The sequence below is a fragment of the Phocoena sinus genome, chromosome 3 (assembly GCF_008692025.1).
Source record: "Phocoena sinus isolate mPhoSin1 chromosome 3, mPhoSin1.pri, whole genome shotgun sequence".
Classification (NCBI taxonomy): domain Eukaryota; kingdom Metazoa; phylum Chordata; class Mammalia; order Artiodactyla; family Phocoenidae; genus Phocoena; species Phocoena sinus.
In genome coordinates this window covers 1,059,740-1,180,969 of record NC_045765.1, presented here as the reverse complement: position 1 = coordinate 1,180,969, position 121,230 = coordinate 1,059,740, and the positions used below count along the sequence as shown (strand labels likewise).

General features: G+C 59.4%; 9 protein-coding genes across 25 annotated transcripts; 5 read left to right on the top strand and 4 right to left on the bottom strand.

The window, feature by feature from the left end:
* Nucleotides 1–310: 310 nt before the first annotated feature.
* Nucleotides 311–6,088, bottom strand: SLC39A3 (solute carrier family 39 member 3). 3 transcript variants are annotated; one of them, XM_032629018.1, is made up of 5 exons: nucleotides 5,965–6,049; nucleotides 5,645–5,841; nucleotides 5,237–5,352; nucleotides 4,168–4,506; nucleotides 311–1,239 (listed from the first exon to the last, which is right to left on the bottom strand). In XM_032629018.1, the coding sequence occupies exons 4-5, from the start codon at nucleotides 4,375–4,377 to the stop codon at nucleotides 505–507; spliced, it is 945 nt and encodes a 314-aa protein (XP_032484909.1). In that variant the 5' UTR covers nucleotides 4,378–4,506; nucleotides 5,237–5,352; nucleotides 5,645–5,841; nucleotides 5,965–6,049; the 3' UTR covers nucleotides 311–504. The 3 variants fall into 3 exon arrangements, with proteins under 3 accessions (XP_032484909.1, XP_032484908.1, XP_032484910.1); XM_032629017.1 differs by lacking the exon at nucleotides 5,645–5,841 and having other exon boundaries at nucleotides 5,965–6,088; XM_032629019.1 differs by lacking the exons at nucleotides 5,237–5,352; nucleotides 5,645–5,841; nucleotides 5,965–6,049 and adding an exon at nucleotides 3,302–3,382 and having other exon boundaries at nucleotides 4,168–4,304.
* Nucleotides 6,089–16,838: 10,750 nt separating this feature from the next.
* On the bottom strand, nucleotides 16,839–31,809 carry SGTA (small glutamine rich tetratricopeptide repeat containing alpha). 3 transcript variants are annotated; one of them, XM_032628227.1, is made up of 13 exons: nucleotides 31,728–31,747; nucleotides 24,757–24,991; nucleotides 24,506–24,644; nucleotides 23,713–23,819; nucleotides 23,441–23,525; nucleotides 22,293–22,392; nucleotides 21,830–21,934; nucleotides 21,002–21,140; nucleotides 20,261–20,323; nucleotides 19,054–19,091; nucleotides 18,428–18,517; nucleotides 18,126–18,247; nucleotides 16,839–17,991 (listed from the first exon to the last, which is right to left on the bottom strand). In XM_032628227.1, exons 3-12 carry the CDS (start codon nucleotides 24,603–24,605, stop codon nucleotides 18,133–18,135), a joined length of 942 nt encoding a protein of 313 aa, XP_032484118.1. In that variant the 5' UTR covers nucleotides 24,606–24,644; nucleotides 24,757–24,991; nucleotides 31,728–31,747; the 3' UTR covers nucleotides 16,839–17,991; nucleotides 18,126–18,132. The 3 variants fall into 3 exon arrangements, with proteins under 3 accessions (XP_032484118.1, XP_032484116.1, XP_032484119.1); XM_032628225.1 differs by lacking the exon at nucleotides 24,757–24,991 and having other exon boundaries at nucleotides 31,728–31,809; XM_032628228.1 differs by lacking the exon at nucleotides 31,728–31,747 and having other exon boundaries at nucleotides 24,757–26,772.
* A 1,522-nt stretch (nucleotides 31,810–33,331) lies between these two features.
* On the top strand, nucleotides 33,332–51,253 carry THOP1 (thimet oligopeptidase 1). 5 transcript variants are annotated; one of them, XM_032628047.1, is made up of 13 exons: nucleotides 33,332–33,500; nucleotides 35,644–35,856; nucleotides 38,159–38,307; nucleotides 39,323–39,430; nucleotides 42,125–42,227; nucleotides 45,448–45,608; nucleotides 46,631–46,766; nucleotides 46,967–47,333; nucleotides 47,414–47,615; nucleotides 49,415–49,601; nucleotides 49,707–49,835; nucleotides 50,462–50,598; nucleotides 50,849–51,253. In XM_032628047.1, the coding sequence occupies exons 1-13, from the start codon at nucleotides 33,485–33,487 to the stop codon at nucleotides 51,002–51,004; spliced, it is 2,064 nt and encodes a 687-aa protein (XP_032483938.1). In that variant the 5' UTR covers nucleotides 33,332–33,484; the 3' UTR covers nucleotides 51,005–51,253. The 5 variants fall into 5 exon arrangements, with proteins under 5 accessions (XP_032483938.1, XP_032483942.1, XP_032483940.1 ...); XM_032628051.1 differs by having other exon boundaries at nucleotides 33,364–33,500; nucleotides 46,631–46,747; nucleotides 47,170–47,333; XM_032628049.1 differs by having other exon boundaries at nucleotides 33,364–33,500; nucleotides 50,498–50,598.
* Nucleotides 51,254–57,070: 5,817 nt separating this feature from the next.
* MEX3D (mex-3 RNA binding family member D) lies at nucleotides 57,071–65,876 on the top strand. Its single transcript, XM_032628756.1, has 3 exons — nucleotides 57,071–57,791; nucleotides 63,659–65,029; nucleotides 65,194–65,876. Exons 1-3 carry the CDS (start codon nucleotides 57,185–57,187, stop codon nucleotides 65,244–65,246), a joined length of 2,031 nt encoding a protein of 676 aa, XP_032484647.1. The 5' UTR covers nucleotides 57,071–57,184; the 3' UTR covers nucleotides 65,247–65,876.
* A 3,212-nt stretch (nucleotides 65,877–69,088) lies between these two features.
* On the bottom strand, nucleotides 69,089–82,719 carry PLK5 (polo like kinase 5). Its single transcript, XM_032625356.1, has 18 exons — nucleotides 82,626–82,719; nucleotides 79,267–79,392; nucleotides 77,552–77,669; nucleotides 76,188–76,494; nucleotides 75,418–75,531; nucleotides 75,148–75,264; nucleotides 74,335–74,464; nucleotides 74,128–74,215; nucleotides 73,941–74,036; nucleotides 73,121–73,319; nucleotides 72,864–72,990; nucleotides 72,608–72,684; nucleotides 72,390–72,474; nucleotides 72,063–72,140; nucleotides 71,384–71,540; nucleotides 70,339–70,468; nucleotides 70,146–70,256; nucleotides 69,089–69,492 (listed from the first exon to the last, which is right to left on the bottom strand). The coding sequence occupies exons 1-18, from the start codon at nucleotides 82,717–82,719 to the stop codon at nucleotides 69,307–69,309; spliced, it is 2,340 nt and encodes a 779-aa protein (XP_032481247.1). The 3' UTR covers nucleotides 69,089–69,306.
* A 3,739-nt stretch (nucleotides 82,720–86,458) lies between these two features.
* Nucleotides 86,459–98,609, top strand: ADAMTSL5 (ADAMTS like 5). 9 transcript variants are annotated; one of them, XM_032627498.1, is made up of 14 exons: nucleotides 86,459–86,928; nucleotides 87,800–87,918; nucleotides 88,026–88,127; nucleotides 88,516–88,588; nucleotides 88,698–88,789; nucleotides 89,032–89,092; nucleotides 89,245–89,353; nucleotides 90,528–90,655; nucleotides 90,967–91,078; nucleotides 91,445–91,531; nucleotides 91,655–91,818; nucleotides 91,992–92,190; nucleotides 92,265–92,336; nucleotides 92,686–93,755. In XM_032627498.1, exons 2-14 carry the CDS (start codon nucleotides 87,842–87,844, stop codon nucleotides 92,985–92,987), a joined length of 1,578 nt encoding a protein of 525 aa, XP_032483389.1. In that variant the 5' UTR covers nucleotides 86,459–86,928; nucleotides 87,800–87,841; the 3' UTR covers nucleotides 92,988–93,755. The 9 variants fall into 9 exon arrangements, with proteins under 9 accessions (XP_032483389.1, XP_032483386.1, XP_032483391.1 ...); XM_032627495.1 differs by having other exon boundaries at nucleotides 88,390–88,588; XM_032627500.1 differs by lacking the exon at nucleotides 87,800–87,918.
* Nucleotides 98,569–111,388, top strand: PCSK4 (proprotein convertase subtilisin/kexin type 4). The gene is made up of 17 exons (XM_032627492.1): nucleotides 98,569–98,699; nucleotides 99,213–99,293; nucleotides 105,684–105,788; nucleotides 107,161–107,253; nucleotides 107,327–107,455; nucleotides 107,533–107,609; nucleotides 107,706–107,794; nucleotides 107,968–108,140; nucleotides 108,228–108,440; nucleotides 108,743–108,843; nucleotides 108,922–109,025; nucleotides 109,093–109,210; nucleotides 109,407–109,631; nucleotides 109,824–109,948; nucleotides 110,295–110,417; nucleotides 110,561–111,120; nucleotides 111,308–111,388. The coding sequence occupies exons 1-16, from the start codon at nucleotides 98,625–98,627 to the stop codon at nucleotides 111,028–111,030; spliced, it is 2,301 nt and encodes a 766-aa protein (XP_032483383.1). The 5' UTR covers nucleotides 98,569–98,624; the 3' UTR covers nucleotides 111,031–111,120; nucleotides 111,308–111,388.
* REEP6 (receptor accessory protein 6) lies at nucleotides 99,302–104,460 on the bottom strand. Its single transcript, XM_032627502.1, has 5 exons — nucleotides 104,091–104,460; nucleotides 101,218–101,311; nucleotides 100,998–101,136; nucleotides 100,624–100,792; nucleotides 99,302–100,076 (listed from the first exon to the last, which is right to left on the bottom strand). The coding sequence occupies exons 1-5, from the start codon at nucleotides 104,203–104,205 to the stop codon at nucleotides 100,039–100,041; spliced, it is 555 nt and encodes a 184-aa protein (XP_032483393.1). The 5' UTR covers nucleotides 104,206–104,460; the 3' UTR covers nucleotides 99,302–100,038.
* Nucleotides 111,389–113,922: 2,534 nt separating the features above from the next.
* C3H19orf25 (chromosome 3 C19orf25 homolog) lies at nucleotides 113,923–120,636 on the top strand. Its single transcript, XM_032626186.1, has 3 exons — nucleotides 113,923–113,978; nucleotides 114,183–114,314; nucleotides 118,935–120,636. Exons 2-3 carry the CDS (start codon nucleotides 114,185–114,187, stop codon nucleotides 119,162–119,164), a joined length of 360 nt encoding a protein of 119 aa, XP_032482077.1. The 5' UTR covers nucleotides 113,923–113,978; nucleotides 114,183–114,184; the 3' UTR covers nucleotides 119,165–120,636.
* The last annotated feature ends 594 nt before the right edge of the window (nucleotides 120,637–121,230 follow it).

Below are 121,230 nucleotides of genomic sequence, written 5' to 3'. Positions count from 1 at the left end.
GGCTCCTGGCTGGCGGACTCCTTTCAGAAACCCCTCAGGGCATCACGTGACAGCGACTGGACCCTCTGCTCACCCTGGGGACAGGCCCGCCACGTGCTGCAGGGCTCCAGGGAAGGCGTGGGGGGTGGCTACGGCGATGGCACTGTAGCCAGGGCTGCGGAGGACAGAGGCTGGCCTCTCCCGCACTCGTCCACAGCCGGCGGTGTTTAGGGGTGGGGAGGGTCTGCGTCTGACCCCACCTGGACGCCCGGGGCCGCCTCCCCTGCGAGTCACCAGACCCCCACGCCCACGGATGACATAGCCACACAGCTTTGGTGAATACTTTTAAGAGAATTTGTAAAAGTAGTAGCGGTGCCCCAAGGCTCGGGTTGTAGGATCTGGGGCTCAGTGCAGTCCCGGGCAGCCCCTCTGTGCACAGGCACAGCCCGGGGGCTGAGCTCGGACCCTCGGGGGAGGCGAGGCTCCAGCTGGGTGGGGGCGGGGCAGGCACCCGGCGTGGGATGGTCACCACTTGAGGAAGACCATGCCCGCCAGGACGGCGTAGCCCAGCACCAGGAAGAGGACCTTGAGCAGCCGGTCGCTCTTCTCCTCCAGCTCCTTGGCCAGGATCTCAAAGAAAGTGACGAAGAGGAACGTACCGCCTGCCAGGCCCTGCAGCACCACGGAGGCCACGCTGCTGGGCACGCCCTGGGCACTCTCGATGCCCAGGCCGAGGCTGATGCCCAGGGGAATCATGGCACTCACAGTGACGGCCAGCTTGGCAGCGTCCCTCAGGGTCATGGCGCTCCTGGCCATGCTGATGCCCAGGGCCACGGCCACCAGCGTCTCGTGGATGGCCACCCCCACGAACAGGCTCACCACCTTCTCCCCCTCCTCCTGCAGGCCCAGGGCCAGGCCCTCGAAGACCGAGTGGGCCGACAGGGCGAACACCAGGCTGAGGAGCCGCAACGGGCTGGAGCGCGACAGCTCCTGGACACTCAGCCTGTGGCTGTGCATGTGGGGCTCCCCGTAGAGCGCATGGCCCCGCGAGCCACCCATGAAGGGGCTCTCGTACTCTGAGTCGCTGCCCACGTCCGAGCTGGCGTTGAACGTCTCCAGGTCGATAAAGGCCGGCCTCTCCTTGCGGAAGGTCAGGACAAGCTGCTCCAGGAAGACGGTCATGAAGAAGCCCAGCAGCATGACGGTCTCGGCCAGCGGGTAGTCAGTGCTGATGTGCCCAAGACTCAGGACTTTCTGGAGCTGGAGCAGAGGGCACGAGAGGGAGAAAAGACAGGCAGAGGTTCAGAGGCGCGACCGCCGAGACCCCCGCTGCCCACGCAACAGGTTCTTCAGACGTCACCTTTCAAGTAGCAGAAATACCCAAATCATACAGGTCTTAAAGAAGGGTGGTGGCTCATCCTTGACGGATTTAAAAATAAAGGGACTTCCCTGGCGGTCCAGTGGGGGCCTGGGTTCAATCCCTAGTCAGGGAACTAGATCCCACATGCACGCCACAACTAAGAAGTCTGCATGCCGCAACTAAGACCCAGCACGGTCAATAACTAAATAAATATTTTAAAATAAAAACTCTATTAGAAAGGGACTAGGCCTCACGTCATGTCCACTATGTCAACCAATTTAAAAAGAGTGTAGTGGGCTGCATCATGACCCCTAAAAGGTATGTCCACCAGGAATCTCAGAATGTGGCCTTATTTGCCAGAAGGGTCTTTGCAGATATAACTGAGGTGTGATGGGCTGAATTGTGTCTCCCCAACAAAAGGAAATTTCTATATAAAAGTCTCCCAACCCCTAGTGCCTCAAAACTGACCATACTTGGAGATAGGGTTTTTAAACAGGTGATTCAGTGAAAAGGAGGCTGTGAGGGTGGACTTAATCCACTAGGACTGCTGTCCTTACAGGAAGAGGAAGAGCCATCATCTGAAGAGACAGCAAGAGGTGGCCGTCTACAAAGCAAGGAGAGAGGCCTCAGGAGGACCAAACCCTGCCAGCACCTTGGTCTCAGACTTGCAGCCTCCAGCCCTGGGAGAGAATAAGCGTCTGCTGTTTAAGCCCCCCGTCTCTGGTCTTCTGTTATGGCCACCCCAGGAAACTCATTCATAAGATAAGGATCTTGAGATGACATCATCCTGGATGAGGATGATGTCCTTAATCCAACGACAGGTGTCCTTCCGAGACAGAAGAAGAGAGACACACAGAGAGAGGCCATGTGACAACAGAGGCAGAGCTGGGGTGATGGAGCCACAAGGTAAGGGACCAAGGACCGCAGACGATCCGCACAAGCTGGGAGGGACATGGGCTAGACCTCTCTCACGGCCGGAGGACCCAGCCCACCGACACCTTGGTCTCGGACTTCTGGCCTCCAGACTGGGATGTCAGCCAGGGCTTCGGGCCCTGATGCCTGCACGGGGCTGGCTTCCACACAACCCGGGGGCCGTTTCCAGAGCCCCCCACCGCTCCACCCCACTGGGTGAACATGCTGAGAACGAGCACGGGGCTCGCCGGCACACCCAGCCATCCTCGTCAGATCCTTGAGTCAGCGCTGTCCCACAGAACGTTCCGGATGGTGGAAATGTCCTCTATCTGTGCTGTCTGATATGGAAGCCGCTAGCCTCGCGTGGCCCACGAGGACTTGAAATGTGGCTGGTGCGGCTGAGGACTGGCGCGTTGAAGTGTGTTTGACTTCAATTCACTGAAACCTGACCAGCCAGAATGGTGAGTGGCAGCCACACCAGACTGTGAGGCAGACACTCTGGCTGAGGCTGGCAGGTGGCCAGGAGGAGGGGCCTGGCTCACTGAGGCGTGGGGAGTCTGGGGCAGGGGTGCGGCGCAGGAGTGGTTTGGGAAGGACGGTTAGAGGGCCCCGAGCACCGAAGGGGGATGGGGAAGGGCAAGGTCGTTGCAGCAGTCCAGGCCTGAGGGGTGGCACTGCGGGAATGTGGGAAACAGCGGGGGGGTGGGGGGGTGGGGGGAGGGTGCAGAGGGTGTCAGAGAGGACTCCGATCTCATCCTCACTGATGCCAAGTGCACAAGTTTCCCACGCTGTGTAACAGAGGAATGCAAGCTTAGCAGCATAAAACACCTCCCAGCCCTCAACATCAGGGGTCCAGGCACAGGATGGGGCTTGTGGATAAAGCAAATGGCACAGTGTGGCCAGGGACTGTGGGTGGCTCCCAACCAACAGCCAGGGAGACACTGGGCCCTCAGTCTGACAGCCAGGAAGGAACTGAACCCGCCTTACAACCACACGGGCTCAGAGGCCAATCCATCCCCAGTCAAACCTTGAGATGAGACCACAGCCCACCGGATACCTTGATTGCAGCCTCATGAGAGCCGGCAGCAGAGGACCCAGTCAAGTGGTGCCCAGACTGCTGACCCACAGAAACTGTGTAGGAATAAACACGTGTTGTTTTAAGATGCTAAGTTTGTTATAATTTGTTACACAGGAGTAGCTAACTGATACAGGAGTTGAAGAGAGGCCACAGTTGCCAGCTTCAGGACAAAGTGCACGTGTCTGGGGCAGGTGGTCTGGTCAGGTAATGGCTGATGAGCCCACCAGCCGGGAACCCTAGGTCTAGTTCAGACCCCTTGTTTACCAGATAAGACCCAGAGAAGAGACGCAACCAACTCATGGCCACACAGCAAATTCATTTTCTACTTCCCATCACCCTTATAGTGTCAAGGCCCCGACCTTGGTATCAGGGTTGAAAAGCACCAGAGATGGGGAGGGGCAAGATAGGGGTAGGGGATTAAGAAGTACAAACTATTATGTGCAAAATAAATAAGCTACAATGATATACTGTACAGCACAGGAGATATAGCCAACAGTTTATAATAACTATAAATGGAGTATAACCTTTAAAAATTGGGAATCACTATGTTGCACGCCTGTAACTTATACAATATTGTACATCAACCATATCTCAATTAGGGAATTCCTTGGCTGTCCAGTGGTTAGGACTCTGTGCTTTCACTGCTGAGGGCCCAGGTTCAGTCCGTGGTCAGAGAACTAAGATCCTCCAAGCCACGCAGCACAGCCAAAAAAAACAAAAACACGACAACTATATCTCAATTATAAAAAAAAATAAAAGGAAAGAAAAAACAAAAGGCACCAGAGACCACTGGCCATAAGGTGCCAAGGGCTGCTGCTGCCACCCCAGGGAGCCTTACCTTTTCCCTCACAGCCGGCAGTAAAGCATTGAAGCACGTGGCCAGAAAGACCCCGCCTCCAAAGGTGTTGCAGAGTGAGAGGATCTTTTTCGAACGATGGGCCTTCTCAAAATCTGTCTCGATGATCTTCACGGGGAGCAGGGAGCCCAGCAGCATGAAGAAGAACACGCCCACCATGCAAAGGATTTTGGCTACCAACAACTTCACCATGGCGGCGGCCCGGGCTGCTCTGGTCACCGGTCACTGCAGGGCCAAACCATGTGTGGGCGCACACTCCCCTCCCACGACGCGCTACGGGGCCCAGCCACGCAGCCGGGGGCTCATGCCTCAGTCCAGCCACTGTGAATGTCAGGGGCAACCGTGTCAGCTATTGGATTGGTTATCTGACCAGCTAAAGCAACCAAGCCCATCACCCCCAGTACTTCACCCCATTCCAGGCCTAGCACACGTCCCTGTCTCCTGCAGAAAATTCTCCACGGCTGCACTGTCCAACACAGCAGTCGCTAGCCAAGTGTGTCTGTGTAAGTTAATTAAAATTAAATAAAATGTAGGCAATTCCCTGGCGGTCCAGTGGTTAGGACTCCATGCTTCCACTGCGGGGGGCACAGGTTCGACCCCTGGTTGGGGAACTAAGATCCTGTTATGTGGCACGGCCAAAAAAATTTATTTTAATTTAAAAAAATTATAGGAAATGTAGAATTCATTTCCTCAGTTGCGCTACCCACATTTCAAGTGTTCCATAGCCACTTGAGTCTAGCAGCTGCCGTACTGGACAGCACAGACAGAGAACATTTCCATTGTTGCAGAATGTTCTGGGTCCCACTGCCCTTACATAAAATCCAAAGGCTTTACCCTGAGGCAAAGCCTCTGCACCATCAGCTCGGGCTCCACCTCACCTCACTGGCCTTTGTGGTCCCTGACGGTGGCAAGCCCGTTCCCGCCTCAGGGCCTTTGCACCGGTTGTTCTCTTGGCCTGGACCACTTCTCTCCCCTGACCTTCCAATGATGCTTGTCTTTCAGGCCCTCAGGAGGGCCTCCCCCTGCCCTAAATGGCATCCCTTGTACCCACCGCAAGGCCTGGCGCAGAACAGATGCTCAGTAACCGCTGGCTAAACAAACGGATGAGCTGAAGCATGTGGACCTCTTTACGGGGACTCAATGAGCCAAAGGAAAGCAGATCTCGCCCTAGATAGACCCGAAAATGTTACCATTAGAATGAGGGACTGCGGCTGCTCCCCTGTCCTTAGGCTTTCTCCCCAACCTCCCAGTTCTCACTGCCCGCGTCCCCATGTCAGCTCAGATGCCACCAGTGGAGAGGGGTCTCCTACCCCGTCCCCTGGCATCATTGGTGCTACAGGGAACTACATAATTTAAAATCTCTGAATGTCATCACTCGCCCTGGGCTGAGACTTCCACGGGAGCAGGGAGTGTGTCTTCCTCAGCCCAGAGCCAGGTACAGTAGGCGCCCAATAAATACCTGCCGAGCGTCGGGATGCCCCAGTCTGTGGCGTGGGGGTGAGGGTGGCCTGGACGCCCTCAAACCGGGGGCTGATGGGGCTGGGCAGCGGGGACGGGTTCATTCATTCATCCTTTCACTCAGCACTTATTGAGCGCCTTCTGTGTGTCCCGCGCTGCACTGGGTGCCCCGCTCTAGAGGGGACAAGTCGCGCTCCACTGGGGGAGCCGGACGCAAATCACACAGATCGCCAGTAAAGGCGGGGCCTCGGCTAACGGGCGGCAGAGTCCGCCAGGCCCCGGGCCGCCCCGGCCCCCAGTCCCGTCCCGGCCCACACGTACCTCCGCCGGGTCCTCGCCCGCCCGCCGGAGCCGCCCACCGCTCAACCGCCGCGCCGTGTCGACCCCACTGCAGCTTTCCCGGTCTAGCCCCGGCTCGGCGCGCAGCTGCCCACGCCCCACCCACGCCCCTGCCCATTGGCCTCCCCAAGCTCAGCGGGCCAAGATCTCCATGCCATTGGCTGTTACGGCTGCCACTCACTCCGCGACTCCACCTCTCCTACCGGCAAGGGAAAGTAGTTTCCTCCCACTGAGCGGCGGGTACAGCCACCGGGCGGCTCCGGTGGGAAACTCCGACCCTAGGGGAATGGTTCCGCCAGCGTCTGGCTTCCAGAGCTGTCCAGGGGTTCCTAGTGCTGAATCCCGTTCGGATCGAGGTTTGGCCATTGTCAGAAAACGATTTGCTACGGGTGACTGCCTCTCTCGGAGCGTCCTCGCTGCTGATGCCCTTCCCGTCGGTTTAAGATGCAGATTTATCCGTTCAACATCTCTGCCTCCTATGTACCAGGACCTTTTCTAGGAGAACATCTGTCAACAAAACAAGGATCTCTCCTCTTTTGGAGCTTACGTGCTAGGAGAAGACAGAAAATAATCGACAAACATAATAAGTAATAAAACTATGTCAGAAGGTGACAAGCGCTCTGGAATAATAGAGCCCAGTAAGGGTTATCAGAGTGCTGGGAGGTGGCTTGGGATGAACACACACACACTACTATGCATAAGATAGATAACCAATAAGGACCTACTGTATAGCACAGGGAACTCTACTCAATATTCTGTGATAACCTATATGAGAAAAGAATCTTAAAAAGAATGAATATATGTATATGTATAACTGAATCACTTTGCTGTACACCTGAAATTAACACAACATTGTAAATCAACTACACTCCAATAAAATTAAAATATATATTTTTTAAAAAGAGTGCTGGGTGGTGGATTGCTATTTTAGGTTTTTTAAAGATGTGTATCCAGGAGTGGAATTGCTGGGTCAAATGGATATTTTTTAGGTGAGGAGAAGGAGACTTTTTTTTTTTTAATGGGTTGATCCACTGCCCCATAAAAGCAACCAGACTGGGCTTCCCTGGTGGCGCAGTGGTTGAGAGTCCGCCTGCCGATGCAGGGGACACGGGTTCGTGCCCCGGTCCGGGAAGATCCCACATGGCGCGGAGCGGCTGGGCCCGTGAGCCATGGCTGCTGAGCCTGCGCGTCCGGAGCCTGTGCTCCACAACCGGAGAGGCTACAACAGTGAGAGGCCCACGTACCGCAAAAAAAAAGCAACCAGACTTATGAAAGAGAGGACTGTATTCATCTGTTAACCAAAATCTTATTGTCAGCCTACCATGAGCCAGGCATAGGGAAAGTTGCTAAGAATAAAGTGGAGAATGCTACAATATGGATGAACCTGGAAGACATCAGGCTAAGTGAAATAAGACAGTCACAAAAGGATAAATACTGTGTAATCGCACTCATAAGAGGTTCCTAGATTAGTCAAATCCATAGAGGCAGAAAGTAGATGGTGGGGGCCAGGGGCCGGGGGAGGGGCTGGGGAGTCAGTGTTTCCTGGGGACAGAGTTTCAGTTTGGGAAGATGAGAAAGTTCTGGAGATGGGTGATGGGGATGGTTGCACAACAATGTGAATGTACTTAATGCCACTGAGCTGTACACTTAAAAATGGTTAAAATGGTAAGTTTAATGTTACGTATATCTCATCACAATTTTTGAAAATTTTACTAAAATGGAGTGAAAAAGACCATGCCCTCACAGTTCACAGTCTAGTGGGAGAGACAAGTGTTAATGAAATAATAGCATATTATTAGGCAGACTTCTAAGATGGTTCCAAATGATCCCAACATCTTAGGATTCATGTCCTCGTATAATCCCCCCTGCTTGAGCCTGGGCTGCACCCAGCGACTTGATTCCAACAAATAGGATATTGTCAAGTGATAGGATATCATTTCCATGATTAGGTTTCAGAAGACTGACTTCTGTCTTCCTAGACAACTCTCTCTGTCGCCTTTTTGCTTTCGTGCTTTGATAAAGCAAGCTGAGATGCTGAAGATGACCACACTGCAAGAAAGTGAGGGTGATCTCCAGCCAACAGCTGAGACCTTGGCACAAGAGCCTACAAGGAAGTAAATCCTGCTGATGACCACGAGTGATCTTGGAGGGGGGTCCTGCTCCCATTGGGCATTCAGAGGACTGATGCCCAGTGGACACTTTGATTGAAGCCTCTGAGGGACCCTGAAGCTGAGGACTCAGCTAAGTGAACCTGGATTCCTGACCCACAGACACTATGAGATAATAAACGTTGTTATCATAAGCCACTAAGTTTTGGGGAAATTTGTTATGCAGCAAAAGATAACCAATACAGGGACTTCCCTGTTGGTCCAAGGGTTAAGACTTTGTCTTCCAGTGTGGGGGGTACGGGTTCAATCCCTGGTTGGGGAGCTAAGATCCCACATGCCAGAAGCAATATTGTAACAAATTCAGTAAAGACTTTTAAAATGGTCCACATCAAAAGAAAAAAGATAACCAATACATATATATAAAGGGAAAACTGTAGGTTGTACTAAGTGTTATGAAGAAAAAAAAAGAGAGAGAGAGAGAGAGACAGTTCTGTGTTAATCAAATAAAGAACAGTGAGAAGTAAGGGGTGAAGAGAGGATGTTTGATGCAAAAGTAGAAAGGAGCTTGTGATATTGGAGGAACTGGAAAGCCAGGCTGTCTGAATATTGGTGAGTGACAAGGACATTCCCAGAGACCATTTTAAGGCATCTGAATTTCCCCATCGATGCAATGTGAGTCAATGATGAAAACTCATTGAAGAGTTTTAAGAAGGTGAAGGTTGTGATTCAACTGATGTTTCAAGGTTATTCTGAGCCCTGTGTAAAGAAAAGATTGTAAGGGAGCGAGAATGAAGGCAGGGGGACCAGTTGGGTCATTTGAAAAAGAACTGATGCTAGTTTAGGTGTAGGTGGGAGGAGGAAGGGAGTGGATGAATTTGAAAGATATCTTGGGTGAATTGACAGGACTTGGTCCTGGTTTGTCTGTGGGCCGTGGGAGTAGGAGGTGTCGGGAATGACTTCTAGCTTTCTAGTTTGAGCCACTAGATGGATCCTGGTGTTATTCACTAAAATAGGAAAGACTGGAGGAGGCACAGACATTGGAGGAGTCAAGAGTCTAAGTCTGGCTTTGCAGAGGTTAAGTATGAGATGTCTATGAGTTCTTAACATTTAATGTCACTTTCTGTCTTCACAGAGCTTGCTTCATTATAAGCATGCAATATATGGTAGCTATTTTTAAAATTGAAGTATAGTTGATTTACAATGTTTTTCAAATTAATTTTTATTGACGTATAGTTGATTTACAATGTTGTGTTAGTTTCTGCTGTACAGCAAAGTGACTCAGTTATACATATATATATATATATATATATATTCTTCTTCATATTCTTTTCCATTATGGTTTATCAGAGGATACTGAATATAGTTCCCTGTGCTATACAGTAGGACATTGTCATTTATCCATCCTATCTATAATGGTGTGTATCTGCTAATCCCAAACTCCCAATCCAATCCTCCCCTGCCTCTCCCCATCTTGGCAACCACACATCTGTTTTCTATGTCTGTAAGTCTGTTTCTGTTTTGTAGATAAGCTCAATGGACTCACATTTTAGATTCCACATATAAGTGACATCATATGGTGTTTGTCTTTCTCTGTCCGACCTACTCCACTTAGCGTGATCATCTCTAGGCCCATCCATGTTGCTGCAAATGGCATTATTTCGTTCTTTTTTACAGCTGAGTAGTGTTCCATTGTATTTTGTGTGGTAGCTATTTTTATTAGACACAAAGTGACTTGACTCTTTTTCTGTTTTCCGTAATTCACAGCAATAACAAAAAGGATCGTTCATAGTAACAGCACACCAGGTAAGTGCCCACAGGGTGACTCCCTCCTATAGAAGAATTCGTAATGTGCAATATTTATTCATAATTCTTTAGAGCATGAGACTACTCAGAGAAGAAGCTGCAAAGCTTCGGGCTTTTATTCATTCAGACACATTTTTTTTTTCATTCAGACACATTTTTGAAAGCTTCCTAGACGCCAGGACCTACGTAAGAGCAGGTACTGTCAGAGTACAATAAAAAATATATATACTGACAAATCTGACTACATTGAATATTTCAAAAATCTCCCATAGTGAAAGACTCTATGAATGGGATAAAAAGACAAGTGATAGGCCAGGAGGAAATGTTGATAATAGATGAGACCGAGCTTTTGATAGCAAGCAAACATCCTAAAATGAAAATAGGAAGGGAGGGACTTCCCTGATGGCGCGGTGGTTAAGAATCCGTGTGCCAATGCAGGAGACACAGGTTCGATCCCTGGTCCGGGAAGATCCCACATGCCGCGGAGCAACTAAGCCCGTGTGTCACAACTACTGAGCCCACGTGCCACAACTACGGAAGTCGCCACGCCTAGAGCTTGTGCTCCGCAACAAGAGAAGCCACCGCAGTGAGAAGACCGCGCACCGCAACGAAGAGTAGCCCCCGCTCGCCGCAACTAGAGAAAGCCCGCGCGCAGCAACGAAGACCCAACACAGCCAAAAATAAATAAATTTTTTTAATAAATAAAAAATTAAAATGGGAAGGGAAGGGAAGGAACAGACAGTTCTCAGGAGAACAAGCACAAGAGGTGAATACATATAGGAAAATATGCTCAAGCCATACAGATAATCACAGAAATAGGAAATAAAATCATCTGAACAGGGACCTCCCTGGTGGTCCAGTGGTTAAGACTCCCTACTTCCACTGCAGGGGGAACGGGTTCCATCCCTAGTCAGGGAACTAAGATCTCGCATGCCACGTGACTCAGCCAAAAAAACCCACCATCTGAACAGTTTTATTGAGGTGTAACTGACGTACAATAAACTATAGATATTCCAAGTATACAATTTGATAAGTGTTGATGTATGTACACACCTGTGAAACCATCCTCACAATCAAGATAGTGAACATAAACTACACCCCCTGAAAAAAATGTCCTCCTGCCCCTCCCCAACCCCGTCTCCCAAGCAACCGCCATTCTGCCATGGTTGCTCAACAGGGTAGTTTACAGTGTTGGCTTTCTGATGGCACTGCTCCCAACATCCCTCTGCCTGCCGCTGGGTGGCCATTCATACACATTGCTGCTGGGCATACAACCACGGGGCGGGAAATTGTACATCCAGGGTTTCTAGGGTATCTAAACGCTCAGCTTTAGAACTTCATATACAGCTGGCTTGTCCCTTTTGGTGCAGAAAAGAGTTAACATAGCAGGCTTAAGATTTTTGTCTTTGCAAAAGCCCTCAGCAGGGTCTGCAACTGGACTCTGGAGGCACCTGCCGCCCTCAGTCATCGCGGAGGGGGCTCCCTGTCCCTACACTGTCTGTGCAAACACGTGGTTTACGCTGAACACCTGCTGTCCTCCTAGAGTCTGGGGCCTCGGCTGTGCTGGGCAGAGGTGCCTGAGTGCACAGACCCCCCAGAGAGAACCCCGGGCACCAGGTGTCCGTGAGCCTCCTTGGGAACCACACCCCACTCGTGCTGTCACGTCTCGTTTTGCAGGAATTAAGTGCATCCTGTGGGACTCCATTGGGAAAGAGCTCTGAAGGCTTGTGCCTGGTCCCCCAGACCCCACCCCAAGCCTTTTTCCTCTGCTGATTTTCCTTCATATCCTCTCGTAAACCATGGCCATGAGGACGATCATTGCTGAGTCTTGGAGACCCCCAATGCAGTTTTGTGATGAATAACACTTGCTTTTGTCTTTTCATTTTAGCTCTTCGGGTGCAATCATCTCACATTATGGTTTTTGTTTTGTTTTGTTTTTTAATTTTGGCTGTGCTGGGTCTCTGTGGTGGTGCACGGGCTCTTCTGTGTGGTGCTCGGGCTTCTCTAGTTGCGGCCGTGCAGGCTTAGTTGCGGCATGTGGGATCTTAGTTCCCGGGCCAAGGATCGAACCCGGGCCCCCTGCATTGGGAGCACGGAGTCTTAACCACTGGACTGCCAAGGAAGCCCCTCACATTATGGTTTTAATTAGTGTTCCCTCATGGCTAATGCAATTGAGTCCCTTTTCATGTGTTTATCGGTCAGTTGCATATCCTGGTTTTTGAAATGCCTTTCTGTTTTGCCCATCTAAAAAATTGGGTTATTTCTCTTTTTCTTATTGATTCGTAGGAGTACTTTATATTTTTGTCAAGTATATATTGCAAATGCCTTCACCCATTCAATGGCTCACCTTTCCTCTCTCTTTTAAGGCAGTCCAATTTGTTGATTTTTTTTTTTTAATGTACGGTTAGAGCTTAATGTATGGTTAGAGCTTGTATTAGTCAGCGTTCTCCAAAGAAATAGAACCAATATAAGATGCCTATCTATCTATCTATCTATATATATATATATAGAGAGAGAGAGAGAGAGAGAGAGACAGAAACAGAGATAGAGAGACAGAGACAGAGAGAGAGAGGAATTTACTTTGTGGAATTGGGTCATGCAATCATGTGGGCTGGCATGTCTGAAATCTGCAGGGCAGGTTGACAGGCTGGAGACCCAGGGAAGAGTTGACATTGCAGCTTGAGTCCCAAGGGTGTCTGGAGGCCGAATTCCCTCTTCTCTGGGGAGACCTCAGTCTTTTCTCATAAGGCCTTCAACTGATTAGATGTGGCCCACCCGCCTTCTAGAGGGTTATCTCTCTACCCAAAGTTTTTTTTCTTTACATCTTTATTGGAGCATAATTGTTTTACAATGTTATATTAATTTCTGCTGTACAACAAAGTGAATCAGCTATATGTATACATACATCCCCATATCCCCTCCCTCTTGAGCCTCCCTCCCACCCTCCCTATCCCACCCCTCTAGGTCATCACAAATCATCGAGCTGATCTCTCTGCGCTATGCAGCAGCTTCCCACTAGCCATCCATCTTATATCTTCTACCCAAAGTTGACCGACTTAAATGTTAATCTCATCTAAAAATACTTCCCCAGCAACATGTAGGCTGGTATTTGACCAAATGTCTGGATGCTGTGGTCTAGCCAAGTGCACACATAAAATTAACTACCACAGTGCTTTTCTGTGTTCTCTTCAAGAAAATTTTGCCTGCCTCAAATCATATATATATATATATATATTGGTCTTGCTATGCAGCATGTGGGTTATTAGTTCCCTGACCAGGGATCGAACCCATGCCCCATACAATGGAAGCATGGAGTCAACCACTGGACCACCAGGGAAGTCCATATTCTATATTTTCTTTTGCCATCTTTCTGGCTTTACCTTTCATAGATTCCATCTGTTTACATTTCAAAAACAAGCAAAACTAACCCCTGGCATAGACAGTGGGGCAGCGTTATCCCTTGGGGGTCATGAGTGGAGATCTTATCCTTTGGGGGTCGTGGGGTCTGTTCTTGGTCTGGGTGCCAATGACAAGAGGGGTTGCTCCCTTTGTGAAAATTCATTGAGCTCTTTGCTTATAATGTGTGCACTTTCGTGCCTGTATGTTACACTTTGATAAAAAAAAATTTAGGAAGCACAGTCATGAGAGCAAGAGAGAAGGATGACACCCTAAGTCCGCAGGAGCTTACAAAGACCTGGGAACAGCCGTGAGCTGAGCAGAATTTGTGGTTGGTACCCTCAACCTCACCCCCGAAGGGATTCACATTCTCTGAGCCCATCTCTGACCCCATATCCCATCATGCAATGCAGGATGGCAGCCCTACCACAGCACAAAGCCTCACAAAACATCCCTGGTGAGGAGAACTTAAAATTCTGAAAGGGGAATCAGCTCTAAACGCGCAACCCCAGTCTCTAGGACGCGGGCCGTTTCTAGGCTCAAGCCCGGGTGGTTTCAGGGTTAAACTCAGCCTTGTTCTTTCTGGTCCTGATGCTGCGCGCGGCCCGCAGGGATGGAGGCGGCACCGTCCGGGAGGCAGCGGCGCCGGCGCGCCCCCTGGTGGCCTCAGCTCCTTATCTACGGGGGCCGCGTCCGGAGGGCTCCGTGTGTGTTCTGACTTTGAAATAACTGATTTTGCAGGGCTGGCGTCGATTTGGGGGAGGGGTCGGGTCGGGTGGGGAAGCCAACTCAGTTTGGGGTTTCCAAGTTACCTAGGTTGGGATGAAATCTTTGCTGAAAAGATACAGGGGCACTCTGGAGCCAGTGAGCAAATAATTATAATTATTATTAGCCACTCTGCCCAGCTTGCGGGATCTTGGTTCCCCAACCAGGGATTGAACCCGGTCCTCCTCAGTGTAAGCAGGGAGTCCTAACCATTGGACCTCCAGAGAGTTCCCCTGAATAAATTATACGTTTTTGCTGGTGACAAAATTGTTTGGGATATTTGTTTCTTTGACACATTTATCTAGGGCCTACTCTGTGTTGGTAATACTGCAGGACAGGGCTTATCAGCCTTGGCACTGCTGATTTTCAAGGCCCCGTCATTCTCTGGGGCGGGGGTGCTGTCCTGGACCCTGTGGGGAGTGGAGCAGTACCCCTGGTCCCCACTGTGACAGCCACAGAGGTCCCCCCAGACATCACCTGGTGTCTTTTTTTTTTAAATATTTATTTATTTATTTATTTTATTGTTGGCTGCGTCAGGTCTTAGTTGTGGCACTCGGGATCTTTCACTGTGGCACATGGGCTCCAGAGTGAATGGGCTCTCTAGTTGTGGCAGGCTCTCTAGCTGTGGCTCCAGCGCTCAGTAGTTGCAGTGCGTGGGTTTAGTTGCCCCGCAGCATGCGGGATCTTAGTTCCCTGACCAGGGATCGAACCCATGTCCCCTGCACTGGAAGGTGGATTCTTAACCACTGGACCACCAGGAGAGTTCCTCACCTGGTGTCTTTAGGGGGCAGAATTGCCCCCCGGGTGATACCCCCTGCTTCTGTGACAGAGAGAGACAAACTTTGTTTCCATCTTGTTGCTTCACTGGACTTAATCTGGGTGAGATTTGCAGTCTTGCTCCCAGGAATTATGCACCAAGGCTGTGGAAATGCAGAGAACGGAGCCTTTCTAACCCCATCAACAGTAGCAGCAGCTGCCTTACATCTCAAGGCCCAACCTATTCCTGGAAGCTTTCTCCAAGGCATGACTTATGCTAAATCTATGTTTAATTGCCTTTTTTTTTTTTTTTTTTTTTTTTTACTCAATGCACTTCTGACAGCAATATTCAGAAATATCCTATTTCTAGCTCGTGTGGGATCAAGCAGTGATTCTCTGTGATACACAACTCATCAAGTTACATAGAGAAGCTGCTGGCTTCTGGGCTTCTGGGATGAGTTGTTGACAATTACTCCTTTTTTTTTATTGTTTTTTTTTCCTTTCCCTCTTCCCCACACTTCCAGCGGTTCCAAAACAGAAAATTTCTGGATCTTTCCTGAACACTTAGACTGGGTGTGGGGTCAGTTTGGAAGAGGCTCTGTAGGGCCTCCCAGTGATGGACACACAGGATGTGGAAGAGAAGGAACAGAGATCGTTTGGGGACACCTAAGGGGCATAGGTAGATGCTCCTGGAAGATACGGCTCCTATTCCTGTGCTCACCAGTGCCTCTCAACGTGGGCTTCTCTAAACAGGTGTGTCCCAATCCCCTGAGATGCTTGTTTAAAATGCAGAACCAGGGCTTCCCTGGTGGCGCAGTGGTTGGGAGTCCGCCTGCCGATGCAGGGGACGCGGGTTCGTGCCCCGGTCCGGGAGGCTCCCGCATGCCGCGGAGCAGCTGGGCCCGTGAGCCATGGCCGCTGGGCCTGCGCGTCTGGAGCCTGTGCTCTGCAACGGGAGAGGCCACAGCAGTGAGAGGCCCGCGTACCGCGAAAAAAAAAAAAAAAAAAAGGTAACTAGGGCTTCCCTAGTGGTGCAGTGGGATCTTCATTGCCACATACAGGATCTTTCAGTTGTGGCATGCAAACTCTTAGTTGCCACATGTGGGATCTAGTTCCCCAACCAGGGATCGAACCCGGGGCCCCTGCATTAGGAGCGTGGAGTCTTAACCAATGGACCACCAGGGAAGTCCTCGTACGTTTTTAAATGGCAAATGTTATGTCATGTGAATTATATCTCAATTTTTTTTAAAGGAACCATTTCCCCAGACAGGTAGCTGGAGCCACGTAAATGCCGGTTTACTGCATTAACTTCTGTGGAAACGCAGATCGGGAACTCGGGGCGGCCAGGACCCTGCCTTCCTCACCGGCTCCGCTGGTGGCCACGCTGCCCGGTGGCACTGGGTAGCTGGAACAGGAGGGCTGGACGGCAGGGAGCTTCCACACCCCACCAGCGGCACCCACCGGGGACAGACCCCTCCTCCTCCTTGAACTTCCTTCGTCCCTTATTGGCCACCGTCCAAGAGGCAGGGAACATGGGGAAGTCATCTCTGCAGGACAAGGCAGCTCAAGGTCACCGGAAGCTAGAAGTACAATCCCCCAGAAGCCACAGAGGCCACGGCTGAAGGAGGCGAGCGTGGCCCAAAGGTGTTTCCACAGCCCAGAGTCCAGTGGGGAGCCGAGTGCAGGTGCTGACGCCCCCCTTTGCCTACACCATTTGTGGCGGCCTCCAGACGCTGGGAAAGGCAGGAGGCACTTCTCCCCTTGAGCCCTGGCAGGGAGGCAGACCCGCCCACACCTGGATTTAGCCTCTGGGGGCAGGGGCCATGTCCAACTTCTGACCTCCAGGACTGAGATGTTCTGTGTGGTTAAAAGCCACTGAATCTGTGGGACTGTCTCAGCGGTGACAGGAGATGCACACACAACCCGGTTCGGTGGTTCCAAGGCAACCCACACAGGGTCCAGGCTGGGGGCTCCTGGAAGCTAGGGGCAGGGAGGGGCGGCGGCGCTGAGAGGTCAACAGAGACAGGCAGAGGTCACGATGTCTATTTATTCCCCACACGTTACGTTATGCTTGTCACCACGGCTAGCACGCAAGAGTTAGGACACATCTCGCCGGACGTGTGCCAGACGGCGGGTGGCTGGCAGCCGTCTCCCTACTAGTTAACTACACACACGGTGCTGGGTCACCTCGCACATGGCCCGACACCACAAGGGAGCCTCCGACCATCCAGCTGCCAACGCTGCTGCCGGAGCGGTGGTGCCAGCCGACCCCTCCTCCCCACGCCGTACCGCCTCGCCTGGGGCCGCCAGGCATCCACGGTGGCTGCCTGGCAATCTCAGGCCAAGGCGGGTGGCACCAGGACCCCCTGCAGCCCCCCCTCCCAAAGGGAGGAGGCGCCGGGCCAGCGGGACCACCTGTGGGCAGAAGGGCAGTGGCTGGACACATGGCCAGGCCGGGATGGGCTCGGGGGCCAGGCTGAAGGTGGTGAGAGGGCCCCTCACGGTCTGTCGGTCGTGAGTACTGGGAAGAGAGCACTGGGATCAGACCCGCATCCATCCAAATGCTCGACTGGAAGAAAAGTCCCAGAAATGGGTCCTGCACACCCAGGACGTCCGCTCCGGGCCGCCCCCAGGCCCAGGGCAACAGAACCGGCTCCCGGGAACCTGCAGCGGGAGTTGCTCATGCGAGAACCCGGGTCCGAGGGCCGGGCTGGCTGGCAGGGAGCCCACCCGAGCAGGGGCGGCTGGGGTGGCCAAGGTCGACGCAGAGAGCAGCTTCTCGTGGGCTGCGAGGCCCCTGAAGACAGGCCGAGAGGGCAGGGCTGCGGAAGGAGTTTCGTGCCACGGCTTCCCCGTGGGCGCTTCTTGAGAGCGGCGAAAGGACCCCCCCCAAATTATTCTAGAAAATACTTTAGAGACTGGGTTTTGGGGGGGCTGGGAGTGAGACTGGTGCTGGTCTGTGCTCACAGCTTGCTGGCTCTGTTTCGAGAAGGGTCTGGGGGCCGTGAGAGAGTACAAAAAGGGAGGGAAGGGCTGAGGCAAAAAAATAAAAATAATAAAAATCCGTCTTAACATGCAGGTCCAATTCCTTTTCCTCTCATGGGCGGTCCAATGGGAAGAGAGACGGAAAAGTGAGAGAAGGCTTCCGGTCAGCCGGGAAGGACCTGATGGCGCTGGGGGGCTGGAGAGAGAAACAGCCCAACTGAGCGGGACTGAGAGGGGTGGGGGATCCGGGTGGGAACCCCTGGCAAGGGGGCTGATGACCAGAGACGCCCCCGCGTGGCCTCGGCGACGCGGGCCCGGCCCCGGACTCACCGGGCAGTCATTCCCGCGGGTCGTCGCTGCTGGCACTGGGGGTCCGACTCCGGATCTGACTGCGCAGCTGTTCTATCAACTCTGGGTTCTGCTGCTGCATCTGCTGAGCGAACTGCTGGCCCCTGCGGGGAGGGGAGGTGCGCCCGGGCTCAGCCTGGCCCAGGGTGCCCGCCCCACGTGCCCCTCGAGGGCAGGGGGACCGCTCCCCAGAGGACGCAGGCCCTACAGAGCAGGTGTCTCTTCCTGGGGGAGTGGGGACACGCCCCGCCTGCCCAGGAGCCCCGCCTGGCAGGTCCACTCACGCCTGGATGAGGCTGGCCAGGTCGTTCTGCGAGGGGTTGGTGCCGGGAGTCCCCAAGGGGTTGTGGCCACCCGAAATCATGCCGGACATGCTGCAAAGAGAGCCCTTGACTCGCAGACGGTTCAGCCCTCCTCCTCTGATCCCCACTTGGCCCTTCCCCTCTGCCGGCAATGGACATCTCCTGGGGCCCGAACCTGCCCTCAGCCCACACTTCTGACTGCAGCCTGTCAATTCCATCAGATTTCCCAGCAACACCCTTTTTTGGCTTAAAGACAGTGACTCTCAACGGGGCAATGCTGTCCCTCAGGGACACCAGGTGATGCCAGTGACACAGAAGGCCACACAGAGTCTGAGTCCATTGATGGGAAACCTCCAGAACAGGCAAATCCAGAGACAGAGAGTGGGTTCCTGGTGGTCAGGGGCTGGGGAATGGTGCTAATGGGATGGGGTTTCTTTTTCAGGTGATGAATGTCTGGAACTAGATGGTGGCCACAGCTACAGGACGTCGTAAATGTACTTAATGCCGTGGAATCACAAACCTTACAATGGTTAAAATGGTACATTTTATGCACCTTGCACCACACTAGTTTTAACCACAAGACCCAAAGGAGAATGGTGGTCACTTACAGCTGTTGAACTTGGGGATTGTTCATGAGGTTGGATGCCTGAAGAAGAAAACAGACTTCTCAGAAAAAGCAAGCTCCCAAACGCATTTCATCATTGACAAGGTCTCCCCGTAGGCACCGTGGGCCTCCAGCCCAGAACCCAGAGCGCCAGGCCCGCCTCTTCCCCGGGCCCCACCCCATCCCCACACACCGTGACCCTGCCCTTTCCCCACTTCGATCCCATCTGGACTCTCATCTTAAGATTCCAGGAACCTCGTCATCCTTCCCCGACCAGGGACACCTGGGAGTCAGTTCCAGCTCTGCCATGTGGATGAACATCATCCTGGCCTCTCTCCTACACTGACACCCCCAGCCACGTCGGGATTATCTCCTCAGGGCCGATTTTAAGACGTGCACACGAGCAGAAGCCAGGGAAGCACCTTCCAGGCTGCGGCTCTTTCCGAAAAGGGCTGGAGAGCGCTACCAGCCGGCCTCGGCCAGTCCACTGCCCTGCATGGCTGGGTGTCCAGGCCACGGTCATGCAAGTGCCGGGCACGGATGGGTGCCGACAGCACAGCACGAAGCTAAGGGGGGCCGGGACCGCCGACCCCGACAGACAAGGCCAAAGGAGCGGCCTCTGTCAGGCCGCTCCCCACCGCCAGGAGTCCTCTGGCAGCCTTGTGCCCGCCCCGCCCTGGACGAGAGCGGCAGCCCAGGCTCCAAGACGTGGGAGGCCAGATGCTTCCCGCTCAGGTGCGGACGTTTCTCTGATGGGGGGGCTCCAGGCTCCTCTCTCCCTGGCGACCTGAGACCCCCACCCTGAGGTCCCTCGAGTCAGCGTTGTGGCCTGAGGACCGGTGAGACCACCCGGGGGCCGACAGGCATGTGCCGGACACGCTGGGTGCCTGTTCCAGGGGGCGGCCCCGCGCAGAACACGCGCATCTGGACCAGAAGGTGGTCGGCCCTTCCTCCGCGGGGCCCCCGCGCCCTGCAGTGTCTCGTCTGCACCTCAGGGAGCAGGTGCAGCGACTCTGCTGTCACCGTGGCCACACCGCAAGGGGGCCCGGACTGGGGGGGAAGGGGCGTGGAGATTCCCCAGGTTATTCAGCTGGGAGAGGCGGGTTCAGCTTGTCCGGCTCCACACCCCACGGCGCCCAGTGTCCATGGCGTCTGCAGTGGGGCGGCCCTGGCCCGGGGCCCGTGGTGACACGGCAGGCGGGGGCCGTTACCATGCTCATGAAGCTTGGGTTGTTCAGCAGGCCCGCGATGTCGAAACTGCCAACACCTCCCGTCTGTGGGGTGAGAAAAGCCCTGGTTAGTGGTGCCTCGACACAGAACCTCGAGAGCCGGCCCCCTGGGAACTGAGGGGTAAGGTCCCACCTGGGGCCTGCTGGAATCCCGGGCGTCCCAGCAACCCGGGCGGCCAGGCCCTGCGGCCGGGGGTGCTTCGTGAAAGACGCGCACCACGGTGTGGGTCCCCCGGAAGAGCACGGTATATTAACCGTGTCTTTCACTTTGTGATGCTGACTGTGGTGGGATGGCCCCTCCCAGGGGTGGCCAATCCCTAGAAACTGGTAAACAAATGGCCCGCGAGTGCACCTTTCACATGCAAACCAGCCTCTACAGGGCTCGGGGCCACTGTCCCCCTGCCCTGGTCACCCCGGGCAGCCCCCCTGCCCCGGGGCCATTCAAACTAGCCGATCCCGCACCTGCTCACCCAGCCTGCCAGCTCCTTCCCAAGGCCCACAGGGCCCCCAGCCCTCTGCCTCCTGACGAGCTGGGGCTTCCCCATGTGACCCACGCCCTCCTGTTTCCGGGGGCTCTGCGAGGATAAGCCTCTTCCCTCACAACAGGACCCCGTTAAACAGATGCCGGACCCCCGGCACCAGAGACATTGCTCCCACACGGGTCAGGCCCAGCCCTCGACCCCGAGCCGCCCTGCCCCCGCGGCCAGTCCCCAGAGGACTCACGGGACTGGGTGCCTCTCTCAGCCTCAGCTCCGCCACCTTGAGGTTGGACTTGTAGGTCTCGTTGTCGGGGTCCAGCTCCAAGGCCTTCCTGTAGTAGGCCACGGCCTCCGTGTGCTTGTTCAGGCTGGACAGAGCCAGGCTGCAGGAGAGACAGTGCGTGTGGAGGGCCTGGGAGGCCGTCCGCCTGCCCGCCCAGGCCCAGCAGCCCCGAACTGCTGGGGTCGCTGGGGCTGGGAGGAGGCGGGGCAGGCGTGGTCAGAGCTCCTCCCTGCTCTGGCGAGCTGAATCACAGGTGTGTCCTTGGACTGCACTGCAGTTTATGCTAACGAGGAGGCCTGTTTATGCTAATGAGGTGGGCTTCCAGGAAGCCTCCGGATGTGCTGCTGGCCACAAAGACCAAACTCACCCCCAACTCCCGGGGAGGGAGGCGTTAGAGACGGGCTATAAAACCCACCCCCACTGGTGACCGCCCCGCGTGCTGGGTGGGAGGTGCGCCCCGAACCCTGCAGGACGGAAGCTCTGCCTCGGGACCCTCCCCGACCTCGCCCTGGGCGGCCCTCTGCCTGCTGCTCATCTGCATCCCTTACGCTAAGCCAGAGAAGGTTAAGTGAACCGTTTTCCTGAGTCCTGTGAGCCTTCGAGGGAATCGCTGAACCCAAGGAGAGGGTCGTGGGAACCCGGGCTTACAGCTGGTCGGTCAGAAGCTCAGCTGACAGCCTGGACTCGGGATTGGTGCGTGAGGCGGGGCAGCCCAGTGGGCTGGGGCCTTAACGTGCGGGGCCGCGCTGACCGCAGGCAGACAGCATGTATGGGGCGGGCGGTACTCACCCCATCCTGCCGTAGGCCTTGCTGTAGGACGGGTCTATGCAGATGGCCCGCTCACAGTCCTGAACCGCCCCCGCGTAGTTCCCCAGTTTGCTGTGGGCCGCAGCTCTGGGAGAAGGCAAACCAGGGCAGTCGGGGAGCTGATTGCAGCTTCCCTGTCTGTCAGGTGGGGCAGACGCAGGGTTGCCAAGGATGAGAGGCCCGGTGGGGCTGGACGCCGGGGCTGGCGCCGGAGGATACAGCAATCTGGGTGCCGCCCCGTTCACCAGGGAAACCGAGGCTGCAGGGCCAGACGAGTGCGGCCGCTAGCACCACTGACACTGGGCCGCACCTGGCCGGCCACCAGGCATGGGCTCGTTATTTGGGACAGCGGCTGAGCCATCACTAACCCACAGATCGACCGCCCCCCCCATTCCCCTGGGGACCCCGCTCAGCCCACCCAGGACCCCACCGGTCCCTGCCGTACCTGTTACAGAAGTAGACGGCGTTGGCAGGGTTCAGCTCGATGGCTTTCCCGTAGAAGTGCACGGCAGCCTCAAAGTTTTCTACTTTCATCTGTTCGTTCCCTGAAGAGAAAGGGAAGGAAACGTACCCTCGGCTGTTCCCCTCGAACCCCGAAGTTCTGAGACGGCGTTCTCAGCTCGCCCGGCTTCCATGTGACAGTTCGAGACTTTGGGGGCCCAGGATGCAACGCTTAGACACAGGCTAGGGTGGTGGCGTGAGGCGGAGGGTGGGTCTGCGTCCAGCGCAGGGCCTGGCCGGAGCCAGCCCTTGGTGCAGCAGCTGTCACTGTCCTGGTATTTGGGAACCTAAGCCTCAGATACCATCACTTTTGCTCGTTCCTTCAGAAACAGCGCAGTTTTAATGAGATGGAATTCACATACCGTGAGACGCACCCTTTAAAAGTGTATATAACTCAGCGGCTTTTAGTATATTCAAAGTGGTCCAACCATTAGCACTAATTTCAGAACATTCCATTAGCCAAAATAAACACCATCCCCATTAGCTGTCACCCACCCACCCCCCCCCAGCCCCTGACAACCACACATCCACTCTCTGTCTGGCTCTGCCTGTTCTGGACGTTTCCCATCAACGGAATCACACACTGTGTGTCCTTCTGTGTCTGGCTTCTCTCCTTGAGAATCCTGTTCTCAAGCCCATCCACGTTGGAGAGAGTGTCGGGGCTTCTCTCCTCTGCATGGCTGAGTGACGTTCCCATGTGTGGAGGGACGTGTGTGTGTCCGCTCGTCAGCTGATGGGCACCTGGGCGGCTTCCACTCCTCGGCTGTTGTGCACCACGCCGCTATGAACACGTGTGCGCAAGCATCTTTGTGGATGTGCGATTGCATCCCTCCTGGGCACACCCTGGGGTGGAACTGCTGGGTCACGTGGTCACTCTATCTAACCATTTGGGAAGCTGTCGGACCACCCTCCGCAGCGGCCTCACCCTTTAATTCCTCCTGGTCAAGGGTCTGATTTCTCTGCATCTTTGCATCCGGGTAAAAGCCCTCCGGCCGCATCTCCAAAGGCTGGTTTGCCATCCGCTCCACAGTCCGGGACCAGCTGGCCTCCGCCCGTAGCACCCAGAGGCCAGCTGTACGGGGCGTTCCTTACCTTCGGTTTTGAGGCGTTCTGCCTCGGCCGAGTCCTCCTCCGAAGGTGGGGTTCGCTGGGGGCTCCTCAGATCAGGTGGTATCTCCTGGCCCCAAAGCCACGATGAGCTCTTTTGAGGGGCAGCAGGAAACCGCCGACCTCCTCCCCCAAGCCCAGCACCCTCTCCCCTCCCCCAACCAGCCAGGGGATGCCCGAGGACAGCTGAGCTCTGGGGGGTAACTCAGGCCCTCGAACTGAGACAGAACCACAGCCCCGCAGTGCCCGAGGCTCACCCTGCCCGCCGCAGCTGCTTCAAATATTTCGGGAAGAGTCTGGGGGAGCGCGAGGTCGCTATCCTCCACCGTCACCCCGAAAGCGGTCTCCAGGCATTGGATGGCAACTGTCAGGGGGACAAAGGTGTGCTCTGCTGAACCCAACCCCAAGCTGACGATTCTGGGGGGCAGTGCTCACGCTTCCTTTCTTGGACGTGCTCGCTAAGGCCTCGGATGCACCAGGCGCTGCGTGCGCCCTGCGGGGCCCTGTGGGTGCCGGTTGTGATTCCTCGGGCAGTGCAGGATGGACCTGCCCCTCGAGCCCTGAGGCCGGGAGGATGGGGGGAGCTGCCGTTCCTGCCCCACGGGGCTCAGGTGGTGACGCCAGGCCTCTCTGTGGGGTCACAATGCTGGGGCTGCCCGGGTGGGGGGCCTCGGGGGTTCGGCGCGGCCCGGTGGGCATGGAACAGCTACCTCCTGCCAGGCGGGCTAGCAGCCGGGTCTGGGCTGGGCTCCCCACCCCTGGCCTCTCTCACTCCTTTGACCAGTAGGGACACATGCACAACGGGGAACATGGAGAACCTTCGGGAACTACATCCCTCCAGAAGAGAACAGCTGCGGGAGGCCCAGCCTAAAGTGAGGGAGGTGGGGGGCAGCCCTGCACCCGCCTGGGGCTCAGCGTCCCTACCTGTGAAACAAGGACAGGGACCAGCCTATCACTTCCACCCCGCGGAGCTTCTAGGCGCCGATGCAGGTGGGGGGTTGGGCAGGGGACTCGAGGCCCTGGGAGGCAGGCGTGGCCCGCAGCACGTACCTTCCAAGCTCTCCTGGGCGTCAGAGGAGAGCTCCCCGTGCCGGAGCTGGTCATGCAGGAACCGGATGATGGCATAGGCCAGACGCTTCTTGTTATCCATCTTGAGATGGGAGCAGACAAGGTCTGGGGGTTTCAGGATCTGCGGACATCGGTCCACAGTGTGAGGACAGGACGGGCGGCGGGCACAGCCGAGCCTTTGCCCCTCTGCCCTCACGCCCCCACCCTGCCCTGCAGGAGCCACTTTAACTCACTGGCTAATTGTGTCTGCCTGACAACGGTGAGGCAGACATGTGAATTCTCCACATTTCACAGAGGAGACGCTGAGGCTGTAGGTCCAGAGCCCCTTGCCGTCCTGCCTGACTCTAACCCCAGGGTGATGTGGCCCTGGGCACGGTGGTCATCACTTCTCACCAGCTGGACGGGGGGCGTGGGGCTCCCCAGGGACACAGAGGGCAGGCTGCAGCCCACCTGCTGCTACTCCATGCTCTGGACAAGAAAACGGTCCAACAGTTTCTGGGCCCCGAACACCCGGGGGACAAGCACCGCCCACGAGGGTCAGACAGGACCCGAGTGGGCCTGAGCAGACCGAAGGCCCAGAGGGCACTGACACCCCCTCCCAGGCCGCCTCAGGGCCTCCTCTGGGTTCCTCTACAACCTGCTGTATTCCTAGGCCAGATGTGACTCTCCCAAGGGGACACTGGTGACAGCTGTGGTCGTCACAACTTGGGGGATGGCCCCCTACAGTGCTGAGGCGAGAAGCCTGGAGAACAAGCGTGGGAAGGGCCTGTTCCCCGTGGGCCGTGACGTGCCAGGCACTTCACACACAGCCTCGCACCCTGCACAGGCCCATCTCCCACGCAGAGAGGAAACAGACTCAGAGGGGGCACCCCACGCTTGCCCAAGGCCATGCAGGGCTCACCCGGGAGGGTGGGATCCATGGTGTGAAGTATTTTGGTCCCCCAAACATGCCCCCGTGGGGTGAACAGCCTGTGTGGCTTGGAAATCGAGAGGCGGCCTCCTGGCCGAGTTATCATTAGCCCACCACTGGCCAGCGGCGGGTAAATCAAACCGGGCAGAGCAAGTCATAACCCCCAGGCTTCGCACACTGGCCGACAGCAGGCCGGGCGCTGCCGGCCCAGAGCCGCCGGGCCAGTGCAGTCAAGACACGCGATGCTGGCCGCGCTCAGAGCCGTTTCCGGTTCACAGAAAACTACATCCATCGACAACTTAAAAAACCGGAGAGAAGTCAGACACAGAAGGCCACACAGTGTGTGGTCCCACTGATGGGAAACGTCCAGAAGAGGCCAATCCACAGACACAGAGAGTTGGTTCGTGGTTGCCAGGGGCTGAGGAGGGGGTGGGGCTTCTTTTGGGGTCACGGAATGTTCTGAAATTAGTGGTGATGGTTGCACAGCACTGTGAATATACTAAAATCTACTAAGTTTTACGGTATGTGAATTATATCTCACATTTTAAAAAGGGAAGGACTTAAAGCAGCTATATTGTACAGCTGGACAGGGCACTCTGGCCACCCCTGGAAAGCTCTACAGGGATGGTAATGAGCTTTTTCCTCCCCCATTTCTGGATACAATGAGCCTTTACCAAGCAAGTGCCTTTGGCCCAAGAGCGTCCCAGGAACTGGGAGGTCTGGGATCAGGACGCTAGAGCCCAGAGGACAGACGGCCAGCCCCAGATGCACAGGCTCTCGGGGCAACACAGAGGGGCCCAGGGAGACCAGCCAGCACAACCCGCTCGTTTTGAAGACACTGAAACCCCCAAAGGTGAGGCATCTTCCCCAGCTGAACCAGTGAGCCGCTGCCCAAAACGTCAACAAGGTTCTGGTTTTACAGATATTTGACAAACAGAGCCATCATTCACCACAGCCGAAAGGCAGACAGAACCCAATGTCCACGCGTGGATGATGGATCAACAGATGTGGTCCATCCACACAGCGGAATATGACTCAGCCTTAAAAAGGAAGGAAGTTCTGACACCTGCTACAACCTGGATGAACCTTAAGGACGTGATTGCTCAGTGAGATATACTAGACACAGGACAAACGCTGTCTGATTCAATTCACATGAGGTCCCTAGAGGACTCAAATACATAAGAGACAGGAACTAGATGGTGGCGGCCAGGGGCTGGGGGACTCTGTTTCATGGGGACAGAGTTTCAGTTTGGGAAGGTGAGAAAGTTCTGGAGATGGATGGTGGGGATGGTCGTACGACGATGTGAATGTGCCTTATGTCACTGAGCCGGGCGCTTAAAGATGGTTAAGATGGTAAACTTTACGGTGTATCTATTTTACTGTAACTAGAAGAAAATCTGTTTTCAAAGCCCAAAGTGGTCCTCTTAGGATGTGAAGCCCCGAGACCCCAGGACGCTGCTCCTTTTGTACATTCTGTTCTAATCAGGGGTCAAGGGCCACACCTGGCAGCCGCCTGTTTGGCTGAGGATGTCTTTTGCATCCCTACGTTATAGAAGTGTCTGCAGAGCACGCTTGGTTTTCCTCAAGGGCCACAAAGCCCACAGAATTTACCACCTGGGCCTTCATGTTTGCCAAGCCCTCCCAGCCGACTTCTTGATCACTGAACAGGATGGAGGGGTGCCAGGGTCTCCCAGAGGGGGTCACAGGTTGACAGGTCACATGGTAAGGTCACAGGCTGGGCAGCTGGGGCTCCCCTGACATGTTCCAGGCAGCACTCAGGGGCACGACCCCTCTGCCAGACCCATGGGAGCTGGTACTGGGTGACTGAGCTTCACACTGAGCTCGAGGGTCTGTGCGTGGGGGGATCTGTTTTCCTCACAGGGAACTAATGTAGGCCCTGTGGTGACAAGTGTTTGCTTAAGAGTAGGATAAAGAGGCAATCTAATCTTTACGTGACTGAGCTGTGAGGACTGAGGGGGTGACACTGAGGGGACCGTCAGGGTGCAGAGAACTGAGACATGAAGTCACACCCGTTCCCGGCACAGCTTCAGTTCTTCCAAGGGCCCCAGCCCTTTGTACCTCAGGGCCTTTGTACATGCTGCTACCAGCCCTCCCACCCCGACTAAACGGCTCGAGGCAACCGCTACCCGGTTTCCTGGTTCCCGGCTTCTCCTGGTCTACTGACACGACCTCCTCCCGAGGGCCGGCTCCCCAAGTTGACACAGTGAGCACCGAGACCAGGGCTCCTGGAGGCGCGCTGGGGGTAACAACGGGCTCTGCAGTCTTAGCACCTGAGGTCCAGCCGTCTCCACCCGAGGCCAGCTCCACGTCGCCTCCCCACCCCTGAGCCGGGATGCTCATGTCACGGCTGAAGGAGCCCCCGCGACGCCCTCTCTTTCCTCTTCTATAAAACAGGGTAACAGAGGCTGTTGTGAGAATCCAGCACCCCATGCGGAGCTTCTCCCCCAGGCTCTATCCGCATGGTGCGGGGGAGATCACTCCTTTTGTGGAGAGTGTGCGCTGTAGGGTATTTAACAGCACCCCTGGCATCTGTCCAACAGTGTCCCCTGGGGGCAGAATCACTCGGGGCGAGACCCCCGGGCTTAGGGATTCCACTGACCCCCGGAGGTTACGTTCCATGACTATCTGACCTTTGAGGCCCCGGGATGCTACACACATTTAAATCCACACCTGAGTGGGAGGGAGGGGAGGTGACTCACACACGCTGGGGGTCACCCTGGTTTACACTGTCTGATCATCAGGGGTTTATTCTGGTGTCCAGTGTGAACAGGGATCAAACTCGAGTTTTTCCCAAATAATGAATGCAGGGCCCCTCCCCCTTAGCACAGCTGACATGGGAGCTGGGTCACTCTCTGTGGGGGCCGTCCTGGGCACCATGGGGTGTGGAGCAGCCCCCCTCCCCCACAGTGGTAACAATCACAAAAGTCTCCAGACGTCACCAAACCACCACCAGCTGAAAATCACTGATAAACACTCAGTGGGAAAAATAAAAGTCAGCACGGGTCAGAGTTTCTGGCCAAACGACTTGGCTGCAAACTTTCAGCAAATCCTGTGTTTGCAGAGTATTTGGGGTTTCCGGACTGCAGAAAAGCGGATGTGGGTCCACAGCGGGGACCCAGCACATGTCCGAGACAGGCGCGCCGTGAGGACTGCCGCTCTCCTGCCTCTTGGGCGCGGAACAGCTGTCGCCCTTCCTCGCCTTCCCGCTCCCTACAAAGCCGGCCCAGGACCGCCAGGACGCTCTTTTCCTTGACCGCCCCTGGGCACTGGGGTCTCGGGAACAATCCCGACTTGTTGGGCTTTGGCTGCCGGACAGAATTCTTGGGGCAGGCCACTCTCTCTGCGAACAGCGAGGGCTTTGTGAGGCTCCAAAGGCACCCGAGGCGCTGGCTGCAGGTGCGGGGTTCAGGCGCGAGCCTGGCCGGGGGACGGACGCTGGCCCCGGGGTGCGGCTGCAGCGGGGGTCCCGGTGCCAGTTCCTCCCTGTGCGTTCAGAACCCCCGCCGGCTCTCCGTCCACCTTTCCATTTTATCATTAAAAACACCCCAACCTCGGGACTTCCCTGGCGGTCCAGTGGTTAGGACTCCGCGCTTCCAGTGCAAGGGGCATGGGTTTGATCCGCGGTCCGAGAACTAAGATCTCACATGCTGTGCAGCTCGGCCAAAAAACCCCCAAACACCCCAGCCTCTACTCCTTTTATTTCCCTGCTCAGAACTGATCATTCGAAGAGGCAAAAGGGTACACTCAGGAAAATGAGTGACCCAGCCCCGGACCCCAGGAAGGAGAAGCACCCTCTTTCTGAGACTGCCCACCCCTTCTGGGGGTGCCCTGCCCCGCCTCCACCCCGAATCCAGCTCTTCTCACCAACACCAGTGTGTGCAAGCTGGTCCTCTGCTCCTCCCTCCCCTCCCAGGGCACCTAGGGTTCCCAGGAAAGGGCGGTCCCAAGAGCTGGAACTCAGGCTCCAGCCCGAGCCCCACATCGCAGCCCTGTTTTCCTCTGAGGGGCTGCCAGGATGTCCCGCACTCTAAAAACCCTCCACAGCCCCCCGAAACCTCCTGAGCAGGCACATGTGGCCCCTCACCAAAGCCCCTGTGCTCTGCTCAAACGCAACGCTCACCTTCCCTCCTGCCATCCGGGAACCACTCACTCCCCCTTCAACACCAAGCCAGAAGGTCACCTCCTCAGACAGAGCTGGACACCCTCTTCTTCCAGCAAAGCCCAGTACTTGTCCTGCCTCTGGTCCAGCATCTCCTACAAGGCCTTCCGACTCTTTCCTGGCCTGCCCACTCTGCACCCGACTGTGAGCCACTGGACAGATCACCTTCCCCCAGGGACCCCAGCACTCAGGGGCGTTTGGTCCACATGGACTCAGAGAAACCTTGGATCCTTGTCATGGTCAGAGACACGTGACCAGGTTCCTTTGGGAGGTCGTTTCTCTTGGGTCTCGGTTTCCTCATCAGCGGAGGGGATGACAAGCCTACCCACCAACCGTCCCCTTTACTCTTTCACCCTCACTGTGCATGGGCCGCCAAGGCCAGCATTGGGTCTTGCCCAAAAAAAAAAAAAGGAGGAACAAGTAAGACTATAGCTCTCAATCCGGGGCAGAGCTTAACCCCATTTAGAACCACTCACCCTTTCAGGAAGACTGAATTATAAACCCCTGAATGAAATCCTTGGAGTGCCCAGGACTTTCCAGGCCCTGAGCTGAGTACACATAATGGCCTATTTCAGGGATCAGCAGACATTTTCTGAAAAGGAGGGTCAGAATGAGGACGTTCAGCTTCCCAGGCCATGGATAACATGTATGCAATCAAGTGGGCTGTGTTCCCACAAAACCTCATTCACAAACACAGGCTGCAGGGGGATTTGGCCCCCTGGTTACAGTTTGTTTAATCTAACTCCCATTGTACAGAACAAAAAACTGAGGCTTGGAGAGATGGGGGCACCCCCCGCCAAGGGCACCCAGCTAAGATGCAAATCGGCAGTTTTGAACCTGGGCGGGCTGATTCCAGAGCCTAAAGTCCAAAATACCCTTTCCTCATCCCACAAAAGTGGGCATGCACACAAAACCGTGCACGTGATTTCTTGGGGGTTCACACCCTCTGCCCCCTCTGAAGCCCACTGGCGAAGAATCACTAGTCTAGGGTAGGATTTAACTTTGGCACTGTGGACATTTGGGGCCAGATCATTTTCTGTGGGGGCCGTCCTGTGCACTGAGGGGTGTGGAGCAACAACCCTGGTCCCCACCCACTTGGTGCCAGGAGTGCCGCTGGTCGTGAAAGCCACAGATGCCCCCAGACACGGCCCCGGGTGCCCTGACAGGACAAAATCCCTGGTCTACGGAGAGGAAAAGCAGACAAAAATAACCAGAGAGGCAGAAACAAAAGAAAATGGGAACATCACTCAGCGAGGATGCAGAGTGCACACGCATTTCCTGGCACCTAATAACAAAACTAGCTGTCCTCTAGAAAGCTCTTGACAAGGGGAGGGAAACTGAGTAAAGAATGTTCCACGTGTATTTAACCTCAAAATGCCTGTAAGGGGCATGTACTTCTAGAACCCCTATTAGTAGAAGAAAAGGGCTGGTGGAGAGTGGAAGCGATCTCCCCGAGCTTACACAGCCAGCGAGAGGTGGACGAGCTGGTCCTCGACCCCAGATTTCTCCCACCTCCAGCACAGTAGGCAGAGGCCCTCCGTGTGAAATCAGACTAACCGCTGCTGATCCCTTTGAGCTCTCACTTCGCGCTGGGGGCCCTGCGACTTTAATCCTCCCGGAAGTCTCCCACCCCAGGCAGTGGCGGAGACGACGCCCATTTTACAGAAGGGGAAAACTGAGGCTCCGAGAAGCCAAGAGGCTGGCTAAGGTCACCCATGTAGAGAGTGGCGGCGCCGAGACAGGAGCCCCGACTTGAACCCCACGAACGGGGGCCCCGATTCAAAAGGACCGTGTTTCCGGGAAGCAGCGGACACCCAGCAAGCACTCACTATGTGCGGAGCGCTTTGCCTCCCGCTGTCCACCCGCCGGCCTGAGAACCCGCATTTCCCGGGCCTGGGGTCTGGGGGAGCGAGACCCCGGCCGGCGAGGGCCTGCCCGACGCCGTCCGGCCTCAGTTTCCCCTCCGCGCCGCCCACTCATAGTACCCCGCGGACGCGGCGACCCCAGCCCCACACCGACGTCCTCTTACGGGGCCCGGAGCCCCGGGAGCCCCAAGAGCCCCGAACCGCGGACCTCAGGCCCGCCGGGCTCAGCGCCGAGCACCCCCCACTCACCTCTCAGGCAGCCGAATCCCGACCCACCGACGGCTGCGCCTGCGTACCGCGGCCCCGCCCGGTCCCGCCCCCCAGCTGCGACGCCTGCGCAGAAGGAGCCAGCACCCGCGGGCTTTCATTCTGCGCAGGCGCACCAATTATCTAGGAGGGCGTGGAGGGAAGTGACGCAATTTAGAGGCTGGGACAAGCTGGTCGTTAGGGCAACTGACCTCTGCGACCGAAAGGAGGGCGGAAATCAGAACTGACTAGTCCTCTACAGCTGGAATGGAGCGGTGCATGGTGGGACAGTGGCGGACTCTTGTGGGTTGGCGGAGCCGTCATGTGGTGCAGAGTCGACCACGTGGTGCAGTTGTGTTTAGGTATCTGGCGACCAGAGAATTACAGGCGTTCTTTCAACATATTTGTTCATTTATTCACCCACCCATCCACCTACAAGTGCGTTCTTTCATTTATTCAATCCATAGAATAAAGTAATAGAGATATTTGTTTACAGCAAATGTCTAATAGTCGAAAAATATTTATTGCACACCAACTCTAATGGCCAACAAAATGTTTGCTCTCATTACCTTGTATTGGGGTAGACGGACTATAAACTAGTATACTAGTACATAAATGAACAAATTTTACTTAATGGCAAGCGCTATGAAGTAAAAGTGGGGTGCTGTGATTGTGATGGGCGGGGGCAAGTTGGCTGGGATGATTAGGGAAGGCCTCTCTTTCACACGTGGATTTGGAGAACGGAAGGAAAGCACTCCAAGTACAGGAAACAGCGAAAATGAAGAGTAACAATTAAACTTGATGTCCTCAAGAGAGAAAAAACCGAGGGTGGGTAACGGGAAATTCCCTAGTAAATTAGCGTTAAAGTTGCCAGAAGCGTTCTCCCAACTCATTTTTATCCTACTTAAAACGCATGCACACTTAACACCCTGGGTTATTTTCATTTCTTTTGCAGAAATAAAGGAGGTGGGTTTTGGGGCCGGTTTAATTCTCGCAACTTTTTCTTTCTGGGTGTTTTAGACGGTTCAAGGTTTTGTGTTAACCGAGAACCCTAGATATAGGTCAGGTAGCTGCACTGTTCCAAAACACCTGTTGTTTGAAGTCGTGGATCCGTTCACTGAAGCTTTCTCAATGATACTTGCTTACATTTCTGTTTTTTAAATGAATGTGTGTTTAATTTAATTGACCAACTGGATTCAGCTAACATATGTGGCGCACCATCTCTGTTCATTAGACGCTAGAAGCTGGCCAGGATGCTGGGAGTGGGATAAGAGCCTGAGATTTGGGGAGCGACCACGTAGGACCTTAAGTGAGGGAGAAAACTTGTAAAACTAGCCAAATGCCCAACAAAGGTAGAAAGGAGGCAAGTACAAATTAATACAGGAGCTAGAAGCCCAAGCGAACTACTGGCAGAGAGAACCTAGCGAAGGCTCCGAGGTGCCAGCTGTGTGGGTTTCCATGGAAACGCCTCCCCGAAGGCTCTGCCCTCTCACCACTGAGAGCCAATGAAGGGCGGGGGTGGTTCCAGCGCATGCTCAGGAGGAGTCAGCGCCCGGGTGCACAGCCGCGGGTTGTGGGCGGAGCTGGGGTGCGCGTGCGCCCTGCCGTCCGGCGCACGCGTCTCCCAGCATTCAGTTGGTGCGCGGGCGGCTGGCACCTCAGTCCAGTAGGCTTCGGCGGTTGAGTGGAGGGAGGCTGACGGCTGTTACGCCGACGCAGGCCAGGTGGAGGGAGAGGTCGCCGGTGCACACCCGCCAGCCATGAAGCCCCCCGCAGGTACCGGCCGCCCATTGGTGTTGGCCCCGCTCGCCGGACCCAGGAGCCGCGCGCGCCCTCCCTCGGGGTGGCCCCTGGGGCCTAAGAGCGGAGCCCAGTGACTCTCGAGTGACCCGGGCCCAGGCAGGGGAGAGGGGTCAGCGAGCCCGGAACCCCGAACCCTCGGTTGCCGAATGAATGAACAACTTTAACAGCGCTTCACTCATTCGGCAAACTCCGTGTCGCTTTTGCTGAGGATGGGTCTGGCCCTTGGGTGGACTCTGAGGGAGTTCTAGACGCAGTTCCAGAGCCAGAGACGGACGTTCAACAGGCAAAAATTAAGCGAGGGCTTTAGACAGTCGTCGGTGCCGGGGCTGGTGGTGCTTCTTTAGGGAGGGCGGTCCTGGAGGACTTCTCGGTGGAGGTGGCATATCACTCAGCCTGGACCCCGTGGGGAGAAGCAGCTGTCCTGCGGGAGGAGCGTCCCAGGTGGTAGGAATCGCGAAGGCAAAGGCGGGGAGGCAAGCGCACCCGCAGGGCGTTTGGAGAGCAACAGGTCATTTTAGCTGGAACACGGCTGGGAGTCCCTATTATGGGAAGCACAAAGGGGCGCTATGGAAGGGTTGGTTTTCATTTAGGGGAGCGATGCCACCCGCATACTCTGTTTTAGAAAATCGCCCAGGATGTTGAGTGGTGCTTCCTGGAATTTTCTCTTGCCCACCTATCCTCCCTCTGTTCTTTCTGCAGCCCATTTCATGCTGATAATCATAATTACGCTTATTCAGGCCTCAGGGAGGCAGGACTGTTGTCTGCCTTGTTTGCTGCGGGATTGTTAGCTCAGAGACCTGGGACGTAGGTGACAATCAGTAAATATTTATGAAAAGAACGTGCCTGCTCCAAGTTTTCAAATCCTAGTTCCTCCAAAAGGTTTTCCCGACAATTCCACCTGACTCGGACCTCCCGCTTTTCCTGAGCTCCTGGAGCCCTTCTTTACCACCAGATTTAATGCAGACTCACGGTCCCTCTTGTGCAGTTCTTGAAATCCAGAATATTCTGCAAAGATATTCTCTAATTTGAAGCAGTCATTTGGCCAGAAAAATCGAACCTCTATTGAGGTGAAGAGGCTCCCCCCGCCACTTAGTGTGTATCAGTGGAAGTAAGCTGCCCGGCTTTGAACCCCACCTCTGTCGCTTGCTGGCTGTGGCATCATGGCAAACTCAGGATTCCCATCTGTGAAGTGGAGCCACATAGGGTGCAGAGTACAGAACTGCCTGAGAGTTCAGTGAGGTCAAAACACCCTGGAACACACAAGAAGGTTTTCAAGTGACAGCTGTTGTTTTTCTTTTAATTAATTTATTTATTTATTTATTTTTGGCTGCGTTGGGTCTTCGTTGCTGCGCGTAGGCTTTCTCTATTTGTGGCACACGGGGGCTACTCTTTGTTGCGGTGCGCAGGCTTCTCATTGTGGTGGCTTCTCTTGCTGCGGAGCACAGGCTCTAGGCGCGCAGGCTTCAGTAGTTGTGGCGCACGGGCTTAGTTGCTCCACAGCATGTGGGGTCTTCCTGGCCCAGGACTCAAACCTGTGTCCCCTGCATTGGCAGGTGGATTCTTAACCACTGCGCCACCAGGGAAACCCGACAGCTGTTGTTATAGGACCACAGTCTTGTATCCAAAAACTCCTGGGGCTAGGGACGTCACAGTAATCAGGATTTACCCCTCTTTTAGAGAAGTAATACATTACAGATGTTCCAGGTTCCATTCAGGGAGGTTGGGGGTACCACCCTGCAGTGCAGTTATTCTTCCAGTGAAACGCAGGTATATGCCGGATGTCCCGCTCAGCACCGCTGACTTCTAGGGCGGGGCCTCTCCTGGGGACGGTCCTGGCTGCTGTGGGGTATTGAGCAGCACGCCTGGCCCCGCTGAGGCAGGAGCATCACTCCCTAGTGGTGACAACCACAGACGTCCCCAGACATCCCCCAGTGTCCCCTGGGGGCAGGATCACCTTGTGCTCTAGAGGACCAATTGCCCTGTGCGTCCCCAGAAAGCCCTGGGGCCTCGCCATCTGTTCTGGGAAACTGTGGGCTCTCCCCAGCCTGTTACTCTGACCCTGATTCCGAGCCTGAAGCAGACACGCCGGGTGTGGGGTTCTGTTTTCTGGGTCCAGCCTGTGCAGGAGACGCCCTGGACGTGGCGGCACCGTGCTCGGCCGTGAACTACCTCCGGTGGGATCTGAGTGCCCAGCAAATCGGGGAGCTCACCACCGAGCTCATCGAGGAGACCAAGCGCGTGTACGACCGCGTGGGCTCCCAGGAGCTCCAAGATGTGTCCTACGAGAACACACTCAAGGCGCTGGCCGACGTGGAGGTGTCCTACACAGGTGAGCCCTGCCCAGACTGGGCAACACCACCTCCTCCCCGGGGGCCCGGTGGAGAAAGGCAGCCTGGGCTGGCCAGCTTGCTCTGTCCCCGAGGGCCCAGAACGGCAGCGTCAGACAGTGTCTGCCAGTTCTCCTCTTGGGGAGCCGGCTCACGTGCCAGCCTTGAAACTGGAGCCCCTTCTCACCCCTGCCCGTGTGCCTGCCCGGGGATCTGTTTGTTTTCTCTGAGCCGCTGAACTTGGTCCCCTTTGGTTTTCTCCTCCCATGGCGCCCTGGGTCCCCTGATACCCTGAGGCGTCCTCATCGCCACCCCGTGGGTCCTTCCCTCTTCGCCTCCACAGTGTGTCTGCTGCCTTTGTATGTCAGATACACAGCTTGCCTCCCAGAGCCCCCTCTGCAGAGGTTGATGAGGCAGAGAACTCCGAGCCGAGGAGACCCCCTGTGCCCGAATCTCTAGAGCAGCTGTTTTTCTGCGAACCATCTAGAATCCCTGAATTCCAGCTGCGGGATTCTCACATGTCCCTGATGCCTCGCCATGCAGGGTCTACTTGCCCCTGGCCTGCAGGCTTAGACTCCAGAGGGTCCGCCCTGGGGGGACCCAGTGTGCCTTGGGCCCAAGGGTGAGGGCTGCGGCTCAGGCAGCGGATGGAGAGCCCGCAGGCTGGCTCTGCCCTCCAGTCCCCTGCTCTGGCGGGGGCGGGACAGGGGTGGCAGGCTCAGTCTCCCCTCTCATTTGTGGCAGGAGGCTCTGGAGGGTGGATGATGCAAATTCCCACCTCGGGAGGGACCCTGCCAGACATGATTTGGTCTCTCCTACTCCACTTCTGTGGCCTTTTCTTTCCATCTCCCCTCAGTAACCTGAGTAATTTTAAAGGAAACTAGAATTGGACCATGGCACTCCCCTCGACCAACTCCGGTGCCTTCCCACTGCCCTGGGGGTCAAGGTGGAAGCCCTCGACGTGGCCTCTGGGGCCCAGCCACACGCCGCCTTGCCCCTCATCCTGCACCCCGTCTGGGGGCTTCGTGCCAGCCGGGGAGCCCCTCCCTTCTGCGTGGCTGGGCGTCGGGTTCTTTGAGCACAGATTGAGCTCCGCCCAGCGCCCCTTCCTGTGCCCCGTCTCCCCACACCAGCCACCTGGACTAATCCCACACTCTGGTGTTTCGTTGTCATACTCGGTGCAGTAACAGTCTGCAAATCCCAAACGGACAGAAAAGGCTGTTTCTGTCCTTTTCACAGCTTGCTCTCGGGCCACCGGCATGAGACCCGCCCAGAGCCCCACCGTGTTTGGCCTAGTCAGCTGAGCCGGTGACTGCCCTGCAGAGGTTTCCACGCTGCAGCTGACCCACCAGACCTGGGCCATCTCGGTGGCCTGGAACCGTGGAAGCCACCAAACTGTGATGTTAATTCAGGTCTCCCCCATGCAAAGTATATGCTTTTTTAAACACTGCTGTGTTGAGATAGAATTCACATACCACGTAATCTGCCCACTTAAAGTATAGACGTCATTGGTTTTTAATGTATTTAGCATATCCAACCTTCACCACTCTCCAACTCCAGAGCCTTCCATCACCCCAAAAAGAAGCCCCGACCCCATCAGCAGTCACCCCCTGACAACACTAACCCACTGTGACTGTGGATCCTCCTGTTCTGGACGTTTCCCATCAATGGGATAACACACCGTGTGTCCTTCTGTGTCTGGCTTCTCTCACTGAGCATCGTGTTCTCAGGATCCGTCCACGTGTCAGCGAGTGTCGGGGCTTCACCCCTTTTCATGGCTGAGTGATGCCCCCGTGTGTGGAGGGACACGTGTCCAGTCATCTGCTGATGGCGTCTGGGTCGTGTCCACTGTTTGGTTACTACGGATCATGTCATGCTACTGTGATGGCGCGTGTAGAAGTTTTGGGTGGAGGATGTTCCGTTACTCTCAGGTGTGCACCTGGGGGTGGGTCTGCGGGTCATGTGGTGACTCAGCTGAAGCGTGTGCTCTCATAGCCGCCACGCGTTCTGTCTCACAAAGTGTCCACGTGTGCCGTGAAGTGCAAAATCTTTGGTGAGCTGCAGCGTAGCCATGGGCAGCCACGGCTCTTTTCTGGCACCGAGTCCCTTTGGCCTCTTCCGGTCTCATCCTACTCCCTGTTGCGATCCCTCTTGGCTTGGGGTGTCCTGAGCTAAGTTCCTTCTCTTTTGGAATGTGAGTCCCCGAGGACGGGGTAACTGCGCCCATCTCTAGCCTGGGGCTGGCACCCACCCGTTTCCACCCGGGGCCGTTTTCACACCTGTCCTGTCGTCTCCCTGTTTCAGTTCAGAGGAACATCCTTGACTTCCCGCAGCATGTCTCCCCATCCAAGGACATCCGGACAGCCAGCACGGAGGCGGACAAGAAGCTGTCCGAGTTCGACGTGGAGATGAGCATGAGGCAGGACGTGTACCAGAGGATCGTCTGGCTGCAGGTGAGCGCGCGATGGGACCTCTTCAGACTGGGTCGTTCCGCTCCCCGGGCTTTACGAGGTGTCAAGCTGGAGGCAGCCCCGCAGGTGGGCAGTGGGCACCACGGGCTGTGCGCTGGGCCTGGGGAAGGTGGTGAGTTTCACGGTGGGGCCGTTGGACCAAAGCAGACGACGTTAGAAACGTGACAAAGACGAGTGGGAGGGAGGAGAGGAAGCATAAAATGCCTTCCCGGGTCCACACGTTACCTCACTTTCCCGACCTTGCTGGGCACACCTAGAGGGGACGTCCAGTCTCCAACGTGAGGTGAGGGACAAGTAACACGTGTGTGCACTTCCTGCCTTCCTGTGGGTGCTCCGTGCAGCCGGCCGAGCACTGCTGCCTGTGTCGGGGGGACCACAGATACTTCTCACGTGGCTGGTGGGTGGTTCTTAGAACCCGCTGATGCGTATCCCTCGGGACCAGGGGAGGCCCCTGGGTGCTTTGTGCAGACACAAGGGCGGGGGCCTCTGAAAGCGCAGGCAGTGCTGCTTTTAACAGAAGTTTTCACTGACAGAATTAATTGTAGGTTCACGTGCAGTTGTAAGAAATGATTCAGAGTGGTCCCGGCTACTTGGCCCCGTTTTCCCCAATGTCACCTTTTGTGAAAGTAAAGTCAGCGTCCCAGCAGGCTCCTGACGTTGACACAACTGCCCGTGTCATCCGCTGCCCTGGGAAGGTCCCCAGCGGCTTTCGGTCTGGGTCTCTTCCCAGTCAGGCGAGCACTTGTGTACAGTTTCTGTGCGGACTTCAGTCTCCATTTCTCTGGGGTAAGTGCCCATGACTGCGGTTGCCGAGTCCTGCGATGGCTGCTTTGTTAGGAAGTTTTGCTTTCTAGGAAACTGGCCAACTCCTTTCCAGAGTGGCTGCACTGACTTGCGCGGCCTCCAGCGATGACTCCCCTGTTCTCTGCTGCCTCGCCAGCACTGGGCACCGTCTCGATGTTTTGCTGCGAGCAGAACTTTGGTTATCTTGTTCTAGGAGAAGGTCCAGAGTGACTCGCTGAGGCCAGAGGCGTCGCGGTACCTGGAGCGGCTGATAAGCCTGGGCAGGAGGAACGGGCTACACCTGCCCGAGGAGACGCAGGAGGTGAGCGCCTGGCCTGGGCCCCGTGTGCCTGCCTCTGCCCATCTTTCTGCCGCCTCAACCCCAGGAGGGAAGGTCCACGTGGACCAGCAGTCCCACTGCACCTGCTCTGCCCTCGGTCCTCAGGGTCACAGGGCTTCCCCAGAGCACGGGCGGCGTGGGCCCCTCTCTGCGTCCCGCCTCAGCCCCGCCTCAGCCGGGTCCCCCGCCCCCCGTGGCTTTGCTGGGAGGGTCTCAAGGAAGGACCGCCTCCTCCGAGCCCACTCCACCCTCAGCCCCCGCTCCCACAGAGCTTCCGTCCCGACGCCAGGCCCGTGGGGCTCCCATAGCAGCAGCTCTGTGACTGTCGGGTTTCTACGGTTCAGTTTGGACTCCATCTACCCGGAGTCAGAGCCCGCAGGTCAGGGCTCGGCCCACGCCGGCCACAGGTCCACGTCGTCCTTTGCGCTTGTGGCTGACAGGCTGTGTCAGGAGTTCCCACGCGCCCACCCCGAGTTCCATCCGTCGGCTAGCGCGGCCCCCCAGAACACAGGCACCCAGTCCACGGACCGGACCACCGGGTTATCATAAGGAGCAGCCAGGTGGCTGGAGGAGGTGTGGAGGCGTGGGGTGGGGCCGGGGCTTCCGGGCCACTTGCAGGCGCCCACCTGGCAGCTCTCTGAGCCCCGAGTTTACCGAGATTTTGTTCCATGAGCACGATTACATCGTTGGCCATGAGCCACTGATTCACGCTGCAGCCGCTGTCCCTCTCCCCTCCCAGGAGGTGGGCAGGCAGTGGGGCTGTAAGATGCACCCCACCCTGTGGCTTTAGGTTTAGGAGCTGTGTGCCAGGACTGGGGGCCAAGATCCGACGCGTTTCTCCTGTAATTCACAGCGCGGATCCCGCTGGGCACAGAGGCTGGGGGTGATGGGAGGCTGACGAGCGCGTCCGCCTTCACCCCCTCCCTCCTCTTTGGGCTGAGCCCTGTGGCCACGCAGGTTCCCAGTGGGCCCAGCCCCCCGGGGCCTGTCCCTTCAGGTCCTTCCAGTTACCTGACACCCCTCTGCCCCCAACGTGGACCCCAGAGCCCTCAGCTCTTCCCACCCCTGGTCCAGCAGGACGGGGTCCCCGCAGCGCCCTGGACAGGTGGGCGATGGGCAGCCCGGCCCCTCCCGGGAGGCAGCCTCGTGGGGTGGGGAGGGGGCCGGGCACGGCGAGCCACCCATGGTCGAGCGCGTCACCTCGGTGGGGGGCGTGTGGCGCCGTGGCTGCACGCGTCTTGACCTCTGGGATCAGACCCAGCTCTGCCACCAACCAGCTGGGTCCCCGGAGGCCGGTCACTGGACCCCGTTGTCCCTGTTCACCCTCTGCAACGTGCGTGCCCCGAGGACCCCCTCACAGGTGGTCGTGAGCGCTGACCGAGTCGGTTTGTGTGGAGGACAGAGAACAGTGAGGCCAGCAGATGAGGAAAGAGCTTGTCAGTCGCGGTTCTGGGCAGGGGCCCGCCTCGTCACCTAGGGCCTCCCGGGAGCACGAGGGTTCGGCAGCAATGAGGGGAGGGGTGGCTGGGGACTGGAGCCTGAGGTGTGCGTCCCCGGGAAGGAGCAGCTCAGGATCGGCTAGAATGATCCGGGGCTCTGGGCCTACCCAGGGTGATGAGCGCGGGGGGACGGTGGCCCCGAGTGTGGGAGCCCTGTACAGAAGGGGCTGGGGTGCATCCCTGCGCTGGCTGGTTTGCATCAGAAAGTGACAGAAGCGGTTAATGCAGGTACCAGGCCCGACCCAGGGCTCAGCGACAGTTCTCGTTACTCAAGAAAAACGCTGTCCCGCTTCGGCCGGTGCTGTGCCTTGTGGTGGAGGAAACCGGGACTCGGAGGACTGTGGGACTCCAGTCTCCAGGGTGGGCTGGGCGCGGGGGCCCCGAAGTCCTGCGGAGCGGCAGGCGCACGGAGCTTCGAGGCTGGGGGAGCCGAGGGTGTGCACGCTGGGGCTGCGCAGACCGCCTTGACGCTTGAGAACCACTGGCCGGAGGGACCACGGGGACGCCCGGGGAGGAGGGCGCCCAGGAGAGGCGGCCTGCTGGCGCGGGGCGAGGTCCTCAGTGCCGCCCCACCCTCCCAGGGCGCCCTGTGCTCCTGCCCAGTCGTGGCCCTTGGGGCCGTGAGGCTGCAGGGAGGCCAGTGTCTGGCACAGCGCCTGCTGCCTGCAAACGCCCGGCGTCCCTCGGGCTGCTTCTGAGCCAGGCGTGCCCGACGAGCCCCTGCTCCTGGCAGAGCCAGCGGGCACGCTCCCCCAGCGCCCCTCCTGTCCTCCGACAGGCATGGCTGTTCAGCCCGGGAGCGGGGCGGGCGCGCTGAGTCCTGGGCCGGGCAGGGGGTGCAGCCTGGGCAGGTCCTCAAGGCGTCCCTCCTGCTGCTGGCCCGGCAGGGGCCCCAGGGAGCCGGTGCCTTTCTCTGCACCCCACGTCGCTCCCTCCCCCAGGCTGGTCCATTTCTCCCTGTTTCTGAAAACCAGATAGACCCTGAAGGGACAGAAACTTAGCTCCTTTGAAATGGCTGAAGCTTAGGCTGTCACCTTGGGGTAACTCCTGTGGAGGGTCCTAACAGTTAGGACCCGAGGCCCTTTCTCTCCCATCTCCCTCCTCTCATCCGCCTCTTCTGCCTTAACCCCCCTCCGTGCCCCCGCCCCCCGATCTCACGGCCGTCTTCTTCCTTCAGAAAATCAAGAGCATCAAGAAGAAGCTGAGTCTCCTGTGCATCGACTTCAACAAGAACCTGAACGAGGACACGACCTTCCTGCCATTCACGCGCGAGGAGTTGGGTGCGTGCAGGCCCCGCGCGGGGGTGGAGAGGCGTCCGTGTGCCCCTGACCCCCGGGAGGGCCTTCTTCCGTGGGGGTGCTCAGAGTGTTTGGGTCCCAATGTTCTGGATCCTTCCTTGGGGGCGGTTGCGGTCTGTCTACCGAGATTCTGCCCCAAAGGGAGTTGTCCCCCAAGACCCCACCCCCACCCTGCTCTCTGTGATGTTTCTTTAATCTCACAGGGTCCTCCCCAGCCTGACCAGGCGTGGGGTCTTGAAGGGCTGGGGCCTGGGTGGCTTTTGCAACTTCTGCCCTCTTCCTCGAATGCTTTATTTTGAAAACTCACACCTGTAGGGAAGTGGCAAGAATAGCACCAGGGAGACCCCATGTGCTCCCCGGGCCCGGCCTCCCTACGTGGATGCCGTGTGTGCTGTTCCTGCGCCAGGGCCTCCGGACATGTCTCTAGGAGCAAGGGCACCTCCTGAGTCCCCGGGTGCAGGCAGCCCTCGGGAAGCAGAGCGTGGAGCGGTCCCCCAAGCCGTCCCGATGGCAGTCTTTACGTTTCTGGCCCCATCTGGCTTGAGCCAGGCCTCAGGCATTGCATTTAGTTCCTGTCTCTCCAGGCTCCTTCCCTGCTGATCGGTTCCTGAACCTTTTACAAACTTGCTTCCGTCTTGCCCACGCTGATAGTTTTGCAAAATCTAGGCCAGGTGGGCAGCGGCCTGTCAGTTCTGCCCGGGGTTCAGATGGGGCTGAGCATCGTTACCGGTTCTGTGTAACAGGCTGTTGCATAAGATGTGACACCTCGTTTGCCTCTGGGCGGGTGGGTTTTGGGGACACCCACGGATGCACGCTGACCCAGGCAGATGCTTCAGGTCCATCACGCCAACCTCTGCTGCCCTAACTTCTGGTCCCCAACCCCCTGTCCCGGGCAGCAAGACCCAGGTGGCTCCTGGGGTTCACGGGCCAAAGGGTGATCCCGGGCCTCCGGAAACTGGCAGCTGAATCTGCTGGCACAAGCTGTCCTGTGGGGCTGCTTTCCCCCCATCTGTCCAGCCCAGGGGCCCTGCTGTCATGGCCCGGCCTCCCGGGCGAGAGGGTGAACTCCAGCTCCATGCAGCAGACATTCAGAGCCCTGGTGACCTGTCTCACAGGGCTGGGGTGGCGGCTGGACATGTGTGGCCAGCCTGGTGGGGTTTGACCCCGTCTGCAGTTTCAGTTCCAGCTGAGCAGGAGCCTCGCTGGGTTATTTTCTCCGGTTGTGGAAGGATCCCTGGTGTCATTTTACAGAAACATAGATGGTGTGTTCTTTCTCTGTTTTCTCCCTGCTTCCTGTCCTTCCTCTCTCGCCCTCTCTCCCTCTCCCTCCCTCCCTCTCTTTCTCTACCTCTATCCCTCTCCTTCCCCCTCCCCCCTCCTTCCATCTCCCTCCCTTCCCCTCCTCCCTCTCCCCCTCTCCCTCCCTCCCTCTCTCCATCCCCTCCCTCCCTCTCTCAAGAGAGAGTCATACACACACATAACACTTTGGTTTCTTTCCCTAAATCTCAGTCCTAAGGCAATTTTCTCTAGGCGTCTTCTCTGTAAAGGCGCTATTCTCCGTTCACAGTCAGTCATTTCTCCAGAGAAGCTTGGAGGTTTGTTCCTCTCATTTGTTTTCACCCACTAGTCCTGTGTAATATCTTAGTTTGTATCTTCTTGTAAGTCAGAACTCACCCCCACTGCCCCACCCCACCCCCCAGTACTTGCTGACCAGTGTCTTTGTATGTGTGGGCTTCCAGGTCCTGGTCTTCCTGGTGGGGTGCGGTCCCCTGCTGTCATCACTTACTTAGATGCTCATTGTCCCAGTGTGGCCTCGAAGAGCCCCTCAAGTGGACGTGTCCCTGTGATTCTTCAAGCACCTGCTATTTGACACAGGGTGGGCCGGGCTCACTTTGTCCTCTCCCTGGCCCAGCCCGGCCTGGCCCTGGTGGGATAGTCAGAACGAAGGTCTGGCTGCTGGGTGTGCGCCCAGATGCTGGGAGCTATTGCTTCTAGGCCCCCTCAGCTGACGAGAGCTGTGTGCACACACGCGCACAGACACACATCCATGAGTGCCTACCAGTGCCTTCAGCTCAGGTCGAGCATCTAGGGATTCGCCTCGTGGCACCCCTTCCATGCTTTCACCACCTTGTCCAACAGTGAGAACCGGCTCCTGGGTAAGTGTGAGGCTGAGAGAGAGTCACAGGGTCTTCCAGTCCCAGTAGGGAGGAAGAGCCGGTTCGGGGCGAGGGTGGCTCTCCCTCAGCTGTTTCTTGTTGGGTTAGGGTTAGAGTCACGGGCACACCTGTCGGGGCCTGCCGAGACGGCCCACCTGAGGGGGATCCTCTAGGGTTCCTCCACCCCTCCCTCAGCTCCCAGGCCCCAGGCCCCAGGCCCCAGGGCTGAGCTGGGTGGCGAGGCTGGGGCATGAGGGGTGGTGGCCTTGCATCGCCCAGGCTGTGAGGCACAGGTCCCTGGAGGTTTTAGTCTGAGGGCGATGCACCCGGGTCTCCATGCTAAGAGGACAGGCCAGGTTGGAGGCCAGCCATTGCAGCAGTGCTGACAGCTGGGATGGGGCGGGGGCACTGCCCAGTCAGGGCTGCCTGGCGGGTTCTGCCTTCCACTGGTGCCATCCACCCAGAAAGGACACAGAGGAGACGGCAGCCCATGCCATCCCGGGGTGGATGCCGTCCTGGGCTGGAGCCTGTCCTGGGGTGGACGCCGTCCCAGGGTGGACACTGTCCCGGGTGGACGCTGTCCCAGGCTGGAGCCTGTCCCGGGGTGGACACCGTCCTAGGGTGGACGCTGTCCCGGGGTGGGCACTGTCCCGGGTGGACGCTGTCCCAGGCTGGAGCCTGTGCCGGGGTGGACACCGTCCTAGGGTGGACGCTGTCCCGGGGTGGGCACTGTCCCGGGGTGGAGCCTGTCCCAGGGTGAACGCCGTCTGCAGGTGCAGGCTGGCCTGGGTGGAGCTGAACATAGCTTTTCCTCCCCGAGGGCATCTTGATGAGGAGAGCAGCAGCTGTCTGAGGCGGGAGAGCCCTTGACGTGGCTCCTTTGGGTGCAGAGGTGGGAAGTGGGCGTTTGGGTAGGCCGCACCGGGCACTGTGCTCCCTGCTGGCTCCCATTCCTCACTTCCCATGCGGGAGGGACGCCCTCCCTTCCCACCTGGGTCGGGCAGCCCACGGGGTCCTTTCAGAGCTCCCCGATTTGGCTCCCACAGGAGGGCTCCCTGAGGATTTCCTGAACTCGCTGGAGAAGACCGAGGATGAGAAGTTGAAGGTCACCCTCAAGTACCCGCACTACTTCCCCCTCCTGAAGAAATGCCACGTGCCCGAGACCAGGAGGAAGGTGGAGGAGGCCTTCAACTGTCGGTGCAAGCGGGTGAGGAGCCCGCCTCTGCCGGCTCAGTGCCCGGAGGGGCCCACGAGCTCGCTCCGCCCCTAGCAGGTGTCCGGGGGTCTGCCTCCGTCCCCCAGGCTCCCCGGGGCAGGGGTCTGAGCCTCTTCCTGAGCTCGTGCTTCTGCTCCCTCGCTCTCGAGCCTTAGCCTCAGGTCCTCTCCCTCTCGGGTGTTGCCGGATGCCCGAGGAGCTCAGATTCACAGAGGTCCCCCCCATCCCCTCTCTGTGCCTAGCATGTGGGCCTGGCCTTCTCGCTGTGGCCCGGGCACGGCCTTGACATTCAGACATCGGGTTCTGCAAGGACACTTGTGTTTGGTCCATACCGCGTGTGGCTGCAGTCTGCTTCTCCCATTTAGCATCTTCAGTAGATGGGGGCTGTGCATGAGCCCTTCATCTTCCCCGCAGACACCACTGGTGCTCGCTCGGCCTCGCGGGGGATGCGGGGGGCACGGGGGACAGTCCTGTGTCCCCGCCTTCTCGGCCTGCAGACAGGCCACGTTGGTCCTGTGGTGACTGGGGGCTCCCAGGAGAACCCCACCGCAGAACCGGAGAGGTGGCCCCCGAGAAGGTGGCGTACGCCTGGGGCCGGGCCTCATCCGTGAGCCACGGGCCACCTGCAGCAACAGGTGTCTCACCGTCCAGGGGCTGGGTGTTCGGGCGCCGTGGGGTTGAGCTGCTGTCTGCACGGCAGCCGTGTTTGTCTTGTTGAGCCCGGGGAGGCCCCTTGGTGGCTCCTGGAGAGCCTGGCCGCATTGCTTCCCGCCCTTGGCCTTAGAGCCCATCACGGTTCACGATCTTTCTGGTTCCGAAGGACCTGTCTATAAAGACCACATGGTAGGACAGCACCAAAGTGTCTAGAAACCTGGGCCAGGAGGAGGAGGGAGGGGTATTGGCTGTGCGCGCCAGCGGCCTGAGAGCCCTGCCCACCTGCAGAGACCTGGCCCGGGGCCCCACGGGGAGGGCATGGCCCATGGTCCCCAGCGCCGGCCATCTCTGGGTTCCAGGAGAACTGCGCGATCCTTGGGGAGCTGGTGAGCCTGCGGGCCCAGAAGTCCCGCCTGCTGGGGTTCAGCACGCATGCCGACTACGTGCTGGAGATGAACATGGCCAAGACCAGCCAGGTGGTGGCCACTTTCCTAGGTAACCCTGCCTCCCCCTGGGGCCCAGTGGGGAGCGGGGTCAGGCGGACCTGGACTGGACACGGTGCTGCCTGAGACCCCACTGTGTCAGCCTGGGGGTCACCTTCCCAGACCCTTCATTATGCCTCGAGGGGCGCGGGGTTGGGGGCGGCTGGGGAGCCGCCCCAGGGACGTAGCCGAGCCTCTCCCCTCCGCCCACAGATGAGCTGGCCCAGAAGCTGAAGCCCCTCGGGGAGCAGGAACGGGCCGTGATCCTGGAGCTAAAGGAGGCCGAGTGCCAGAGGCGGGGCCTGCACTTTGACGGGCGCATCAACGCCTGGGACATGCGCTACTACATGAACCAGGTGGAGGAGACGCGCTACCGCGTGGACCAGAACCTGCTCAAGGAGTACTTCCCCATGCAGGTGGTCACGCGCGGGCTGCTGGGCATCTACCAGGAGCTGCTGGGGCTGACCTTCGACCTGGAGGAGGGCGCCACCGTGTGGCACGAAGATGTGACGCTCTACACGGTCCGGGACACGGCCTCGGGCAAGGTCATCGGCAAGTTCTACCTGGACCTCTACCCTCGGTGTGTGCTTGGGGGAACGTGTCGGCCATGGGCCGGGGATCCTCTGCGGAAGCTGGGCCTCACCCCGCGTCCCTCCCCAGGGAAGGGAAGTACGGGCATGCGGCCTGCTTCGGCCTGCAGCCCGGCTGCCTGCGGCAGGACGGGAGCCGCCAGATCGCCATCGCGGCCATGGTGGCCAACTTCACCAAGCCCACGCCCGACGCACCCTCCCTGTTGCAGCACGATGAGGTGGAGACCTACTTCCACGAGTTTGGGCACGTGATGCACCAGCTCTGCTCCCAGGTGGGTGCGGGCGCGGGGCTGCGGGCAGGAGCGGGGGAGGGCCCAGGTGCACATGGTCCTCAGGCATGTCCTCGCCGCGGGATTCTTCAGCCGACGTCACCCCGGACGTGGCAACGCCCTCGGTGTCAGCTTCCATCGTCAAACCCCACTCACTGAGCAGGTAAACAACGGAAATGGATGTCCTGGAGGCTCTGGAGGCTGGAAGCCACTGATCAAGGTGTCAGGGCTGGTTCCTTACATGTTAAATACATGTACTCAAGAGTTGCCTTTAAAAAAGAAAAGAAAGGAACGTTGCCTGCAAGTCTGGTGACAGCCAGTGATGAGAACCAGAGGGAAGGCTCTGGGGCCGGGAACGCCGCGCCCAGTGAGGCCCTGGGGCTGCTGCCAGTCTCGGTGGAGGCTCAGCAAGTCCCAGTGACTTCCCCACGTGGGACCCCCAGCTGAGCGGCCGGGCCCAGGACCCACTGCTTGCTCAGTCTTCCTGCGGTCAGCCCTCCGTCCCGAGAGCGATGCTGTCACAGGCTGCACCGGAGCACATGGGGACAGTTCACTGAGCTGTGCAGCCGTCACTACTGCCATGTTTTGGAACATTTCCATCACCCCGAAAGTGTCCCACATGCCCTTAGCTATCACTCCCTCCCCAGCCCATGACAACCAGGAACCCACTCTCTGACTCTGTGGATCTACCTGTTCTGGACGTTTCCCATCAGTGGAGTCACACCCTGTGGGTCCTTCTGTGTCTGGCTTCTCTCACTGAGCATCGTGTTCTCAGGGTCCGTCCACGTGGTAGTGAGTGTCAGGGCTTCACCCCTCTGTGTGGCTGAGGGATGTCCCCGTGTGTGGAGGGACCTCTTATTACTAGTATGTTTATGAGCAGAAGGTTTTGACTTTGAAGTTCAGCCTATTAACTGTTTTCTTGCACGTTTTGTGTCCTATGGAAAAAATCCTTCTCTAACCCGAGGTACTGAGTTTCTCCTGTCTAGTTTCTTCTGCCTTTTCTGCCTAGAAGTTTTGTAATCAAGCCTTTAATTTTGTTGTTGTCCACTATGGTGGAGTGTTGTCTGTGGTGTGAGGCTGGGGGTCCCCCTCTGTCACCACGTTGTCGCCACCGATCCCCACGCAGCCACATGTGATGTGTGTTTCTGTTTAAAGACACCTGGTCTGATAGCAATTGTTGATTCACTCACGGCGGGGTTGTAACCCTCGCCTGAAGGAAGCTCGTCTGACACACGCACTGTCCCCGTGAGCACGTCACCGCCCTCCTGCACTTGGGACACCGGCCAACACTTCAGCTCTATGCTCGGAGCCATGTCGAGCAGAGAAATCACCCCAGAAACACAAAAATGCACACATTGGAGCATTCAGCAGACCGTGAGAAGGACGCTAGTTTGCAACTGGGGCTTGGAACCGGAAGTTGGGGGTCAAGTGACCCAGGAGTGAGGAGGCAGCGTCTGCCCTGCTCCCTGGGGCCTGGGAAGGACATGCCGGGGTCACTGGGCTCGTGTGGACCCACACCTGCCGGGCCTGGGTTCCAGCCGCACTCCGTCAGGCGCCGTGTATTCAGGAAGAATTTCAGGCACGAAAGAGGAGCAAAGAGCGCCTGCCAACGGCCGCCATCCGGTTGCGCCATGTCCGCACCTTTGCCTCCTGGGTGCGGGGCTTTGGCTGGAGAGTGTTGGCTCCGTGGGTGGGGAGGGGGCGCGGTGATCCACGGGGTGGCGGGCTCTCTGCACCCCTGTGTTCCGGGCAGGTCTGGGGTCCGGGTGGGCCCTCCTGCAGCTCCACAGCCTGCCTTGCAGGCCGAGTTCGCCATGTTCAGTGGGACACACGTGGAGCGGGACTTCGTGGAGGCACCTTCGCAGATGCTGGAGAACTGGGTGTGGGAGGTGGAGCCGCTGCTCAGGATGTCCCAGCACTACCGCACGGGCAGCGCCGTCCCCCAGGAGCTGCTGGACAAACTCATCAAGTCCCGGCAGGCCAACACAGGTGCGGCCGGGCCAAGGGAAGGGAAGGGGGCTCCCAGACCGCCCGGCTGGAGAGGGCGGCCTGGACACAGAGCCAGTCCCACGTCTCCTTCCTCCTGCCCCCCAGGCCTCTTCAACCTGCGCCAGATCGTCCTGGCCAAGGTGGACCAGGCCCTGCACACGCAGACGGCCGCAGACCCAGCCGAGGAGTATGCCCGCCTCTCCCAGGAGATCCTCGGGGTCCCAGCCACGCCAGGTAGCCACGCGCGAGGCAGGCCCACCTTAGGGGTTGGGGTGGCGGCCACTGCCCGGGTCAGGAAGATCGTCTAGTGGTGTGTGAAGGGGGACCGACCGACACCCTCCGGCCGAGGCCGTCGGACCTCTGGCCTCTTCCCGCCTCGGTTCTTGGGCTGGTCCCTCCCTCTGTGGCCCGTGGAGGCCAAGGGTGGGGTGGGCGGCTCAGCAGGTGCTTTCTGGAGAGCCTGGAAGGGGCAGGAGAGGGCTTCATACCCCGGACGGAACGCATCCACAGGTTTGCACGTGCATGTCGGTGTGGACATGCGGTTCACTCCCTCGTGAGCGCTTTAATCCGTGCTCTCCCCGTGGCGGAGGGTGAGCCCTGATTCACCCCTCGGAGCCTCGGCAGCTGACTTGTAAGAGGCTTAGAGGTGAACCCTCATGAGCTTCAGCAGAAAGTGGGCAAAGATTTATTTGTGTCCCTCCACTGAGTTGCCCGCAAGGTCCCTGTTTTCTTGAAGTGTTGAGCCAATTCTCCCTCTAGTGGCAGGGGTCTCAGACAGGGCTGCTTTGAGGCCCCCGCTCTCGGGAAGGGGCACTGAGGGGCCAGGGGGCCGGGCAGGAGCCTCTCCACGTGTGTCCCAGGGACCAACATGCCCGCGACCTTCGGCCACCTGGCAGGCGGCTACGACGCCCAGTACTATGGCTACCTGTGGAGTGAGGTGTACTCCGCGGACATGTTCCACACACGCTTCAAGCAGGAGGGCGTCCTGAGTGGCAAGGTGAGAGGCCGGCCTGCTGCGCAGACCAAGACCGCGGTCCTCGGCCTGGGCCTAGATGCCTGTGCCACCCGCCTGGGCCTGCCCGGCCCTGAGGACCCTGCCCTGGTCCTCCTGCTCCCCTGCCCTTTGTTCAGCCACAGCAGAGGTGGCTACACCCACACCCCCAGATCCCCTCCCTTGGGTGCTGCTGGCCCCTGGAGCCACGGGTGGGGCTACTCCACCCTCCTGCAGCCCCGCCCCCTCTCGGCAGGTGGGCATGGACTACAGAAGCTGCATCCTGAGGCCAGGCGGCTCCCAGGACGCCAGCGTCATGTTAAGGCTCTTCCTGGGTCGGGACCCCAAGCAGGACGCCTTCCTCCTGAGCAAAGGGCTGCAGGTTGAGGACTGCGAGCCGCCAGCCTGCTGACGGCACGGGGTTCTGCCCACCCCAGTGGGCCGGGTGCCTTAGTGCCCCACCGGGGCAGGGGAGGGGCCGCGTGTCCCCCCAGCCCCTGAGTCCCCGGCGGCCGGCCTGGGCCAAAAGTCTCCACCTGGATGTGTCTAGAGAGCCTGGCGTCAAGGCTCCCACTTGTTGCACTAATACAGCCCCTTCCTGGGGAGCTTTCCTGGTTAAAACATGGTTCTTTGAAACGGAGGCATTAAAAAAAAGGCTCCAGTCCTGGTCTCTGACTGCCATCCCTTCCACCACAGGAGTGGCATGGGGGCCATCACTCTGGCAGGAGTTCTGACCTTGGTCGGGGATCGGCCCTGGGGCCGTTGAAGGCTGCTCTCCGCTGGTGACGCGTCTGGGTCACTGGGAGACGGCTGAGCTGTGGGGTGAGTTCAGGCGGGGATGGCCCCCCCACCCTCGCCGGGCCGGCTCTCCAGTGACGTGGTGTCAGTCTCCTGCCAGCCTCTCGCCCGTCACTGTTTGGCATGTCGGGGGCTGTGATTGGCGGGAGCTGGTTCTGGCGGTGGGCACAGCTGCGGGGAGCCCGGCCGTGGCTGGCCCTGTCCCCGTGCCCTGTCCTGCTCACGGCCGGCCGGCTCTGCTCCCTCTGGTCACCGGCAGTTCGTGAAGTCTGGGCCACAGCAAGGGGCTGTCTTTCTGGGTCCTAGCAGTTCTTCCCAAAGGCCTTAGAAGTGTTTTTTGGTGGCAGTAGGAGTTCAGAGAGGGTGCTGCACCACTGGAGCGGGTAGGGTGGGCTGGACCGTCCTGTGTGTCCTTCCCTGGCCTTTGAGCTCCTCGGGAGCCCTGCCTCCAGCCCTTTGTCCCCACAAAGGACGCCAGGCAGCGGAGCGAGGGCGCGGGCAGCGCCCTGACCTTCTCCCTGGGGCCCAGGCGGGCAGGCCGTGCCACGCTCTGTCCTCCCCTCAGCCCGCCCGCCCGTTCTCACCCGCCCTGGGCCAGTCGGCTGTGGACCAGGCTGTGGTGTCTGCCCTTCTGCAGCACTGGCTCAGCTCTCTGCACCCACTTCTGTGCCTTCTGTGTTCTGGGCTGGTCGCTGGCCCAGAGCCAGTGGGTGGGTGCCCCGTGGCCAGGAGGGCTGTTCGTATGAATTACCTGGGGCTCGAAAAGGAGCACAACCTGCCTTCCGTCCGGGCACCTCTCGATGGATATGGAAGTGGCGTGTCGGGGCCTGGGGGCTGCTCGTCTTCCTCTGCACCGAGCCCCCAGACGGTCCCCAGCTGGTGCAAAATCCAGGTGTGGCGTTGGCACCCCAGCTGTGTGCTGGGCAGTCTGTTGCAGGAGCCACAGGCCTCGGGCCGGTGGGCCACAGGGTTCCCAAGCGGGCAGGTCAGGACCGAGAGGGTGAGGCCTTTCCCCAGGTCCAGGGCCCAGACTGAATGCCGGCTGGAGGCCCATCTGCTCACTGCCCACCCCCCAGCCCCCGCCCTCGCACCAGCCCCCAGCGCTGAGCTCAGGTGTTTGATGCCCAGGCTCCGTGGTCACTGAAGGACTTGGAAGCAGGTTGCCCCACAGAGGCTGTTGTTCTCAGAGCCCTGGGCAGGGGGCAGGGAGGACAGGCACAGAGCCTTGCTGGGGTGTGGTCGCCAGGGCAGCCGGAGCAGCCTCCACACAGTAAGTAAGGGCATCTCACCAAAAGCAGTGCATTTCTCCAGCCGCCCTGGGAGCTGAGCTCAGGTCCTGGCGCAGGAAGGGCCAGCGGTGCAGCTGTTACCTGTCACTAGGGGGTCGTGCCACCTCTTAGATCCTCCCCCTGTCCCCTTCAGGGGTTGCGACAGGACCCCTGCAAATCGGGTTGTCACTCCTCCCCATCCCCTACCCCTCCTCCATGAGGGTGGAAGGAACACATTTTTAAAAAGGATGGAGTTTGGGCTTCTGGTGGCACAGTGGTTAAGAATCCGCCTGCCAATGCACGGGACACGGGTTCGAGCCCTGGTCCGGGAAGTTCCCACATGCCGTGGAGCAACGAAGCCTGTGCGCCGCAACTACTGAGCCTGAGCTCTAGAGCCCGCAAGCCACAACTACTGAGCCTGCGTGCCACAACTACTGAGCCTGCGTGCCACAACTACTGAAGCCCACGCACCTGGAGCCCTTGCTCCGCAACAAGAGAAGCCACTGCACTGAGAAGCCTGCACACCGCAATGAAGAGTAGCCCCTGCTCACCGCAACTAGAGAAAGCCCGCGCGCAGCAGTGAACACCCAACACAGCCAAAAATTTATTTATTTGTTCATTTAAAAAAATTGATGAAACAAGCGTCTATCCAGGGATGGTTCGATACAAAAAATCTAGTCCCTCCACACGCGGGAGCATCGCTTCGCCGTGAAAAGGAGAGAAACACTGACACTCGTTTACAACGTGGATGGACCTTGAGAACACGATGCTCAGTGAGAGAAGCCAGACACAGAAGCAAGCTGTGACGTTAATTGTAGGTGTCAACTTGACCGGGCTGAGGAACGTCTGGATAGCTGGTAAAACATTTCTGGGTGTGTCTGTGCAGATGTTTCTGGAAGAGATTAGCATTTGATTCAGTAGACTGAGAGATCCGCCCTCACCCATTTGGGTGTCATCCGACCCATCAAGGGCCCAAGTGGAACAAAAAGACAGCAAAAGGGCAAGTTCCTTCTCTCTTCTTGAGCTGGGACGTCCCTCTCTTCCTGACCTGGAGCTCCTGGTTCTCGCGCCCTTGGCCTCGGACTGAATCACACAGAGCCCTCCATAATTGTGTGGCCAATTCCTATGGTAAACCTCTGCTATGCTCTGTTTCTCTGGAGAACCCTGACTGCTGTGGCCACAGTGTCTGATTCCGTGCATGTGAAATGTCAGAAGGTAAATCCGTAGACGAGTGGTTGCCAGGGCTGGGACTGTAGGGGGCTTGGGGGTAATGGCGCAAGTGTAAGGGGTTTCATTTTCTGGCCGATGATCATTTTTTTGTTTTGGCCACGCCGCCCAGCTTGCGGGATGTATCTTATTTCCCCAGCCAGGGATTGAACCCAGGCCCTCAGCAGTGAAAGTGCCAAGTCCTAATCACTGGACCACCAGGGAATTCCTGATAATGTTCTAGAATTGATGGTGGTAACGACTGCACAACTCTTTAATTTACTAAAAAAAACCACTGAATTGTGTACTTTTAAAGGGTGCACCTTAATATGTGTACATTATATCTCAAATTTAAAAAATAAATATCAGGGGGCTTCCCTGGTGGCGCAGTGGTTAAGAATCCGCCTGCCAGTGCAGAGGACACGGGTTCAAGCCCTGGTCCGGGAAGATCCCACATGCCGCGGAGCAGCTAAGTCTGTGTGCCACAACTACAGAGCCTGCGAGCCACAACTACTGAAGCCCGTGCACCTAGAGCCCGTGGTTCACAACAAGAGAAGCCCCTGCAATGAGAAGACCGCGCACCGCAACTAGAGAAACCCTGCGCACAGCAACGAAGACCCAACTCAGCCAAAACTAAATTATCAAAAAATTATATATATATATCAGGGGTTCAGGGAACCTGACGTCTGTGCACAGATCCTGGCCGGCCCTAGAGGTGTGGGGAACCAGCTTCGCAGGAGACAGAGGGTCCCTGGCAGCCTTGGGGAGAGCAGGCAGCCCACACGGGCCCATGAAGGAGCCTGGATGCACAGCTGCCTGGCCGCGAGTCTTTAAAAAATGACAAAAATTAACTTAGGCCGAGTGCAAAAAACTCGCCCCACGAGGGAGTACAAAGCGATTCCCTGGACTTCCTGGCGGTCCAGTGGTTAGGACTCCGAGCTTCTACTGCAGGGGGCACAGGTTCGATCCCAGGTCAGGGACATTCCATGTGCCGCGGTACAGACAAAAAGGGGGAAAAAAAAAAAGATTCTGTTTACGTGAAGCCCCAGAGGAGGCAAAACTGCTCCAGGTGACCGACAGAGAGGGGAGAGCCAACTGGGTCCTGCAGCCGCTCATCTGGGCAGGAAGAGCTTATGCACAGGGCAGTGAAAGCAGGTGCCTTTCATTGCATGTAAATTTTATTTCAAACCCAACTCAATTCACAAAAGTAACCATGAGCCCACTCCAAAATCAACTGCCACAAGCACATTTTAATAACTGGAGGGGGAAGACTGAACGTGGAAATGGTGCAGGGAAGGCAGTTTTGTGGTTTTATATTCCTTGGCAACAAAGTTCTTTTCCTTGACTATTCTCTCAAAACATGACCTTGGATGAGGCACCACTGCCACCCCGCCTTGGGCAGTGCTGGAGGGGCGCTCAGCAGCAGAGCTCAGACCCAGGCCCCCACTGAGCCTCACTGGCCGTGGTGTTTTCATCACATTGTTGCCTCAACACGTTTAAAAACTAATATATGTGTAGCTAAAAAAAAAAAAAATCACTAAAATCCCCATCATGGAAAATAGCCATGCCCAGCCCCATGCTCCCCGGACCAGACCCCCTTTCAGCAGTTTTGGTGGCTTCTGGCATTTTCCTCCGTGTCTCAAAAAGTTATTTATGATGCTTCTCCCCTTCCTCCTGTTTTTTGTTTTTTTTTTTTAAGAAATTTATTTTTGGCTGCCTTGGGTCTTCATTGCTGCGCGCAGGCTTTCTCTAGTTGCAGCAAGCGGGAGCTACTCTTCGTTGCAGTGCGTGGTCTTCTCATTGCAGTGGCTTCTCCTGTTTCAGAGCACAGGCTCTAGGCGCAGGGGCTCAGTAGTTGTGGCTCACAGGCTCAGTAGTTGTGGCAAACCGGCTTAGTTGCTCTGCGGCATGTGGGATCTTTCCCCACCAGGGCTGGAATCGGTGTCCCCTGCATTGGCAGGCGGATTCTTAACCACTTCGCCACCAGGGAAGTCCCTGAACATGAGTTATAATGAAGTAATTAATACTTCCGAGCGAGCATTCAAGCACACAAAAGAGAAGTCCAAGACCTTAAGAGAGGAACTGGGGTCCCTTAAGAGGGGGGGGGCACCTGCCAGGGAAGACAGAGTTCGTGAAGAGAGGTGACGAACTCTGGGCCATCCAGTCGTGGACAGCTGTGGCCGAAGGACTCCGTGGGGTGGGGGGCAGGTACCCAGGTCGGGTGAGGATGGCAGTGGACCAGGTGAGAGGTCAGTGCTGGACAAAAGGGGCGGGCTGCCCCCTCTCTCACCCAAAGAGCCCATGCAATTGGCCTGAGGTCCCGCAGCCAAGCAGGGACTAGGTCCCGGGTCCCCTGCGGGACCCGGTAGGACAACCTGGGTGGGGTAGATCCCAGCCCATCCATTCACCAAAAGAAATCCCACAGGGGGAAACCGGACGGCTCCTTCGCCCCAAAGGAAAAAAGAAGGCCCTGAAAGGCCGCTGGAGGAAGGGCCACCGGGACAGGTTGGCTTTAGGCGTGGGCACGCTAGGCTGCTCTCTGAGCATTAGAGGGCGGTGCTCACGTCCGAGGGCTCTGGCGGGTAGAAACCAGCCCAAGCCGGGAAGCACCACCACGTGGCGCGATCTCGGCTCGGGGCACTCTCCCGGGATGGGGGATGTGGGTGCCCGAGACCTCTCGGGGGGGCCCTAGGGGCCAGGTGCGTGCGGGGATCGCGCGGGGGAAGGGGGGCGGAGCCTGGAGGCCAGCCCTGGCGCTAGGGGCCTCGGGGGAGGGACACCGGCCCAGAGGCGAGGACTGGGGCGGGGCGCCTTCGCGCCCCCAGGGCCCGGGCCGCCTCGGGCACCTACCTGCGGCCGCGCCCGCACGTGCCACAGCGCCCGGCCCGCCCCAAAGCCCGTGGCGGGGGGGGGGGGGGGGGGGGGGGGTGGCCGCGCCACGTGACCGCCCCGCCCGTCCCGCGCGTGCGCCCTGCCCGGCGCCCCATTGTTGGCGGCAGCCGCGTCACGGGGGCGGGGCCGGGGCGGGGCGGCCGGCGGCCGGAGGGAGGCGGCGGGAGGGCGGAGGGAAGGAGCGTCCGCGCCGCCGCCGCCGCCGCCGCCGCCGAGGAGCCGACACCGCCGCCGCCTAGAAGCAAGCCGAGCCGCGCCGCGCCGCCGCCGCCCGCGCCCGAGCAGCCCCGCCGCCGCCCCGCCCCGCCGCTGGATGCCGGCGGCCGGCGGCCGAGCTCCCAGAGGCGGAGGGCGGCGGCGCGGGCGGCGGCGGCGGGGGCGGCCGGCGGCCGAGAGGCGGGAGCGCGGGCCGGAGCGCTAGCGCCGCCATGCCTAGCTCCACCGGACAGCCCGACGGCGGCGGGGGCAAGCGCAGCGGCGGACCCGGGGCGGCGGCCGGGGGGGACCCCAGCCCGGGCCCCCCGCCGCCGCCGCCGCCGCCGCCCCCGCCCGAGGGCGCCGAGGAGGCCGCGCCTGCGCCCCGGCCGCCGCCCGAGCCCGACGACGCGGCCGCCGCGCTGCGCTTGGCCCTGGACCAGCTCTCAGGGCTCGGTCTGGGGGGCGCGGGCGACCAGGACGAGGAGGGGGCGGCCGCGGGCGGCGGGGACGGAGCGGTGGCGGCGGCGCGAGGCGCAGACTGCGGGGCCGCGGCGGAGCCCGCGCCCCCCGACGGGCCCGAGGCGGGCGCGCCCGGGGTGGCCGTGGCCCCCGGCCCGCTGCCGCTGCTGGAGCCCGACGTGAGCCCCCCGCCGCCGCCTCGGCCATCGCCGCCCGACGTGTTCGCGGGCTTCGCGCCCCACCCCGCGGCCCTGGGTCCCCCGACGCTGCTGGCCGAGCAGATGAGCGTGATCGGCAGCCGCAAGAAGAGCGTGAACATGACCGAGTGCGTGCCCGTGCCCAGCTCCGAGCACGTCGCCGAGATCGTGGGTCGCCAGGGTGAGTGGCCGCCGTCGGGGGCGCCTCCCCGGGGGTCCCCTCGCGGCTCGCCCCAGGAGGGGCCACCCAGCCCAGCCCGCGGCTGGACACCAGACCCCGGCCACGCCCCGCGTGGACTCGGGCTTCGGTGGCCGCCTGTGTGCCTTTGTCCTGCCGCTGGCCGCGGGAGAAAGTTGGGCGCAGCCCGCGCTCCTCCCCTCGGCGTTCCGGCCCCGCTGCCGCCTTTGTCTGGGCGCCTGCAGCCGGGAAAGGCCCCTGCGTGCAGCTCACTGCCCGGGCCCTGGGCCGCCACTGGTGGCATCCCGGGGATAAGGGGGCCGGGCTGGGCAGTGCCCGCTCCACACCCAAAACTGGCACGGGGCGGGTTCGCTCGGGCTTGGGGGTCGCTGGGGCTGGGGGCGCGGGCGCTCCGGCAGTGTCGAGATAAGTTTGGCGGCACAGAGAGGGTGCATCGAGACTTGCCAGCCTGGGCACCCTGCTGGGGATGGGGAGCAGGACAGGATGAGAGAGGATCCCTACCGGGCTCTCCGCCCCCAGTCAGGGATTTGGGGGATGCACAAGGACCCCCCCCGTAAAAGCCACTTTTGGGGTCCTGCCCCACAGCCCTCCCCTGGCCAGGTGGCCAGCAACAGACCCAGGGTGTGCGGGTCCCGGAGCGGCATTGTCGGAGTGTCCCTGTGGCTGCCCCATTGTTCTCTTTGTTAGAGAGCCAGGCTGAGATTTGCAGGGTGACATCAGGCCGGCGGCCGCTCATTGGCCCTGGAGCTGCGGGGCGGGCGGGCTGGAGGGTGGTGGGCAGTGCCCGGCCCAGCACACACCCACCCACCCTGTTAGCTGCCTGCCCACCAGCCTCAACTTTCTTGCCTTCCTGCCCGCACCTCCGGGCTCCCTGCTGCACAGCCAGGTTCTAGAACTTGGGGTGGGGCCTGGGCGGGGCTTGAGGTGGGGCTAGGGGTCCCTGCCTCTGGACCCTCAGTAACAGGAGCTAGAGAAGGGTGTTGAGAGGCTTGAGTCTCAAGGTGACCTGTCGTCCTAAGTGCCACGAGCAGAGGACCGCAGGGATGCCTTGGACACTGCTCTCTACTAGTTCTGGGTGGGTGGGGCCAGGGGGTAGCAAGCCCTCTGGCTTCGGGCCCAGGTACGTTCAGTCATTCATTTGTCCTCCCCATGTGTGGACACAAGGAGGACCAGGCGTGGTGCTGGGCCCGGGGACCCGCTGTTAGGAATGGGAGCCGGGGGGAGGGGGACCCGTAAACCGTTCTCTGGGCCCTGCGGCTACCGGCAGGCACCACGAGACCACGACCGGACGTTTCCCCTCTGCCACCCAGTTGCCTCCTTCCTATTCAGGTCATCACCTTCTGCCGCCCCTGTCCCCAGTAACCTCACTGGGACCTGTAACAAGACAGCTGCTTCCCAGCTGAGTGTCCAGGAGCCTGTGGAGACTGAGGCTGGGGGCTGTCACCCGAGGTCACGAGACTGATCCACCTGGTGGTGGAGCCTGAGGACAAGTCCCATGTGAATGCGCGTGTCGGCCCCCCGGGGGTGCGGGCCGCAAGCAGGGGGCACCGATCCCTGGCCTACATGCTGAGCAGTCTGGTGGCTGGGTCGCCAGGCTCCACACTGACCACTGGTACCGCGTGTCTCTCTGGTACCCGCTGGTACCCAGGGTATCAGCCTGGGTTCCTGCGGATGGCAGACAGCAAGGCAGGCTCTGGGGGTCCCTGGGCCCTGACAGCTCTCCCTGCAGACTAGGGTGGCCCTGTGACTCTGAGCACAAGAGCCCCTCTCTGTGGCAGGGGGGAGAGCAGCTCCCTTGTCTTGGGGATTCTCAAGCCAGTTGCTGGTTCTTATCCCAGCACCGGGCCGGCACACTGTAGCCACCCCATGAGTGGGGTGCAGGGCACCAGGGAGGAGAGTACGAATGCCAGGACAGGTTGGCAACTGCAGCAGCCCTTGTGTCTCCCTACTCTAGAAGCATCTGTGGCTCCCAGTTTCTGCCACCAGTTCTCAAGCACAGCCTGGAGGACTCTGTGCTCTTCCTCCGGTTACCCACCCCGCTGTCCACCCTGTGCGTCCCTGGACATGGAACCTGTCCCCTGCTGTCCCTAGGGCAAGGGGCACGGCCTACCCTGAACTTATTATTTTCTGTCTGACCCCAGGCCCACGGCCACCCCCTTCTCTGGAGTGCAGGGTCAGGAGGTTCACCTGCCCGACCTCCTGTGCTGACGAGAGCCACAGACCTGGGCTCGCCCTTTCCTGGACACCCCCTTGCTGCTCTGTGAGCCTTGGTTTTCTCAGCCCTGAAATGGGTCCATGCACCTTCTGGGCACAGGCAGGAGATTATAGCCCCTGCGTTGCTCTCTCCTCTCGGAGGCCGAGGGGCCCAGAAGGTGCCCTGGACCCACTGAGAGGCAGCCTCAACCTGCCCTGAGGTGTCCCCCAGAGAGGATCCTGCAGCCTCGGGGCACAGACGGGGAGGGAGAGGCTGCAGGAGCGGAGGTGCCGCCAGAGCTGGTCGGCAGGGCCCAGATATGAGCCCTAGTCTCCTGGCTCTTCCTGCCCTGCAGGGAGCAGGGGTGAGTCAGGAGAGAACCTTCCACCTTCCAAAGCTCCAGGGTTGGGGGTGGTGGGGAGGTGGCCCCCTTCCACAAACAGGAAAAGTGGAAACTCAGAAGGGGCGGTGGAGAGCCTGTCACCCCAGCTGGTCATCAAATGTCAGGGGGCTGGCGCCCAGTTCCTTCTGAGACCCTCCCCTGCGCCCCCCGCCTTGCTGCCTTTGCTCCAGTTGGCAGAATGGCCGTGGGTGGGGTGGCCGGGGTTGGGTCTTCAGAGCCAGGCCTGGGTCTGCAGCACACTCGGCTCACGGTCGGGAGCGAGTGACCTGCCAGCCAGCCAGGGTCCCTTCCATCATCCCTCGCTCGCTGTTCTCTCCCTTGTGCGGGGCCCCACCCCTGTGGGACGCTGCAGGCCTGTCGGGGGCCCCTGCCTTGACGTTCTTACCTACCCACTGGGGGGCGTAGGAAGAACGGGGCCCCCGGGTGGCAGGTCACACCCTTCCGTGCCTGCACGGGGCTTTCCCTGGCCCTGTTTCACAGGTGAGCCAGCTTTGCCCCCAGACACCGTACTGTGACTCAGCCTCGCCCTGGGGACAGCACCCTGCTGTGTTGGGAGTGGCAGTATATCGGGCTGACTTGTCCCAGCCCTGGCCTGCTGGAACTCTGTCCCTGCTGTCCCCTTAGCCAGCCGTGCTCCCCGGGCACGCAGCCTCCTCCCCAGGGCGGCCCCTCAGCTCCCCGAACACGGCCTTGAGGTTCCCTTGATAAGTGTGGCCTGTGGTCACCACGTGGGCTCCTTTGGAGCAGAGCCCGTGTGGCCTGGTTCCCTGAATGCCCAGTGCAGGGGTGCCTGGACCCCAGTACAGGGTCACGAGCAATGGGAAGCAGGGCTGCCTGCATCTAGGCTCCCCGTGGGGACCCTTGGCCCCGCCCCTCTTGAGGAGGGTTCGGCTGCCACAGGGTGGGGCCTGCTGGGGCCTGGGGCAGTCAGCCACCTTCCCCGGTTATCTGAGTTGGAATCCTGGGGCAGGGCCCGGGAAGCTGCATTTCTGCTGCACCCACCAGTTGGCGGTAGCCCCAAGGGTCACTCTTGGAAACCCAATTTCCTGCCTTGTGCAGTTCCACTCCCCCCCCCCCCCCCCCCCCCCCCGCCAAGCTCTGCCACCTCTCAGGGTCTTAGCGTGGGTGGGGTTTGGGGGATAGTGGATGTCACAGCTGAAGTCTAGATGGTTAATTGGGCTCTACTTGGCCACTGAGGCCTCCATCCAAGGCTGCTCTCTGGGTCAGAGCAGGATGGGGGCCGGCAAGCGGGAAGCTGCAGGGTCCTTCCCCAGCCCTGACCTGCCCAGGGGTCCCTTCCCCACCGAGGCTCCCCCATGAGGACAGGCACCGGTCTGGGGCCACTCTCCAGTCTGTGGCCGGTTGGGTCCTGCCCCAAACCTGTGAGGCTGGGTGTGTTTCTGCCCTCCTTTGGCAGGTGAGGAAACTGAGGCATGGATGGTCCCTTGAGTGCCCAGGGCAGTCCCAGTCTGCCGGCCCTTACAACACAGTCCCCCAGCCTCGGGGAGTCCAGAAAGTCAGACTTAGGGTGTGAGGAGAAACTCTGAGAAGTGTGTGCTGGGGCCTGGCCCAGCATAGTCAGAGCGGGTTTCCTGGAAGAGAGGGTGCCGGGCTGTGATGTGATGCAGAGAAGGGAGAGGACGGTGGGGTGCAGCAGTGAGGATGACGTGACAAATGGGAAAGGTCAGGCGCAGGGGAACTGCAGGAGGGGCCTCCCCAGCCAAGTGGGGAGGAGACCATCCAGGCAGGAGTGGAGGCAGCCCAGGTCAGCAGCCACCGACGGGGAGGACACCGGGTGCAGTGGGGATGGCTGGGGGCCAGGACGCGAGGCCGGGAGATGGGAGGAAAGCAGTGTCTCCCTGGGAGATTTCAGACCCCCACTCAGCTGGCCCCCTTTTATTCAGCCATGGATGGGGGGCTCCTGCCCTCTTTGCCTCCTCACCTCTTTGTGCTGGGGGTGAGGCTGCCCCCCGCCCAGGCCCCGTGTCTCTGACTTCCTTGGCTGCAGGCAGACGGCTCGTCCCGCTAACTTTGTATTTTCCCTCGCTGAGAAGTTAGCCACGCTGTTATACCGCTCAATGCCGCCCTCTGTTTGCACTGCAACAATATCCCTGTGTCCCTCTGGCGTCCCCAGAACTTGGGGGTGGGGGGTCCTCCCAGACTCCTGGGTCCGGACTCAAGATGTGTCAGAAGGCCCCTGGGTGGGGGGGTGGGTGTCAGGGCCCCGGGCCAGCCACGCCTGGTGTTTAGATGTCTCAGGGGCAGCTTCCAGTCGACCTCAGGAGGGCCGCCTAGGTGGTGGGAGAGGCACCCAGTCAAAGAACCTGCTCGACTGACCCTCTCCCCAACGGCCACCCTGGCCCCCTTCCGCAGGGTCAGCCCCCTAGCCCAGCCCAGGCCAGGCAGCAAAGATGAAGCCACAAGGTCGTGTCCCGGAGCTTCCCCTCAGAGGCTGGGACCACTGAGGGCCTTTGGAGGCGTCCTGATATGGGGCCCAGGATCTGCTCTTGGGGGAGGGTCACATGGTCAGGAAGAAGTCGTAGGCCATTTCCACAATCCGAGCCTCAGTTTCCCCTCCTGTCAGGGAGTTGGTGTTGGAGGGTCTGCATTAGTGTCCTAGATCTGGTAAAATGAACTGGATGGCTTGAAACTATAGAAATGAACCCTCACAGTTCTGCAAGGTGGAAATCAGGGTGTGGGCAGGACCATGCTCCCTCCAGGGGAGAATCTGTTCCAGCCTCTCCCCGGGCTTCTGGTGGTACTGACAGGCCTTGGCGTTCCTGGGCTTGTGTCTGTCTCACTCCAACCCTGGGCTCCGTCTTCACAGGGCCATCTTCTCTTGTGTCTTTACATGTCCCTCCTCTATAGTGACACTGGTCTTTGGATTCAGGGCCGCCCTAATCCAGCATGCCCTCACCCTAACTAATTACATCTGCAAAGACGTTATTTCCAAATAAGGTCACATTCTGACATTCCAGGTGGACATGGATTTGGGGGGACGCCTTTCAACCTAAAACAGGGTCCCTCCTTGCCTTTGGGACAATCCCCCTGTTACAGAGCCAGGGGTTGCAGGACCAGAGTGGACACTGACGCCCAAGGTTGGAGGGAGGGACGCCGAGTGCCTGAGATCACAGCCCGAAGGTGGGGCCTCCTAACCCAGCGCACTGGCTGGCCCCTGCAGCTGCTGCCCAGGAGGGGCTGTCCTGGGGAGGGGTCCCTGCCCTCACTGTGTCTCCCCCTCCCCCACCACAGGGTGCAAGATCAAGGCTCTGCGCGCCAAGACGAACACGTACATCAAGACACCGGTGCGTGGGGAGGAGCCGGTCTTTATCGTGACCGGCCGCAAAGAGGACGTGGAGATGGCCAAGCGTGAGATCCTGTCGGCCGCCGAGCACTTCTCCGTGATCCGCGCCACGCGCAGCAAGGCAGGCGGGCTGCCCGGTACCGCGCAGGGCCCGCCCAACCTGCCGGGACAGACCACCATCCAGGTGCGCGTGCCCTACCGCGTGGTGGGGCTGGTGGTGGGCCCCAAGGGCGCCACCATCAAGCGCATCCAGCAACGGACGCACACGTACATCGTGACGCCCGGGCGCGACAAGGAGCCGGTGTTTGCTGTGACGGGCATGCCCGAGAACGTGGACCGGGCGCGCGAGGAGATCGAGGCCCACATCACGCTGCGCACGGGAGCCTTCACTGACACTGGCCCCGACAGCGACTTCCACTCCAACGGCACCGACGTCTGCCTGGACCTGCTCGGGGCAGCCGCGGGCCTCTGGGCCAAGGCCCCCAACCCGGGCCGCCGGCCCCCCGCGCCCACGGCCAGCCTCCGGGGGGACGCTGCTCTGGGCACCCCGGGGGGCCCCGAGGCCTTCTATGCGGGCGGCCGAGGGGGGCCGACCATCCCGGTGCCGGACGCGGACCCCACCAGCCCCTACGGCACCTCGGGCAACGGAGGCTTCACCTTCGGTGGGGACGGTCCGGGGGCCCCCGCGGGGCCACCCGCCCCCGAGGACTGCGACTTCGGCTTCGACTTCCTGGCGCTGGACCTGACCGTGCCCACCGCGGCCACCATCTGGGCGCCCTTTGAGCGGGCCCCGCCCCTGCCCGCCTTCAGCGGCTGCGCCGCCGTCAACGGGGCCCCCGCGCCGCCCGCCCCGGGCGGCCGGCGCAGCAGCGGGGCTGGCACACCGCGACACTCGCCCACGCTGCCCGAGCCCGGCGGCCTGAGCCTGGAGCTCCCGCTGGCCCGCCGCGCTGCACCCGACCCGGTGGGCGCCCTGCCCTGGCGGCCCCCGCAGGGCTCCCTGGCATCCTTCTCGAGCAGCGCCAGCTTCTCCACGGCCACTTCGCTGCCCGGCAGCTCCTCGGCCTCCTCGTGCCCCGCGCTGGACTCGAGCGCCTCGGAGAGTGGCCGCAAGCCCCAGGCGGCCCCGACCCCCAACGCCCCCGCCTCCGCCTCCGCGGCCGTGGCGCGGGAGTGCGTTGTGTGTGCAGAGGGTGAGGTGATGGCCGCGCTGGTGCCCTGCGGCCACAACCTCTTCTGCATGGACTGCGCCGTCCGCATCTGCGGCAAGAGCGACCCCGAGTGCCCAGCCTGCCGCACACCTGCCACCCAGGCCATTCATATCTTTTCCTAGCCGGTCACCTCGCCGCGCCCGCGGCCCTCAGGGCCCGTCCACGGACGCGGGGTGGGTGCCCAGGGCCGGGTGGGGAGGAAGGGGAGGGGGTGGGCGGGGTGAGCGGTGGGCTGGCCAGTGTTTACAGACGAGCTTTAACTCCAGTCCCAAGCGTGGAGACAGCGACCCGGCGGCCCAGCGACACCTCAGTTCTTAACAAATGACAGTATTGAGTCGACAGGTTAAAATAAACCGGAGAGAAAAGGCCTGCTTGCACTTTTTATTTAAGACACCTCCCCCCCTCCCCAGGGTGATCTTTTTAAGGAAAAAAAAAAAACACGATTTTTACAACTCTCCCAGTTGTCCTTTTGTACGTAGCTGATATCGATTTGACAGTGTTTGTTTTCCCACGGCCTCAACCTCTGCAGAAACTTCCAGAAGGACGGCTCGCTTTTTGGGGCCAACTGGTTACCCTTTAGTATGTAAGCCGCGCGCAGGCTGGAGGGGGGCGGGGGGAGGGGGCGTCCAGAACTTTTTTTTTTTTTTAATTATTAATCCTTTTTCTGCTGTGGTTTCTGTTGACCGTTTTTTAATTTTTTTGTTTTTTTAAACTTTTACTTTTTACCTCTTGTGTATATGTAGGGAATTTATAGGGAAATATGTACTTTATGGAATAAATTTTAAGAAAACTAAAATATATTTTATTTTAAATAAAGTAACGGACCTTTAATCTTACACAGCTAAATTACTGATTATATATTTGCTGAGCTGACCTAAGGGTTCAGAAAATTGTATCAAGAGTTTTATTTTTTGACTTCAAAGCCTTCTTAATAAAGTCTTTTTACTACACGTGAGCCCTTGGCCTGGTGTGGGGTTGGTGGGCATGGGGGAGGGGTGGGGGGGAGGGCTCAGATCCAGCCCCTCCCCCCCAGTCTTCCAGATACAAGAGTTAGAGTTCAGGATACCCCAATTCCAGGCTTTTCCACAAGCCAGGTGCTGTCGGCATCGGGGCTACACCGAAAGGTGGTCCAGCCAGGTCCCCTTTTCCTGAAGCTCAGGACCTGACATCCCAGGGGACAACCAGCCATGGGGATGGCTATGACCCATGTGGAGGGGATGGTGCCAGGGGGTCACTTCCTAGGGCATCTGCCCGCCTCTGTGGTGTGTGTGGGACCCCCATCTCCAGTAGGACGGGGTCCACCTGACATTGTACAGACAGGGAAACAGGTATGCAAACCTTCGTCCCAGGATGACTCGTAACACCTACCAGTCCCCAAAGAACATCTGAGCGATGAGCCACAGGTGGTGTCCCCCTGTCACCTAGTTGGGAGCAGAGGACCATGGTCCGTGGGGCTGCTGGACACATCTCTTCGGGACTGGGATTGGCCTGGAGTCGAGGACTGGGGGACCATGGGTTGCACCGTGGTCAGCTGGCGGTTGGCACGAAAGTTCCAAAGGTGGGGAAGGAAGCGCTGCAGTGTGTGGAGGACGGGGTGTGGTGACAGGGAGGGGCCCAGGACTGCTCCAGGGACAAACCCAGGGGCTAGGTGACCACAGGCTGCTGGCTTGAGGAATGGGCAATGAGGGGTCTGGGGGACACAGCCCGCTAGAAAAGCTAGGAAGGCATAGCAGAGCAGCCTGGAGGGCTTCCAGGAGGAGGCCAGGGGCTTGGGATGACAGGAGCGTCTGATGGGGCAACAGGGATGGAGAGGAAGTAGCCAGAGATGGACAGGGCACCCCACGAGCGAGTGACGGCCACACCAGATCTCCCAACTGAGTGAGAGTAGTAACCCCAGGCTGCAGGGCCACAGGTGGGTCTCAGGAAGGGCCACATACACGCAGGGTTCCAGCCCAGCCCTGCTGGAATTTCCCCATCTGTAAAATGGGCATACACCTGGGACTTCCCTGGCGGGCCAGTGGTTGAGACTCCATGCTTCCACTGCAGAGGGACGAGTTTGATCCCTGGTCGGGGAGCTAAGATCCCACGTGCCGCACAGTGTGCCTCAAAAGCAACAAAAGAATGGGGATACACCTAGGTACAAGCAGCCAGCTCTGATGAGGCTCAGGGGGTGGAGTGCATTGATTCGTGGCCCCCAAAAGATACACCCCTGGAACCTGTGGATGGGAGCTTACAAAAGGGTATTTGCGGGGACTTCCCTGGAGGCGCAGCGGTTAAGAATCCGCCTGCCAATGTAGGGGAGATCCCACGTGCCACGGAGCAATTAAGCCCGCGCGCCACAGCTACTGAGCCTGTGCTCTAGAGCCCGCGAGCTGCAACTACTGAGACCGTGAGCCACAGCTACTGAAGCCCATGTGCCTAGAGCCCGTGCTCTGCAACAAGAGAAGCCACCGCAATGAGAAGCCCGCGCACCGCAACGAAGAGCAGCTCCCACTCGCCGCAGCTAGAGAAAACCCGCGCACGGCAACGAAGACCCAACGCAGCCAAAATAAATAAATAAAAATTTTTAAAAAGGGTCTTCGCAGATGTAATTAAGAATCTTGAGATGAGATCATCCTGAATTAGGTTGGCCCTAAATCTAATGTCCTTATAAGAGACGGAGGAGGAGAGTCAGACACAGAGGGTGAAGACGGAGGCAGAGGCTAGGGTGATGCAGCCTCAAAGGATGCCTGGGGCCACCACAAGCTGGAAGAGGTCGGAAGAATCAGCCCCCCACCCCCCGCCCTCCCCGCCTGCCCCGCAGCCTTCAGAGGAATCGCGACCCTGCCACACCTTGGTCTCCGACTTCTGGTCTCCAGAACGTGGAAAACAAATACCTATTACTTTGTGGTAATTTGTTACAGAGCTTCAGGAAACCAGTATGGGTGGGTGGGAGGGTGATGCTTAACCCGGGGCCGGCCCACACCTCAGTGGTGGAGTAGTGGTGGCGCCAGTGGCTCCAGCTGACCTGGAGCGAAGTCAGGCCACGGAGGGTTACGGAGGCAGCAGGGACTTGAGGCATGGAGACCACCCCCCTGCAGTTTGGCCCAAAGAGCAAGAGGAAGAGCTGTGGCCGACCCCCACCCCGGCCAAGGGGTCTATGGTGGTGGGCGTGCGTCCTCGGGAGGGAGGTGGGACCTGGAGCCTGAGCGAGGGTCCCGACAGGGGTGGGCAGAAGGGGTGTTGGCCTGGTGTCTGTAAGGAATTGAGGGGTCTCTGGGGAGCTGCAGGGAGTGGGCTTGTCAGTTTGCTGCTGAAATAAGAGGAGAGAAGGACCCCAAAGGGCCCAGGTGCCCGGGAGCTTGGTTGGGGATCATGGAGATTGGGTGGCTGAAGGACCCACCAGGGGAGGGTGAGGCCCAGGGCCGAAGCCCAAATCCAGACCAGCCAAAGCCAGCCCCCTGGAGGGGTTTCTGAAGACGCAATGGTTAACCGGGTGGTCCCCCAACCATGGGCAGGGCTGTCACCTATGCTGGTCTGAGGAAGTGCTGTCCCAGGACTTTCCAGAAACACCTGAGGAGACCGCTTACTGCTGGGTACAGGGTTGTGAATATTGTCAGTGTGAGGCCAGAGACACTGCAGCCCTCGGGGAGAGAGATGGCCAGGCCAGGGTGAATTCCCTCCCTTGCCATGAGAGGCCCTGGATGCAGCCCTGCCTGAAGGTCATGTGTCCCAACCTCTCAGTTATAGGCACCAATAAGCTCTTCTTCTTTGTTTCAGCCACTGTGAGCTGGAATAACTGAAACTCACAAAAACCCAGAGGGACCACATTCTCAGTCAGGGAGCTGGAAAGCATTTCCGGGGCGTGGGGAGGGGAAGTCCTGAGTGCAAGCTCTCGTCCCCCTTGGCAATCGGCTCTCTTGGTTCACAGGTCCAGCACACCAGGGTGACCCTGGTCCAGTGTCTTGTCCCGGCGTGACAGCCTCCAACACGTGTCCTCACTGCCCAGCAGTTGAGCCGAATGTTCCATATTTTAGACTTTTGGTCATGGCAGAACCCCACTCTAGTAAGAATTTCTGTGTTGGTGAAAATCTGGCCTGTCTCTGCCACAAGGAGCAGTGGGCTCAGATCATGGTGCCCCCTTGGCAAAGCTCCTCAAATTCCCCCAAAGAGAGGCTGACGGCAGGCTGCGGAGTCAAGTTTACTTTAATGAAAAAAGAACAATTCCAAACACAAGTCTGGGTTGAACAGTCATGCCACGAGGTGAGGACCCCCACCTCCTATAGCCCCTGCATGCTCCCCCAGCTGTCCCCAAGGACGTCCCCTCTGGCGGAGCAAAAGGGACAGAAATGGAGCTTGGGTCCTGGGCATCAACACGCAGAGGTCCACCTTGACCCTCAGGGAAGCTAGATGCTCTGAAGCATGTGGATCGCATGCTGAAGGTGCTGGCGGGCAGCCGGAGCGCAGCCATGGCTCCGCAGGACGCCCAGCGGGTAGGAGGTGCCAGGCTGGCCCTGCTCCCAGACCGTGAGCCGCAGCTCTCCACACCCACCACTCAGCACGAGTTGAGCCTGGTCTCCGCGGCAGCTGACCTACCGAGGTGGGAGGAGCTGGGTTCGAGGGGAGAAGGAGCCCTGGCCCTCGGAGGACAAGTGGATAGGAGACTGAGGTCCCCCTGATCTGAGTCTCAGTGGCTGCCCCACCCCTAGGAACTCAGGGTCGGGAGCCCAGGGCTCTACCACACAGACAGGGAAACTGAGGCTCAGATGGGACTCCTCCGCCCAGAGCCGCCCAGTGAGACCTCCTACTCTTAAGCCTGTGCCCTGGGGAACAGAAGCTCCTCATGGGTACCAGCTTCCACAGCTGCTGGGCAGGGCCATTTGAAGACAATCCTCTAAGACCCGGCCCAGGCCAGGGTACTCTGGTCTGAACAGAGAGGGGATTTGACTATAAAATAAAATCATACTAATTTTTAAAAATAATAAGTATTGTATACTAGTGCGTTTCAAATCTGTTTTAGGAGTGGCTATGATGTCCCAGGGATTGCCAGGACTGCGCAGGAAAACCTAAAAATGATTCTGCAACACAATGACATTTCGACAGCTGCTACAGGTAACCACACAGGACGATGACCCTGAGGGACATTTTGCTGTCATTCAGACACATTTTATTTCCGATTTTCCTGGGGCTTCCCCCAGAAGCGTGCAATGTAACAGCCCTGTTTGCGGGGGGGACCCTCACTCACCTGCACCGTCCCATCACTGAACAGCAGGAGTGCGGCCCGCTCGGACACCAGGAAGCGCAGCAGGCAGAGGCTGGGGGCTGCCGGCCAGGCGGCTGTGGACAGGCCCCCCTCCTGTGGACAGACCCAGCCACGGGGCCTCAGGGCCGAGGGCTCCCACCGCCTGGCACACCCCCCAGCCCCACCCAGCCCTCACCTCTCGCAGCCGCCGCTGCATGTATCGGGCAAAGAGCCGAAGGACAGCCAGCTTGGCACCCAGCAGGGTGGGCACATCCCTCAGGGCGAACGTCTCCAGCCTTCCCCGGTCGGGCATGTAGATGACTTGGCTGATGGGGGTGGGGGGTTGCACAGGGCGGTGCCAGCTGTCAGGACCTCCATCCTGGACACCTCACACCCGAGGACACCTTCTCACGCAGCCGTGTCTCTTGGACCATGATGTGAAACCAGCTCTGCACGGACCAGCCCTCTCTGTTCATCCAGCCCCGGCCCCTCCCCTGAACTCCAGACCCTTGGAGCCACAGACTCAGCCTGTCCACGCTGAGATCCTGACGGGCCGCCACAACTACTGAGCCTGTGCGCCACAGCTACTGAAGCCCACCTGCCTAGAGCCTGTGCTCCGCAACAAGAGAAGCCACCACCATGAAAAGCCCGTGCGTCGCAACAAAGAGTAGCCCCCGCTCGCCGCAACTAGAGAAAGCCCGCGCAGCAACGAAGACCCAACGCAGCCAAAAATAAATTAATTAATTTAATTAATTTTTTTTAAAAAAAGTGTGAGTCTGACCCCTCCTTCCCGCCCCAACCCCAACAGTGGCCTGTGAGGCTCTGTGACTTCATGTCCTTCCCCTCTCCCTGCCATTCCTCAAACCCACCACGCTCAGTCCCATCTCGGGGGCTTTGCACATGCTGTTCCCTAGGCCTCAGATGCTGTTCCTGACGGACTGTTTCTCATCATTTCTGTCTCGCCTGAGCGTCACTTCTTCAGAAAGCCCCTCCTTCCACAACCACTCTGTTGAGAGTCGTCTCCACTTCCCCAATCTGTCACCTCACCTGCTTCGTTTCCTTCAGAAAACTGCCACCTGAAATCAACTTAGTAATTCATTTGTTTAGCATTGTTCTCCCCGACCAGGCAGTAAGCACCTGTAGGTGTGCACAGTAGATGTGTAATAAATCTGTGAGGAGTGAATGAAGAAAGGCAGGAAGGAGGGCCTGGCCTCCCAGGGGGTAGGAACTCCACAACTTACCCCTCTGCAGGACGCAGGGCCATGTGGGTGCCATCCCGAAGCAGGACACCACTGCCCCCGTCTGACAATTGGTAGCCGAAGCCGTACTTGCTGGAATAATCCACCCACTTGGGGGCCCAGAGGATGGGCCGCTGCTCTCCTGGGGGGTCCTGCGTGGCTGGCACAGGATGAAATGAAGTGAGCAGGGGTCCTGGAAGGGGCGGGCGGAAGGACGGCAGAGGCACAGGAGATGGAGAGTAAAGTCCAAGGAATAGAACACCAACGCTTGGGACTTCCCTGGCGGTCGAGTGGGTAAGACTCCGTGCTTCCGCTGCAGGGGGCATGGGCTCGATCCGTGGATGAGGAACTAAGATCTCACATGCGACCAAAAAAAAAAACCAACTCTTGCCTTGAGGCGGGAGGACTGAGGGACCCTGGGATCACAGCTGCCTCTGGAAATGAGTAAATCTGAAATGCTTGTAAGGTCCAAAATACCGTAGGGCTTTGCTTTATTTCATTAAACATTTTTTGTATTAAAAAATAAAAATTGCTCAAGGCCATGTGGGATCCTAGATTGGATTGCAGAAGAGAAAAAGGGCAATCATGGAAACCCTGGGAAACTCCAGTGGCCCAGGAAGCTGGGCCACAGGAGAAGCTGGAAGTCTGTAATACAATCGCCAGCTATCTGTGCTGCTCCTACCTGGGGCGCCAGAGTCCAGGCAAAGCTGCAGGCTCCTGATGGCTGCCTCTACCTCCTGCCTCGGGCTCCCCTGGGGCCCTGGGGAGACAGATCTCTGTGGGGGACAGGCAGGCCAGGGCCCCTCCAACCAGCCCCGCCCCGAACTCCCACATCCGGGAAAGTCCTATTTTCACCCCAGAAGGATTCCAGACATCATTGTCATTTTACAGGTGGGAAAATTGAGGCCGGGAGAGGGGACGTGGTCCTGGCAAGGCAGGATCTTTGCCCCCCACTTCTCGACCCTCAGTCCTGCCCACAGCTCCCACCTACGATGGAGAGTCTGCTCACCCGCCGGGTCACTCCCGAGGGTCCCCTGGCTGAGCAGGTGGACAGGGCTTTCAGGGCACGGAGCCCCTCCCTCTGACAGGGAGGCCTGGGGAGGGAGCAGCAGGGGTTGGGGGCTCTGGCCTCCCCCCCTGAAGACCCCCTGGCTTCTCCCTCTGCCCAGCCTTCCTGTGAGGATGCCCTCCACATTCCCCACCATGCCCCCCTCCCCGCGCCCTCACCTCACTACCGCACTCTATGGAGTCAGGGTCAGGGCCGCCTTCTCCTGGACCTGAAGCCTCCTTAGGAGTGAAGGGGCCTGCAGGAGGCACGAGGATTGGGGGGTGGGCAGAGCCTGACCCCATGCAGGGCGAGACCTCTGCCACCGACATCCGCCTCTGCCGTGGCGGTGACATTTCAGAGCAGGTAGGGAGGAGGACAGGCGTGTGAGATGCGGGGCGCAGGTAGGAGCAGGTGAGGGGGCGGGGCGGTACTCACAAGGCCTCCGGCACTGGGGCAGCAGCAGCTGGCCCACCCTCCGGAAGAGCCTGCCCAGAGGCTGGGGGATGGAGAAGATGGGCAGGCTGTGGCAGGAGTGGGGCGGCAGCCGGTCCGGGGTGAAGCCCTTTGGAGTGGAGAGCTGGGCGTCAGCACGCCACTCCTGAGTACCTGGGCTAGCTGGGGGTCCTGACCCACACCTGGGTCTGCTGAGACACCCCAGAGAAGGGCAGCCCCGACCCGCTGACACCCCACACCTGCGTGAAAAAGTCATCCTGCAGCAGGTGGTCCAGGCTGGGCCGCTCGGCCGGGTTGGGTGCCAGCAGGCGGGCGATGAGGCGGCGTGCATTGGGGGACAGATGTGCAGGCTCGGGGTAGCGGCCGTCTCGGATGTTCTGGTACATCTCCGACAAGGGTGCCGCCACGAAGGGAGGGGCGCCAGTCAGCACCATGTACCTGGGCCGGGTCGGGGGCAGGAACCTGGGTGCCTGCTTGCATCTGTCCTGGGCATCCAGGGTTGCCTCACACCTACCTGTGCACACCTGGCCACACCTTCCCACACTTCCTGACTCCGTACCCACGTCACATCCACTTTCTCATAGCTGCCCTACATCTGCTCCCACCTGGCCATTCCTGTCTGCTCAGGAGACACCAGCATGTGTCTGTACACCTGCCTGCTCCTGGGTTATACCTGGACACACCTGCATATACCTTTCCAGGTTTAGTTTATGCATGCTCACATCTCATACCTGTACATATGCCCTCATCTGCCTGTGTATCTGCCACCTGCACACACCTGTCCACACCTCTGTGCACACTCAAAACTATCATCCCGCCGTATGCCCTATTCACACCTGCACGCTCAGATGATGGCAGGTGTGTGCTCCCACCTGCCCCCCGAGCTGCACACACTGGTCCTGTGTTTGCTCATACCTGCCTGTGCCCCCACTCAACGTCCCTTGTACATGCCTACACCTGTCCTTACCTGCCGGTGCCTGCTCCCACCTGCCCACACCTGGCCCCAGCTGGGCAGTCCTGTCCCCCTTCCCCAGGCCCGGGGCTTCGGGGGCCACTCACATGACGCAGCCCAGAGCCCAGATGTCCGACTGGCAGGAGTGCCCGTTTCTGGACACGACCTCCGGGGCCAGGAAGTTTGGGGTCCCACAGAGCACTCTGGGGGGCATAACGGGGGCTCAGGAAGGCTGGGGCCAGAGCCGGCCCACTCTCACCCACCCAGAGAGCCCGCTCAGAGCCTCCCAGTCACCTGTGGCAGCGGCCTCCTGGGCCCACCCTGGTGGCCAGCCCCAGGTCTCCGATCTTCACCTCCATGTTCTTGTTCAGGAAGAAGTTACCTGCCGGGGCGGGGGGGCGGAGGGGATGGGAGGGGGAGGAGCACGGCGTGAGGGTGGAATCCCCGCCCTCGCCCCGCCCCCTCCCCGCCCCGCCCCCGCGGCCCCTTCCGCGCCCTCACTGAGCTTCAGGTCCCGGTGGACGATGCGCCTCTGGTGCAGGTAGCGCAGGCCGCTGACCAGGCCCCGCAGGTAGTAACGCACCTCAGGCTCTGTCAGCGTCTGCCGCGCCTCCAGCACGTGGGCCAGTGACTGCAGGGGACCGGCAGGTGCAGCACCGGCGCCGAGGAGACACAGGTGAGCCCAGGTTAGGCGGTACAGTGATTTCCAGGGACCCAAGAAGGCAAAGGTAAATTCAGCTCTCAGGTGGATGTGGCTGATTGTGGGACAGGCAGAGGTGAGCTCTGAGCCCCAGGAGGAACGTACGAGTTCAGATGGGCCGAGGGGGCCACAGTGAGCTTTTCGGCAAGAGACGAACCCAAGGCGGGTACATTCTGGGCAAAGGAGAGCTCAGGTGTATTTAATTGGGCTCAGGCAGTTCAAGGGGTCTATGAAGGTACAACTAAGTCCAAGTGGGTTCAGGAACAGGCATTCCTGCCTGTCGGACATCTGGGCTCTGGGCTGCACCATGTGAGTGGCCCCAAGGGCCCCGGACCTGGGGAACGGGGGCAGGACTGCCCAGGTGAGGCCAGGTGTGGGCAGGTGGGGCCTGGCTGAGTGCAGGAGGGGCACAGGTGGGCATAGGTGTGCCAAGGTGAGTCGAGAGAGCCTCTGGGTGGGCAGGTGGGCACTAGAGCATTAAGGGTGAGCACAGGTGGGCCTAGTGTGGTCACAGGTAGAAACAGATAAGGAGAGACAGACATGGGAGGGGGCCACAGATGAGCACAGCGGACTGGGGGGGGCATGGCTCCCTCTAGGCCCCGCCCCCTGGGCACCTGGCGGCTGCAGTATTCCAACACCATGTACACGTGGTCACGGTCAGCAAAGTGTCCGTGGAAGGCCACGATGTTGCGATGTCGCAGGCGGCTGTGCAGGGCGATCTCGCGCTCCACCTGCAGGCGGGGTCCCACGTGTACACACCCGGCAGGTGCCCACACCCGAGGTACCCATGCCCCCACGGGCATGCTCACCACCCTCAGGGCAGGGACGTCTCTGCGGACCCGATTTGGTCACAGGGCCCCTGGGCACTGATGCGCAGAGCGTACCTTGTCGCCGGGGCACAGCCGTCCAGCCCCACCACCGCCGTGAGGCACCACTTTGAGCGCAAACACGGAGCTGGTGGACATGTCGGTCAGCTTGTAGCAGCGGCTGAAGGCGCCCTGCGGGGCAGGCGATTCACGAGCTCAGGGCACACAGGTGTGGGGACAGATGGCCAGGCCTCTTCACACACAGACACGCACACACACACACCCCTGAGACGCATGGATGCATGGCTCACATCCTCGTACCTGGATACCCAAGGCAACACAATACAGAGAAGTACACGAAGGCACAGGGACACATACACTCAGACACACAGACACATCCACACCTGGATATATAGAGCCCACGGACCCTCGTACAGTCCCCGGACACACGGTACAACGCCCGAACACAGAAAGCAGAGACCTATGACACATTCAGACACATACGCACAGGGACAACACAACAGAGTCTGGGTCCGCACCAAGGCTCCAAGTCGCAGAACACTTGGGCGCACACCCACACCCTAGACACACAACCCACAACACAGCACAACGTGCCCAACACCGGTTCCCGCCACACGATGCACGCAGAACAGCGGGTACATCGCGGACCCGGGCGTCCACCCACGCCAGCCCCAAACTCTCGTGGACACGCGACACACGCAGAGACAAAAGCCGGGGCGCACGCTGGCTCGTTTGCGGTCGCGATCGCGCGAACGCGCCCCGCCCCGCCGGGACCCCTGCCCGGCCCGGCCCCCTCGTCAGCGGACTTGGGGTGCCGGGGTCCCCACCTCGCCGATCAGCTTCCCGCGCCTGTACACGCGCCCCGAGCTCGGGTCGCGCAGGAAGACGGAGACCAGCGGGCGGCAACTGCGCCGCCGCCGCCGCCGCCGCCGCCGCGGTTCGGGCTCCATCCCTCCCGGGAGCCTGGCGGGGCGGGCGCACTGGCGCAGTCTCGGCCGGGACCACCGCGCGCGGCGCTGCTCTGGGGGCCGCGCGCTGCCTGGACGCGTCTTATTGGCCGAGGGGGGAGGGGTGGAGTCCAGACGCTCGGGGCGGCCAGCGCGGGAGGGGGCGGGCGCGTGCGGGGACGCGGGACTGGCGGGAGTTCAGGGACCAGAGCGGCGCTGGCACCCCTGCACGCCAGCCCAGCGCCAGTCCCGCGCGCGCTCAGCTCGCTTGCTCCTCCAATCCTGCGCCTCCCGCCAAGCCGTGAACTGTCAACACGCCCATTTCTCTGAGCAGGAGACTGAGGTCAGAGGGATTGTCTCATTCTCTCGAGGCTTCGAGGGGAAGGGTGGGTGGGAGGGAGGGCTTGGCAGGGCTCTCCCCAGACTGCACTTGAGGTCTGAGTCTAGTCGTCCTGAATACGTGTGACCGTGGGTCCTCCTGGCAGGTGGGTCCCCGGGCCCCATATGACAATGCACGAGGCTTGATTATCTCGGCACTAGGGAGCCACAGCAGGATTCAGGGAGGTGGGGAGGGGCGTGAAGCCCAAAGGGGCACTGCTGGGGTTGTGAGGCTGGCATATATGATGGACACTCCGTGGAGAGAAGGAGCAGGATTTGGGTACTGATGGACAGACGCTGGGGGTTGTGACTCCTGGCTTGGGCAGCCAAAGAGAGGCAGGGGGATGGAGAACAGGTGGGCAGGCTCGGGCCCCCCCCCCCCGGGAACCATGGGAGCATCTCTGAGCTGTTCCCCAGACTCAGTTCCCAGCTCTTTCCTTGTATTGTCTCAAGTCACCCTTTCACCGATTCCGAGATGCAGGAACTGGCCTTGTCCCCATTTTACAGATGAACACCCTGAGGTCCGGGGCGGTTAAGTCGCTTACCCAGCCAGGAAGGGACAGTGCCGGACGTGAATCCAGGCAGCTGCCTCTGGATGCCTCGGTATTAATCCCCAAAAGTTACATAACACAATGAATGGGGAGGGGTTAGCAGGGCTCCGTGGGGCTGGAATCAGGCCTCGGAATTTTCCAGAGACCAGATTTCGGAGTTCGGCCCAGCCAAGCCACCAGGGATAGGAAACACCTTCTGCGTTGTCACATGTCTGCCTGGCATGTCAAATGGGGGCACCCAGGGCATGAGGGACTCTGCGGGGGCCCCAGTGCATTGGATGCAGCCATCCTCTGGTACCTTTGCGGGGGGCCGGCCTCAGCTCCAGGGCAAGGATTCCATCCAGGCCAGTGCAGGGGGCCAGCTGGCTGCGGCCGGGGGAGCCCGAGTCCTCTGCTAATGAGAACCAGGTGCGGTGTGACAGAAGGAAGGCAGCTGGGGGGCCCGGGGGTCTGAGCTGTCACATCACTGTCGCCCTGGAATCCACAGTGGCAGGCAGGAATCCAGGTCCTTCTCAGTGGCACGCCTCTGCTGCCTGCAAATTCAGGTGTTTGCTCAGCACTTGTGCCCAAGACAGACCCACCCGGCCCTCAGGAAACGGTGGAGAGGAGATCACCCAGAATTCACCAAAGCCGGGGGTCTGGGCGGGTTCTGGAGGCCAACGTCAGAAAGCCAGACCCCTTCCAGGAAGCGGCTTATCCCAGAGGTCGGTGCTCTCCTTAGCCCCACGTTATCGATGAGGAAACTGAGGCTCAGGAAGGGACATGCAAGCCAGAGTCACCAGACTGTGGCCGAACCTGGCCTGCAGTGCAGGTTGGTGCGTCTGGAGCCCCTGCCCCCCCCCCGATACTGCCCCCTAGGCCTCTCCTCCGGGGGCTATGGGAGCACAGGAAGAGGCCTCACGCTGCAGTAGGCAGCTGAACCCACTGGACCCCCAGAAGCCTCCTGGGGGAAAGAAATCCAAAGCTCCTGGCCCAGTGCCTCACAGCAGGGCTGTCAGCTGACACCCTCTGCAGACACCAGCTCTGCCCCCATCTCCCGGCAGCCCACTGTTTTCCTGGCTGAACCTCCTCCACGGGGCTGGGGAGCCATCCCATTGCCAGCCTGCGCCCCCTCGAGCAGGGATGCCCTCCCCCAGCACTCTAGAATGGAAAACTTTATAATAAAAGGAAAACCTTAGATGTTCATAGCAGCTTTATTCACAACAGCCAAAAGGTGGAAATAGTCCGGGTGTCCATCGACTGATGAGGGGTAAACAAAACGTGCTCCACCCATACAGTGGAATATTATTCAGCCTTAAAAAGGAAGGAGGTTCTGACACTTGATACAACGTGGATGGACCTTGAGGACATCATGCCCAGTGAAATAAGCCAGACACAGAAGGACACGCTGTGTGTCATTCCACTCACAGAAGGTCCTAGAGGAGTGACATCCAGAGAGACAGGAAGTAGATGGTGGGGGCCAGGGGCTGGGGGAGGGGTGGGGAGTCAGGGTTTCATGGGGACAGAGTTTCAGTTTGGGAAGATGAGAAAGTTCTGGAGATGATGGTGGAGATGGTTGCCCAACAATGTGAGGGTACTTAATGCCACCGAGCTGTGCACTTACAAATGGTGAAGATGGTGAATTTTGTGTGATTGTATATTTTGCCACAATCAGAAAGTGAAAACCGTTTTAGCTTCCCCACCCCCCTAAAAACCACAGGCCTAGGGAGCTAATACCCCCATTTTACAGATGAGCAAACTGAAGCCTAGTGTGTGTAGCAAGCACAGGATGGCAGTTTTGCAGAGGGGCAGGCGTTGAGGGGGGAACTCAGTGGGGCTGCCTGACCCTCCCTGCCGACCCCTGCCCAGGGATCAGGAGGCCGGGGTGGTCGTGGGCTGGAGCCCCAGCCTGGCCGCGCAGTCCCCTGAGCCCCCGTGCTCCAGGCCAGAGGCTTAATTTGTCTCCAGTCTGTTCTTTCCCTGACCTGAGATAACTCCCCAGACTCAGCAGATTTCCCAGGAGAAGTGCCGGGGAGCCTTGCTCAAAATACCTGCCGCAGGTGGAGGGGGTGGCTGCTGAGACAGCGCCCAGGCGGGACCCTGGGAGGCCTCCCTCAGGAGGCTGGCAGGTGGGCTGGGCGCGGGGTCCGCGGTGGTGCAGCCCCCTCCTTCCAGAACTAGGGAGGGAGCAGGCAGGCAGGCAGGCGTGACTCAGCCCGGCTCCTGGGTCCCTCTCTTGCTTCCTGCCTCCTGGACTTTGAAACGCAGTGGACTCCCTGCTGCCTGTCTGTACTCGGGAGACCTCGGCCAGACCTCTCAGGTCCCCAGGGACGGGCCCCGTGAGCAGAGCGGGCGGGAGGCCACCTCATGACTGCAGTGCCCACTGCCTCAAGACTGGCCCAGCTGGGGCTGTGGGGACCTGGGTGCCACATTCCCTGAGCTTCCATCCTCCGGGAACAAACCTTGCCCTTGCCTCTCCTGCCTCTCAGCACACACTGTCACTGGCTCCTTCTAGAAGCTCTGTCCCCTCATGTCCTCTGGGACACCTCTTTGTAGGCTATTCTCCCACCTTTCTTTTTTTTTTTTTTTTTTTGCGGTACGCGGGCCTCTCACTGTTGTGGCCCCTCCCGCTGCGGAGCACAGGCTCCGGACGTGCAGCCTCAGCAGCCATGGCTTACGGGCCCAGCCGCTCCGCGGCATGTGGGATCCTCCCGGACCGGGGCACAAACCCGCGTTCCCTGCATTGGCAGGCGGACTCTCAACCACTGCGCCACCAGGGAAGCCCCTCCCACCTTTCTTGTTACATCTTTTCGGTTCTCCTTTGAGGCTCCTCCTCCCGGTGCCCAGGACTCAGTTCAGAGCCCCCCGCATCCCCTTTGTCCACTCCCTCTCGCTGATGTGGTCCAGGCCAGCAGAAGACTGACGCAGGGGGCTTGTCTCTCCTCCCCTGTCTTAGTCCGGCCTTTGCCAAAAGCAGACCCTGAAGCAAGGGTTTAGTGCCGTGAGTTGATCTGAAGAACAGGACTGAGGGGCCGGGGAGGATGGGAGGGGAGGACGAGGGGCGCATGGACCCCTGGCATCCACCCCCCGTTGGCCGGGGCCTCCACCTTGGACATTAATTGTCTTGTACACCCAGCTTGGAATGGCTCCCATACATGGTCCAACTGCAGCTTGGAGAGCGATGGAGTGAAATGTGGGACAGGAAGGTATGTGGGTGGGGAGCTCTGAGGGGCTTGATGCCCCCCCAGAGCGGAGCAGAGCCTGGGCTCAACCACTCCAACTTCTCCCCTTTGGCCCGTGACACTAGGACACATGTCCACAGTCAGGGTGTGGGGCGGCAGACAGGGTCAGGGAGGGGAGGTCCAGAGTGCAGTTTTGGGGACATTGCCTTCAAGATGCCTGGCAGGGGAGCCCAAGGATAATCCAGAGGAGGAGATGGGACTGAAGACACCAAGTGGGGTCTCCCTGGCACAATGCGCAGGACCAGCCAGGGCCCTGGGTCAGGAGCTTTAAGGACGGCTATGGCCAGGTTGGGGGCCACGATGTATTTGGGCCCTCAGAGGCTCACAGAACCAGGGGCTGCCTGAGAACTGGACTCAGGGGATGCTGTGGGGCTCAGGGACAGTCCAGCCTCTTCCTGACAGCAAGAAGCCTTCCAGAACCAAATCAGATCACATCCAAAGCCTGCTAGTGGGCCCCCATGGCCTTCCCACACACCCACTCGCTCACCCTGGCCCAGCCACCCTGGCCTCTCTGTTGGTCTAAGATCCCATACCAAGCTCATCCCAACCTCAGGGCCTTTGCACATGCCATTCTCGCTGCCCAAAGGACTCCCCGCCCCCCCCCCCCACCTAGTCTTCGTCCAGGAGCTCCTTCTCATCTTCTGGGACCCAGGCAAGGGCCCCCCACACCCTATGAGTCCCTCTGCGGTACCCTCACAACCTGCAATCATGCCATTTCCCTGCTAGTTCGCTGACTTCTCTCCTACAGGACTGGGGGCTCCATGGCAGAGACAGGCTGTGCATTTCCGTGCTATGTCCCGTGTAGGTGCTGACCCAACTCACTGGGGGGCCTTGGGAAAGTCCAAACCCTCCCCCAGCTGCCTCAGACTCCGCCTGCTGGGTGGGCATCCTCAGGGTCCTGAGTGGGTGCTGTCCCTCCGGGTGGACACTCTTCCCCCAGTGTCCTCAGCTGGATGCCTTCTCAACCTCTGTTTGGGGACATTGATTGACCCCGCTGCATGCAAAGTACTGGGTGCCATCAGAACCAGCCAGATTTCCACAGGAATAATCTGTATTTCATCTGCTTAGGTCTTTTGACCAATTATGAGAGAAGCAGCTCAATGTCATGTGGGCTCCTGGATGAGATCCTGGAGCAGAAAAAGGAAATTAGTTGGGGAAAAAGGAAAAAAAGACAGCAACTCATGGAATCCAAATAACATTTGGAGTTTGGTCAATAGTGATGGTAATTACTAATATTATCAATTAGTAACCATAATATACCAAGGTGAGTTCCTTAGATGTGACAAATAGTCATTTCCTATGGCTGTTGTAACAAATTAACACAAACTTGGTGGCTTAAGAAAACATACATTTATCACCTCGCATTCTGGAGGTCAGAAGTCCTAAAATCCAGGCGTGGGCAGGGCCGGTCCTTCCTGAGGCTTCAACGGAGCATAGGTTCCCGCCTTTTCCAGCTTCTAGAGGCTCCGCATCCCTGGCTCTCAACCCCTCCTGCATCTTTACAGCCAGCAGTGCAGCATCTCCCGTCTCTCTCTGCCTCTGACCCTCCCGCCTCCCTCTTATAAGTACCCTGTGACGATGCTGGGGCCCCCGGGGAATCCAGGGACCTCCCCATCCCAGGGGCCTTAATTCCACCTGCAGAGTCCCCTCTGCCCCGTGAAGTAACACGTCACAGGTCCCAGGACCAGGACACGGACGTCCTGTGTGTGTGTGTGTGCGGGGGGTGACATTATACTACTGATGACAAAGGATAGAGAGAAACTTGCTGTAATATCTTTGCAACTTTCTGTAAATCTAAAATTATTCCAAAATAAAAATTCTCTTTAAAAAAGAGAATTAAAAAACTACAATAAGTTAAACTAAAAGGCAGTAACTCAAACTCACCCCAACCCCCTCTCCCCCCACCCCCGCCTAGATCACCATGCTCGACGGTGAGGGTTTATTTCTGTCCGCTTCCTGTCTGAGTTTATGCTAACATAGGTACTTTTCCTTTTATATAAACGGCATCAGATCACGCGTAACTTTTCCTTCTCACCTAACACTTCTTGCCGTTTCTGAATAGCCTTCCCATGCTCCCGGTCCCCACAATATGCGAGGCCCCTGCCCCCTCTGGCCTCATGTTCACTGCTCTCCAGCCACACAGGCCTCCTCACTGGACTGGTCCTCACCCTGCTCCTTTGGCCCCCTGGCCTTTGCACGTGCTGTTCCATCTGCCAGGAACACCCTCTCCCTCACACCCTCTTCCGTCCGGTTCCCCTTCATTCTCCAGGTCCTGCCTCAAGCATCTCCCCACTTAGGCAAGTCCCTCCAGCCCCCTGCCTCAAAAGGAGCTCAGGACACCCATTCGGATGTGACTGTGAAGCTATCCCAGGCCCTCCAAGTGTCACTGCGTGTGACTCTGCCCCTCTGCCCCCCCAGCATCCTGACCCATGAGGTGGGGGTGAGGATTCCTCTCACGGGGGCAGCTGGGGGTGTCACATCAGATATGGAGGCCTCCAAGGTGGTGGTGATGTGTAGAGGTGAAATACTCCATCACAGGATCAGTGGCCTAAGAAACAGGACCTGTCCAGGGGGGTGAGGGTGATGCAAAAAACGCTGTTCCCTATTTGAGAGGACCTCCTGATAACAAGTCACAGAAACTCCAAATTGCTAAAGTGAAAAATAATGAATGGATAGCTTCAGGTGCAGCTTGATCCAGGGACTGAAACAACCGTCTCAGAAATCTCGCCCTTTCTGCTTCCTGCTTCTGTTGGCTTCTCCTGTGGTGGAGAAAACTACCATCCCAGCTCACATGGGCGACCCTGGCCATGGTGGGTCCCCGATCCTGCTCTATTCATGCTTATGCCCAGGGACAGCTGGGCAGCTCCAGAAACCCGGGTTCTGGGGTTGCAGGACCCCTCCCACCCCACCTACACAGGAGACTGGAGTATCCTGTGGACCACGTGCCCAGGCCTGAGGGATTGTGGGAGGCCATAGGGAGTTGGGGACGGGGGCAGGGGGAGGCTCAAGGCTGTGAGACCACAGAGGGAGCCTAGGCTGACCCACATCCATCAGGACTCGTGTCCACTCGGCCTGATCCTGTCCGGGCCCAGCGTCAGGGATGCAGTCCAGGCCGGAGCTCAGCGTAGGGGGACCCTGCCGACCCCTGGGCCTGAGTTCAGACCAGGGCATGAGTTGCGGGGGGTGGGGGGTGGGTGAGATGCCGCCGCACCTGGAGCCTCCAAACCTCACAACCACCCCTCCACCTGCAGCAGGTATTTCGAGCTGAGCTCTCTGCCTCCTCTGGGGATCTGCTGAATCCAGCTGAGTTAGCTCCTGCATGGGGAGGGGAGGCTGGAGATCTGCAGGGCGACAAAGACTGGGGAGAGGGGGCATGGGTGGGTACAGGACTCCACACCTTCACCCCAGCCCCATCTGGCCATCCCATAAGCATTAGGGTCCCCATGCGGGGCACAGTGCCTACTGTATGCACTCCCTGCAGGACCCAGTGCCTCCTGTGTATTGTCCCTGCAGGGCACAGGGACTGCTGTATGCACTTTCTATAGGACTCAGTGCCTGCTGTATGCACTCACTGCAGAGTACAATGCCTGCTGTAGACATTCTCTGTAGAGCATGGTGCCTGCTGTATGCACTCTTTGTGGGACATAGTGCCTTCTGTATACCCTCCCTGCAGGGTGCGGTGACTTCTGTATACACTTTCTATAGGCTACATTGACTGTTGTATACACTCCTTGGGAGGGTCAGTGTCTACTAAATGCATTCCTTGCAGGGTGCAGTACCTACTGTATACACTCCCTGCAGGGCCAAGTGTCTACTGTGTGCATGTCTAGGATGCAGTGACTGCTGCATACATTGCCTGCAAAGCATAATGCCTGCTGTATATGCTCCATGCAGGACACAGCGCCTGCTGTATGCTTTCTTTGCAGATCACAATGCCTGGTATATACACTCCTTGCAGGGTACACTGCCTGCTGTATGCACACCCTGCATAGCGCGGTGGACCGGGGCTTGGGGCATAAGGCACATGGGGGTGGGGGTGCGGGGGATGAGATTGTCCACTTGGTGGCACTCCTGGCCAAGCCTGATTTCTCTCTGATGCCGCCCAGGCCCGAGGCCCCAGCTCAGCACACAGTAGCTGCTCTGCAGAGGGTGCCTGCCCTCACCATCCCCCTCTCTCTCCTGCTATCCTCTCTCGAGCCTTGTTCCCCCAGGCTGAACCTTGTCAAGGTCACTGCCTTCATTGATGCTGATCCGCTGGCCACTGGTCCATGCTCTATCCTCATCTTACCCACTCAGGCTGCCCCTCCTCCTCTTGGAAGCCCATCCTCTTGCGACCTTGGGGGACCCCATGCCCACCTCAGCCTCTGACACTCAGGCCCCAGTCTCCGTTCTGTCCACACTCTCACCCCATGACCTCATCGATGACTCTAAACACCCCTGTGTGCAAAGGATGCCCACATGTCCATCCCCAGCCAGACGCGGCCCCTGGACTCCCAGCTCTCCTTGCCTCACCCTAGACCCATCCTCAGGTGACCTCCGGACTTGTGCCTCTCCCTCCCCCGCAGGGAATGGGGTGCCTCCCCTCACTGGCTGCTCAGCCCAAGCTCCCACCTGCCTCCTCCCAGTGCCTCCCCCGTGGGATCTGTCCCAAGGCCTGCAGACTCCACTCCAAACAGCTGGGAGCTGCCCAGTGCCCTCCCCAACCCCCACGCCCCCAGCCCAGCCCCTGACCCCAGCATGCCTGCCACTGCCTCCCCACTGCTTTCCAGGTCCCCTGTCCTGCCCCCATGACAGCCAGAGGCAGCTGTTCCCAAACCAGAGCACCCCTTCCCACCTCCCAGGGCTGCCATCCCTCTGGCCCCTCTCTGACCACATCCCACCCCCAGGCTGGCTACTGGCTCCACCCACCCCAACCTTCCCACTGTCCCTTATTCCCTTTTCCAGCCTCAGGGCCTTTGCATGTGCTGTTCCGGGCAGACTGGGCTGCCCTTCCCCCACCTCCCTTCGGCAATGACCTCCTGCGTGAGGGCCTTCCTGGCCCCCCACCCCATCTGCCTTGGGCTTGGGCTATCTCTGCGGAACGTCCTGATGGGAAGGTAGCATGGTGCTCGCGTAGGGCACTGTCTCCCCTCACTAGCCGGATTCACAGCTGTAGCGGCACAAAGTAAATGCTCAGTAAGTGTTGGACGAATGAACGGCGTTGGATGGCCCTGCCTTGAGCTGCTCCAGGCTGGAGGACAGACAGAGCTGGACCGGCGGTACACCCTCCCTGTGGTTGGGGCTGGAACACCCCACTGCGGGCTCCCGGGAGAAGGGGGCACTCAAGCTGAGCCTGGGCCAAGCCCAGGGAGCAGAAGAGCTGTCCACCCAACGCCCCCCTTGGTGCCCCCATCTCCTCAACCTGCTCACCAGGCAGCATCCTGGGGCCACAGCGAGGAGCCAGGGGAGGGGGCGAGCGGAGGGGGCCTGCTACCTCCCTACTTGGGCGGGGGATGAGGGGTGGGGGGGGCGCGCAGATGCTAAACCGGGGAAAGGTCTGTTGGTGGGGAACCCTAGGGTAACCCTGTCCTTGCCCGTCTGCGCAAAGAGCTGAGATCCACCTGGAATTGTCGCTGTGGAGACCCCCGCCGGCCCCATTGCCCGGATGGGGAAGTTGAGGTCGGGGAGGGTGGGGCCACAGTCGCGTGGCAGAGGGACCTTCTGGACCCGGGTCTAGCTGCGAAGCCACGGCTTGCAGCCTGGGGCCGGGCAGGGAGGGCGGGAGGCGGGGTGGGGCACGTCCTCTGGTGACAGCAGCGCCCGGGAATGCGCCGGGCTGGGAGGGGGCTCTCCGCCCCCCACGCCAGGCCCCTGGGACTGAGCTTCCCCCAAGTGCTCTGGGGCCCTGCGCTGGGGGTGGTCGGGACCTGGGGCGGGAACCCAGGCGCGCGAGTTCCTGAGTAGGGTGACTTTGAGGGAGGGGTAGGGAGAGGGATTTGGGGAGGGGTAGTGGCCAGGAAAGGGAACCTTCGTGGGGACGCGATCTGGGCGTCAGTGAGGAGAGGGCAGCGCCCTCCTGGAGCCTCAACAGGGCGACCTCGGTTCGCTCACATTCCCGGGCCCTGAGCGCGGCGCCCGGAATAGCAGCCCCGAGGTGGGGGTAAGGGCGGTCAGTCCCCGCGTGGCTCCCCCCGCCCTGGGCTTCCCAAGGTCACCGGGGCGCGGACGGTCGGACACCAGGCCGCAGTTCTGGGGGGCCGCGGCGCGTGCGGAGCAGTCCCCTGCCGCAGATCGGCGCCCAGGCGCGCAACGGCCGCGCGGGGGCGCACGGCGCCGCCGCCCCTCTGGACCCCGGCCGGGGCGCGCCCTAGGAGGCCGGGTGGGAGGGGCCGTCCCGGGTTCCCCCCGCCCCTCCTCGCGGGCCTCGCGGCTTCCGCTCGCCCACGGGCAGCCCGGGGAACCTGGACGCGCCGCCTGGGCTCTACGTAGCCGGTAAGTCCCTCTTCCTATCCCCCCACTAACCCGGCCGGAGTCTTCTCCCCGTCCCTAAGCTGGAGGGTGGCGAGGCAGCAATCCCCAGGGTGGGAGAAAACTCATCCCCACTTCCTCCTTGAGAAACTGAGGTCCAGAGGCGTGGCTTGCCCTGAGATCACACGGAGAGTCAGGACTGCAGCCTAAACGGGGGGTGTGTCCTGCTCCTCGGGCAGGGGGCTCTGGAGGATGGGAATGGTGATCCCTCAAGCCCCTCATTTCGCATCACCTAGACCCCCACCCCACAAGCCAGTGCTAAGAGGGGAGCGGGTGTCCGAGGGTCAAGCCCCCTCCCCCTACCTCTGCTCTCCAACCCGGACTTCTTCCTGCTTCCTGGGCCAGCCAGGGCTGGGGTTCAGAGATGCAGCCAGCCTCACAGCTCTGGTCAGAGGGTGGAGACCCACCCCGTGGTCCCCCAGGTTCTCAGCATCTGGAGCCACCTTGGCCCCAGACCCTTGGTGCCCCAGGTTTGAATGTCAGAGCCAGGAGAGCCTGATAACCAGGGACACTGCTGCTCGAGAACATCCAGTGGGGCCCTGCCTTCCCCCATCCGCTGCCCGGGACCTCCAGGACTGGAGCCCTCCAGCATGGCCTGCGTGTCCTTTGGGCACTGCTGACCGCTGGGCTCCCTGGCCCTAGCCCGCCACTTTCTCCACCAATGCCATGGTCATGGGGAGGGTGGGGATGGCAAGTGACTTCATTCTTCCCCTGACAGATGGGGAAACTGAGGCCCAGGGAGGCAAAGCCTCCCAGCCACCCTCTCCCCCGCCCCCACACAGCCGCCTCCCTCTTCCCTGGGTTATCCTCATTGGCAGCCCCTTTCCCTCTGCAGGCGGCTCTGGGGCTCCATCCCACACCCTCTTCACATGAGGCCATGAGGCACCCACTGGACCGGGGCCAGGTCACCCTGCCCCGTCCCGCCCCCCATCCGGGAGCTCCTGGCTGCTGCAGGTCTGGGAGCTGAGGGGGCCCTGGAGGCTGGGGCCCGCCCGGGCGTGGGGTGGGGGGACCTCTGCCAGGCACCAGACCCAGCCACCACCAGCCACACCCTCTGCAAGGTCCCATAGAATCCTGGACTGTGCCCAGCTGGTCCCCACTGCACAGATGGGGAAACTGAGGCGGGGGGAAGAGGAGCACCTGGCCCCTGGCCACACCGGAAGGTAGGAGCAAAGATGGTGGGGAGATTGGGGAGGGCCCTAGGACCCTGGAGACACCTGTGCACGCTCCTGGAATGATTCCTTCCATCATCAGACGCTGAATAAGCACCTACTACGTGCATCATAGACAGTAAACAACCAATAATAATTACTTGAGTTTTCTCTCTCCAGACCGGGCTCTGTGGCCCCCGTTTTCCTCACCTAATTTGACGAACCCCTCAAAACTCTCCTATTAGGTGGGCTCTATTATGACTTCATTTTTCAGAGATGAGAAGGGAGGCTCAGAGAGGTTGAGATACTGTCCAAAATCACACAGCCAGTCAGGGAAGAGCTGGGGTGCAACCCCTGGCCTGCTGGCCCCCCCACTGCTGCGCCCCCTCCTGTCCCCCAGACCCCGCCCCCTCCAGAACCTCCTGCTCCTGCTGTGGACCCTCCTGAACTGTGGTTTGGGGGGCAACGTTCAGGTAAAGGGGGACATGAGCCCAGGGGGCAGTGGGCATGGGAACCCAGCTGGCAGTGTGGGGGTCACCAGCCTCCCTTCCAGGCTGACTCTGCCTCTGTCTCCCCAAGTAGGGTCCGGGTGAGTGGACTCCATGGGGTTCCTGGAGCCGCTGTTCTAGCTCTTGCGGGCGAGGGCTCTCCGTGCGCAGCCGGCAATGCATCCGGTGAGGAGGCTCCTGGGACCCGGCTGGGTGGGATGGGAGGGGGTCCCTGCCCCTCCTCTCTTGTCAGGCTGGACCAGCCCCTGGCCGCACCCTCGACCTGCCCACACAAGCTGTGCCTTTTAATCCCGCTAATCCAGCTGGAATGTGGGTGGGGTTAGCGGGGGTGGATGGGTGGGCAGGCTGGCTCTGGGGAAGGGTTTCTGGAGGTGCTGACCGCAGTCTGGCCACCCTGCTCCTCGAAGGTTTCCCAGGGAAGAGCTGTGCTGGGGGGACACCCACGAGTACCGCCTCTGCCAACTGCCCGTAAGTTCTATCCAACCACCCCCCAGACTGAGTTCTCCCTGGAGCCCTCCTCCTTCCCTACTCATGCCCCCAAATATCCTTGCCACCATGCCAGATTCTCTGGGCATCCCCGGGGCTGTCCCAGCCTCTGCTCCACCGATCTGTGTCCCCAGGAATGTCCCCCAGGGGCCGTGCCCTTCCGAGACCTCCAATGCGCCCTCTACAATGGCCACCCTGTCCTGGGCACCCAGAAGACCTACCAATGGGTGCCCTTCTATGGTGGTGAGTAGCCTATGCTCCTGTTAGTCCAGCTCCCTCAGAGCTGGCAGGGAAAAGTGGCTGCTAAGAAGGAAGGGGGACTTGGAGGGGTGCAAGAAGGGGGCATTGGCACTGGGGCTTTCAGGGATATGTAGGAGTTAGTGAAGTGAAGGGTGGAAAGCAAGTGTGAGTTGTGAAGAGGGGCAGAAGGAGGCAGGGTCTATTCTGCACAGGGTCGAACACGAAGCTGAGGATTTACTGGGAGCTGTATCCAGAGGCCAACATTTCTCAAACTTACACCAGTAGCAGGAAATATTGCCGCACTGAGCTGAAAATAGCGAGTTATATAATTGTGTGCCTGGGGCAGTGCGCCTCCAGATTTAAGGGAAACAGGCAGCTTCAGACGCCACGGTGGGGGTAGACACAGATAAGAAAATCCTAGAATGGAGAAAGTTCCAACCATCAACCTCACAGATTTTTATTTCCTTCGCCCTAAGAATTGGCGGAAACTTGCCATGATTTCACCCCCACAAAGGCCCGCCAGGGCCAGCTCAGGCCCTATTCCAGGCTGGGTCTGCCAGCCAGCCTCAGGGCATCGGGAGCCAGAGGGAGCCTGAGCAGGGGGAGCAGGGATCAGGTCTGTGGGCCTCGGGTGTGGTCAGACTGTCCATTATGCCCCACTGCCAGGCGGAGGGGAAAACTGAGTCCCGGGGAGGGCCAGCAACATACCCAGGCTATGCAGGACTCAGTCAGAACTGGCCAAAACCATTTTGGGGGCACCTTCTGGGTGCAGAGCCCAAGTGCCGAGTGTGTTCTGCCCACCTCAGTGCCCCAGAGCCTAGAACATTGTCTGGAAAATAGTAGGTGCTTGATGAGTGTTTGTGGAATGAACGTATGGAAGAATGAGTGAAGAATGGGTGATGATGTTAATAGTAGGCCCCTAATATTAGGACTGAACATGAATGAATGAATGAACGAATGAGTGCAGGCCCAGGATACTTGCCTGGGATAGTCCCAGCGAACGGGAAACAGAATGCCTAAGTTCCAGTCCTGGCTCTGCCTCAGCCTCCATGTGTGGCTTTGGCTGAGTCTCTGGGCCTCATCTGCCCAAGAGGATGGCTGCCTGAGGGGAGACTGGCAGGAAGGGGGCTGGAACTCAGATATGTCCCCCACTGCCACCGACTCCTCCCATCCCCAGCACCCAACCAGTGCGACCTCAACTGCCTGGCGGAGGGGCACGACTTCTATCACAGCTTCGGCCGCGTGCTGGACGGTACCCCCTGCAGCCCGGGCACCCAGGGACTCTGCGTGGCCGGCCGCTGCCTCGTAAGAACTCCAGGCCCCGCCCCCATCCCTGCCCCTTCTAGGTTCCACCCGGCCTATTCCCTCCAGGCCCCGCACCCAGACCCCATTCGCTAAATTCCTGGTCCCGCCCTCTTCCCTAGGCCCCGCCCCCTACCGAGTCTCCGACCTCCCCTGCCCCACCTATCACTAGGCCTCATCCCCAGCCTCCTCCCACTAGGGCCCGCCCCCTAGGTTCCATCCTTTTAGTTCTTGGTCCTGTCTTCTTCCATGGGCCCCGCCCCCTCGACGGCAGGGCCCGTCTGACGGCGCGCGTGCCCTCCCCACCCCTTTAGAGAGCCGGCTGTGACGGTTTGCTGGGTTCTGATGCCCGCGAAGACCGCTGCGGCCGCTGCGGCGGCGCCAACGACTCGTGCCTCTTCGTGCAGCGCGTATTCCGGGATGCCGGTGACCGCCCTCCCCGTCCTCGCGCTCTCCCAGAGCGGGCCCTTTAAGACGTTCCGCGCTGATTGGGCAGTCTGCGGCCCAGCCCCCCTCGCTCAACGGTCTGATTGGTCATTGCTCAGTCCCCCCCTTGTTCATCGTTCTGATTGGTCATTGCCAGATTGTCCCGCCCTTCCCAGAGCAGACGGGGTTTAACTCCTTTGCTGCCGCACTTAAGTGATAATCATCGTAACTCCAATCCTTTAGGAAGCGTTTTCGAAGTACCAGGGCCTTGGCTAACCTTCTTACCGCAGTATCTCACTTAATCCTCAAATCATCCTTCAAATACACCCCACCTGCTCCCCAACGCCGTCCTTCCCTCCCGGCCAGGTGCCTTCGCTGGGTACTGGAACGTGACCCTGATTCCTGAGGGCGCCAGGCACATCCGCGCCGCCCACCGGAGCCGGAACCACCTGGGTATCGCAGGGTCCGAGGGAGGAGGCGCCCTGCTGGCTGCCCGAATCCAGCGGGGCGGGGCGACAGGGTCGGGAGGCGGGCGGGGCCTCTTCCGGGAAGCCCGGGCTGACCCTTCCCTTGCAGCGCTGATGGGGGGCGACGGGCGCTATGTGTTCAACGGGAACTGGGCGGTCAGCCCTCCCGGGACCTACGAGGCAGCGGGCACCCGCGTGGTCTACACCCGCGTCACAGGATCAGAGGAGACGCTGCGCGCCGCCGGGCCCACCTCCGAAGACCTGCTCCTGCAGGTGGGGACGGGCCTCTGAGAGGGTGTCTGGGAGTGTGGGGTTAAAGAATCCGTTGGGAAGCAGGGGGCGGGGCGGGGGGGGGGGCTGGGTAGAGTGTGTGTTGGGGGACGCTGGGCCATCAGGTCCGAGGGCAGCTCCCTAGTATGTGACACCCCCCCACCCCCGCCGCCCAGGTCCTCCTGCAGGAGCCCAACCCCGGCGTTGAATTCGAGTTCTGGCTCCCCCGGGAGCGTTATGGCCCCTTCCAGGCGCAGGCTCAGGCCCAGGGCTGGTCCCTGCGGCAGCCGCAGCCTCGGGAGGTAGATCCTCAGCCCCCTGAGTCTCCCGCTGCCCCCACTGTTATCCCCCCACGGACCCCAGGCCCCACCCCAGGTGAGCTGGGGACAGCCTGGGCGGGGGCGAGCAGGGAGGCAAGGCCTGTGCCCCTGACTGCACTGCCCCCGCAGACCCCTGCCCACCCTGCCCTGACACCCGCGGTCGTGCCCACCGGCTGCTCCACTATTGCGGCAGCGACTTTGGTGAGAGGCCCTTGACCCCATCCCTCACCTGGCCCCTAATTGACCTGAACTTGACCCTTATCCAGCTGACCTCTGACCCTGGTCAGACTTTGTCTTTCACTCCTTGACCTGACTCCAGCTTGACCCCTCCTGACGCTCATTTGACTCCCTGATCTAATCCTTTGCCCTAATCTGACTCCTAAGCCCTCACTGATCCTTGAGCTGACCCTTACCCCAGGCCTCAGCTGACCACAGTCCCCAAGGGCCCCCAATGCCCCACCTGACCCCCAGTTCCCTCGTCTGGAAAGGGGTGTGTGGATGGGCCCCGGGGCAGAGCGTCCAGCCGGGCTCAGCACCACCCTGCCCGCAGTGTTCCGGGCCCGCGTGCTGGGCCGCGTCCGGCAGGCCCAGGAGACCCGATATGAGGTGCACGTGCAGCTCATCTACAAGAACCGCTCGCCACTGCGGGCCCTCGAGTATGTGTGGGCGCCGAGCCGCTGCCCCTGCCCACCGCTGGCCCTCCATCGGGACTACCTGCTGGCGGCCCGGCGCCTCATCAGCCCCGATGGCACTCAGGACTGGCTGCTGCTCCCTCATGCTGGCTACGCCCGGCCGTGGAGCCCCGCCGAGGACAGCCGCGTGCGCCTGGCCGCCAGACGCTGCCCCCTCTGAGCCCCTGGACCAGGCTCAAAGTCAGCATATTTCCCCTATTGCCATAGCTTCCAGGGAGCTCAGAACTATCTCCCACCTGCAGCTCTGTGACTCCCCACCACACACACTCAGACACCCCTGCACTCAGTCAGATCCACTGTCGGAAGCAGGCACGCACTGGTGAGGAGGATACACTAAATGGACTCTTTAGCTCTGATTTTCTCTCTCACCCTGGAAACTCAGTTATTTTACTCTCAGAGACTCTGTGTCTGCTTTTATTCCCCTTGCCTCACACTCATTTGCTGGGAGACACTGTCACACACAAGCATGACCCCGATGAAGACATGCCTGAGGAGACCTTGTAATGTATCCATTTCCCCTCTTGCCCTGGCTACCAGGAAGCTCACCACTCTTTAACCCCCTGACACTCTGTCTCTCCCTTCTCATTGCCACTTAACACATGCACCCTCACGTATTCAGAGACACTGTTAAAAACAGGCATGACCCCCTAGTAAACATGCCTACCCAGGCACTATCACGTACCAGTTTCCCCTTTTGCCCTGGCTACCAGGGAGTTCAGAGATAATCTTGACAGCTTCCGCAATTCGGGGGGAGGCGGGAGGGTTCCCTCCAGGCAACACTGCTGTTCACCCCTTTTTTGTTCCTATTTAATTTTTTTTTTTTTTTGCGGTATGCGGGCCTCTCACTGTTGTGGCCTCTCCTGTTGCGGAGCACAGGCTCCGGACGCAGAGGCTCAGCGGCCATGGCTCACGGGCCCAGCCGCTCTGCGCCATGTGGGATCTTCCCGGACCGGGGCACGAACCCGTGTCCCCTGCATCGGCAGGTGGACTCTCAACCACTGCGCCACCAGGGAAGCCCTATTCCTATTTAATTTTTACAAGCAGTTTTTTTTTTTTAACAAGGGCACCCCAGTTTCACATACTTGGCTGCAGACACTTCAGGATGCCCTGTTACTCAGATCCACAGCCACGTTGTCACCACCTGTACACACGCAATCACGTGCACCTCATCCCCTCCTCCTGGTCCAGCCCCCACCTCCCCCCAGTGTGTCTGACCCTGGGGCAACCGTGAGGACGGGGAATATAAGCGGATGGGGGAAGGCGGGACTTTCTGAGGTTCCAAGCCCCCTCCCGATGCCCCTTGGGGCCACATATTCCTCTCAGGCCGTTCAGGGGGCCCCCTCCCCACCCCCGCGCAGAGCAGGCTGGTCAGAGCCCCCACCCTCAGCGTGTGCCCTGCCCTCATGTGTCCTGGATGTAGTCTCCTCATAGATTCTAGAGACAGGAAGGCAGGCCTAGATCGTGTGTGGATTGGAAGTGTCAGTGGGGTGTCACATAGTCACCCAGCAAACCCCCCCTTCTGCCTCCCCATCCTGCGTGGGGTGACTCACACCGTGATCTGGGACAACCTGCTCGTCTGTACCATCCGTGGTTGTGTCTTCCTCTGGGGCGCGGGATGGTGGGAGTGTGCAAGGGGTGCTGGACATGTGGGTCTCAAGGGACTCGGCCCCTGACTTTGGGGGTGACCTCAGGCCAAGCCCTGCCCCTCTCTGGGCCTCAGTTTCCCCATCTGTGTATACCCTTTCAGCCCCTCCCGGCCCTGACCTTGGGAACCTCACTCTTCCAGACTCCTTCCCTAGCCCTTCTGTTCATTCGTGCATTCCTCCAAAGAGTATTTATTGAGCACCTACTGTATGCCTGGGACCCAGCAGCGCCTGGGGCGGCCCCGGCCTGGCCCTGTCTTCTGTAACAAGTGCTGAAGCCGGAGAATCTCCTGAACTCCCCCCTCCCGTGGGGCAGAGTGGGGCACAGTTCTGGAGGGAGGCGTGGGGTCTGGGTGCCCGCTGGTGGCAGGACGGGGGGGTGGGGGTGGGAGAAGGAATTAAGCGTTTCAGGTGTTACCTGCAGCCCCCAAGGGCTTCAGGTCCCCGATGGCCCCAGATGGTCCCCTCTGCCTCACTGCAGTGTGGGAGTGTGTTCAGTGTCTGGAAATGGGAGCCTCCGGCCTCTTCTTCCCCGGAGCTCTGTGGGGCAACCCTGCCATCTACTACCCAACTAGCGGGACCGCTTTGCAGGGGTGAGGTTCCTGCCGGGTTAGAGGCCAATGCAGGGCCCACTCTAGCAGACAGGATGGCCTGTGGCCACAGGAGCCACGATTTCCCACATGCCGTTCTCCGAGCAGCAACATTGTTTCCGGTAATGGTCATGTAACAAACAATCAACGGAACCATTTAAAGAGAGAAGAAAACATTGCAATTTTAAAGATACTCAAAATCAGCAACCCAGTTGAAGGTAGAACTAGCATTTGCACTTACTTGCCCAGCAAAAATTCCACGCTGCTTTGATGCTTTACTTTTAAAGACGAATAAAAACTCCAGGTGCAACAACAGAAACGGAGAGACTCAAGATCTGCATCTTTGTGTCTTTACAATCCCTGGCTCTGGGGTTTTATTATTTACTGTGTCCCTGTAGGAACACGCAGGGCCCATTTGGTTTAGAGATTGGATTGCTGCCCGAAGACACCACAGGTGATTACAGACCGAACTGCTTCTCAAGGGAAGCGCTCACAGCTGAGTCCTCAAGGGTCCAGAACAGGGAATTCCCCAAATGGACTTCCTGCAGGAAGCGATGTTTATTAAAGGATAAAGAATGAAAACGGGCAAGCTTGAAACTTGTGTCTATGTTAATAAAACAACAGTAATCACAACAGTTCTTTCATCAACCCCACAAAATATTGTATTCAACAAACTTGTGGAGTACCAGCTCTGGGGGGTGCGATGCTTTTCTTACTGTTTTGAATTCTCCGCAGACAGCACCCCTCTGTTGTCTGCGCTTCTCTCTCACCGACCCTGTACCAGTTGGCTCACCCAGAGGAGGACATGAGTCCGGTTGAAGGGCTGCTGAAAACCCCTGGACTGTCTCACACCCTGAGGGTTAGTTGAGGGTTACAATGGCTTGACCACCTGGGAAAACAGTTTGACTGTTTCTGCTACAGCTGAACGCACACTTGTGTACAAGTTTGAATAATCATGTCCACGCCCTAACCCCTGGAACCTGTGAACAGAACTTTATTGGAAAACAGACTTTTGAGGATGTAATTTTTTTTGTTTGTTTGTTTTTTGTTTTTGCGGTACGCGGGCCTCTCACTGCTGTGGCCCCTCCCGTTGCGGAGCACAGGCTCCGGATGCGCAGGCTCAGTGGCCATGGCTCACGGGCCCAGCCGCTCCGTGGCATGTGGGATCTTCCCGGACCGGGGCGCGAACCCGGGTCTCCTGCATCGGCAGGTGGACTCTCAACCACTGCGCCACCAGGGAAGCCCCTGAGGATGTAATTAAGAGTCTCAAGAAGATCATTCTGGAGTATCCAGATGGACGCTAAATGCAGTGACAAGTGACTTGTAAGAGACACACAGAGGAGAGAGAGAGAAGACACCCGTGTGAAAACAGAGGCAGAGATCGGAGGGATGCAGCCACAAGCCCAGGGATGCCTGGGGCTCCCAGAAGCTGGAAGAGGCAGGAAGGACCATCTCCTGGAGCCTCCAGAGGGAGCACAGCCCTGTGACACCTTGATCTTGAACTTCCGGCCTCCGGATGGTGAAAGGAAAAATTCCTGTTGTCCCAAGCTACCCAGTTGGTGGTCACTGGTTACAGGAGACTCAGAGGCTCACCCTACACCCTGCAGTCTCTGACAGGTATACGCCCAAGACAAATGAGAGCTCCGCTCACCAAAGGCTGCTTCTAGAATGTTCCTAGCAGCTTTAGTCACAATAGGCCCCTCTGGAAACAACTGTAACACCCATCAGCAGTGGACTGAATCATTCTCTGACCCTCACAGAATGACATGCTCTCTGCCAATGAAAAAGGATGATGCAGCAATCATTCCCGCAGCAGCGTGGTGAGTCTGAGTCAGACAGGAGGGGACAGAAGACCCCGTGGACATGACACAAGTGACCTTCAAGGCCAGAGGCAATGGAGGCAGGATGGGGGCTACCTTGAGGGGGAAGTGACTGGGAGGGGCCAGCCCTGTTGTCAGACTTGCCCCCAAGTCGCGGGTTACACTCTTCTGTACACTTAAATTAAAACCAAAATAAATCTGAGGGGCTAAGTCAACGTCACTGCTTCCACCTGGGGAGACAGGTGTGTGTCCGCTCACCTGTGCTCCCAGGTGACCTGACCTGGGGGGGCGGGGCCCAAGGACAATCTTCAAGGGGCACAGGGGGTGGGGCAAGGCCCCGTCTCCTGCCCTGGACCCAGGCCACACCACCTGCTTCAAACACCTGGGCCAGCAATAAGCAGATTAAGGGATCACTGTCCCCAGAGCCCAGGTGGACTTCTCAGCAGGGTGGGGGCTCATTAATAATTACCCTTGATCCTTTCCTCCCAACAAATCCAACATTCTCAAGTAAAAGCCAAAGTCCTCACCACACCTTCCAGGCAGGCACCTGCGTGGTCCACCCCCCAGACCCACCTCGTCTCTCGCCCTGGCCCATGTGGTTCCAGCCACACCAGCCTGCCTGCTTTTCTTCTAACCCAACAGGCACGGTCCTGCCTCAGGGCCTTTGCAGTGACTGATTGAATGAACTGGACCCACTGCTCACCAGTAGCACTCGCTCCGTGCTTCTTCCTCTCTCGCTGGTGTTCTCAAGGATGAGGACACAGAGCTGCCTCCTTTTCAGGAAAACTGTCTGTGATGGACAGGGTCACCACCAGCTGGGGACAAGCTGGGCCGCTCAGTGGGGAGAGGGATGACACGTCAAAGGATTGCAGTACTTGGCTGATGTGTTTGGGCAGGAATCAAAAGTGTCTCCAGATATGGCCCGATGGCCCTGGGACAGAATCACTTCCAGTTGAGAACCACTGACTTATGGCCTTGAAAGCCACTGCCCTGTCGGGGTTCATGGTTTCTCCTCCTAACCCTCCCCTTGTGTTGGCCCCAGAAGTTGTCACCAACCAGAATCTGGGAGAAGCAGAGCTCCGGTGTGTGTGGGCAGGGGGCGGAATGTGACAGGCGCTACAGTGTCCTCCCAGCTGTGGCTGCAGCTGCCTCACGGGAGATTTGTCTCTGGGCGACGGTAGCTGCCACTCGGAGATGCCCATGGGGTTAAGGCCCCCTCCCGGGGGTGGGCTGAAACCAGTGACTGACAGATGTGGAGGCACAAAACACGGGCCCCTGGGCTCCAGGGGGGCCGATTCCAGGTGCAGTACCAGCTCCAGACCCTCCCCCCACCACCACTGCTTCACTCAGCTCCCCCCACCCCCCAGCTTCCAACTCAGGCTGTGCTTCCGGGGACATGAAGTTGAACGGGGCAGTGGGGGCAGAGTGTTCTGGTTCTTCATATCCTGTTGGGTTGGATTTGCTATTTTTTGCTTAAATGTTTTTGCGTCCATATCCACATGACAGGTGCATCACATTCCTTACTTGTTCTGTCTCTGCCTGTTTTTACAATCAGGGTTGTGCTGGCCTCACAAAGGAAAGCAACGGCAGGTCCTAGGAGGTCCTGTCCGTGCCCACCCAGCTCCCGCCTCCCAGTTTCCATGAAGGCCAGGCTGACGTCCACGGCCAGCCTCCCGGGGCCTCTTTGCTGAAGGCTGCCTGGCCCTGGCCCCTATGCTGCCTGCGGGGGCGCTGGGTGGAGTGAATGGATACCGCTCCCCCCAGTGACCGGCAGGGTGGTGGATCCAGCCCCTCAGGACCTGGACAGGATAAGTCTCAGGTGTGCATTCAACATGGGAGGGAGAGCCACGGGCCGGCAGGTGTGCTGGGTTTAGCCACACCTGCCTTATTGGCTTCTTTCCCCTCCCACCTCAATCTTCTCCCTCTCGGCTCTTCCTGGGATCCCTCCCACGTAAAGGACTTGTACTCAAATTCCTGCCCTGCCATCTGCTTCTAGAGGGAACGCAAGTGAGGTGGGGCTATTGCCTCTAGCTTGCTTGTCTGGAAGAGTTTTCACAACAAGGGGGTTATGGGGACTTCCCTGGCGGTCCAGTGGTTAAGGCTCTGTGCTTCCACTGCAGGGGGCATGGGTTCCACCCCTGGGCAGGGAACTAAGATCCCGCATGCCGCACGGCACAGCCAAAAAAAAAGAAGGGGATTGTGGTGAGTGGGCCTGAGAGCTACCCCAGGAGGGGAGAGAGAAAGCGTGAGGACAAGGATTGCCCGGGCTCATGTCCTTCTCAGCCACTTGGTGAGACCTCCATTCTGAACCTCGGTTTTCTCATCTGTAAAGTGGGGCTGCCCAGCACCTGCCCTGGTTGGAGGAGACCCTGTGCCCAAGAAGCCCCGCCCCCTGGAGCCCAGCGGACAGAAGGTGAGCTAAGGCTGGTCCAGATGAGCTTTACTGAGCCCTCCCTAGCAGGCCAGGCGTTTCAGCCGCCAGCCGTGCTGCAGGTAGTGGAATCCGTGACTGTGGTGGGGCCAGATGCAGGTGACTTCAGTGCTGAACTCGGATTGGCAGGAGACAGGCAGCTTGGGCATCGAGGTGCTGCTGGTGGCTTTAGTTATGGGCCGTTTCTGATGCCGTCTGCTGGACTTGGGGGTTGAGGCCTCTGGTCCATCGGGGGTCTTGTTGGGGGGCTGAGGGGGGATGGTGATGCCACTGGGAGACTGCACAAGGGGGTGTCCCTGGCTGGAGGAGGTGCTGGGACGCTGCGCGGAGCCTGAGGACTGGTGGGCCGTCTGGGAAGGGCCAGAGGAAGTGATGGAGGGCCGGGCGCACTGCTGGCCGTGGACCTGGGGCTGTCGGGGGGACTGGGACTGCCCGGGAGCCTGGGGCTGCCCTGGGGCCTGGGGCTGGCTGGAGGAGTTGGCTCGAGACAGAAGCCCACCCCGGAGCTTGCTGGGCAGCTGGGTGCCATTGGCAGAGCCAGTGGCAGGGGATTGAGGCTGGGAGTGGCCCAAGTTGGTGGAGCTCCTGAGGGCTGGCTTGCTTGGGGACGAGGGGCTGGTGGTGGACTCCACTGGGGAGGCGGCTGGGGAATCCACAGAGGACTTGGAGTGTAACGCGTCCTCCAGCTGGCCGGCCGGCTTTTCTGCACAGGGGCTGGGCAGGGACTTCACCTGTTCTTCGGGAGCTGAGTCACGCTTGCTTTGACTGTGGAGAGAGCGCCCTGAGGGTGAGTGAGGCGGGTCTGGCTGTGTCCAGGGGCCCAAGGGCTGCGCTAAGCCAGTGGAGACTGGGACAGAGGCTGCTGGGGACTGCTGGGGGCCAGCTTCACTTGAGTGGCCAACAGCCGTCCTTGGCAGGGAGAGAGGCAGGTGCCGGCACTCACACACACATGCACACACGCACGTGCGCACACACGTGTGGGCCCTCGCTACCTCCCAGGGGCGGGCATTACGTACAGTCGGCTCCGAGGGCAGTGAGGGGCCCACTGCCGCAGCCGCCGGGGTGATGAGAGCCCGGCTGCGGGCCAGGGCCTGCAGGACTGGTTCCGGAGAGCGTAAGAGACAGAGGCAGACAGTGAGAGGGGAAGATTTAGCGAGCACCCAGCGGAGGCGGTCCAGACGCCAGACAGAGCCCAGTCAGAGTCAGGAGGACAGCAGGCAGGAATGAAGGTGAGTGGGGCAGGGGGAGCCGGGAGACAGACAGACAGACAGAGACCGGAGAGACAGACACCCCTCGCCCTGCGAGCACGCACTGTCCCTCGTTATTCCGGCTGCCACGTCCAGGGTCCGCCCGCTGAGGTCGCTCACGATGCTGTCCACGGCCTCGTGATGCTTTAGAAACAGTGGACGTATGACGCGATGATACAGCATGTGAGCCCCGTTCCAGGGGCCAGGAACCATGCAGAACAACAGGAAGGCGCACTGCGGACACAGGGCAGGAGTTACACTCGGCCCCCACTCTGCGCCTCGGGTTGGGGGGGTCTCCTCCATCAGATGCTGGGCTGGGGTGGACCTGGCCTCCGCATCAGACACCCCTGGGGATGGGCCTGGCCTACCCCGTCAGACACCCCTGGGTACCCGCTCCTGGGAACCCCAGCCACCACGGTGTGTCCCGGGTGGTGCCCACCTTGCCCGCATAGTAGAAAGGGAACCAGGACAGGAGTAGATCGCTGAAGAACTCGGCCAGCCCAAACAGGCTGTACACCACCCAGTAGGTAAGCCACACAGTGTCGTCCTCTTTGCTTGGGCTCTCGATAGCTTTGATCCTGGGGGAGGCAAGGCAGGGTCAGGGACTGCTCAGAGCCCCAGACGCCCCTCCCCGCGCCCCCAAACCAGCGGGCACTCACGAAGCATATGCGGGGTATGCAAAGCCGATGAGGTTGCACAGCAGAGACGCCCCGTACCCGAACAGAAGATACAGGCTTAGCAGAGTGGCGGCTCCTGCGGAGAGGGGGCTGGGTGTGGGCTGCACGTACTGAGCCCAGTCTCCAGAGCCCCCTTGGCCTGGCCCATGCAGCCTGCATCCATCACTCCTCCCAGAAGCCTCGGCGGCCCCTCTAGGAGGGGTTATTGCCCTGCAGCACCTGGGCAACCCTCATCGTGGCCCTGAACCCCACTAACATGTTAGTTTCCACCACGGGACTGTGAGCTCCCCAAGGGCAGGCCGGCACCTTAGGACTGGTCTGTACTGAGTGGCTGCCCCGTGTTTGTTGAATGAATATGTGATCTCCGCAATTATAACCACCTCACTCTGGGTCCTATAGGAGGGGCTGAGCACAAGAGGCTAGAGTTTGAATATAAGTAAATGGGAGAAAAACCAAGACATGATTCCTGGAGAGCGGAGAAAGGCAACAATTTCTAACTTTTTTCTTAGTCCAGGGTCTCTTCCCCTCACCACTGCTGACTCTGGGGCAGAGGGAACCACCCTGGGCACTGCATCTGGGGTGTGGAGCAGCATCCCTGGTCCCCACCCACTTGATGCCAGGAGCCCCCCACAGTCGTGACCATCAGATGTCCCCAGACATCGCCAGGTGTCTCCTGAGGGCTGCACGGCCCCCTCTGAGAGCCCTTGTCTTAGTGGGAGGATGCAAAGCGCTGTATTGAGAGTCCCCCTGACTGAGGAGAGCCCTCACCCACTATGAGACACCTAGCAAGTGTCTCTCTGTTTGCAGCCTCAGTTTCCCCAACTGTCAGTGGGGCGTTTAGTGGCCCTGTCTCCTAGCGCTGCTGTGGAGTTAGCTAAACAAGACTCAGTAGAAGGGACCCCGCCCTACACTTCTAGGGAACCCCTTCCGGTGGCCCAAGCACACTCCCAGCAATGAGGGCTCAGAGGAGAACGGTGTGGGGCATGGGGGCCAGGAGCGTTAGCCACTCTGAAATCATAATGGTCGCTGCTGCATTTATGAAGCGCTTCTTGTGTGCAGGTCTCTGTCCCTCCCTGCTCTGTCTCATTCAACAGCCAGGACGAAACGGAAGCTGGGGGTGGGTGGGGCTGAAGAGGCTCATGCTCATAACTCGGGGAGACTCTGGCTCCTGGGAGCATTTACAGCCTCTTCCCCCACCTCCAGGCTGTTATCTGCAGAGAGAGACAGAGGCCACTAGTGGACCAAAGGGCAGAGTTCCCTCCACCCTCCTCTCCACCTGCATTAGCCTTTATCCTGGGGGTTTGGGGTCAGGAGAGGGAGGGGAATCCCCAGCTGGCCCTAGGAGGCCTGGTCACTGCCTCTTCTGGGTTTCCTCCTCGGTTACCTGGGAGGGGGTATTTTGGCCGTCTCAGGCCGGTGGGGCCCAAGGGTTCCGACATCTGGGAGAGGGGGTGGGGGAAATAGCACCCCTCCCCTGGCGATTGCTGCTAGCTGGGGAGAAGCAGCTCTCCCAGGGCCCCTCTCCACTGAATCCCTATTCCTGCAGCCTCAGCAAAGGGAGGATGACCTTGGACATGGGCGGGGACAGTCCAATCAGCAGCATATGGGGCGGGGGTGGGGTGGGGGTGGATGCTGCAGACAGGGCAGACAGCAGGGGCAGCCTCCCACTCCAGGCCTCGGTTTCCTCCCTGTGACCCCCCAGCCAACCCAGCAGGCCCCTCCCAACAGGCCCCTCCCCTGTGTTCTGTGACCTAAATTCCCCGCCCACTGGTATCAGGGATGTTGAAAACCAGGCAGGAGGTCAAGGGCTTGCTCCCAGGGGCAGGTCCCTGGCTGACCCGACACATATTGGGCACTAGGAAGCTGGGGGGACAGGTTTTGGACCTTCCTTGGGCTGTCTGGCATGGGAATCCCCCAGCTGGCAGGGAAATGGGAGGAAAGGGGACTCTAAGGATCTGTACACAGGTGCTCAAAACACGTGGCATGTCCTCAGCCAGAGCTGCCCCCCAGTGTCCGAACAAAGTGTCCTGTGATTCATTCCAGGGGGGCTTCCTGGAAGAGGTGGCAGAGGGCAGTCGGGTCTGAAGCACCAAAAAAGAGGGGAGGCACTTAAGGGACACTTACTGGACAGTTTCAGAGGGTGGCAGGGGCCACCCAAGGTCATTGAGGAATAAAGGCAGAGGAGGGACTGGAATGGAAGTGACAATCGGGTTGGCTGGACCTCCCTCTCCGTGGGCCCCATCCAACCTTTCTTCAACCCCACCACAGCAGTCAAACAGCCCAACTCCGGACGGGGGAGGGGAGAGGGCAGGCCAAGGGCAGGGGTAGGGGGTGATATTAGCAGGAAAACAACCTGAGGGGAGGTGGGAGTGACCCTTCCCCTCCACGTCTGGAGCATCCCCTGGAAAACGGGAAGATCTCTACACTTGCTTCCATGCTGGAGTCCATCGGGGAAGAGGGTGGCAAGACTGGCAGGGCACTGGCTGCCTACCTGCCCCGTCCTCCCACGGGGCCAGCAGGACAACTGGAAGAACCGGACTTCTGCCTGGCGGGCACCCAGGGCCCGGAGGGAGGGAGCAGAGGACGGCTGCGGGGCCGAGAGAGGGGGTGGTCCTCGACCGAGGTCGCACAGCGGGGACGGGGAGGGGCTGCGGGTAGACCCAAGGTCCCGGTCCACGACCCTACCCAGGATCTCAGTCTCCTTCCTGAACTGTGGGCGCGCCCCGCCGCCTGAGCTGGACCCCGCAGCCGGAGCTGGCCGGAGGGTGCAGGTCCGAGGCCCCGGTAGCCCACGGCCTCAGTGTGCCCGTCGGCGAAATGGGGCGGCGGCCCCGAGAGCGCCCCCGAAGTCTCACCTGCGGCCAAGTACCGCTTGTCGACACCGGTCTTGGCTTCGAGCGCCCCTAGCGCTTCGGTGGCCAAATTCCTCTGTTCCAGAAAGCGCTCGAAGCGCTGGCGCAGGCCATCCATGGCACCGGCGGGCCCGGGGCTGGCAGCTTGAACTTGACCGCCACCCCGTGCACCTGCCGTAGAGCCTGCGCGCTGCCTTCCCTCCACGCGAGCCGCACCGCCGGACCCCGGGGCCACTCTCCGCCCCCGGGCTGGTCTCCGCCCCCGGGCTGGTCTCCGCCCCCGGGCTGGTCTCCGCCTCCTGTCCCCCTCTCTGGCCAATGGGAGGGCAGGGAGGACAAAGGAGGTGGGGCCTGCCCCGTCTCCTCCGCCGCATTGCCCCAGGGCCGGCCGCGGCTACCGCAGCCGCCCCTTTGGAGGAAGGGGGCGGGGCGCGGGGACTGAGGGCGTCGATTGGCCCAGCGGTAGTGGGACGTAACTGATTGGAGGGGCGGGGTCATGGCCGGGGATTATTCGCTGAGCCGTTGTGGGTGGAGCTGGGTGAGGAGAGAAGAGTGCTGGGGAGGCGGAGCTTGTGGGAGGGGCTGGAGAAAGGCCAGAGCTGATTGGAGAAACGAGAAGAGATTCATTAGCAAAAACAGAGAGGGGGCGGGGCTGAACGTAAAGGAGGAGGGACGGAATCTGAAAGGCAGGGATGGGGCGGAGCTAAGATGAGGAGGTGGGACTTATTCGAAAGAGCAATTCTGGTTGGACTGGAGAGGAGGCAAGGCTTATTCTAGGGGGAGGGGATGTATAGGAAAGTAGGCGGGGCAAAATAAGGGGCGGGGTCAATTATAGCAACAGTGAACCCGCACCTCTGGGTCAGAAGAATTGGTGAATCATTGTACAAATGGGGAGACTGAGGCTCCAGAGGGTTCGAGTCTGCGGAAGAACAGGGTGAGCATGTCTCTCCCCCACCCTGCTGTCAGACCTTCGCGCCCATCAAGTTGGGGAGCTGCAAGGCCCCCTGGGAGTTGAAGGCTTTCAGGGGTTGCTATGGCGCCGGGGGCGGGGCGGGCGCTTGGGCCATCTCGGCGGTTTGGCCAGGAGGAGGGGCTTTTCTGAGGCCCCGCCCCCGCCGGCATGCGGCCCGCCCGGAGTGCGCTCTGGCTGCGCCTGACCTTGGCCTTGGGCCTGGCACTCGTTGGCCCCATGGCTGTGGGGTGGGCCTCACCCCGGGCTCCCATCTATGTCAGTAGCTGGGCCGTGCGGGTGTCCCAGGGTTACCAGGAAATCGAGCGCCTGGCGCGCAAATTCGGCTTCGTCAACCTGGGGCCGGTGGGTGGGACCCGGACTGACGGGAGGGGGCGAGGGCTGGACGACCCCAGACCCCGGCAGATGAGAGCGTACCTCGCTAGGTTCCCCAGATATCAAGGACCCCCCAGCTCACTACTGCCTAGACCATCTCCAGATCCTGGGACCCTCAGAGGGCATCTGAAGCTCCCACCTGGGCACCTGGTTGGGGGAAACGTAAGGAAGGGGGGCTGGCCCCTGTCCTGGGAGGGACTCCATCAGGGGAACCAGGTCCCAGCCATGCAGCTGCTCCCCTTTATTCCCAGATCTTCCCTGATGGGCAGTATTTCCATCTGCGGCACCGGGGTGTGGTCCAGCAGTCCCTTACCCCACACTGGGGCCACCGCCTGCGCCTGAAGAAAGACCCCAAGGTGAGCCTGGCCTTGAGGCTGCCTCCTGAGGGATGTCAGCACCTCTCGTTATTCTTGTAATTGTAATAAATGTCTGTGTGACCTTCGGCAAGTCACCAGCTCTCTCTGAGTCTTGGTGTCCATTTGGCCCCCTAGTCTATACAGTGGGGAGTCAAATGGGGAAGATCTGTGCAGAGCACTCACCCCAGGGCAGGTGCACTGTCAACAATTTCTTGTCACCTCCCCTTCCCTCCTCTATCTCACCCTGAAAGATCAAAGTTCCCAGGTACCCCATAAAGAGGCTGGGTTGGGGGAGGGGTGCTGATTGGTAAGGAGGCAAGAAGCATGACAGATGGAAACCCCACCGGGAGCACTGGGACAGAGAGGAGTGGTTGGTTCGAGACGTGGTTTGCAGGACAGAGGCCAGGGCTTGCTGATGGATTGGATGTGTGGGACAGAGAGAAATCAGGATCTGGAGCTGAGAAAACGGGGAGAAGATGGCCCTGATTGCTGAGATAGGGACGGGGGAACATGAACCAGGTTGAGGGGGTATTGGGAGCAGAACAAGGAAAAAGGGGAAAGGGCAAAGGTCTGAGAAAGGGCGGCCTGGGGCAGGCAGAAGGGCATGTGCAAAGGCCCTGGGGTGAGGCAGCCACTGTGGCTGCAGCAGAGGAAGGCTGCTGGGGGCCAGACAGGCAGGGGGCCTTGTGGGCTTTGGAGAGGTGTTGGACAGGCACGGGTTTCACAGAGAGGGTTCCACAGAAAGTAATGCTGCAGTGTGCCAAGAATGGGCTGTAGAGAGGCAGCAGGGCAGGGCTGCTGGAAGACCAGGGAGGAGGTGGGTGTGGCCATACAGGAGTGTCCTGCACCAGGGAGGGTGCGGTTGAAAGAAGTGAATACTGCAAGGGGATATGGGCATGTCTTGGGGAGAGGGATTCTAGAACAGGGATGGGGACGGGGGCAGGGGTGGGACCCCAGGAGCCGCAACCAGCCTGAATAGCAGCCACCACATGTCTGTGGGCCACCGGGGATGGGTGCTCTGAGGGCTTCAGTCCCCTCTGGAGCCAGAGCCCCAGGCACACGGGGACCCCCAAGAGCAGCCCCAGCAAACACGGGGTCCCTGGCCCCATCACACACCACGTGGGCCCCAGGACAAGTAGGTGACAGCCCAGACACATTAAGCCTCAGCCCCACACCGCTGACCCTTGGCAGATCCAGGGAAGAGGCCGATGCCAGACCCTGGAAGCAGATTTGGGCGCTTTGACCAGGAACTGGTGGAAGGGCTGAGGGGCAGGGCCCTCTAAAGCAGCCTGGTGTGAGGGCAGGAAGCTGGGAGGAGGGTGGGCTGCTCGTGGGTCCAGCCCCTCCCATGGTGTGGTCTCCCCACCCCCAGGTGCAGTGGTTCCAGCAGCAGACGGTGCAGCGGCGGGTGAAACGCTCCTTGGTGGTGCCCACGGACCCCTGGTTCTCCAAGCAGTGGTACATGGTGAGCTGGCCGGGCTGGGCGGCGGGGCCAGGCCAGGCCAGAGTCCCACTGACCCCGGCCCCGCCTTGCACAGAACAAGGAGGTGCAGCCGGACCTGAACATCCTGCAGGTCTGGAGCCAGGGGCTTTCTGGCCAGGGCATCGTGGTTTCTGTCCTGGACGACGGCATCGAGAAGGACCACCCAGACCTCTGGGCCAACTATGTGAGCCTGTGGGGCTGGGGTGGGGGCTGCCCCAGGTCCCACGGCTGGTCGCAGCCCCTCATGTCTCCAACCCCCAGGACCCCCTAGCCAGCTACGACTTCAATGACTATGACCCGGACCCCCAGCCGCGATACACATCCAGCGATGAGAACCGGTGAGCCCAGCATCCCACAGGGCATGGGGGCAGCCCCCACTACCCTACGAGGGGCCAAGGGGCTGTGACGGGCACCTGTCTCTGTCCTGGCACCAGGCATGGGACCCGCTGTGCTGGGGAAGTGGCAGCGACGGCAAACAACAGGTTCTGTGGTGCTGGCGTCGCCTACAATGCCCGAATTGGAGGTACTCAGGCCAGGAGGGTGGCGGGGCGCCTCTTGGCCCCACACTAGCCACTGGGCCATGTCAGGGCCCCAGGCTAAGGTCGGGGAGAGCTGAAACCCCCACAGACACCTCCATCCCCAGGGCGGGGAGAGTGCAGGGAGCAGGCGGGGTGTTCACCAAGGCCGCCTGTGCAGGGGTGCGCATGCTGGATGGCACCATCACTGACGTGATCGAGGCCCAGTCGCTGAGCCTGCAGCCGCAGCACATCCACATCTACAGCGCCAGCTGGGGCCCCGAGGACGACGGCCGCACAGTGGACGGCCCGGGCATCCTCACCCGAGAGGCCTTCAGGCGCGGCGTGACCAAGGTGAGCTGGTATGGGGCACGGAGGGCCAGGGACAGCATGCGAGGCCCACACCCCGTCCCCGTCTCTGGCCTGGTTCTCCATCTGCAGGGCCGAGGTGGGCTGGGCACCCTTTTCATCTGGGCGTCGGGCAATGGCGGCCTGCACTATGACAACTGCAACTGTGACGGCTACACCAACAGCATCCACACGCTCTCGGTGGGCAGCACCACCCAGCAGGGCCGCGTGCCCTGGTACAGCGAGGCCTGCGCCTCCACGCTCACCACTACCTACAGCAGCGGCGTTGCTGCCAACCCCCAAATCGTAAGCACCCGCCCCACCCGGTGCCCTGCCTTCCCTCCTGTCCCCTACCTTGCCTCTTCCCAGGGCTGCCCGGTTCACGTCTGACACATAGACTGGGTTTCAGGGACCAGGCCCCACGGTTGGCGCCCCTTCGCATGCCCTCGTGTGTCCCAGGCAGGGCTGGCAGCTGGGCGGCTGTGTTCACGGCCCCAGACCTGCTGTCATGCTCTGAGGTGCCTCTTCCTTGGAGCACTTGGGCCGTTTTGAACAAGGGCTGGGTTTTCCTGTGCACCAGGTGCCTGAGTCCCTCTCTGTGCACCCAGGTCACAACAGACCTGCACCACCGGTGCACGGACAAGCACACGGGCACCTCAGCCTCCGCCCCGCTGGCTGCGGGCATGATCGCCCTGGCTCTGGAGGCCAAGTAGGTGATGGAGGGGTCTCGCCTACTGCCGGAGCTCCCCAGCGTGGCCCCGGCTCACCCTCCCTCACCCACCCCCAGCCCGTTCTTGACGTGGAGGGACATGCAGCATCTGGTGGTCCGGGCGTCCAGGCCAGCGCAGCTCCAGGCCGAGGACTGGAGGACCAACGGCGTGGGGCGCCAAGGTGCGGCAGGACGGGCGGGGTTGGGGACGCCACGCCCACAGGACGATGACCACGCCCCTCCACACAGTTAGCCACCACTACGGCTACGGGCTGCTGGACGCCGGGCTGCTGGTGGACTTGGCTCGCTCGTGGCTGCCCACACAGCCCCAGAGGAAATGCACCATCAGCATCGTGCACACCCCCACGTGAGCGCCCTCCTCTGCCCCCTGCACGCCCACATCTAACCCCAGCCACGTCCCCACTGCCACGTCCCCAGACCTCTCCCCCAACCCTGGTGGGTGGACACGTGGAGGCAGGCCCCGCGGTCTCAGTTCACCCATCTGTACAAGGAAAGGGCAGGATCTGAGCCCAGACCCTGCCTGCTGGCCGCCCATCTCCCAGCAGGCCAGCAGGAGGGGCCCTCACCTCACGTGCTGCAGCCCCCAGCCCCATCCTGCGGGTGATGCGCGTGAGGAAGAACGTGTCGGCCTGCTTCGGCCACGCCAACTACATCCGCTCGCTGGAGCACGTGCAGGTGCTGCTGTCCCTGTCCTACAGCCGCCGTGGGGACTTGGAGATCTCGCTCACCAGCCCCATGGGCACCCGCTCCACGCTTGTGGCCATCAGGTGCGGGGGCAGGGGACCGGGCCACAAACTCTCTTTCCTGAGCAACCCCACGAGGAAGAGACAAGTGCCCCGTGGGGTCAGGCGGGCTGGACCCCACCCCTTGGCATCACAGACACTTACTGTGCTCGCGGCTTGTCAGGACTCTGGTTGTGAAGCCCCCCCCTTATCCCCCCGCCTGCCTGTCTGTCCCAGACCCTTTGACGTCAGTGGCCAAGGCTACAACAACTGGATCTTCATGTCCACCCACTTCTGGGACGAGGACCCGCGCGGCTTGTGGACCCTGGTCCTGGAGAACAAGGGCTACTATTTCAACACAGGTGAGAGCCGGGCACAGGCTGGGGCTCGAGCCCCACCTGCCCCATGCTCTGGAGCTGGCGGCCTCCTTACTGCCCCCAAGCCCAAGGCACAGGGCTCCCGCTGGTGTCCTCTGAGAGACTGAGCACACAGGGCTGGAATGTAATAGGTGTCTGGTTACCAGTGCACAGTAGGGGTTCAGGTATTAGGGGCAGGAGGTATCCAGTTACCAGCGCTTAGAGGGTACTGGGCGACCCTGGGCACCATCTGAGTCTGGGGATCCGGGGAGGGTGCGGGCCCAGAATGGCAGGACGAGGCTGCCGACAGCCTTTCCCTCTTCTCCCTGTGCCCACCACGACCCCTGCCCAGGGATGCTGTACCGCTACACGCTGCTGCTCTATGGGACGGCCGAGGACATGACGGCGCGGCCCTCGGGCCCCCAGGTGACCAGCAGCGCGTGTGTGCAGCGGGACACAGAGGGGCCGTGCCAGGGTGAGTGTCCGGTGCCGCATGGCCCACCTGCTGGGAGGCGGCAGGCGGGCAGTGTGCGTGTGCGGCCTGGGGCAGGGGACGGGCGGGCCGGGGCAGCAGGTCGTGGCCTCACAGCCCGGTGGACGTGTCCCTCCCTCGTGCAGAATGCCAGAGCCCCGCCTACATCCTGGGCCACCTCTGCCTCACCTACTGCCCACCGAGGTACTTCAACCACACCCAGCAGGCGGTGACGGCTGAACCTGGGCGCCCAGCCGCGCCTGCCCTGCGGGTCTGCTCCAGCTGCCACCCGTCCTGTTACACCTGCCGCGGCAGCTCCCCGCTGGACTGTACCACTTGCCCCCCGCCGTCCATGCTGGACGCGCAGCGGGGCTCCTGCTCGGGACCCGACCCCCCTGAGGGCCCCCCCCAGCCCACTGCAACCGCCTGCCCCTGCCGCCACGGCCCGGCGCAGGCCGTGGTGCTGGCCCTGTTGGCCGTGGCCTTCGGGAGCCCCCTCCTCTGCCGCGTCCTCCTTGTAGGCTGCCCGCCACCATGGGTGGGACCCCCTGGAGCAGGGGGCCACTCCCATCACCACTCCAGACCCCGCTGCAAGCTGGAACCCAGAGCTGGTTGACAAGGACAGCTAACGTGCGCCTCCACCCAGGTCCCTGGTGGGCACCGCTGCCCCACTGTCCAGACGGGTGCCCTGTGGGAACCTGCCCTGGTAAGGCCCTGGCTGCCACCGAGGCCGTGGGCCAGGGGTGGCCGCGTGGGACCCTGCACCCCGGACTTGGCAGGTCCAGGTGAAAGAGGGGGAGAGAGAGAGAGAGAAGTCTCGTTGCACAGTTTGGATAGGGAGAGGGTAGGCTGGGGCAGAGCCCGGCAGTGACCACCATCCCTTCCCTTTCCAGAATGGAGGAAGCGGGCAGGAGAGCAGATGACACCATCCAGGGTCTCGGGTACCACGTGCGACCTCAGAGTTTGCAAATAAAGGTTGAATAGGAGGTGCAAGTCTGTGGGCTCCTTTGGGGCACCGGCCCCTTCTCCATGGCATGGTTGTGGGAATCCCCTGCGTGTCATGTGGAATCTGCCTTCCCCGGGGCGTCTGTCCCTGGAGAAGGGGTCAGCTGGGGTTTTGGGGGTGGGGTAGGGTAGGGTCCCAAGTGATACCCACCCATGTGCTGCAAAGCCTCTGAGGCCCCACGATGCGGCCTGGCCCCCTGTGGCTCTGGCTCCTCTTCCATCTTTTTTTTTTTTTTTTTTTCATTTATTTTTGGCTGTGTTGGGTCTTCGTTGCTGCGTGTGGGTTTTCTCTACTTGCGGCAAGTGGGAGCTGTTCTTCATTGCAGCGCACGGGCTTCAGTAGTTGTGGCGCACGGGCTTAGTTGCTCCGTGGCATGTGGGATCCTCCTGGACCAGGGCTCAAACCCATGTCCCCTGCATTGACAGGCGGGTTCTTAAACACTGCGCCACCAGGAAAGCCCTCCTCTTCCATCTTTATGCGTGAGTTTCTCTTTAACGTGGAGAGCTAACAGAAGTGCAATTTGCAAAGGACAGTTCACGCAGCGTTCCATCCACTCAGCCTGTCTACCAGCTTCCAGTAATTACACCTTTGTCTATTTTCTGAGGTCGTCGGGATGCTGAGGGAATTATGAGCTGGGGTACATTGATCTTACTCCTTCAGGCCTCGACCTCCTCATCTGGAAGATGGGTTCTCTACCTCTCTGGAACAGAAGGAGGATCCTGAGGTGCAGGGGTGTGGGTGTGGGTGTGGGGTAAGTCATGGATGGAGTTAGTAAGAGTCCCTCCTCTGTCCTCACACACACCAGTGGGGTGGGGACATGTTCCTCTTGATTTTCAGAGCGGGGAGGCAATTTCCACAAGGAAGTGGAGGCTGGTTGTGCCTTGACCATGGGCTGCACTTGAACTCCAAGGGGCGGTCCTGGTTTGTTTCAGGAGCCCCAGAGACAGCCCCGGTATCCAGTGGCCCTGGGCCCCTGAGAATCTCCTTGGCCACCAGGCCCAGGTTGGCCAGCCTCAAGCCATGAAGGAAATGAGGCTTTGTCTAGGGCTGCAGCTGGACCCAATGGAAGCAGGTGGCTAGTGAGGGAGGGGAGACAGCCAGCTGCTCTCCGAGTCCTGCCCACGGCCCCCGGAGTCCCACCAAGCTCAGCCCCTAGTTCTGAAGTTAGGTCCAGTCTGTGTGTCCAGAGGCACCCGGCCTCCCTCTCAGAGCCTCGGTGGCTGCACCCGTGCAACAGCATTAAGTCTGGCACCTGCCTCACCAAATACTCTCAAGGATCCAAAGAGGTAGTTTTCCCGCCTGGCACATAGTAAGTGCCCAAAACATGCCATCTTGGGGCAGCCACTTTGGGAAATAGTTCCACAGACAATTAAACATAGAGTTACTGTAGGCCTCAGCGATTCTGCTGCCAGGTACGTGCCCAAGAAAACTAAAGACACATTCACACAAAAACCTGTGCAAGGATGTTCACAGCAGCCAAAATGTGGAAACAGTCTAAACATCCATTAACAGGTGAATGAATAGATACAGTGTGGTCCCTCCACACATGGGAGCATCACTCAGCCATGAAAAGGAGTGAAGCACTGACACTCCTCACGACATGGATGGACCTGGAGAACACGATGCTCAGTGAGAGAAGCCAGGCATAAAAGGACACACGGTGTGTGATTCCACTGATGGGAAACGTCCAGAACAGGTCTCTCTATATATTCCCAAACCATTGACTTGTACACTTTAAACAGGTGGACTTTATGGTATGTAAATTGCTTTTTTCTTTTTTTTCTTTTGGCCGCGCCTTGCGTCTTCTGGGATGTGGGAACTTAGTTCCCCCACCAGGGATTGAATCCAAGCCCTCGGCAGTGAGAGCGCAGAGTCCTAACCACTGGACCGCCAGGGAATTCCCTGTAAATTACTTTTTATAAAGTTGTTTAGAAACGCAAAAACCTCCCTGGGCTCTGAGCCTGTCTTCCCTTGCTACCCAAGAGGGGAGGGGCCAAGATCACCGTCCAGCGCTACGCCCGCACCCCGGTGGGGAGGGGGTTTTAGAGACAGGAGAGGTGAGCCTGACGGGGATCTGGGAGGCCGGACCAGACGCGCGTGCTACGCCCCTGGCCACCTCGCTGGGGCTGGCGCAGCTGGCGTTCACGGAACACTCGCTGTCCGCCCGCCACCTGGCGTGGGCTGCACAGTAACTTTGTTCCCACGACAGCCACGTTGGGGGCCGTGTCCCCCTTTTGCAGAAAACCGGGCTTCGGATGCCTTGTTAGGCATCGAGAAGAGCCGGGATTGGACCCTACGCCCACCCCTTGGGCTTCCAGGCCCGGCGCGGGGAGGATGATATCGCGTCCTTATTAGTTCTGGGCCAGTCAACTTCGCTGCTCAGACGGTACCCGGACCCTAGCGGGCCCGGCCCCTTTAAGAGGGGCGTGGCTTCGCGGCAGGCGGGAGCCGGAGGAGGCCGGAAGTGCGCGTCACGGGCCTGTAGGGTGGGTCCGCGCGCCAACCGGAAGCGGAAGTAGCCACTGGGCCGCCGTTGCGGTCTGAAGGCTTTTCGCCAGGTGAGGCGGCGGTCGCACTGGGGGCTTCTGCGGGAAGCTGGGACCTGGGTAGAGACGGAGGCTGAACCCCCTGGCCCTGTGCTGTTCGGCCCTGGGAGGAGCGGGGCAGGACGGGCTTCCCCGGGAGCGGGGTTCCGGAGCGCGTGTAGGTTTTGCTGGGCGGCAGGAACGGCCTGGTCCATGCTCCCTTCTCCCACCTTGCAGGGATGGGCTCCAAGGCCAAGAAGCGCGTGGTGCTGCCCACCCGCCCGGCGCCCCCCACGGTGGAGCAGATCCTGGAAGACGTGCGGGGGGCACCCGCCGAGGACCTAGTCTTCACCGCCGTGGCCCGGGAAGGTAGGGGGAGCCCAGGTCGGGCGGGGGAGAGGCGGCCCAGAGACCCCAGCAGGAAGGGGCGGGGGAAGCGCCTGGCTGCCTTTAAGACATACTGGCAGAGTTAAGTAATCAGGACGGAGACTGTCTGGCCCTGCAGTGCCAAAAATACGTAGGTCTGCCCTTTTGCAGAAAACGTGTGCCCGCCCCTTGTTCAGAAGGTTGGAAGCACATGAGTGTCATACAGTTGTAGGGTGAATTTTGTGTTCCACTCTGTGAGGTTCGTTTATTCATTCAACACACCTTCATTGAGAACCTGTTGTGGGTCAGGTTCTGGTCTAAGCACTGAGGTGGATAGATGATCAAAAGGGATGGACCCTGGCGGTCGAATGGTGAAGACTCGGCGCTTCCACTGCAGGCGCCACGGGTTCGCTACCGGGTCGGGGAACTCAGATCCCTCCTGCTGCGCGGAGTGGCTAAGTGGGGGGGGGGGGGGAACCCTGCCTGCCCTCGGGCCATTCTAGTGGGTAGAAACATTCAATATGTAGGGCTTGTGGGATGATAGAAAGTGAGAAACGCTTTGGGGCTTTGTTTTTTGCTGTTGTTTGTTTGGTTTTGGTGTGTCTTTTTTTAAAGTTGAAGTATAGTTGATTTACAATGTTTTGTTAACTCCTGATGTACAGCAAAGTGACTCAGTTATACGTACATACACATTCTTCTTCATATTCTTTCCCATTATGGTTTATCACGGGATATTGAATATGGTTTCCTGTGCTCTAGAGTGGGACCTTGTTGTTTCTACAGTTTGTATATAATAGTTTACACCTGCTAATCCCAAACTCCCAATTCGTCCCTTCCCCGCCCCCCCTCCCCTTTGGCAAGCACAGTTCTGCTCTCTATATTTGTGAGTCTGTTTCTGTTTCGTAGATAAGCTCATTTGGGTTGTTTTTTTTTCTTTTCTTTTTCTTTTGGCCGCGCTGTTCGGCATGTGGGATCTTAGTTCCCCGACCAGGGATCGAACCCATGCCCCCTGCAGTGGAAGTGTGGAGTCTTAACCACGGGGCCACCAGGGAAGTCCAATTTGGGTCTTTTTATTTATTTATTTATTTATTTATTTTGCGGTACGCGGGCCTCTCACTGCTGTGGCCTCTCCTGTTGCGGGGCACAGGCTCCGGACGCACAGGCTCAGCGGCCATGGCTCACGGGCCCAGCCGCTCCGCAGCATGTGGGATCTTCCCAGACCGGGGCACGAACCCGTGTCCCCTGCATCAGCAGGCGGACTCTCAACCACTGCGCCACCAGGGAAGCCCCTTATTTTATTTTTTTATTTAAAAAATTTTTTAAATATTTATTGATTAACAAATATTTATTGAGTATATATGGTGTACTGCTCTAAAGTGAATGGTGTTTTTTTTTTTTAATTTATTTTATTTTTGGCTGCACTGGGTCTCCGTTGCTGCATGCGGGACCTCTCTCTAGTTGCAGCAAGTGGGGACCACTCCTCGCTGCGGTGCACGGGCTTCTCGCTGAGGTGGCTTCTCTTGTTGCAGAGCATGAGCTCTAGAGCACGGGCTCAGTAGTTGTGGTGCACGGGCCCAGCAGCTCCACAGGGCGTGTGGGATCTTCCTGGACCAGGGCCCAAACCCGTGTCCCCTGCATTGACAGGCGGATTCTTAACCACTGTGCCACCAAGGAAGCCCTGGGTCATATTTTAGATTCCACATATAAGTGATATATGGTTTCTGTCTTTCTTTTTCTGACTTACTTCAATTAGTATGATAATCTCTAGGTCCATCCATGTTGCTGTAAATGGCATTATTTCATCCTTTTATGGCTGAGTAGTATTCCATTTGTGTGTGTGTGTGTGTGTGTGTTTGTACACACACACACACACACACCATATCTTCTTTATCCATTTATCTGTTGATGGGCATTTAGGTTGTTTCCATGTCTGGCTATTGTAAATAGTGCTGCTCTGAACATTGGGGTGCATGTGTCTTTTTGAATTAGAGTTTTGTCTGGCTATATGCCCAGGAGTGGGATCGCTGGATCATATGGTAGCTCTATTTTTAGTTTTTTGAGGCGCCTCCATAGTGTTTTCCACAGTGGCTACACCAACTTACATTCCCACCAACAGTGTAGGAGGATTCCCTCTTCTCCACACCCTCTCCAGCATTTATTGTTTGTAGACTTTTTTTTTTCTTGGCTGCGTTGGGTCTTCATTGCTCTGCACGGGCTTTCTCTAGTTGTGGCGGGCGGGGGCTACTCTTCGTTGCAGTGCGTGGGCTTCTCATTGCGATGGCACAGGCTCTAGGCACACGGGCTTCAGTAGTTGTGCCTTGCAGGCTCAGTACTCGTGGCACACAGGCTTAGTTGCTCCGCAGCATGTGGGATCTTCCCGGACCAGGGCTCGAACCCGTGTCCCCTGCATTGGCAGGCGGATTCTTAACGACTGCGCCACCAGGGAAGCCCCGTTTGTAGACTTTTTAATGATGGCCATTCTGACTGGTGTGAGTTGATACCTCATTGTGGTTTTGATTTGCAGTTCTCTAATAATTAGCGATGTTGAGCATCTTTTCACGTGCCTGTTGGCCATCTGTATGTCTTCTTTGAAGACATGTCTGTTTAGGTCTTCTGCCCATTTTTCGATTGGGCTGTTTTTTTTTGATTGAGTTGTATGAGCTGTTTGTATATTTTGGAGAGGAAGCCCTTGTCAGTTGCATCATTTGCAAATATTTTCTCCCATTCCATAGGTTGACTTTTCGCTTTGATGGTTTCCTTTGCTGTACAAAAGCTTGTGAGTTTGATGAAGTCCCATCTGTTTATTATTTTATTTCCATCATTCATTTATTTATATATTTTTGTCTGCGTTCGGTCTTTGTTGTGCCACATGGGATCTTCATTGAGGCATGTGGGCTTCTCTCTAGTGTGGCGCACGGGCTCCAGGGTGCGTGGGCTCTGTAGTTTGCGGCACACGGGCTCTAGTTGAGGCGCGCAAGCTCAGTAGTTTGCGGCATGTGGGATCTTAGTTCCCCCACCAGGGATCAAACCCTCATTCCCTGCGTTGGAAGGCAGATTCTTTACCACTGGACCACCAGGGAAGTCCCAGTTTTGCTTTTATTTCTGTTGCCTTGGGAGACTGACCTAAGGAAATATTGGTACCATTTATGTCAGAGAATGTTTTGCCTGTGCTTTATTCTCGAAGTTGTATGGTGTCATATCTTTTTTTTTTTTTTTTTTTTTAAATTTATTTATTTTATTTATTTTTTGGCCGCATTGGGTCTTCGTTGCTGCACTTTCTCTAGTTGCGGTGAACAGGGTCTACTCTTTGTTGCAGTGCGTGGGCTTCTCACTGCGGTGGATTCCCTTTGTTTCAGAGCACGGGCTCTAGGCACACGGGCTCAGTAGTTGTGGCTCGCGGGCTTAGTTGCTCTGAGGCATGTGGGATCTTCCCGGACCAGGGCTCAAACCCGTATCCCCTGCACCGGCAGGCGGATTCTTTTTTTTTTTTTTTTTTTTTTTTTTTGCGGTATATGGGCCTCTCACTGTTGTGGCCTCTCCCGTTGCGGAGCACAGGCTCCGGACGCGCAGGCTCAGTGGCCATGGCTCACGGGCCCAGCCGCTCCGCGGCATGTGGGATCTTCCCGGATCGGGATACGAACCCGTGTCCCCTGCATCGGCAGGCGGACTCCCAACCACTGCGCCACCAGGGAAGCCCCGGCAGGCGGATTCTTAACCACTGTGCCACCAGGGAAGCCCCTATGGTGTCATATCTTAAATTTAAGTCCTTGAGCCATGTTGAGTTTATTTTTGTGTATAGTGTGAGGGAGTGTTCTAACTTCACTCATTTACACGTGGCTGTGGGACGGTTTTTTTTTCTTAATAGTAAAAAAAAAAAATTCCGTTCTTTGTTCCATGTAGCCACATTTCAAGGGCTCAGGAGCCCCTGGTGGCTCAGCTGGAGGGCGTTTCCATCACTTGGAACATCGTGTTGGACGGGGCGGCCCGAGGAACAGGAGCTGTATTTATCCCTGGCTCGCGGCTGGGTCTTCAGAGGCCACTTGAGCCCCAACTTAAGGATCCTGGGCCCATTTACCCCATGAGCAATGCCGGGGCCACTCGAGGGCGAGGGGCTTCCCCTGCCGGCCTGTGTTCACATCTAGGACCATACCTGGCCTCTGTGTGCACTGTCTGGCCTTTCCCACCTTGTTACTAAAGCAGATAAAGTGATTTTTAGTTAAATGCCAGCGTTTCTGGGCCTGTTTGTAGACAAGGGAACCAGGCAGAGCGGAGAGGACCTTGACGTATCTCCAGGTGGCCCTGAAACCTGTGCTTTTCCTGCCCTGGTCCCCCCACCCCTCCGCCACACCCTTTAGGAAGCATGGTCGTTGGGAAATGTGCGTCCATGCCCTCCTGGCCTCCTCTCACCTCCCTGATTGCTGAGAGCACAGGTGAGGCCGGCCGGCTCATGGTCAGGGTCAAGGCCCTTTCCAGGAGCTGGAGCCCACCCCAGGCGGGGCCGAGGGACAGTGGAGTCTGGCCTTTACTGTGACCTGTGCCCTTCGGTCCACTGCTTTCTCTGGGGGGTAAACTGAGTCCCCTGTGTGGCCAGCGGGCAGTGATGCTGCCGTGTCCTGTCCCCAGACCCCCCAGCCCCCTCGGGGAGGGCCGAGGACACTGAGGCCCAGCGGGAGCAGCTCTACCAGCAGAGCCGGGTCTACGTGGCCACGAACCAGCGGCTGTGGCGCGCGGGCGCCCAGCTGAAGCAGCAGCGTGAGGAGCTGTGGCGGGCACGTGAGGAGCTGGAGCAGGAGGTCAGCCACGTGGGCCAGGTGGCTCTGCCGGGCACCGCGGCCGCCACCTTCCTGGGCTGACCCGGCTCCCCGGGGCCTCGGGGCCTCCGCTCGACACCTGGCCTGGCGCACCTCACCTGACACCTGGCCCCTTGGTCCCGGAGCCAGGGTCCAGGCTCTCTGTTCCGCGGCCTAGGCACGCCTGGCACCCAGAGACCCTGGGGGACACAGCCCGCCCAGGGGGTGGGGCTGCCTCAGCCAGGCACAGGCCCCTCCCCGAGGGTGGGGTCCGGGTTGTGCGCATGCCCCTCACCCTCAGTTGCCCCAACTGGACTTACTGTGGGGCCCAGCCCTCGAGGGCCCTCCGTCCATCCTCCCTTCCTTCCTCTGGCGACCCTGCTTCACTGCCCACCCCCCATCAGGCTGAACTGGTGGGACCCACCCCTCTGGTTCTGCCGTCTCCGTGTTAACTGGGGGGCCCCAGGGGTCTCAGAAGAGGGTAGGGAGTTCAGTGTCCTCCCTGACGCATAGTGGCTAAGGTTATGTGAGGAGCTGTGGCCCCCCCAGGGCCCAGATCTGAGATGGGGCCTCGTGGTTGGTGCCACCCCTCAGGGCCCCCGGCACCCCGACCCAGGGCCTGGGCGCTCCCCCAGGGCACTTGTCTGTCTGTCAGCTGTGGGGTTCTGTCACATGGGGGCGCCATGAGAGGACGTGGTGGTCAGTCCACTGCCCCGGGCCATCACCCAGCTGCCCTCCTGTCCGTACACCTTCGTCTGTGGACAGGTGGGTGGTGGGGCAGGAGAGGATCTTGAAAAGGGCATCACCCTAAAAAACCCATCCCATGAAGACCAGAGAAGCAGTAGGCTGGCTGGAGGTGGCCCCAGGGCCAGGCCCGTCGTGGATGAGCCCGAGTCCCTCTGATGAAATCCCTGTGTGTAGCTGCCTGAACAGTGCCCCCATAGACCACTCCTTTGCAGGGTCCCCAGAAGCTCGGGGCAGTGCTGGGACCCAGCACGCAGGGCCCTGACAGGGGAGACCCTGCGCATCCCAGGAAGAAAGAGTGTCTGCTTCACCCTCAGAGACCCCAAAACTGGAGACTTGACTTTGGAGGCCCAGGAGACAAGCCCAGTGCGGGCTTGTCTCTAGTGGCAGCAGTGGACGCCAGGCTGCCTCCTCCAGGGTGCGCTGGCTAACAGCGGGCCCCTGGGGTGAGCTGCTTCCCCTCTCCCTGCCTGGCCTGGCCTCCGGGTGGGGCCGCCTGTCTTTGGGGCACTGTCCACCCTCCAGATCCCCCCCGGCATCAGGCAGAGACACTCCACTGACTCCTGCCGGGTGCCTCCCCCTGCGCCTGTTCTGAGCGCTCTCCCTGCACCCCCGGGTCACGCTGGGGCTCAGCCCTCGAGCGTCCCCTCGCATCCTCGCGGTTGTGGGGAGTGAGGCTCTGCAGGCGGCACGTTGGACCCCCACCCTGGCTTGTCCCCCCTGGAGATGGGCGCAGGCATTGTGGAGCGCAACTCAACAGCTGTTTATTAAAGGTGCATGTGAGAAGCCTGGTTCCGCGGCCTCCTTCCGCCAGACGATGGCTTTACAGTTGGGGGGACAGGATGGGACGGGGCTGTACGTATTTACACATGTCCGGTGGCACTGTAGACCCAGGAGGGAGATGCAGGGTGGAGGGGGAGCCTAGATAGCTGGGCTTGGGCGGCAGCCGGCAGGGTGGCAGGGGTCAGGTGATGCACCGAATCCAGCACCCAGCTCGTGGTGTCCGTCTGCTCCTGGGCCGAGGTCCAGGAGTGGGTGTCCTGTGTTCCCTCAGCGGGTGGCCGGGCAGCATCCTGAGGGCTTCAGACTTTGGTCCTCCAGCCCTGCCTCAGATGACTGTCCAGCAACCGCCAGTGCCTTCCTCCAGGAAGCGCATCTTCTCAGGGCCCTGGGCCCCCATTGGCCTGCTGGGCTGGGTGATGAGGCATGGCTGGCCCCGCTGCAGGGGTTGGAAAAGGCAGAGGTGCCCCTGACAGGATGGCCCCAGCCTCGGGAGAGAACGCCTGGTCCAGACAGAGGGCAGCGGGGGCGGCCGGGGAGGGTCCTCTGCCCCCAGTCACGGTGGCTGCGCTGCTCGCCAAGAGGTAGCTCTGGGAGTTCGCCCC

Coding starts and splice junctions, on each gene's coding strand:
- SLC39A3 (XM_032629017.1), bottom strand. CDS start 4,377: ATGGTGAAGTTGTTGGTAGCCAAAATCCTTTGCATGGTGGGCGTGTTC. Junction 1,240..4,167: donor TGCCGGCTGTGAGGGAAAAG/GTAAGGCTCCCT, acceptor CCTCTGCTCCAG/CTCCAGAAAGTCCTGAGTCT.
- SGTA (XM_032628225.1), bottom strand. CDS start 24,605: ATGGATAACAAGAAGCGTCTGGCCTATGCCATCATCCGGTTCCTGCAT. Junction 23,820..24,505: donor CGCCCAGGAGAGCTTGGAAG/GTACGTGCTGCG, acceptor TCCCCCTGACAG/TTGCCATCCAATGCCTGGAG. Junction 22,393..23,440: donor AGAACGCCTCAAAACCGAAG/GTAAGGAACGCC, acceptor CTTTCTCTTCAG/GGAACGAACAGATGAAAGTA.
- THOP1 (XM_032628046.1), top strand. Junction 45,609..46,630: donor TCAACTGTCGGTGCAAGCGG/GTGAGGAGCCCG, acceptor TCTGGGTTCCAG/GAGAACTGCGCGATCCTTGG. Junction 47,616..49,414: donor TGCACCAGCTCTGCTCCCAG/GTGGGTGCGGGC, acceptor CCTGCCTTGCAG/GCCGAGTTCGCCATGTTCAG.
- MEX3D (XM_032628756.1), top strand. CDS start 57,185: ATGCCTAGCTCCACCGGACAGCCCGACGGCGGCGGGGGCAAGCGCAGC. Junction 57,792..63,658: donor CGAGATCGTGGGTCGCCAGG/GTGAGTGGCCGC, acceptor CCCCCACCACAG/GGTGCAAGATCAAGGCTCTG. Junction 65,030..65,193: donor ACCTGCCACCCAGGCCATTC/ATATCTTTTCCT, acceptor CTCCAGTCCCAA/GCGTGGAGACAGCGACCCGG.
- PLK5 (XM_032625356.1), bottom strand. CDS start 82,719: ATGAAGGGGAACCGGACGGAAGAGGGTGTGAGGGAGAGGGTGTTCCTG. Junction 75,265..75,417: donor GGCTGTGCCCCGGCGACAAG/GTACGCTCTGCG, acceptor CCCCGCCTGCAG/GTGGAGCGCGAGATCGCCCT. Junction 73,320..73,940: donor TGGGCTCTGGGCTGCGTCAT/GTGAGTGGCCCC, acceptor GACCCGGCCCAG/GTACATGGTGCTGACTGGCG.
- ADAMTSL5 (XM_032627493.1), top strand. CDS start 87,842: ATGAGGCACCCACTGGACCGGGGCCAGGTCACCCTGCCCCGTCCCGCC. Junction 88,589..88,697: donor GTTTGGGGGGCAACGTTCAG/GTAAAGGGGGAC, acceptor CTCCCCAAGTAG/GGTCCGGGTGAGTGGACTCC. Junction 91,819..91,991: donor CCGAAGACCTGCTCCTGCAG/GTGGGGACGGGC, acceptor CCCGCCGCCCAG/GTCCTCCTGCAGGAGCCCAA.
- PCSK4 (XM_032627492.1), top strand. CDS start 98,625: ATGGATACCGCTCCCCCCAGTGACCGGCAGGGTGGTGGATCCAGCCCC. Junction 107,610..107,705: donor ACATCCAGCGATGAGAACCG/GTGAGCCCAGCA, acceptor TCCTGGCACCAG/GCATGGGACCCGCTGTGCTG. Junction 107,795..107,967: donor CTACAATGCCCGAATTGGAG/GTACTCAGGCCA, acceptor CCGCCTGTGCAG/GGGTGCGCATGCTGGATGGC.
- REEP6 (XM_032627502.1), bottom strand. CDS start 104,205: ATGGATGGCCTGCGCCAGCGCTTCGAGCGCTTTCTGGAACAGAGGAAT. Junction 101,312..104,090: donor CAAGCGGTACTTGGCCGCAG/GTGAGACTTCGG, acceptor CCCTCTCCGCAG/GAGCCGCCACTCTGCTAAGC. Junction 100,793..100,997: donor CTTTCTACTATGCGGGCAAG/GTGGGCACCACC, acceptor CTGTGTCCGCAG/TGCGCCTTCCTGTTGTTCTG.
- C3H19orf25 (XM_032626186.1), top strand. CDS start 114,185: ATGGGCTCCAAGGCCAAGAAGCGCGTGGTGCTGCCCACCCGCCCGGCG. Junction 114,315..118,934: donor CACCGCCGTGGCCCGGGAAG/GTAGGGGGAGCC, acceptor TCCTGTCCCCAG/ACCCCCCAGCCCCCTCGGGG.